The following is a 128,880-nucleotide window of genomic DNA, read 5'->3' on the forward strand; positions in this document are numbered from 1 at the left end:
CCTCCTGGCTGTGTGACCTTGGCCAGTTTGTCACCTCTCTGTGCTTTGGTTTCCTCGTCTTTACCATTACTTCCCTCAGAGAGTAATTATGAGTGCCAGCATACAGTAAATTTTCAGTAAATCCTCACCGGCCTTCCAACGAGGCCTTTTGTCAAAGGCCATGGGAGAGAGCAGAGTTGCTAGAATCTACAGGTCGGAGAAAAAAATCAGGTTAACAAATCCTGCTCAAAGCCCTCCCAACACCTATTGCTCCAATGCCACATCCCTCAAGGCCCTGCACTGTGGCCCCGTCACCTCTCTGATCCTATGGTCCCCCACTCTCCACCTCACTGCAGCCACACTGTCCTCCACAGTTCCCAGAAACTTCTAGCTCTTTCTAGCCTCTGGGCTATTGCATAAGCTGTTCCCTCTGCCCAGAACACTCTTCCCATGATTGCTTACTCTTCATCCCTCCAATCTCTACTCAAGAGACACCTTCTCCAGCCACCCCAGCCAGATGTCCTGGATCCTTTTCTCTCCCTGCAACCTGCTTGTTTCCTTCAGAGAACATGCTATAGAGCATGTGACATGCTGGGTTCTTTACTTACAGCTTTGCTGTCTGTCTCCCATACGGCTAGGAAGAAAGACAATTTAGTCACAGTTACAACTGCAGCAGCCCACTCAGGGCCTGGCACACAGTAGGTGTTCATTTTGCTGAATTAATGATGTTTTGTTTTGTTACATTTTAGAAGAGTTTAGGGGTGCCTGCGTGGCTCAGTGGGTTAAGCCTCTGCCTTCAGCTCAGGTCATGATCTCAGGGTCCTGGGATCAAGCCCCACATCTGGCTCTCCGCTCAGTGGGGAGCCTGCTTCTCCCTCTCTCTCTCTGCCTGCATCTCTACCTACTTGTGATCTCTCTCTCTGTCAAATAAATGAATAAATCTTTTTAAAAGATAAAAGAATTTTTAAAAGAAGAGTATGTAACAGAGACTGGGTGTGACCTGAAAAGCCTAAAATATTTATTACCTTGTCTTTTATGGGAGAAAAAAAAAACTGCCTATCCCTGAATTACTGACTTAGTTTTATCTATGGCTATGAAACAAATTACCGCAAAACTTAGAGGTTTGAAGCAGTAAGTATTATCATTTACAGTTTTGGTGGGTTGGGAATCCACAGGGAGCCACTGAACTGCACGGTTTGGGCTCAGGGGTCTCTCACAAGATTACAGTTAAATGTTAGCTGGGGCTGCTTTCATCTGAAAGCTCGAATGAGGCTGGAGAAGCCCTCTCCAAGGTAGCTCCCCCACATGGCGGGCAAGCTGGTGGGGATTATTAGTGGAGGATCCAATTCCCTACCGTGTGGACCTCTCCAAAGCATTCTTTCATGTCCTTATGATCTGACAGCTGGCTTTCCCTAAAGTGAGCAATTGAAGAGAAAAGGCGAGGAGGAAATCACAGTGCCTTTTAAGAGCTAGACTCAGAAATGACACAGCATCGGGGCGCCTGGGTGGCTCAGTGGGTTAAAGCTTCTGCCTTCGGCTCAGGTCATGATCCCGGGGTCCTGGGATCGAGCCCCACATCGGGCTCTCTGCTCTGCAGGGAGCCTGCTTCCTCCTCTCTCTCTCTCTCTCTGCCTGCCTCTCTGCCTACTTGTGATCTCTGTCTGTCAAATAAACAAATAAAAATCTTTAAAAAAAAAAAAAAGAAAGAAAGAAAAATAAATGACACAGCATCATTTCCACAATTCTATTGGTCTCATGAGCCTGCCTGATTCAGTGAGGACAAGGACTATACAGGGCATGACTGTCAGGAGGCAGGGGTCCCTGGAGGCCGTCTTGAAGGCTACCAACCACAGTTTAGTGGCAGAGTTTGGTATCTGAACCCAAGCAATCTCCCTCCAGAGTCTGCATTCAGTACCAAGTACATATGTCTCTCAGTGGCAAAGGGCGGGCACACTTGTAAAACAGACCTCATTTTTTAGATAAGTTTTAAATTTACAGAAACACTGAGAAGAGGGTACAGAGAGAGAGAGTTTCCATAGGGAAACTCTGCAGTTTCCCTATTATCAACATCTTACATTACCAAGATACATTTGCTAGAAGTGGCAAACCAATATATTTTTTAATATTTTATTAATGTACTTGAAAGAGAGAGAGAGAGCATGAGAAGGGAGAGGGTCAGAGGGAGAAGCAGACTCCCCACTGAGCAGGGAGCCCAATGCGGGACTTGATCCTGGGACTCCAGGATCATGACCTGAGCTGAAGGCAGTCGCTTAACCTACTGAACCACCCAGGTGCCCCACAAACTAATATTGATACATTTTGTTCCCTGAAATCCACACTTTAGATTTCCTCAGTTTTCACCTAATTGTCCTTTTCCTGTTCCAGGATCTCACCCAGGACGTCATATTATATTTAGTCTGTGACAATTGCCCAGGCTTCTTGTTTTTTCATGTCTCCAACAGTTTCGAGGAATCCTGGCCAGGGATATTGCAGGATGACCTTTTATTGGGATTTATCTGATGTTCTTTCATGATTACACTTGTGGGGTTATAGGTTTAGAAAAGGAATATTGCAGAAGTAAGATGACATCTCCGTATTATACCAAGAATATATAAATCAACATGATTCATGACTACTGATATTGACCTTGATCAACTGACTGAAGTAGTGCCTGTCAAGTCCCCCACTGTAACGTTACTCTCTCTGCTCCCTTTTGCACGGTGCACTCTTCAGAAAGAACTCTCTCTGTACAGTTCATACCAAGGGGGAGTTATGTTTCCCTTCCTTCGTGGCAGAATAGTTTCATGAATTACTTGGAATTCTTCTGCACAGGACACTAGACTCTTCTCCCGCATTTATTAACCTATTTAATCACTAATCGTATTAATTGGAGTATAGCTCAATATTACTTGACCCTGTTGCTCAAATTATTCTCTTTAGCCAATGGGAGCTCTTTCAGTGGGCTCCTTGTAGGTGTGTACTACTAAATTAGATCCTAGGAGCGCCTGGGTGGCTCAGTGGGTTAAAGCCTCTGCCTTCGACTCAGCTCAAGCCCCACATCGGGCTCTCTGCTCAGCAGGGAGCCTGCCTCCCACCCCCTCTCTGTCTACTTGTGATCTCTGTCAAATAGATAAATAAAACCTTTAAAAAAATAAAAATAAAATAATGAATTAGATCCTAATAGAGTTGGAAGTTTATATTCTCACTGCACCATAAACTGAGGTTTTTCTTTTTTCTCGAGATGAAATTCATGTAACATAAAATTAATCACTTTAAAGTGCACAATTCAGTTGCTCTTAATATATTTAAAATATTAGGCCACCAGCACCTCTCTTGAGTTCCAAAATTGTTTCCTCACTCCAGAAAAACACTCTGTCTCCATTAACTAATCACTCCCCACTTCCCTTACCTCCCAGCCCTGGTAACCACTTTAATCTGCTTCCTGTCTCTATGGATTTGCCTATTCTGGATATATAATGAAAAGAAATCAGGCAACGGGGCGCCCTGGATGGCTCAGTCAGTTGAGCATCCAACTACTGAGTTCAGCTCGGGTTATGATCTCAGTGTCTTGAGACTGAGCCCCAGACAGGCTCCACACCCAGCCCAGAGTCTGCCTGAGATTCTCTCTCCCTCTCCCTTTACCTCTCTCTCCCAGTCCCAGTCGTGCTCTCCCTTTCTCTCAAATAAATAAATAAATAAATAAAATATTTTTTTTATTTTATTTATTTATCAGAGAGAGAGGGGGAGAGAGAGCGAGCACAGGCAGACAGAGAGGCAGGCAGAGGCAGAGGGAGAAGCAGGCTCCCCGCCAAGCAAGGAGCAGCCCAATGTGGGACTCGATCCCAGGACGCTGGGATCATGATCCGAGCCGAAGGCAGCTGCCCAACCAACTGAGCCACCCAGGCGTCCCAATAAAATATTTTTTAAGAATAAAAAGAATCATGGGGCACCTGGGTGGCTCAGTGGGTTAAAGCCTCTGCCTTCGGTTCAGGTCATGATCTCAGGGTCCTGGGTTTGAGCCCCGCATCGGGCTCTCTGCCTGCCTCTCTGCCTACTTGTGTTCTCTGTCAAATAAATAAATAAAATCTTAAAAAAAAAAAAAAGAATAAAAAGAATCGGGCAATATGTGACTCTTTATCTCTAGCTTCTTTCAGTTGGCATATTTTCAAGATTCATCAACGTTGAAGCATGTTCTTTGTTCTTTGTTTCCTTTATGGCTGAACAATATTCCATTGTATGGATACACCATATTTTGTTTATCCATTCATGTGTCCTTAGACATTTGGGTCATTTCCACCTTTTGACTACTGTAAATAAGACTGCTGTGAACATGGGTGTACAAATACCTATTTGAGCCTTCCCTGAACATGTCCTGAGAGAACTGCCACTTGGCCACGGTGTACAATCTATTTAACGTGCTGTCAGATTCGGTTTGCTAGTGTTATTTATCTGCTAGCTCTTCTCCTGGTTACCTACCAGCTCCTGGTTGAGGGTTGCCCCAAAGGGCATTAACAGCTGTGCACGCTGAGAATCAAGGCGACGCTGAAGAAGAGAACAGAAAAATGTGTGTGCCTTCTTGAGGTAGGATTTGCATTGCATGGAAATGTCTCTGGCAGGTCCAGCTGGAATCCAGGGAGACCAAGGAGATGGAAAGCAGGGCACCAGGAGGTTCCACATACAGATACAACATAGACACGTTACACATATCTACCCATGTGTGCATGTAAATGCACAATTCCTCTCTCTGAGGCTGCAGGATGTTCCAATCCTACTTCTCTATACATTTGTTTCACTCTCCACTCATATCAGTCACACATGAACAAAATAGAAAGTTTTAAAAATTAGTAAAGGTTGGGGCACCTGGGTGCCTCAGTGGGTTAAGCCTCTGACTTCGGCTCAGGTCATGATCCCAGGGTTCTGGGATTGAGCCCCGCATCGGGCTCTCTGCTCAGCAGGGAGCCTGCTTCTCCCCCCTCTCCCTGCCTACCTCTCTGCCTACTTGTGATCTCTGTCAAATAAACACATTAAATCTTTAAAAAAAAATTAGTAAAGGTTATTAGCTTAATCACAGAACCCGACCGACTCTGGCTAATTTAACCAGAAAAGTTTATGAAAAGCTTAAGAGAGGGAGCATCTGGATGGTGAGGTCAGTTAAGTGCCTGACTCTTGGTTCCCACTCAGGTCAGGGGCCTGGGATCCTACCCCATGAGGGGTCCCACTCCACTTGGAGTCTGCTTAAGATTCTCTCTCCCTCTCCTGCTGCCCCTCCCACTTCTGTGCACATGCTCTTTTTCTCTAAAATAAAAATAAATAAGGAGCACTAGGGTGGCTTAGTTGGTTAAGCCTCTGCCTTTGACTCAAGTCATGTCCCAAGGTGCTGGGATGGAGCCCCGAATCCGGCTCCCTGCTCAGTGGGAAGCCTGCTTCTCCCTCTCCCACTCCCCCTGCTTCTGTTCCTTCTCTCGCTGTGTCTCTCTCTCTGTCAAAAAAAATAAAAATAAAAATCGTTAAAAAAAATTCTTTTAAAAGATGAAATATTTTAAAGGCGCCTGGGTTGCTCAGTAGGTTAAGCAGCTGACTCTTGATTTCGGCTCAGGTCATGATCTCAGGTGAGACGGGGCCCTCCCTGGGATCTGGGCTCCGTGCCCAGGTAGAGGCTGCTCAAGATTCTCTCCCTCCCTCTGCCCCTCCCCTGCCACACCCTCCCTCTCTCGCTCCCTCTCTAAAAATAATAATAAAATAAAACAAGATCTTTTAAAAAGAAAAAAAAAAAAAACATTTAGGAGCAGGAGCAGGCAAACTAGGCAGAAGATCCGGGTGGAGGCCAACCCGCACGCCACTGCCCTGCCCAACTGGGAAAGGACAAAGAACAAGAACCCAGCGCCCTCTCGCTGCAGACCTCGCTGCCCAACCTCATCACCTCCTTGATGAAGGCCTTTGACTTCCTTGTGGACGGCTGAGACCCTCAGGAGTTCACGGAGCAGCAGCGCACACAGAACGAGGGTTCCTCTTCCCGCTGGGGATTCCGCCGCTACCATTGCTGAATGGTAGCAAAAGGCCATCTCGTGCGTGTTTGCGGCAGAGTGGGCAGCAACCATCAAATCGGTCGCGAAATCATCAACAGTATCCACGAGAGGCTGAAAGCCTGTCACCAGAGGGATGGCGACAGCTGCAGGCAGAGCTGTCCCAGGAGCTGGAGCAGTTCCCCTCGCGTGGCCAAGGCCTCCCGGGACCACGATTACCACTTTGCGGCAGAAGCAGCGCATGGTGGCAGAGGGAAAAGCCCCCAGTAAAGCTGCTGATGCCCAAGGCAGTGGCTCCGGCCCTGTGACATCACTACTACCATCACTGAAATAGTTAAAACCTGGACGGAAAACAAAAATGAGAAACAAACAGACAAAAAATGAAAAATAAAACAAACAAGCAAACAAACCAAAAACAAAACTGGGGAGCGATAGACAAAATAACCATACAGTGGAATATTATTGGGCAGTAAAAATAGTAATAATAAGGGACGCCTGGGTGGCTCAGTTGGTTAAGCAGCTGCCTTCGGCTCAGGTCATGATCCCAGAGTCCTGGGATCCAGTCCCACATCGGGCTCCTTGCTCAGCAGGGAGCCTGCTTCTCCCTCTGCCTCTGCCTGCCAATCTGTCTGCCTGTGCTCGCTCTCTCCCCTTCTCTCTCTGATAAATAAATAAAATATTTTTAAAAAATAGTAATAATAATAATTTGCTGTCCTGGGGCGCCTGGGTGACTCAGATGTTTAAGTGTCCATCTTTTGCTCAGGTCGTGATCCCAGGGTCCCAGGATCCAGCCCCGCATCGGGCTCCCTGCCCTCGGGGAAGCCTACTTTTCCCTCTCCTTCTACTGTTCCCCCTGCTTGTGTTCTCTCGCTGTCAAAAAAATAAAATCTTAAAACAAACAAACAAAAATCTTGCAGTCCTGACACGGGCTACAACACAGATGAACCTCAAAACAGTGGTGAGTGAAATAAGCCAGACACACAAGCCTTCACACTCTGTATGATTCCATTTATATGAAATGTCTAGAAAAGGCAAATCAATAGAAGTTACTGGTGGCTCGAGGCTGGAGTGAGAATGGGAATTACCCAAACAGACGCAAGGACACTTCCTGGAGAGACAGAAACGTTCTAACCCTGAATTGCAGCGATGGTTTCACGACTGAGAAAAATTATTAAAAAATCATTGAGGAGACATCTAGGTGGCTCAGTTAGTTAAGTCTGACTTCAGCTCAGGTCCTGATTTCAGGGTCCTGGGATTGAGCCCTGAAACGGCTCTCTGCTCAGTGGGGAGTCTGCTTCTCCCCCTCTGCTAACCAACCCCCCCCCCGCACTTTCTCTCTCTCTCTCTCTCAAATAAATAAAATCTCTTTATTATTGCTGTTGTTTTAAAGAGCTTATTTCTTTATTTCTTTATTTGACAGAGAGAGAGAGAGCACAAGTAGGCAGAGTGGCAGGCAGAAGGAGAGAGAGAAGCAGGCTCTCAGCTGAATGCGGAGCCCGACATGGGGCTTGATCCCAGGACCCAGGGATCCTGACCTGAGCCGAATGCAGACACTTAACTGACTGAGCCACCCAGGAGCTCCAAATCAAAATCTTTTTTAAAAAATCATTGAAATGTATACTTGAAAAAGGATGATTTTGTGGGGCACCTGGGTGGCTCAGTGTGTTAAGCCTATGACTTTGGCTCAGGTCATGATCTCAGTGTCCTGGGATCGAGTCCCGCATCGGGCTCTCTGCTCAGTGGGGAGCCTGCTTCCTCCTACTCTCTCTCTCTGCCTGCCTCTCTGCCTACCTGTGATCTCTCTGTGTCAAATGAATAAATAAAATCTTTAAAAAAAAAAAAAAAAGGATGATCTTGTGATATGTAAAACTCACCTCAATAAACCAGATTCAAAAACAGTCTTTGGGGGGCGCCTGGGTGGCTCAGTGGGTTGAGCCGCTGCCTTCGGCTCGGGTCATGATCTCAGGGTCCTGGGATCGAGTCCCATATCGGGCTCTCTGCTCAGCGGGGAGCCTGCTTCCTCCTCTCTCTCTCTGCCTGCCTCTCTGCCTACTTGTGATCTCTCTCTATCAAATAAATAAATAAAATCTTAAAAAAAAAAAAAAAACAGTCTTTGGGTACTTAACGAGTTTCCAGGAGAGGGGAAAATAAGGCTCCAGGTCTCAAAGACACAGAACCAGTTCTGAAGAAGATACAACCGTCATGGCCATTGGGTTGAACCACAACTAATAGTGGACCCTGATCTATTGCCAGACCCACTGCCCCAGCAGCCTCAGAAAACTGCATCTTGCTACTACTGCCCATCACTGGTTGGCTTCCGTGTGGTTTCTCCTTCCCATCATGGCCTTTGATGCAAAGTCAGGAGCTGGTTCCGGGAGGCAGGAGGAGGTCTGGCAGAAACAGTGCTATGTATCCTTGCTTTCTGATCGCTCTATTAAATGACATGTCCCAGACTCCTGGGCAGGTGGAGTGAGGCCATGGCTGATGGCCATGGACTCCCAGAGTCCTCTCCCATCACATGGGGCCTGGCTGATCGAGTGAGCAGAAGAGATATGCCCCTCCTGATTCAGGCAGTCAAGAGTGGGCATGCTTTCTCTACAGGTACCACTGTCATAAAATCCATGGGTTCCATTAAAAAAAGGGCATTTTTTATTTTTTTAAAGATTTTATTTACTGGGGTGCCTGGGTGGCTCAGTGAGTTAAGTCTCTGCCTTCGGCTCAGGTCATGACCTCAGGGTCCTGGGATCGAGCCCCACATTGGGCTCTCTGCTCAGCAGGGAGCCTGCTCCCCCCACCCCCACCTGCCTCTCTGCTTACTTGTGATCTCTCTCTATGTTAAATAAATAAATAAAATCTTTAGAAAAAAAAAAAGATTTTATTTATTTATTTATTTGAGAGAGAGAAAGCACATGAGCAGGGGGAAGGGGTAGAGACAGAGGGAGAAGCAGGCTCCCTGCTGAGCCAGGAGCCAGAGGCGGGGCTCGATTCCAGGACCCTGGGATCATGACCTGTGCTGAAGGCAGACAGGTGCTTAACCAACTGAGCCACCGGAGATGCCTTAACAGGGAGGGCTATTATATATTTAAAAACATTTGAGAGGACCATCTACCACATGATATGTGTAGAACTTATTTGGATTCTGGTTTAAATGAATTAACCAAAAATAAGACATTTTGGAAACAAAACACCTTTAGAAAACCTGACTGTTGATTCAGTGTGAGATATTAAAGAATTACTGTTATTTGCTTGTGTGTGATAATGATATTGTGAGCACGCCTTTTTTAAAGTCCTTATCTGTTAGAGAAACATGGGAAATACTGACAGGTAAAATTATAGGATGCCTTGGATTTTCTACTCCCGCCTTTGGGCACCTGGGTGGCTCAGTCGGTTGAGTGTCTGCCTTCAGCTCAGATCATGATCCCAGGTCCTAGGATAGAGCCCCACATGGGGCTCTCTGCTCCACCGGGAACCTGCTTCTCCCTCTCCCTCCGCCTGCTGCTCCCCCTTCTTGTTCTCTTACTCCCTCACTCTGTCAAATAAATAAATAAAATCTTTTTTTTAAATGCATCCCACTTTTTAAAAAAGATTTTATTTACTTATTTGACAGACTGCGATCATAAGTAGGCAGAGAAGTAGGCAGAGAGAGGGAAGAGGAAGCAGGCTCCCTGAGGAGCAGAGAGCCTGATGTGGGGCTCCATCCTAAGACCCTGGGATCATGACCTGAGCTGAAGGCAGAAGCTTCGACCTACTGAGCCACCTAGGCAGCCCATAAATAAAAACTTAAGAAAAAAAAAATAATAAGGGGCGCCTGGTTGGTTCAGCGGGTTAAAGCCTCTGTCTTTTGCTCAGGTCATGAGCCCCGGGTTCTGGGATCGAGCCCCGCATCGGGCTCTCTGCTCAGCGGGAAGGCTGCTTCCTCCTCTCTCTCCGCCTGCCGCTCTGCCTACTTGTGGTCTCTGCTTGTCAAATAAATAAATAAAATCTTTAAAAATAATAATAATAATAAAATAAAATATTCCTGCCTAGAGGTTCTGGTTCCCATCAAGATGGAAAAAGCTCCTTCCATCCTGTCTCTCCCAGGAGTGCCAGAGCAGTTCTCGGAAGACTCTGAAAAGTAAATGGATTAAGAGAATATAAACACAAGCCACGAATGGGAGAAAATATTTGCAAAGCACAAATCCAATAAAGGACTTGTATCCAAAATACACAAAAAAATCAAAGAATTCTAAAAATCCAATGAGGGAAAAACAACCAGATTTGAAAATCAGCAAAAGAGCTGAAAAGTCACCACATAAGGTATATAAACAGTCAACAATCATATGAAAATATGCCCAACGTATACATCATAAGGAAATTGCAAACTAAAACAATACTGAGCTACTACCACATACCTATTCAAACAGCCAAAATCCGAAACACCGACACTATCAGCGTATCTGTGTGGTTCAGTCGTTAGAACGTGCAACTCTTGATCTTGGGGTTATAAATTCAGGCTCCAAGTTGGGTACAGAGATTACTTAAAATGGTAAAACCATTAAAAAAAAAAAAGGAGAGAGCTTGTTGAGATATTCTATACATACATACATAAAATATTTTTATTTATTTATTTATTTATTTATTTATTTTTAAATCATAAAATATTTTTTAAAGGGGCACCCGGGGGGGGTCGCCTGGGGGGCTCAGTGGGTTAAAGCCTCCACCTTCAGCTCAGGTCATGATCTCAGGGTCCTGGGATCGAGCCCTGCATTGGGCTCTCTGCTAAGCGGGGAGCCTTCTTCCTCCTCTCTCTCTGCCTGCCTCTCTGCCTACTTGTGATCTCTGTCTGTCAAATAAATAAATAAAATCTTTAAGAAAAAAAAGGGGGGGGCACCTGGGTGGCTGTCAGTTAGGCATCTGCCTTCAGCTCAGGTCGTGATACCCGTGTCCTAGGATTAAACCCTGCATCGGGCTCCAGCTCAGCAGAGCAGGGCTTAAACACACACACACACACACACACATGCACACACACACACACAGTATGAAATTCTGGCAAGGCTGTGGCACAACAGAAACATTCATTCATTGGGAATTGGGAATTCAAGATGCTATAACCACTTTGGAAGACAGTTTGGCAGTTTCCTACAGAGCTAAACATAGTCTTACCGTACAATCTAGCAATTGCGCTCATAAGTATTTCCCAAGTAAGCTGAAAAATTACGTCCACCTGCACACAAATGTTTATTGTATATCCTTTTTTTTTTTTTTTTTTTTTTTTTAGGATTTATTTATTTGAGAGAGAAAGAGAGCATGAGTGGAGGGAGGGACAGAGGGGGAGAAGCAGACTCCCTGCAGAGTGTGGAGCCCAGTGAGGGGCTGGGCTCAATCTCATCACCCTGAGATCAACACCTGAGCTGATGTCAAAAGTTGGCTGCTTGGGCGCCTGGGTGGCTCAGGGGGTTAAACCCTCTGCCTTCGGCTGGGGTCCTGGTCCTGGGATCGAGCCCCGCATTGGGCTCTCTGCTCAGCGGGGAGCCTGCTTCCTCCTCTCTCTCTGCCTGCCTCTCTGCCTACTTGTGATCTCTTTCTCTCTGTCAAAAAAATAAATGAAATCTTAAAAAAAAAAAGGGGGGGGCTGCTTAACAAACTGAGCCACCCGGGCACCCTAAGTCTTTTTTTTTTTTTTTTAAGTAAATGGTAGCAGTCTGATTGAGGAAGGAAACGGTAACTCAAACTGTCACCAAACCAACAAGGACTTTGTCATTATTTTTCCTCTGGTATTTCCAAGCCTAGACTTAAAGGCAGCCCAAAACTCAGAACCACTCACTAGGTGAAAACAAAAAGAACTCTTAAAAAACAAAATAAAAACAAACAAACAAAAAACTCTGGTCTGAAGAGCAGGAAGGGAAGAGCTATGGGTCATAGAGAGATCGCATGGGACAGATCCAAATAGCACCGCGACGTCCTAGAAAACTGAACTGATACAGAACCATATCCTGGAGAAAGTGGGTTGTGACTTGCAACCCGAACTGAGTTGATTGCCTGGCTTCCTGCCAAAACAAAGCAGCATTCTCCTTAGGATCTGAAGGAAACCCAGGGTGCTGGGGTGGCTCAGTCGGTTGAGCATCTGCCTTTGGCGGGGGTCATGATCTCAGGGTCCTGGGGTCAAGCCCTGCATCAAGCTCCCTGCTACAGTCTGCTTTTCTGCCCCTCTCCTAGCTCATACGCTCTCACTCACTCTCTCTCTCAAACAAATAAACTCTTTTTAAAAAATAAAATAAGAAAAATAAAAAATAAACAAAACCCAGGATATCACAATTGAACATTGTGTTATATAGAATATTCAAATTTTCACGAATACAATCCAGAATTACTCAATGTATGAAGAAGTAGGATATTCCCAGACACTCACAAAGGAAGGAAAATCATCATATACCAGCCCTAACATAAAGCAGATGTTAGAATCATCAAATATTTAATTTTTAAAAATTTTATTTATTGGGGCACCTCAGTGGCTCAGTGGGTTAAGCCTCTGCCTTCGGCTCAGGTCATGACCTCAGGGTCCTGGGATCAAGCCCTGCATCGGGCTTTCTGCTCAGGAGGGAGCCTGCTTCCCCATCTTCTCTCTCTGCCTGCTGCTCTGCCTACTTGTGATCTCTGTCAAATAAATAAATAAAATCTTTTTAAAATTTTTTTGAAAAGATTTTATTTATATATTTGACAGAGAGAGTGAGCATGAGCAGGGGGAGAGGCAGGGAGAGAGAAAGAGAGACAAACAGAACCTGACGCAGGGCTGATCCCAGGACTCTGAGATCATGCCACTTAATGGACTAAGCCACGCAGCGCCCCATCAACTATAAACCAGGTATTGTAACTATGCCCAAGAATTAAGAGCAAACACTTTTGAACTAATGGGAACAAAGAAAACCTCAATAGAAAAATAAAGTTGTTTAGAAAAAGAACCACACATGGGAAACCTGCCTTGGCTCATGTTGTGGTCCTGAGTCCGCTCCCTTCTCAGAGGGGTATCAACTTCTCCCTCTCCTTCCGCCCCCCAGCCCTCCCTGCTCATGCTTTCTTTCACCCTCTCCCTCTCTCAAATAAGTAAATAAAATCTTAAAAAAAAAAGAAAGAAAGAAAGAAAGAAAGAACCACATGGACGTTTGGGAACTGAAATATACAATAACCAAAATTAATAGTTCACTGGATGAGCTAAGTAGCAGAATGGAGATCGAAAAGGAAAGAGGCAGTGAACTTGAGGAGAGAGCAAGAGAAATTATCCGATCTCTATGCCGGCGCTGTAGCATACTAGGAAGAGGTCCAATGCTCGTCTCATCAGAATCCCAGAGAAAGAGAAGAATCGTAGTACAGAAAAAGATATTTGAAGAAGTGCTGGTGGAAAACTCCCCCAGGGGACAAAAGATAGAAGCCTGCTTCAGGACAGAGATTTCTGTCTGTTTTCCTCATGAGCAGAGCAACACTTGGCACTCAGCATCTGTTGGATAGCTAAGACCCGGTGAGGTGCGGGAGCATCTCCAGCAGATCCGGAGTGGGCACCGGAAAGTTGCCTTTTAACGAGTGAGGCTCTGGTGTTCTGGGAGGTTCGAGAACCAATTCAGCTCTTCCCCCTTCTCCCACCCAATTCCGTGCCTGTAGCTTCTAGCATCCCACATACCACCTCCTTCTGGAACACCAGCCAGACGCTCCCTCCTCTGCCTGCCTGGATATACATATGGAACATTATGGTTCTTTCCTGAAGCCCCTAGGGACCCTTTGAAGCCAGAGCGGGTATCTCCAGTGTGTCTCATTCTCTCGTTTAACGCTACATTAGGCACAAGTGCTGTTTCCCCATTTCGTGGATGAGCAAAGAAAGGGCTTCAGGAGGTTCAACCATGGGTTTGGGGTCCCCCATGGATAAGCGGCAAAGAGAGACCACATTCTGGTCTGAGACCACATCATGTGGCAAGAGTCAAAACAGGGGCGCCTGGGTGACTCAGTGGGTTAAGCCTCTGCCTTCGGCCCAGATCATGATCTCAGGTTCCTGGGATCCAGCCCCGTGTTTGGCTCCCTCTCTCTGCCTGCCTCTCTGCCAACTTGTGATCTCTTTCAAATAAAGAAATAAAATCTTTAAAAAAAAAAAAAAAGTCAAAGCAAACACTGAACACCTGTTACGGGCAGGCTCTGGTCTAAGCACTGCTCACCCATGAACGCCTTTTCTTCTCCCGGCAACTCTTTGAGATGGGGACTGTTTTCTTCCCATTTTGTAAGTGAGAGGACAGAAGTGCTAAGTGTACTTTCCCAGAGTCCCTGATAACAAAGTTCCTCTTTTGATCCCAAGCCCTATTGGTTCAGAAATCTGGACATATATTTTTTAAATTCTTGTTTTTCTTTGAATGTCACCACGATAAAGTCAGGTAGAAGAATAAGTCATTCTTGGGACACCTGGGTGGCCCAGTTGGTTAAGCATCTGCCTTTGGCTCAGGTCATGATCCTAGGGGTCCTAGAAACAAGTCCTACATAGGGCTCCCTGGACAGAGGGAGTCTGCTTCCTCCTCTGCCCCTTCCCCCACCCATGTGCATTCTCTCTGTCTCTCTCTCACTCTCTCTCCCTCTCGCTTTCTCCAATAAATAAACTTCTAAAAATCTTAAAAAAAAAAAAAAAAAGAGGTAGTTCAAAGGACAAAGATCTCAAGGGGCATCTGGGCTGATCTCAGGGCTGTGAGTTGAAACCCTGCCTTGGGCTTCATGCTGGAAGCAGAGCTTATTTAAAAAGTAAAATAAGGGGGGCGCCTGGGTGGCTCAGTGGGTTAAAGCCTCTGCCTTCGGCTCAGGTCATGATCCCAGGGTCCTGGGATCGAGCCCCGCGTTGGGCTCTCTGTTCATCAAGGAGCCTGCTTCCCCCTCTCTCTCTGCCTGCCTCTCTGCCTACTTGTGCTCTCTGTCTGTCAAATAAATAAATAAAATCTTAAAAAAAAAAAAAAAGTAAAATAAAGGACGCCTGGATGGCTCAGTTGGTTAAGCCACTGCCTTCGGCTCAGGTCATGATCCCAGCGTGCTGGGATCGAGTCCCACATCGGGCTCCTTGCTCAGCGGGAGCCTGCTCCGTCTGCCTCTGCCTGCCACTCTGTTTGCCTGTGCTCACTCTGACAAATACATAAATAAAATCATAAAAAATAAAAATAAATTTAAAAAAAGTAGAATAGAGTAGAATAGAATAAGCAGAGGACAAAGCTCTGGAAAAAAATATCCATCATATTTAATGGGGGTTTATCCCAGGGCAATAAGGAGTTACTGTCCCTTCGAGTATTATTATTATTTTGAATGCTACATGAGGACACCCTAGCAAAGAGATTCCCCAAAAAGCTGACGTATATAGAAAAGAAAATGTGACGCCCTCCCCCCATCTCGAGCCCGCACCCGCTTCCCCTCTCCCCGAACCAGAACTATCTCCAGTTTGCTTTCTCGTACCCTGTCCTCGTTTCCCGCATGTTTGTGGACACGCCAGTGGTCTCGGACAAAACCACAACTTAAGGGGCGCCTGGGTGGCTCAGTGGCTCAGTGGATTAGGCCGCTGCCTTCGGCTCAGGTCATGATCTCAGAGTCCTGGGATCGAGCCCCGCATCGGGCTCTCTGCTCAGCAGGGAGCCTGCTTCCCCCTCTGTCTCTGCCTGCCTCTCTGCCTACTTGTGATCTCTCTCTGTCAAATAAAATAAATAAAATCTTTAAAAAAAAAAAAAAAAAAAACCACAACTTAAGGTTTTGTTTTCCTATGTTTACAGACTTCCTCTTTCTAAACCAAACATTTCTTAACGTTTAACTTTTTTTCCTTTTTGGTACAAGCACACTATACTTTTGGAATCAGAAAGAAGAAAAGGCAGAGTCCTGCTCCGGGGCAGAGAGTCATCCACCATCTTCGAAATTTCCAAATGTAAAAATATCGAAATTTCAAACTGTAAAGAGGTGAGGTCACGTGGGGTGGTCCAGAGGCTCGGGATCTGGTGCAGGTACCTCACACGCACTTTCCTGATACTTTGTCTGTGAGCTTTCTGGAACATAGGGTTAATGATTAACGGCGTGTTTCTGCCACCAGAACACAGGCCACCCTGCCCAGGACTGGAGCAGAGGACTGTCCTCCCACAGGGCCACGCATTAGGAAAAGCAATATAAACCAAGGGGATATGATGATAGAAACAGCTACATGCTCCTTGGAAGGCTACTGTTTGCTTTGTATCCTGTAAGTCAGCACAATCCCATAAAATTATAAGACAAACTACATATGAAATTTTACATTTTCTAGTCGTCGCATGAATGGGGCAAAAAGAAACTGGTGAGACGCGCCTGGGTGGCTCAGGGGGTTAAGCATCTGATTTCCACTCAGGTCAGGATCTCAGGGGCCGGGGATCAAGCCCAGCACCTAGCTCTGCGCTCCGTGGGGCGTCCGCTTCTCCCTTTCCCTCTGCCTCTCCCTCTGCCTCCCTGTGCTCTCCCTCTCTCTCTGTGTCTCAAATTAAAAAAAGAAACCAGTGAAATTAATTATGATAATTTTATTTAGCCCAGTATATCCAAAATATTATCATTTTGACATGCAATAACATAAAAAAGCCAGTGATATGTTACCTAAATTTTCAAAATCCGGGAGCGTTTGACACTGACAGCACATCTGAATTAGGACCTGTCACATTTCAAGGGCTCTAATGCCACATGTGGCCAGTGGCTGGCTTCCCCGTCAGACAGTACAGGTCGACGTGGCTTATCTCTATGAACTCATGGAAATGGCACAACTCTGTTCCCATTTCAGAGATGGGAAAACTGAGGCCCAGGAAGTTTAAGCAAGAGTTAGCAACTGACTCAAACCCAATGACCTTGCTTATAAGCGGGGTGCCCTGCGTACTTCGCTTAATCACTCTGAAACAGATTCATCATCTGAAAAAGCAACAGTGACACGGAAGCCAGAAGGCAGAGGAATGAATGAATGACCCCAAAGCCCCGAGGACACCCCACACAGGGAGCCCTGGATACACTCCAGGTACTGTAGCCGCTGTAATTTTTCCACTTACTGAATTTATTTAAGCAAAGCCCCAAACATGTTACCCAACCTTTGCACATAATGCATTCCTGGAAATGTGTTTGAAGCCGATTTCGCAAAACTCAAACAATAGATTTCTGTGCCGTGAAGAACATTCCGTTTACTAAGGACTAGGCCAAGTATGAAACCCCAAGCTACTTTTCATCTCTTAGGTGTCATGCTCCAAGACATATTTCCAGGATTTCATACCTATTATTTTTAGAAGTAATTGGGTTTATCTTACTATGTATTTTTTTGGTCCCACTGACAAAAGTGATGGGTGCTTGTTGCAACAAAAAATTCAGTAGTTAGGGGCGATTGGGTGGCTCAGTGGGTTAAAGCCTCTGCCTTCAGCTCAGGTCATGATCCCAGGGTCCTGGCATCGAGCCCCACATGGGGTTCTCTGCTCAGCGGGGAGCCTGTTTCCCTTCCTGTCTCTCTGTCTGCCTCTCTGCCTACTTGTGATCTGTCTGTCAAATAAATAAATAAAATCTTTTTAAAAAAAATCCAATTGTTAGAGAAATATGCAGTGCAGAAAGTAAAGGTAGGATGGAGATCCCAGGCAGAAACACACACAAATGGCTGGTGTGTGTGCCCAAGGAGGGGCCATCCCGCCAAGAAGTCAAAGCATCAGAATCCAGAACATGAAAGAAATGGTTCAAATACCATGCAGACTGCTTTCGTAGGTTTTGCCAAGTTGCCCTCCCCAACCGTTCTACCAAGAGATGCCCTCACTGTTTGGAGATTTCCTGCTTCCCCAAACCTCCAACTCTGGGCATTCCCAAGTTTTCTTCATTTGGTTAAATTCAGGGGAAATTGACTAAACTATGAGAGGCACACACATGCTGCGATTGTGTCCACTGCCTCCACAATTAAACCTGTCACTCAGCTTAAGCCTCCAAGGATCCGGCTAAAAGATTGGCTTCTTTCGACCTGAGCTTCCCTTCCCTCCACTTGCCCCCACCACCAGTGGCCTTTAGCTTCCTGTGATGGACCAAACTGCTTCTCACCTCAAGTGCACAGGCTGGGCCTCTTCAACTAGGAAACTCTAATTCTTTCTTTCAGAGAGACCTAGAGTAAGTTCCCAAACCTGTTTTCCTATTTGTAATAACCTCACCACCTTTGTGGGGTGCTATTTTCAACCACTTGGCGCAGTGTTTCACAGTGTTAGGATTTCAGCTCGAGGGTCACCTCCTCCAGGAAGCCCTCCTTGGCCACCCTGCCCAGGTCAGGATTCCCACGTGTTATCCTTTTTCACAGACTCCTCAATGACTTTTTGGGGGTATATATCATACATTCAATGTGAGAAACAAAGGCAGAAGAAAAATAATTAAATGTCCTTACTACCCACAACCCATTAACAAGTCCTTGAAACAGGCAAAGTGACCTTCTCCTCGGGACTCAACTGCCTCTTTGTTGAACTTTGCTAAGGGCAAAAGGCAATCTTAGCCCACCCCCCCCCCCAACCCCCATCCTGTAAGCCTACTTTAATAAAAATTCTTTTGAGAGCTTCTTCCTTTATCTCTAAACCCCCCAAGATAGTACATGTTGGCAATCATCGCCCAAGCATATGGCGCACCGACAGATATCTGAGGAGTCTCATGACCAGAGTTTTATTATGCAGTAATAAATGACCTTCTCCCAGCAACAGCTAGCCCCCTCAAGGTCCAGGAAACCTTGCTTCCAAAATTCTTTAGAGACTTATGCTATCACCAAACCCCTCCCAACTTGAACGTGGATAATGGGCCACTCCTCCTGACCCCAGTACAGCTCCTTCTGCCCACGGGTCCTGTCCTCGTGCTTGAATAAAACCACCTTTTTGCACCAAAGACGTATCAAGAATTCTTTCTTAGCCCTCGGCTTCAAATCCTAGCGTTCTTTCCTACATCGAATATAATAATTACTTGTGATATCATCTGCTTTGTGCTTCTCTTTACCATTAAGACCATGAGCGCGAGAAGGGCAGAAATGGTACCCAGCTCCACACCCGCCGCCAAAGGATGCACTTGACGCCTGTCCATCAAATTAACGGATGTGATGACGGAGCAGAAGCCTGGCTGAGGACCAAGCACAAGCTGACACTCGCAACCCCCCCCTCCCCCATATGTGTGACCTTCCTCCAGGAAACTTCCAACTTACTTAATGCTTTGCTAGAGGGGAAAACGTACTTAGCTTGATAATAGGAAGGCCTCCCTGAGCCTGAGGATCTTCTTTAGCATATGAAGGACCTTTTGGACACCTCCCTTTGTCCTGAACTCCCTCAGCAGCTTGGTATAGAATCAATTCCTCCTCACAACCCCCCTGCCACCCTTTCTGCCCACAGGTCCTGTACCCGTGGTTAATAAAACTGCCATTTTCACCAGATGTTTCAAGAATTCTTTCTAGGACATCGGCTCTGGACTTCACCCCCTCCCCCAAACCTCACCTACATCCCAAAACCACATCAAATGGATAGATCAGTAAGGGTTCAGTCTTTGACTCAACTAACCAACATGTCAGAGGCTATACTTCTTTTTTTAAGATTTATTTTTTTGGTGGGGGAAGGGCAGAGGGAGAAGATGAGGGAGCATGTCAAGCAGATACTCCACTGGGCGCGCAGCCCACCTTGGGGCTCGATCTTGCAATCCTGAGACCAGGACTGGAGCCGCAGTCAGGACTGGGATGCTTAACCCACTGAGCCACCTCGACGCCCTGGGACTAGTTCTTATCGCTGTTATCAGCACATCTCTTTTCTCCCTAGCCACACCTTTCCATAAAGACAAAAGATAAAATACAGTAATACTCCAGCCGACTACCGGCGCACCTACGAGCCACACTCCACCAGGCCAAGATGGCCGCAAAGTCGGAAAACTGTTGGTGGGTAGGCAGCGCCCCCATGTGATCGGTGGAAATGCTTGCTTCTCTGTCCGTCCACCGTGGCCAAAATGCAATACTCGGCTTCTATCTTCTGTTTGTCCTTCCGAATCCACTGCTCTGAGAGGCTGACCGCGGGGCTGGCTCCCTGGCTCTCCCTGCCGTCTGGTGCAGCCAGTGAGAGGCTCCAGCAGGAGATGGGAAGATGGGAGCCGGCAGAAGGAGGGGTCTTGCTTCTCCTCTCCCTGAACACAAGCCAGATTTGGTGACTTGATTTTAACATACAAAAGGTCATGGTGGAAGTGATGCTGTGTGACTTCCAACACTAGTTATAAAAGATGCAACTCCCACCTGGCCTTTCTTCTCTTGTTGGATCCCCTGCTCTAGGGAGGCCAACTGCCAAGCTGGGGGACGGGATGTACGCTCAAGCACCCAAGGAGGGAGGAATTGAGCTGTCCCCCCACCAACAGCAACCACCTGCCCATCACACTGAATGAGCCATCTTGGAAGAGGACCCTCCCGAACCAGTCAAACATTCAGGTGACTGCAGCTCCCGCCAACATGGTGATCATTATTTGCGAGAGACCCTGAGCCAGAAAGTCCAGCAGAACCATTTCTAGATTCCTGATGCACAAAAACTCTATGAGACTGTTCAATGCTCAGTGCCCAGAACAGTGCCTAGCACAGAGTAAGAGCTTGATATGATGGCCGTTATTATGAGAATCTAGCAGATCTGGGGGCACCTGGGTGGCTCAGTCAGTTAGGTGTCCAACTCTTGGTTTCCTCTCGGGACATGATCTCAGGGTTGTGAGATCGAGCCCTGCGTTGGGCTCATATTGGACACGGAACTTGCTTAAGAGTCTTTCCCCACTTCCCTGTGCACAACCCCCCCCCCGCCCCTCCCAGGCGTGCTCCACAGGTGCAAGCTCTCTCTCTCACTCTTTGTCTCTCTCTCCATCTCTTTAAAAAAAAAGGATCTAGCAGACCTGGTTCATGTTAGAGCTGGATCGGTCTCCCACCCGTTCCCTGCCTGCTTGTCACCCACCCTGGCTACAGCCTCCTTCTCCACTGGATAAGTAGTAATTACATACTATATATTATATATCCTGTATCTTTAGAACAAGAGATTCCCCTCCACACCTCCCCCCTTCCTTCAGGATAAAATCCCAGGTACTCTCTGCAGCCTCCAGGCTCCCCTCCCTGCTGGAAATTCCACATTCAGCCACAAAGAACCGTCAACTGTTTCTGTTCACTAATTGGCTCCAGATGGGGTGCACAGACCCACAAACAAAGCTTTGGAGGTCAAGGAGAAAACATTAGAACATCTATATTTTTTAAATCCCCATTTTTGGTGCGTTTGTTAAAGAATATCTTTATGTAATAGAGGCCCCTGGCTGGCTAGGTGGGTGGAGCATGTGACTCCTGCTCTCAGGGTCACGAGTTCAAGCCCCACCTTGGAAGTGGAGCCTACTTTAGGGGGAAAAAAAAGTGCTAGCTGAGAAGATTCTTCACCTTCCAATTTACGGTGCAGATTCCCAGGAACACCTAGACTACAGGCTGCTGCCGCCAGACTGTTAGAGACCAGTAACCTCTGTTTTTAACAAGCATCTTCTCGGTACACAGTAGGTGGCCCAGTGATGAGTTCGCCTACCCCAGGTGCTACTACGCGCTCTACCCCGGGTCTCGAATCCTGGCAGACACACACAACCAAGACGTAGCCACTGTATCATCCCCATTTTACAGAGGAGTAAACTGAGGTTCGGAAAGAAGACACGGCCCCGTTTAAGAGACTCAGAGCGAGCGAGCACGGGGCCCAGGTCCTCATTCCTGAGGGAGGGGAGGAGAGCGAGCGATGAAGTGGGGGGAACGAGAGCTGAAGGGGGCACGGAGATTCGCGGCGGCCTTCCGATGCGGCCCCGCCCCCACGAGGGACGTGAAGACGCGGACCCCGCGCAGCGTGGGGACATGTGACCGATTGCAGAGGCCGCGCCGCCTCCACCGCCCGAGGTCCGCGCGCTCCGCCGCAGGGTGCAGACCCCTGGCGCCCGCCCGGGTCTGGGGCGCAAGAGCAGAGGCGGAGCCGGGGAGGAGCCTGAGCGCCCCGTCTACCCCGTCACCCCCAGTAATCGAAAGCGAAAGAGGGGGCCGGGGAGGAAGGGCGGGGCCGTCCGGAGGCCCCGCCCCCTGCCCTGCGCGGCTGCTGGACCCGCGGGCGCGCCCAGGTAGGGGGGCTCCGAGCGCGCAGTGCGGACCCTCGCGGGAACCTGCGCCGGCGCCACCATGTCTCAAGAAGGTGTGGAGGTAGGAGATGGCTACGGCTGGGCCGGGGGGCTCGCGAGAGGCGCCGAGGAGGGGCCGGGGGCGCGGAGGGGGCTTCGCAGTTTCTGGGGACTCTATCCGAAGCCCAGACCTACCGCCTGGCTGGCACTCGTCCCCCCTCCCCCGGAAAGAATGACCGCCACATCCCCCGGGTGAGATGAGGCCTCCTCAAGGAAAAGCGGGGGCTGCAGGGTCAAGGGTGAGAGGCTAGGGGTTACCTGGCCAGCCTCCTCCCTTATCCTGGGACGCTGGCCCCAGTCCGCTCCCTCCCCCAGTGCCCTGTGGGGACTTTGGCTTTTTCCAGGAAATGCCGTAGAGGGATGGCGGGGGTGGGGGGGGAGACCAAAACCGAGGGTCAAGTTCAGGCTGGAAGAAGGATGCCTAGAGATGGAGGAGGGTCAGTCGCTCCTCTCCTTACGCGATCGGGACCCCCCTTTGCCCCCCCAAGCTGGAGAAAAGCGTCCGGCGCCTCCGGGAGAAGTTTCATGGGAAGGTATCCTCCAGGAAGGCGGGGACTCTGATGAGGAGATTTGCCAGCGACCACACGGGAGTGGGGCGCTCCATCGTGTACGGTGAGCCGGTTGGGGTCCCGGACCTGGTAGGGGTTGGGAGCTGGGAGCGCGCAAGAGAGGTGTGATCTGGTTTAAGGGTAGGAAGAGGCGCTGAGATGATCTTCTGAGAAGGGTCTGTACTGGGCCCCTGGGGGACCCTGAAACTCCCACAAGATCCTTCAAGGACCTTTTACTTACACTTACTCTTGCCACCAGGGGTAAAGCAGCAAGATGGACAGGAACTGAGTAATGACCTGGATGCCCAGGTAAACTGTCCCCCCCCCCCAAAGGATGGGGTATCTGAGGAGGGGGAACCGAAGGAACCTGGCGTATCCATGAGCCCCTTCTGTGCACCACCAGTCCCCAGTTCATGATCCACATAGACTTAGCTTTCCAGCCACAGGTCCAACCAGGGAGTGTGCAAACTAGGCGCTCATTACATGGTGATGGCATTGAGTGGGAGAGAGAGACGAAACTAGGCAGTGAAGCAAATCAGGATTAGTGTCATTGTAGAGGACCCTGGAGGTCAGAAAATGCTTTCTGGAAGGGGTGTGAGGAATAGTGATCCTGGAAAGTGAGGTGGTTGGAAAGGGTCTTCCTGGAAGAGGCAACAGAATGAGCAGCAGGCGGACAGGCTAGGATACACAGAAATGGGGGAGGAGAGAGGGGCAGAGGACACCATGTGATGAATGAATGAATGAATGAATGAATGAATGAAAGGCTTTGAGGCACAGGTGCAATGTGGCTCCTTTACCCCTTAAATGACTTTGGTTGCCTGAAAGCACCCCCCTAGGTGTTAGAGTATAATAAGGTACGTATTGTATTCTTTACATTTACTCATGTAAAGGGTATGATAAAAATAATGAGAGGGGCACCTGGCTGGCTCGGTGCGGGGGAGGGGAGTATGCGGACTCTTTCTCAGGGTCACGAGTTCAAGCCCCACATTGGGCATGAAGCCTACTTCAAATAAAAAGAAAATGATAATAGGAAAGTGAGCGCTCCCCCTGCAGTAGGGTTTTCTTGATTTCATCCCCATACTGACCCACTGAGACGGTCCCGTTATCACGTCCGTGCTACAGATGACGGAACCGAGATGGAGAGTGATGGCGTCACTTGCCAGGTTCACACAGCAAGCAGGTGGCAGTTGGAACGTCAGCCATGGCGCTCTGAGATGCCCCTCATTAGTGGTTTGGCTCCACTCCCACAGCTGGAAACGCTGGAGTCAGGATTGGAACCTGCATCTCTCTGAATCCAGAGCCCAAGCACTTAGCCTAGAGCCGCATGGACTCAAAAGGCGACGGGTCACAGCGCCACCAAGTGTGGAGCATGGGGTCCGGGCCTGCTGGGCCATGCGCACTCAGGGTGATCTCAGGCAACCCCTCTCGCAGCTCAGAGCCTCTGTTTCTTTATCTCAGCAGTGGGGGTGGTAGGTGTGTCCCCACTCAAGGCGACTATGAGGATAACTGAAGTCAGGCACCTGACCTTCTCTAAGCTCCTCCCGAGTTAGGGATTCCCTACTCTTATGGGGCCAGCACCTGGCCACTCTGCCCCAACAAATAATGGTAAAAAGAGGTCCAAGCTGCGTCCCCATTTGCTGCCCCTGATGTCTCCACCCAGGACCCACCGGAGGACATGAAGCAGGACCAGGACATCCAGGTGAGTCCCGGGTATGGGACAGCAGTAGGTAGAGTGGAGGAGGACATCCACAGGCGGGGAGAGTGGAGGGCATCCGTGCCTGAGGAGAGGGAGACATGTATATAGAGGGAAGAGGGCTGATGTGTGTTTAGGTTCACAGTGAGGCGTGACCTCCCTTTTGTCCCCATCCTGCAGGCTGTGGCGACCTCCCTCCTGCCCCTGACGGAAGCCAACCTCCGCATGTTCCAGCGAGCCCAGGAAGACCTCATTCCCGCCGTGGATCGGCAATTCGCCTGCTCCTCCTGTGACCACGTTTGGTGGCGGCGCGTACCACAGCGGAAGGAGGTGATGATCCAATCCCCCCTTCTCGGTACCCATACTTCTGACTTGAGAGTAACAACCCCAAGAGCCCAATCCCTCACCCACAATCTTGGAGCTCGGCCTCCATCTCAGATCCCATCCCTCCGGCCCTCCAGCTCCACCCCTACCACAGAGCCTGACCTCTGGCTCCACAGTTTTGACAGCTGCCACCGAAATCAAACCTGACCCCAAAACCACAATTTCAGGTCTGGATTTGGAACCCCTGATCAGTGGTGTGCTTCTGGTAAATGCTTAGTAGCCCAGCTAGTGCAGGGAGGTGGGGGGAGAACCCCAGATTTGTAGCATTTTTCAGTTTCCATGGGGTACCTATTCCCACTGCGGCCAGTATCAAGTTCCAGGGGCGCCTCTCTGACAAGAGCCTGCTCCCCACTCTACATGCCCAGGTGTCCCGGTGCAGGAAGTGTCGAAAGCGCTATGAGCCCGTGCCCGGTGACAAGATGTGGGGTGTGGCTGAGTTCCACTGCCCGAGGTGTCGGCACAACTTCCGGTGAGGGTGCTGACCCCCACCCAACCCCACCTCCACCCCTCCCTGCACACACCCCCCACACACACCCGCCACCAGCCCTGCCCTGGTCCCACCCTGCCCCCGGCCTTACCTTTAGACCCAAATGACCCTGCCTGCCACCCCCCCAGGGGCTGGGCACAAATGGGGTCCTCATCCCCCTGCTATGGGTGCGGCTTCCCCGTGTATCCAACACGGATCCTCCCTCCGCGCTGGGACCGGGACTCGGATCGCCGCAGCACCCACACCCACTCCTGCTCGGCTGCCGATTGCTACAACCGGCGAGGTGAGGGTCCAGCATGTCCCCATAACCTCCCTCCACTCAGGGCAGTCTACTTGACCTTGACTCCTGGGACATCCACCTCTGGGGCCTTAGTACCAAGGTGCCTGCCTGCTTCTTCCATGTGCCTCCTAAGGCCTCCGTTCCCAGAGCCACTTAGCGCATCCCATGGCATCGGCCCCTCCTTTCACATCTTCCATGGCCACCCCCCTTCTCCGTGGCCTCCCAACACCAGGCCACCCAAGACCCTGATCCTCCTAATAGCCATCAGCCACATTCTGTGGTCTTAATTGAGGCTCAGTGGTTTCACCCTGTTCATGACCTCAGCCTCTGCCCCTGTGGTCTGTGTTCTTGGTTCCCGTTTTGTGTCCTGTAGTCTCAGGTAATGCCCATGTCCCTGGGTCTGTTGTGGCTTCAATACCTGTGACTTTCATTTCTGAGTTTCCTGTGGCTCTGGCCCAGGCCCCTCCCCCTCCTGAGCGCCCCATGGCTATGGCCCCTTTGCCCCCCAAACTCTTGGGTGGCCTCAGGCTCCATGGCCTCAGAACCTTTCCCTCCCCAGAGCCCCACATGCCTGGGACGTCCTGCGCGCACCCCAAGAGCCGGAAGCAGAACCACCTACCCAAAGTCCTGCACCCCAGCAACCCCCACATCAGCAGTGGTTCCACGGTGGCCACCTGCCTGAGCCAGGGGGGCCTCCAAGAAGACCTGGACAACCTCATCCTGGAGGACCTAAAGGAGGAGCAGGAAGACGGCGACGACGACGGGGGGGAGGGTGGGCCTAGGGAGTGACCCCAGGCGAGGGGCAGATGCAAACCAGACACACTCGGTGGAGATTTTGTGTTGTTATAAAATATGAGATCTAAACGCCCTCGGGGAGCCATTTGGGTCTGAGAGATGGGCAGGGGGATTCCTGGGTCCCATTTTCAGGGCTGGGGGAGCAAATCCACTCCAGGGTGGGCTATGGGATGTGGCCCACGCCAAGTCACAAAGCAGGTGTGGCCAGGACAACGTGGGCTCCTGCTGACAAACATTCCCTGGGACCCAGAGGACGGATGGACAGATGGTCACAGCCTCAGGGGCCGGATCAGCATGGCAGCCTTCTTGAGAGAGTAAGCCCCACCACGAAACTCAGCCCAGTAGACACCATCTTGGTAGCGGCTGCGGTAATGGCCACCGCGGTGCCACACGCCATTGAGGTTCGAGTGGGCACAGGCATGGTACCACCAGCCTCCTCGCTGGTACAGGGCACAGTTACCTGAGGAGAGAAACCGCATATCCTGTCACCAAAATAAAAGCTTCTTCCACTACCTCACTAGTGCAAGGCTTCTGTCAGGTGTCCCCTGGCCTTCCTCACTCTTACTGAGTACAAACCTGAGGTCCTCTCTCTCCTCCCCAAAGCAAGAACCCTGGCCCCCATTTTCTTTTTTAGAGTAATATCTTTTTTTTTTTAAAGATTTTATTTATTTGATAGACAGAGATCACAAGCAGGCAGAGAGGCAGGCAGAGAGAGAGGAGGAAGCAGGCTCCCCACTGAGCAGAGAGCCCAATGCGGGGCTCGATCCCAGGACCCTGGGACCATGACCTGAGCCTAAAGCAGAGGCTTTAACCCACTGAGCCACCCAGGCGCCCCTAGAGTAATATCTTTAATTCCTTCCCTATCACCCTACCAAAGCACAAGTTACACTTTTCCACCCTTTTCTGGAAACCAGGAGCTCTACCTTTATTGAGGGGAAAAAAATCAACTACTTCCTTTCTAGAATAAGATTTCTAGCTCTTACTCCCTGCCTTTCACCAGAACAGGAATCTTGACTCTTATTAGGAAAGAATTTGCCTCATCAAAGAAGGAATCTAGGCTTTCCATCCCCTCACCAGAATAAAAGTACTCTCTGTTCTCCTGCTTATCCTGATCCTTATCAGAGGGAAGTTTCACCCCACTTTTCATTCATTTCCTCCCTAGGAGTCCCACCTCCGGGTCCCCACTCCCCACCAGAATAAGAGCTCTCCTTACCAGAATAGGAGTCTCGGTCCCTATCCACGGTGCTGAAAGGCTTGTCATTATGCCAGGAAAGAGAGTCTCCAGCATCTCCATAGTACTGGCCAAGCCGAAGGCGATAGTGGTCACTCTCAGGCTCCAAGGAGAAACCATCATAACGGGCTCGTGCCCCACGCCCTCCCCAATCCTCCAGGAGCACCAGCAACTCGTGGTCCCCACGGCTGGTCAGCTGATGCACAGGTTCCAGGCCCAGCCAGTATTCCCCATCAGGCTGCCCAAAGCCCACCTGGCAGGATAGGGAAGTCAGAAGGTCAGGAAGAGGTCCCCCGCCCTCTGCCCAGCCCTCCCCCTACCTGCCTGCGCCCACCTTGTAGTGCTGCCACGTGGTGAAGAAATTGACAGAGCCGTCTTGCCGCCTTTGGATCACCGTCCAGCCTCCGCCCTCCAGCTGTTGCTCACACCAGACTGACACTACATGCCGGCCCAGTCGCAGCTCATACACGCCACTCTGCCTGTGGCCCGCCTGGTGGGCCTCTGCACAATCCTGCCACGGACCTGTGGGTACAGAGATCGGGGAAGGCAGTGCCCGGACCAACCAACCCCTTATTGGGATGAGTCCTGATTCTTACCTCATCCCCTCACCAGAATAGCAGTCCTGCCTCTTCCATTCCCTGACCAAAATAAAAGCCCCAATATCCATTTCCTTACCTGAGTTCTTTTCTCACTAGAGCAAATACGGAGCCTGAGGTACTTAAATCCTGGTTCTACAGTCTCACTAGAATAGAAATCCTGAACATGACACTCAGAACTAGCTTAAATGCTCACCAATGGGCAGTCCTAATTCCCTGTCCTCTCATCAGAGGAAGAGTACCTCCTTCCCTGTTTTCGTACCACAGTAAGAATTTTGGTCTTTATCAGAATGAGAGTCATAGCTCCTTGTTCCATCACCAGAATAAAAGCATCGTTTCCTCTGGTCTCCTTACCATGAGAGAAATCGGCCACTAAAATTCTGGCTCCTATTTCCCTCTATCCACTGCACTGGAATCCCCTAGCTCCTCACACCCTCAACAGCCCTGCCCTCATCTTACCTGTTGGTTTGGTGGGGACAGCAGGGTGCCCTGCGGGCATGAGAGAGGCCAAGGGGCCCTGCTGTCTCAGGGTCTGGTCTCTCTGGGGCTCTGGAGCTGGGTCTAGCCTTCTGCTGGTGTCGTTAGTGCCACCCACCAGACTGACAGGAACCACAGGCACCAGGGGTGGCGGCAGGACCTGGGATGACCAAGAGACTCAGATGTGACTGCAGTAGCCTTCAGTTGAAAAGATACTGGGGCCCTAAATCCCCCAACACCCAGATAGGTGGGAGATCAGGCAGGGGCATGTCCCAGCCCTAGAACTGATACTCCCCAAAGCCTAACTCTAGCTTTCAAGAGTAGAGCTGGGCCTAAATTCACAGCTGAACTGATCTGTGCCTCTGATGCTCCTTTTCTGCAAAGTAGAGATAATGAGTTGAGTACCTCCAATAATGAGTATTAACCTGGAATCCTCCCAACAGCCCTGTAAGGTGTGGGTTGTCACAGAGCAACAATCTTACTGAAAATTGGGACCAGCCATGTTCCAGAATTAACAATAGTATGGTAGCATTTAGAAAGAGTAACACAGGACAGACGTCTAATCGCATAACACCTCCATAACATGGGTCTTTAGTCTTTACCTAATAATATGCTTGATTACAGACTCTACGAATATCTATAGTAAGTGGATAAATAATGATATTAAGTGGCCACAGTCGCGTTCTGACCCAAATGAGTTGTGGGAAGAGAGGTCGGAATTCGATTTGGGGAGCTTTTCGGATTTCAAAGCTGCGGATCAGAGATCGCGCGTGGGGTCGCAGGAGCCCCGTCTTACAAATGTTGCACACAGGAAGTGGCTACGACTCCTGGCGAGCTTAGAGGTTACCTGCTGCTGCCCGCCCGGGCCTCCCGGGCACAGGCGCTCCAGGCGGGCGATGAGGCCACTCTGCTGGGTGACCAGCTGCGCCAGCTCCCGGAACTTGACATCCAGCTGATGGAAGCGGGCGGCGGCGCGCTGCGCCTCTGCTGACACGTTGAGCACGCGCTCCCCAAGCAGCGCCAGCAGCGCAGCGGGCTCCGCCCCCGGGCCTGGCCCCGCCCCCGGCCCCGCCTCGTGCTGCAGCTGCGCGCGCAACTGGCCCAGGCGCGCGCTCAGGCCGCGGCTCTCTTTGCGGAGCGCGCGCACCTCTCCCGCCACGGCGCCGTCGGCCGCGGCCAGTCGCTGAAGTTCGCGCAGCAATTCCTCGTGGCGGCCCACGCGCATGCGCAGCGCCGCCACCTCGCTGGCGTTCACTGCCTCCGCGGCCGGGCGCGCGGCGGACGGCCCGCTCCAGCACACGGCGCCCGTGAACTTCTGCTGGGGCAGCACGAAGGTGTAGGTGCAGCGCGGGGCGCCTGCCCGCGCCCACGTCGCACCCAGCAGGAGCAGCAGCTGCAGCGTGCGCAGCGGAGGCGCCGACATGGCAGACCTGCAGGCAGAGGACGAACGGAAAGGAGGGCAGCCCCCGGAGCCTAGCTTGGGCCCCCAGCTCTCCGGCTGGGCCGAACCTGCTTTGCTCCAGGTCCACGCAGGCTCGTCTCCCCGCCGAGCTCCTCCGCACCCCCCCACCCGCCACCTGGCTTGAAATGCCCAAATGGGATCCCACCCCCGGCTCTCCATTGAGTTCCAGGCGCCCTGCGGGACAGCATGTCGTGCGTTCATTCAACAAGCGTTGACTGAGCGCTTGCTGTGTGCCAGCCTCCGTTCTAAGGAATACGGTAGGGAACAAAACACAAAAAGTCTTGCCCTCTTGGGCAAAAAACAAGGTCAATAAACTATAGGAATTAATACAGTGTATTAGATGGTGCTAAGATAGCAGTAAATAGTGGAGAGATGTGGGGATCTGGCCCCGGCAGTTTGAAAGGAGGGAAGACCTCCTGGAGGAGGTGACATTTGAACAAACACCTGGAGGAAATGAGGGAGAAAGTAATGAGGATGTCTGAGGATGAAGAGCATCCCTGCCAGGGGGAACAGCTAATGCAAAGGCCCTGAGGTTAGACTGTTCCTGGGAGGCTGGGAGCAGAAGCAGAGGGAGAATGGGTGGGAGGAGGTGAGGTGGGGTGAGAGGTTAAGTCTCACTAACTCAGACTAGTAGCAGACACCCCATCTCCCACGTCCTCAGACCAAAACCCCAGAATCATCCCTGTCTCTCTCTTCACAGCAGATCCAACCTATCAGCCAGGCCTGTCAGCTCTTCTGTTTAGGCCCTGAATTCCTCCACGTCCCGCACAGTCATCACCCTCCAACATGATCCCAGCTCAAGACTCCCATCTGGATTTCCTTATAGCAGCTGCCCCCCAGGCCTCCAGTTGTCTGTCATCAACCTCTGGTCTGTTTCTCCCACAGCTGCCAGAGTCAGGCCATGTGTCTCCCTTTCCTAGAACCCCTCGTGGTCCCCAGCTCACTCAGAGCAAAAGTCCTGTGCCCCACAAGCCCTGCACTCTCTTCCTATCCGGTCCCCGCCCTCTTCTCCCTCCCACTCACCCCTCACTCACTCTGTTCCAGGCACACTGACCTCCTTGCTGCTTCTGAAACACACCAAGGATGGTCCTGCTTCAGGGCCTTTGCTATTTCCTCACTCTAGAACATTCTTCCTAGAATTTTCACATGGCTCCCCCTCTTAACTTATTTGGGTCTTAGCTCACATGTCCCCTCCTCAGAAGCCCTCCCCGACAACCCCATTTAGCACTGCTCCTCCTGGGCACTCCCTGTCACGGTCCCAACTTTTTCATTTCAGCATTTGTCACTCTGAAATTGCCTCATTCGTTTGCCATTGTTTATGATCTGAATTCCTCCACCAAAACATCAGCTCTCAGAGGCTGAGTCTGGGTTTTGTCCCATGCCTTGTGCCACCTACACACCCCTCGGCACCCACAAGCCCCAGGTCAGCTACATCCTCCCACGTGTTCCCTGGCTCACATCGGGGAGCTCCTGTAAGTATCTTCCCTTGAGGGCATGCACGGAGGCCTCCTAGCCTCGCCCCCGTGGCCTTCATTCTTGGGATTCACTTTCCTACAGCCTCTCAGACTAAGACATACAGTGCCTCCTGCATGCACTTGCCCACACTCAGAACATGTCACAGGTGTCCACACATCACCCCCTTATTTCCCAAGTCCCACTATGTCCAAAGCCAGACATCCTGGCAGTCACACAGGCTCGTGCCCTGGGGTCTTCATTGTCACACACATTGCCTTGTTCACACATTGACCAAGCACTCCTTTAATGCCTACTGTGTGCTGAGAGCTATTCCAGGCATTGGGAACACAGCCATGACCAATACAGACACACACAAAAATGCCTACCAACATCGCCGTGGGGAAGGCAGATGGGGGGTAGGGCAGAGGGTGATAAGTGTTTAGGAGAACACTCAAGGAAGGGGGTGGGAGTCCCCGGATGAGGGCCCATTTTAAACGGGGTCAGGACTCACTAAGAGTATGCCACTTGAGGGGTGCCTGGGTGGCTCAGTGGATTAAAGCCTCTGCCTTCGGCTCAGGTCATGATCCCACGGTCCTGGGATCGAGCCCCGCATCATGCTCTCTGCTTAGGACGGAGCCTGCTTCCTCCTCTCTCTCTCTCTCTCTCTCTCTGCCCGCTGCTCTGCCTACTTGTGGTCTCTGTCTGTCAAATAAATAAATAAATAATCTTAAAAGGAAAAAATAAAAAAGGAAGAAGATGCCACTTGAGGAAAGACCGGTTGAAAGAGAGAAGGGTAAGAACATTCCTGGCAGAGGGACAGCAAGTGCAAAGGCCCCGAGCTAGGACCTTGCTTGATGTGCCCAAGGAACACCAGGGAGGCCTGTAAGACTGGAACAGAGTAAGCAAGGGGTAGAGCAGGAGGAGGTGAGGGCAGGGAGGGAACGGGGCAGAATCGGCAGGGCTTTGTGGGCCTCAAGAGGACCTGGGCTTTTTCCCTGAATGAGGTGGGAACCCCAGAGGGTTTTGAGCTGGAGAAAGGCTTCCTCACCCTCACAGTCGCACACCAAACAGGAGCTCTCCTTGCCCCCTCCTTGAAGACACCAGGCCCCCCACAACAGGGATGGACCACCCCTCTTGGAGCCAGATTGCAAATCCTGCCTTCCAGGATCTCAACCCCGGGGTAAGCGGGAGACCTAAGGAAGCCCAGGTCTCCCAACAGACAAAATCAGCCTCCACCTGCCCTCCTGCCCTCTGCCCTCTCACCTCTCAGGACCAAGACCCTGCGTCTGGCAAGGCTCGAAGCAGGCACAAGGAGACCCAGGAGCAGCTGAGGGTGCAACAGGAGCGCCTAAGTGAGGAAGGGGAGAGGCTGGTGGAGGAGCAGGAGGGAGGAGGCTGGTCGGCCCAGAGCCTGGGATGAGAGCTGTGGTGCTGAGCCCGGGAGTTCCAAGTGTAAATATTTAGCATTTCCCTCATGAGAACCGAGGCAGAACTGCCAGATCCCCCTGCCCGGGCCACCAGAGCCTGATAACACAGGTCAGCATTCCGGACGTTCCCCCACAGCAGAGCACAGAGCGTGGGAGGCTGCAGGCCCCAGGAGGCTAGCGGGATTCCAACCTCCGACACGCACACGCCACAGAGAAAGACGACGACAGCAGACATCAGATCAGCAGCACCTGCTGCATCAGACACGACTCTCAACTCCACACCTTTAATCTCAGTCTTCCAAAACCAGCGCTGGTCTCTTCTGTAGGCAGGCGCATTTTACAACAGGGAAAACTGAGTGTGCAAGAGGGTGAGTGACTTGTCTGCAGCCACACAGCTGGAGAATGATGGGACTCAGTAACTTGGCTCCAGCATTCACACACGAATAACCACAACCCTCACACACACCCAGGCGCCTGTAACAGTGCAGACACAAAGACACACGGATATCCAACGAGACATGGGGACCCCTGCACAGAGCCACAAGACAGACAGATGGAATCTGTGTGTGTGTGTGTGTGTGTGTGTGTGTCTGCGGATTTGCCTGGCATGGGCACATACCAAGACACACCTGGAAACACAGCACAGATTCCAGCAGCAACTGTGTGTCCAAAATATAGTCACAAACACACACACACACACACACCACGACATAAAGGAAAATCCCCTGTGGGTGGAGTACATCTGTTCTGTGTCAAACACATACACACCCAGGCACACAGGGTCTCAGGCTGGCAAGCACAGAGGTGCTAACTAGGTGTACAGTGAACCCCTGGCACCCGCCCACCTGCCCGCCACAGTGAACATGTTCCCATTGGTCTCCCACACACAGCGTCACATCCTCAGGCCAAATCATGCAGGGACAAAACAGGCAAAAGTAAGCATGCAGTCATTTCTCAGAGGTACAAAGAGACTCACATATAGCCCCCCAGAGCCTGGACTAGGGTCTCCCACCTGCACAAAGGCCTCACCGACCTGCAGACACAGTCTCAGGAAGCAGTCCTCTTCGCCCAGTTCCTACCGTCCCGAACTCGTAACCCGAGTGGACTCCCGGGCTGAAAGAGGAAATGGTCGTCCCAGATCTGAGAGAGGCTGCCAGGCTGGGCTCCAGGCCTGGGCTGGGGCCCCCCCACACTGGGCCCCATGGCCCCCCACCCGCAGTCCCCTCCAGCTTCCTCCATTGGCGGCAGAGAAGAAACCTCATAAGTCATAGAGAGGGACTGACAGAAGGGAGAGAGAGTCCAAGAGACAGAGGAGGAGAGAGTCATGGGGGGGATGGACAGAGACTGGGGGAGTCAGGAAGAGGGGTGTGAAGAGAGAAAAGGGAATAGAGACAGGAGAGATCAAAACTTGAAGGCAATGAGAGACAACTAATGGCAGAGACAAAGCTGGGGCAGAGGCAGAGTTAGGAAGAAGGGGTGGGAAGGGAAAGACAGAAGAGAAGAGGGGAAAGAATTGGGGAGGAGAACCAGGATAGGGGAAGCAAATGGGGGAGGGGAGACAGCTGAGGGAGGGGAAGTTTATGGGGGAAGGAAACCAATGGGGCAGGGAAAGAGCCGTTGGGGGCGTCCCTTTCCCCCACCCCAAGGTTCTGGGGTAGAAGCCAGAGGCCTGAGGCCAAGACTGGGGCTTTGAGCGGAAACCAGGAGGAGGTGAGTTATTCACAAAGCTCCCGCCTTGCCCTAAGTTTCCAGAAGGTGATGTGGAGTTTCCATCTCTTAGCCACAGACAGGGCCTCTGGGGAAGACAGCTGGTCCTCAGGAGCTGAGGCCCACATGTCTAACTGTCACGCTCTACCCATTTCTCTGGTTGTTCCCCAAGGGCCTGGTGCTGGCGTGCCAAGCATTGTGCATACATCATCTTTTTAAATGGGTCAGAGGAGAAGTGATCACCATCCTCACTTTAGGACACTTGAGGGAGCCTTGGAGTGGATAAACTGGCTCTCAAATTCACCCAGCTGGTGTAAATGGGCCGAGGAAGGATTCGAACCCAGGGTTCATTTCCCCGCAGCCCAAGCCGCTTCCCCGAGACACTAGCCCCGCCCGGTTTCCGTAGAAACAAGCACCGGGTGTCTCCCTAGCAACCCCTCCGCGGATTCCTGCCTGCTGCTACCTGGTGCGCATGCCCGTCTGCGTCGCGCGTGCCGCCCCCACGTGATCACCAAGCCGGCGGCGGAAGTAAGCGGCGCAGCGCCGGAAGCACAAGGCAGAAGGATCCTGCTGGAGGAGTTGGCGGCATGGGGCAGTCGGGGCGGGTGAGACGCTGCGGCCGGGGGAGCGGGTGGGGCTTGCGGGGTCCCCCCGGCGGCCGTGGCGTTGACCGCTCGCCTTTCACCCCCGCAGTCCCGGCACCAGAAGCGTGCGCGCGCCCAGGCGCAGCTCCGCAACCTCGAGGCCTACGCCGCGCAGCCACACTCGTTCGTGTTCGCGCGGGGTCGCGCAGGCCGCGGCGTCCGGCAGCTCAGCCTGGATCTGCGTAGGGTCATGGAGCCCCTGACCGCCACCCGCCTGCAGGTCTGCACCACCCACCCCGCCTATATCAGCCACGGGCCCGGTCTTCGCGGCTGCGGAGGTGGCTTCAACCGCGGAACCCCGCGTGGCTTCAGTCTCGGGTGGAGAAAGGGAGCTCTGTGGGGAGGGAGCATCGTCTCAGCCACTCAGGGATGTGTGGGGCAGCGGATGAACGCGCTCAGCTGGGGCTTGCCTGAATGCCTAAGGCTGGTGGTTTAGGGTCTCGGATGGAAACGGCCTCTCTTAAAAGGTCTGGGGAAGTTAACGTCGCACGGCCCAGTTGGATCATCTGCGGACTGGGCGGTATACAAGGGACGAATTTAAGTCTGATTAGTTATAGAGGGGCGCCTGGGTGGCTCCGTGGGTTAAAGCCTCTGCTTTCGGCTCAGGTCGTGATCCCGGGGTCCTGAGATCGAGCCCCGCGTCGGGCTCCCTGCTCAGCAGGGAGCCTGCTTCCTCCTCTCTCTCTGTCTGCCTCTCTGCCTACTTGTGATCTCTGTCTGTCAAATAAATAAATAAATCTTTAAAAAAAAAAAAAAAATAAGTCTGATTAGTTATAGAGGTCGAGCGCATTCCACTCCTTTCTTCTCTTTCTCGGAAAAATTAAATGCAAGGAAGGGTATAACCGCTTCAGCTTCCAGTCTTTGCTCCAGAAGAGAGATTTATGATGCTTCCAATTTGTTTTTGCAATTCTCAGATACGAAAGAAAAACACTCTGAAGGATTGTGTGGCAGTGGCTGGGCCTCTTGGGGTCACACACTTCCTGATCTTGAGTAAAACGGAGACCAACATCTACTTTGTGAGTTAATACCCACAGCCCTCATCTTCTCCCTGCCCTGTGCCTCCCCCAACTCTCATGATGAACCCATACGCCTCTGAGATGCCATGATTCTGGCTTCAAAGTAAACGCTCTGAAGAGTTAAGCAGAGGTTTCCACTCCCTGCTCCCTAGCTGAACGCCTCGACTCTCACCAAGTGTTTTTTCTGTAGAAGCTGATGCGGCTCCCGGGAGGCCCCACCTTGACCTTCCGGATCAACAAGGTAAGGTTTGGAGGTGGTAGGAGGGCCATGTTGGGTAGAGGATGGGTTTGGGGTGGTGCCAGCCGCATGTGGTCGGCAGGCACCCACTCTTCGCCCTGTCCTGCAGTACACGTTAGTGCGAGACGTCGTCTCCTCCTTGCGCCGGCACCGCATGCACGAACAACAGTTTGCCCACCCGCCCCTCCTGGTCCTCAACAGTTTCGGTCCCCATGGCATGCACGTGAAGCTCATGGCCACCATGTTCCAGAACCTGTTCCCCTCCATCAATGTGCACAAGGTGAGCGGATCCTGGTGTGGTGGCAGGTAAGAGTGGATGGGCAGACAGTACAGTAGGTACCACACATAGGCTCTAGGGTTTTCGCTCAGTCCTCACCTCCCAGCATTGAGGCTGAGAGATCCAGGTCCTGAGGTCCAGTCTCACCCTTGTGTTCTGTGACACCGGGGTAAGAGGCTCCCTCATGAGCTGCCTTACTGTCCGGAAGATGGAAAATGATGCTGACCATCCTTTATTTCTCGGATGTGTATTGAGTGTTGGGCTGAGCAGTGTGGTAGGTGTTGTGACTCCATCTTAAAATAGAAAAATAGTTTGAGGGGCGCCTGGGTGGCTCAGTGGGTTAAGCCTCTGCCTTCGGCTCAGGTCATAATCTCAGGGTCCTGGGATCGAGTCCTGCATCTGGCTCTCTGCTTGGCAAGGAGCCTGCGTTCCCCTTTCTCTGCCTACTTGTGATGTTTTTCTTTGTCAAATAAATAAATAAAATCTTTAAAAAAAAAAAAAAAAGTGAATGCCCTCTTTTTTAAATACGATTTTTAAAAAGTATTTATTTTACAGCGATTGCAAATAGAGAGGCAGGCAGAGAGAGAGGAGGAAACAGGCTTCCTGCTGAGCAGAGAGCTTGATGCGGGACTCGAACCCAGGACCCTGAGATCGTGACCTGAGCCGAAGACAGAAGGTTAACCCACTGAGCCACCTAGGCTCCCCTTAAATAAGATTTTTAAAATTTATTTAACAGAGAGAGTAGGAGTTGGGGGAGGGGCAAAGGGAGAGGGAGAAGCAGGCTCCCCACTGAACAGGGAGCCTGGGATCATGCCCTGAGCCAGAGGCAGACGTTTGGACACCCAGGCACCCCAGGACTGGATTTTTTAACTTATTTGGTTCCAGGGCTCCAGCTCCTAATGTCTGGTACCAGCAGGTTTCAGATTGGGCTGTTAGATGCTGATCATCAGGGAGTCTGGTGTGCACAGCTTAAGTGGGCCTCAGAACCAGGATTTCAAGCCAGCAGCCCAGCCAGTCCGTTAGGGCCCTCAGCGCTAGCAGCACCCCATGCACCCTTGCTGGGGATTTCTGGAGTGGCCGTGGCCTGGGCTTGATGGACCATACAGGGAAGCCTGTGGGTGGTTCACGTGGTTCCATGTGCCCTCCCCCTCCCACCAGGTGAACCTAAACACCATCAAGCGCTGCCTTCTCATCAATTACAATCCCGACTCCCAGGAGCTGGATTTCCGTCATTAGTGAGTACTGCGAGGGGTGGGCGGGGCCTCACGTGCGGCTGATGACCACGCTGCGGCTGAGGCGCTGTGATTGCTCAGTCTCAAAGTAAACGCTCTGACGCACTGTGGAAAGGGTAGGCGGGTGGAGCTGACCTCCAGTCAGTCTCTTGACTCCTGGCTCCCCCCCCTTCTCACACCCTGGCTCCTGCAGTAGCATCAAAGTCGTTCCTGTGGGCGCAAGTCGTGGGATGAAGAAGCTTCTACAGGAGAAATTCCCTAACATGAGCCGTCTGCAGGACATCAGCGAGCTGTTGGCCACGTGAGGAGGGCGCTGGGTGGGAGATCACTTCAGTCCTGGGGACCTGCTGTCCCAGGGGCCTGCCGTCCCCTGCTGACTTTGGCTTGTCCTTTGCACAGGGGCGCTGGGCTGTCGGAGAGCGAGGCGGAGCCTGATGGCGAGCACAACATTACAGAGCTGCCCCAGGCAGTGGCAGGCCGGGGCAACATGCGGGCCCAGCAGAGTGCTGTGAGGCTCACTGAGGTGAGGCCCGGCCCCAGGGCAGGCCTAGGGGCAGAGGTAACTTCACTGGCAGCCCCTAGCCCTGAGGGAGAACTGCTCTTCCCCCTTGTCTCTCCAGATCGGGCCTCGGATGACACTGCAGCTCATCAAAATCCAGGAGGGTGTGGGGGAGGGGAACGTGCTGTTCCACAGTTTCGGTGAGAACGGGGCTGGCGACCATGGGGCTGGGAGTCTGAGGCCCTCCGAGGTGGGTCACGGGGTGCACCAGACACACTTGGATCATGGTGACCTGTCTCTTCCTGCCCAGTGCACAAGACCGAGGAGGAGCTACAGGCCATTCTGGCAGCCAAGGAAGAAAAGTTGCGGCTCAAGGCCCAGAGGCAGGACCAGCAGGCCCAGAACGTCCAGCGCAAGCGGGAGCAGCGGGAGGCACACAAGTGTGTGGCAGTGGGCTGTGCTGGGGGGGCAGGGTCCCAGGTGCAGGTTGCCACCCTCAGTGCCACCCCTTTGCAGGAAGAAGAGCCTGGCGGGCATGAAGCGGGCACGAGCAGGGGCCGATGGGGATAGTGATGCTGAGGACCCTGGTGTCCCCCCAGAGTCAGAGGGGGCTGGCCAGCCAGAGGAAGAGGAGGACGAAGCCGAGTATTTCCGCCAGGCAGTGGGAGAGGAGCCCGATGAGGGTATGTGGCTGGGGTCGCCACAGCTGGGCACCTTAGGCTTGTCCCTGTGCTGTGGTGGCCTTGACGCTGTTTTCTTCCCACAGACATGTTCCCAGAGGCAGCCAAACGAAGACGGCCTGCTGGGCCCCCAGGCAAGAAGCAGCAAGGAAAGGAGCGGAGGCCTGGTCAAGGCACTGACTCTAGGCCTCCAAAGGCCAAGGGCAGCAGGCCCCAGCGGGGCCAGACCAAGCTGGGACGCAGAGGAGCTGCCTGGGACCGCAGGCGAGGCCAAGCACGGCCACCTAAGAAAGTGGTCTGAGGCCAAACTGGAGCACCAGATGGAATGCCCCAAATTGGGGCCCACAAGACTCTGCCTTGGGCTGGTGTAGCCCTGGGTTTCCTTTCATAAAGGAACCATTTCCCCAACCTCCCACTGTGGTAAATGACTCATTTCCCATAAGTCTGAGTCTGCATTTGCAATGGAGAAACTTGGGAGTTCTGTGTATAAAACCAAGGGGTCACGGCCAGGAGTCTGGGAATTGGATGGGATTCTGCCCCAAACCTGCATTCTTTTCCCCCATGCTGAGCAGCGGGAGTGCGGGGCCGCTTGCACAAGTGAAGCTGATGGGCCTCTCACCGCCTCCCCCCGCCCCACTACCCCCAGCACCCCCAGGATTACTTGCTTGTTAAGGGGCCCGCTCTGGAGGGCAGGGTGTGAAGAGGAAGGAAACCAGGGGGTGGTGGAAGGACTGGAACCGGCCGTGGGTGGAGCTGTAGGGAAGGGAGGGGCCAGCCGCAGCGCTGCTAACTTGGACTGGGGACTAGCACAGCGAGGGCAGCCGGCATGCAGGCCATGGCTGCCACCACCTCAGGTGAGGAGCAGACACTGCTGGGTTGGTTGAGCCCAGCAGAGATCCTGGGTCTTGCCCGCTGGCGCCTCAGCCCAGGATGGAGGGTGGGGGTGGCTAGCTCCTAGGAGGTGGAGGGAGCTGAGTCAATCACGTCTGGACAGGGACTTCCTCCCGGAGCAGAGATTGGACCGGGAGGCAGAAATGTGGCTGGGCCAGCAGTCGGGCAAGGGAGGGGTGCATGCATCGAGCACGGAGCCAGGGGCACGGAGTCGGCTAGAGAGACCAGGAACTGGCTGTTTGCCCAATCCTGATGCAGAGTTGGTATGTGGAAGAGAATCCTTCCCTGCACCAGAGTCCCAGGCCTTGTTCTGGGCACCGGGAAGCCAGGGGCAGGGCACTCCCTGACCTCAGGAGATGTTCTGGGGCTTCCTTAACAGTGGTCAGGTGGACGTATGGGCTTTACAGAAATCCAGGGGACACGATGCCTTCACAACGTTAGAGTCAGAAGGGGCCTCTTGGGGTTAGAGACCTGGAGATAAGTGGGGGCTGGTGAGATAAGTGGGGGCTGGTGAGTCAGGCAAAGAGACTCCATGCAAAGGCCCTGAGGTGGAATATGCCTTACAGAAGAGCCTGAAAGGTGGTGTGGGAAGGACTGTCAGGAGTGAGTCCCCGAGAGCCTGAGAGAGCAGGCTGCGGAGAGGGAGCCTTTGCTCCTGGGGCCCTTCAGTGGAAGAAGCGAGCACTGCGTTTTCCTGCCGGTGAGGAGGAAGCTAAGAGGGCGCTGAGCAGAGGAATGTGACCTGCCCCGCGTGTCCACAGGCACCCTCAGGAGGCTGTGGGGAGAATGGGTCAGGATGAGGTCAGGAGCTGGGAGGCTGAGCCACATTCTGAAGATGGCGGCAGTGAGACCTGCTGATGCACCAAGTCTTAGAGGAGGCACTGGGGCGCCCCCCCAGTCTGGTGGGTCTGAGTTATAGCTCCTGGCTTACACGTGTCCTTCAAAGGCAGTGACCACGCCCCTTCTTGAGGATTTAGGACCCAGAGCAAGCTTAGTCACTATCAAAGGAGAGGACTTTGGCTTCTGAACTTCTGGGCGCGTTTCCTCTGTAAACTGGCAGGTGGCTCCTGGGCAGGGAAAGGACTGAGAAAGCATGTCCCTAGGGGGCTTACATGACGAGGTACAGGGCAGAGGCAGCGAGAGCCACACCAGGAGGGACAGTGCTCACAGGGGGACCCCATCTGCCCACAGGTGCGCGGCCCTGCCCAGCCAACTTCTCAGCTGCCATTGATCTTGTTCTCAGCGGCTTCCAGGAAAACTTTCTGTGGCCCCTGCTGGTGGGTGAGTTCCTGGTGGCCGTGGCCAGCAACGGCCTGGCCCTCTACCGCTTCAGCACACGGGAGCAGCGCCCGTGGCACCCCGCCGTGGTCTTTTCAGCCCAGCTGGCCATCAGTGATCTGCTCTACGCCCTGACACTGCTCCCGCTGGCCGCTTACTTCTACCCGCCCAAAAACTGGCAATACGGGGAGCTGGCCTGCCGCCTGGAGCGCTTCCTCTTCACCTGCAACCTGCTGGGCAGTGTCCTCTTCCTCGCCTGCATCAGCCTGAACCGCTACCTGGGCATCGTCCACCCCTTCTTCGCCCGCAGCAGCTTGCGGCCCAAGCACGCCTGGGCGGTCAGTGCCGCAGGCTGGGCCCTGGCAGCCCTGCTGGCTGCGCCGACGCTCGGCTTCTCCCACCTGAAGCGGCCACTGGAGGTAGGCAGCTGCACAGTGGCCCAGCCCATGGCCTGCACCAGGTGCATGGGGACGGCAGGGGACCTCCACCTGGAGGCCTACGCAGCCTACAGCATGGCGCTGGCAGTGCTGGGCTGTGGCCTGCCCCTGCTGCTCACTCTGGCAGCCTACGGAGCCCTCGGGCGGGCAGTGCTGCGCAGCCACGGCATGACAGCGGCCGAGAAGCTGCGCGTGGTGGTGCTGGTGACCAGCGGCCTGGCCCTCTATGCCTGCTCCTATGTGCCCTACTACATCACACAGGTGCTCAACGTGCACGCGCGGCAGCGCTGGAGGGCCCGCTGCCCGACCTTCGCCAACGAGGCTGAGGCCCAGGCAGCACTGGACTGGAGGACCTACGTGAGCCACCAGGTCACGCGGGGCCTCATGCCCTTGGCCATCTGCCTCCACCCACTGCTCTACATGGCCGTGGCACCCAGCCTGGGCTGCTGCCCCCAGAGCTGCCTCAGCTGCACGGGGAGCCGAACCCCGGAGGAGGATGCTGGGAGCTCTGGCCAAGTCCTGCCCCTCAAGACCACAGCCACTCCCCACACCTTGGGGCCCTAATCCTCTGAGCTTGGCCCATGACCTATTTTGAGCTGCCACCTTCTCACCACAAGGCACTGAGACTAGCAGCAGAATGGGAGCCGAGAGCCTGGGAGGCCCCCAGCCCCGAGCCACCCCAAACCACTGCTTCCTCCCCTACAGAAAGACCCGCTGCGGGGGACCAGCAAGTGCTCAAGCCAGAGTGGGAGATTTCTGCCTACAGCACTGATCTTAGGAAGGGTTGGCCCTGCTAGCCACAGAGCAGGTGACAGCGGTGAATAAACGAGACAGAATATCACAACTGGAGCCTTTTTATTGCCGGGAGCCCCGGGCTCTCGGGGGCTACCTTCTAGGGCCATGAGGTTCTGGGGCCAGGGCCGAGAAGCAGCAGCAAAGGTGGCAACTGGCTTAGTTGGTTGATGGCCTAGAGAGAGAGACCGGAGGTGAGGACAGCGAGTGGGAGGGCTCCAGGCCCTGAAGGGAATTCCAAGACCCCTTGCCACACACACGTGGGGCCTCCATGACAGTGGGGCGGGGGTGGGGGGGGTACGACACAGTCAGATGAGCAGTGGGTCCCTTGAGAAGGAAAGGACAGTAAACCCGTAGCTCAGAACAGGCCTAGGGACTAGGTGGGACCCACAGTCAACCCAAGTATTGGCTGGGAAAGGTAGGGGGAGGCGGGGGTGTGGCAGAAGTCTTACTTGGCCCACTCAACGTTGAGGATGAGGTGGTCGTATCCAAAGCCAGACACCCCAGCAATGGCTCGTGCAGCATCCTCACGGCGGTGGAAGCTGATGAAGGCAAAGCCCTGGGGGAGGGGTATGGAGTCAGGGGCGCTCAGGGAACAACCAGGACAGGTGACCCCTTCCACAACCCCCATGGCCACCAGCCCACCTTGGACTGGCCAGTGGTCTTGTCCTTTGCCAAGTAGATGCGAGAGATGGACCCAAAGGGCCGGAAGAGCTCCTGGAGGTCAGTCTCACGAGTGTCCTCTGACAGGTTGGTGACACGGATAGTGGCATTGTCGTCGGCTAGATAGGCAAGGGACAACAACTTGTAGAGGACAGCCCTAACCAGGCCCTGAACGAAGGATAGTCACGAGACTAAGAGGGGCCACCTGCCACTCACCTCTGCGGTTGGGCTGCATGGACTCCCCGCGGCGGCTGGCCCCATCCCGCAGGCTCGGCGGCACGTACTTCCCTGTCTTGTTCTGGGCAGCCTGCACAGGCTCCAGCTCTGGAGACCAAAGCAGCCGGGTCAAGCCTCACCCTAGCACAGAGGAGGCACACGTCCCCCCAGGATGCTGTGACCCTGAGCCAGCCCCGGCACCATCTATCAAGCCACCGACACCTGGTGGTCCCAAGGCCCGCTGGTGGCAGTGACATGAAGATCACATCCAGAAAGTCAGAGCAAGAACCCACAGGAGTTCCAAGGCAACACAGGACTGTGGTCTGCTCGGCTTCACGACACACGAGAACACTGCAGGGACAGACGACAGGCTGCACACCTAGTCACAGTGTAGAACCGTCCAAACTCACCCACTATCAGCAAACCACACCAAAAGACTTGGATCCCAGTCACGCGTCAGTCTGCACGGGTGCACACACATACCTGCCGCCCCTCCCCAACACACACACACATCCATGTGAACGGATGTGTGGGCACACCCGTGGCAGATGGACACAGCGCGCTCAAGTCTGGTCATAGCCTGCAGCACAATCACACCTGGCAAGTCTCAAGTGCACGCGGTGAAGACAAACGGGCATGCAAAGGAATGGTCCACCAGACCCCAACAAGGAATGATGGGTGACACTACCAGCAGTCACAGCACCAGCCCAACCGGTCTCTCTCACACAAACACAGGTCACAGCCACGGACCTATAGTGCTGGTGCTGAAGTGAGAGACGACAACTTCCCAACGGGGACAGCCCCAGTCACATCACAAGACCAAGGTCTCTCCCAGGGGTGCACGTGACTCTGCCCACCCCACAGCCTGCCAAGCCGCATCCCAGGCCCAGGCACCTCCAGGCAGCTTCTCCTTCTCCCCGGTGGACAGGCCCAGCTGCTCAGCCAACTCCTTCTGCATGGGCCCCAGCGTGTCCTTGTAGGGGCAGCGGGTCGTCCAGTGGTCGCCCTTGCAGATGCGGCAGGACACGATCTTCTGGCCCTTGAGTTTGTTCATTGGGTCCTCCTCTTCCTGGCAGTTCAGATCCTGGCCGAGCAATCAATGGGGGTCAGAGCGAGGCTGCCACACCCCAGCCACCACCATCATGGCCACCAGGCCTGCCCTGTTGCCCCACTCACCTCTTTGCTCGTGATGAACGTCATGGATACATCGTCGCTGACCGTAGTGGTGGCCACATTGGGCCCTGGTGGGTCAAACTCTGAGTTCCCAAACTTCTTCCAGTTCTGAGCTCAGGGCAGGATGGGGGACAGGTAAGGACAAGTGGGACCCCCTCCACTGGCACCCCAGACCTACAGTAGCCTCCTTCAGGGTGCCTGGCCCTTGAACCACATTCTTCACCCTCCTGAAAAGCCCCCCATTGTGTGACAATGACAGTTCCTGTTTCCTAGTGGGTCCCACTCCTAGCATATGCCAGCTCCTTGCTTCATACCAGCTCAGGAGGCAGGGAGAGGTTTTGGCCCCAAGTTCCAGAAGAGAGAACGAAGGCCCAGGGGGAAACAGCCCCACAGTTCATCATTCCTGGGGGGCCCGTGACAGTAGGTGGGCCAGCTCCCACAAGGAAGTCATGTCCAGGGGTGCACAGAGGTCACCCAGACTGTGAGGGCCATCAGCTAAACAACCTAAGCCTCAGCTTCCTCCTCTATAAAGTGAGGACCACAAATGCTCCCCACCTCCCAGGACAGCGAGGGGGATGGAGGAGAGAACACTTCCTACAAAGCGCTTGGCACCGCAGTCTGGCACAGAGGAAGTGAACAGAAAATTTATGACTATCATTTCTTCCTAAGCACACAACCCAGTTAAATGGGAGCTGCTATGACCACATGAGGAGGGCTTGCCTCTGTTCCTCTTCGTAAACGGGCCGAAAGGAGTTAAGAATCTAAGCCCACCCACCTTCTGCACCCTGGACTTCTCAGTACCCCCAACAGAGCACAAACACCCCTTGACCTCAGTTCTGCTCCAACACCATAGGGGCAAAGAGCTAAACCCCACGTCTAAAACTAAAGGTATCAGAAAAAGGATTCCTAATTCCTCTGAGTCAGCTCTGGGACAGCCCCCAAGACAAGGGGAGAAGGGTCTCACCTTTCTCCTTGCGACAGCCTTTGAGGCCTTCCGCGTCTCAATTCTGAATGTGCGGACAATCTGTGGATGAGAGGGGAGAGCTTGGGACTTTCTCTGTCTCAGGGGTCTTGGGGCCAACCAACCCAACCCGCACGCCCTCCCCTCCCGGCCCAAATGCCCCCAAGCCCAGGGGCACCCACCTCTTCCCCCAGCCTCACCTTGAACTTCTTGCCATCCTCATCTATCTTGTACTCTGTCACTGTCTTGATGTTTCCATTGATGACCTCCTTGGGAGGCGGCAGTGGAGCTGGGAGAGAGAAGAGGTGAGGGAACGGAGCGCTGGGGACCAGGAGGGAATGCCGCTGAGAAGAGGCAGCCCCCAGTGGAGCAGATGTCATCACTCACCTCCCGGCAGTAACTCCGGTTCTGGGCTGGTGTCGCCAGTGGCCAGAGGGATCCCCTTAAGGAGCTCGCTGGTGACACATTTGTCTAGGAAAGGGAGTGTGGGGAGGAGGGCTGAGCTGGAGGAGTGGGAGCTCCCGAGCTAAAAATGAAGGGACCTTTGGGATGATGTCCACATCAGGGGCCGAGGAGGGCGGGACCAAGGGCTGAGGACTGGCAAAGAAGTGCCCTGGGATAGCCGTGCCAGGACGTGGAGCCGTGGTAACCTCGAGCAGTGGCAAGGATGAAAGCCACTGGAGGGGCAGCCCATAAAGATAGCCGGCGCCAGTATAAAGGCAGGAGGCAGGCTGTTACTACTTCCTCCCCGGAGCAGGTCTGAGCACTGGGCGGTGGCATGCGAGGAGGAGGGACTGGCCAGAGACTATCTGGAATCGGCGACAGGTGGGCCCGGAGGGAGGACAGCGCGCGGCAGAGGGTGGCCGAGAAGAGGGATGTGGGATCGGACGGAGGTGCCAGGGTTGGAGCAGGCGGCAGTGACCGGCCTGGGGACCTGGCTGCGGTGACCTGGGACGACCCGGCATACTCACCGTCCTCGCCCTCCTCCTCCACCTGGTCGGCCCAGCTGGGCTTCGAACTGCAAAGACAAGTTTGCGGAGGGGAAGGCTGAGTCAGCGAGGCCAGGCCCCCGCCGGCCCGACGCACCAAGCCCCACGATACTCCCCCAGGACCCCCAAACCACCCCCCAGGGTCCGCCCCGCGATCCCCGACTCACTCAAAATCTCCAGTCGGCATTTCCCAACCTTTCCCACGCAGCACAAGCCCGGGCCAGAGAGCGGAAGTGAGGGGAGGATGAGACTTCCTGTGCCGCCGCCTAGAGCAGCCCGTCACCAGCGCCCACAGCGCCCCCTGCGGACGGAGGTGGAGGTGCCGGCTGGGGGGGGCGGCTGGGCGCTGGCGCTCAGGCTGAACAGAGCCTCAATTCCATTTACCTTTTAGAAAAATTTAAAATGTACTAGTAACAATAAAGCTCACTTATTGAGAGTTTGCTGTATGCCAGGCGCTGCGAGGAGGATATTATCATTTTCGTTTTGCAGCTGAATAAATCAAGGCTGGTCTTCCTAGTCTGGGAAGAGTTTTCCTTTTTTTTTTAAGGTTTTATTTATTTACTTGACAGACAGAGGGAGAGAGCACAAGCAGGGGGAGAGGCAGGCAGAGGGAAAAGGAGGAGCAGGCAGAGGACGAGAGAGGAGCCGGCTCCCCCCTGAGCAGGGAGTCCCGCATGGGACTCAATCCCAGCCAACTGCAATTAACCGACTGAGCCACCCAGGCACCCCTCTCTGATAGAATCTTTTCCACTTACTTATTGTCCAGCTCTCCCTTAAGAGTATTAATCTCGGGGCGCCTGGGTGGCTCAGTGGGTTAAGTCTCTGCCTTGGGCTCAGGTCATGATCTCAGGGTCCTGGGATTGAGCTCTATGTTGGGTTCTCTACTCAGCAGGGAGCCTGCTTCCCCCTCCCTCTCTGCCGCCTCTCTGCCTACTTGTGATCTCTCTCATCCTGTCAAATAAATAAATAAAATCTTTTTTTTTTTTTTTTTTAAAGAGTATTATTCTCAGAGGAACACACTTGGCTCGCAAGGAGGCCAGAACGAATTCTTGGGTAGCAAAACACCTTGGATATTACCATGGCTTGTGACCCTCCAAAATCTTACTCCTACATATTTAATTTATATCGTCAGGGAGAAATTTGAATTAATTAGGTTGAAATTAAATTACAGGGGTGCCTGGGTAGCTCAATGGGTTAAAGCCTCTGCCTTCAGCTCAGGTCATGATCTCAGGGTCCTGGGATCGAGTCCCACATCGGGCTCCCTCCTCAGCAGAGAGCCTGATTCTCCCTCTCTCTCTGCCTGCCTCTCTGCCTACTTCTCCACTCTCTCACTCTGTCAAATAAATAAATAAAAATATTTTTAAAAAAGAAAAAAATTAATTACATTGAAAGTTAATCACACTTTTTTCCTTTAGAGGGGCGATAACGTAAAAAGGTTGAGAAACCCTGTGTAGGAGGTCATCTGCAGAAAGCAGACATTTCCCTGCTTTGTTTGCCTCTTGGGTGCCCAGCATCTATGCGCCGGGCATGGTCTTCCCATACTAAGTGCTCCATTAATGGGCATTTGGGGCAAGGTGGGAACTGAATCATAAAGGGCTTTTTAAACCAAGCTAAGGAGTGTAGCTCTTTATCCTGTAGGTTGTATGGCTGAGGTCACGGACATCTTTTGAATGGTGACCCACTGCGACCACATTTTCTTGTGAGAAAGATTGTTCTGGAAGCCTGTAGAGGGTAGAATGGTAAGAAATGAATTAGCAGATGAGAAAGGAGCCTGGGAAAATGAGCAAAGAAGAGCGTTTTGGCAGTAAGAACGAAAATACAAAGTTTGTACAAAGGGCCAATAAACATTTGGGCAAACTTACTCAAATTTACTCCAAGAAATGCAAAATCTTAGCAACATAGCAGATGGGCAAAACTTTAAAAATTTGATATTACCCAACGGTAGCAAAGATGTAGAAAAAGAGGCTCTCATACACACATTAATGCATGAGATTACACAGACACTTTGGATGGAAATTTGACATTCAGTAAAACTTAAAATGAACATATGTATTTTGTTTTATGGTGGCACAGGCTCATGATAGATCAGTTTCCAGTGCACAACACAGTGATTTGAGGCTTGTGTACATTGTGTGGCATTCAATGTCGTCACCACCAGTCACCATATAAAGTTATTACAATATTTTTAAGATTTTATTTATTTGAGAGTGAGCACAAACAGGGGGAGTGGGAGAGGGAGAAGCAGGCTCCCCACTGAGCAGGGAGCTGATGCGGGGCTCGATCCTAGGACCTGGGATCATGACCTGAGCTGAAGGTAGACGCTTAACCGAATGAGCCATCAAGGCGCCCCCCACAATATTATTGACTAGAATCCCTATGTGGTACTCTTCCCCACCATGACCTGTTGTTTTTGTTTTTTTTTTTTAAATAACTGGGAGTTTGTACCTCTTAATCCCCTTCATCTGATTCACCCGTATCTGTTTTCCTTTATGTGAACGTTGTAAGAATCATTGTGCAGGGGGCGCCTGGGTGGCTCAGTGGGCTGAAACCTCTGCTTTCTGGGATCGAGCCCCGCATCGGGCTCTCTGCTCGGCGGGGAGCCTGCTTTCCCCTCTCTCTCTGCCTGCTAGTGATCTCTGTCTGCCAAATAAATAAATAAAATCTTAAAAAAAAAAAAAAGAATCATTGTGCAGTACTGTTCATGAGAGCAAAAACTGGACAGGCCTAGCTGTCCATTACAGGTTAAATAGATTACGGTATGCTATGCCACAATCTATGTGATTAAGGAAATAGATCTCCATTTGTGGTTATGTTAAAAAAAATATCTCCCAAAATACTAGGAGGAAGCAAGATGTAAAAATGGCATAGATTATAGGGACCGATCCGTGGAAAAATTTAATAGCACACATATGGGGCCCCTGGGTGGTTCAGTTGGTTAAACAGCTGTTTTTGGCTCAGGTCATGATCTCAGGATCCTGGGATCGAGCCCCATGGTCGGGGTCCCTGCTCAGTGGGGAGCCTGCTTCTCCCTCTGCCTTTGCTGCTTCCCCTGTTTGTGCTCCCTAGTTCACGCTCTCTTTCAAATAAATGAATAAAATCTTTTTTTTAAAAAGCACATAGATGTAAGGGTGCCTGGGTGGCTCAGTGGGTTAAAGCCTCTGCCTTCAGCTCATGTCATGACCTCAGGCTCCTGGGATTGAGCCCTACATTGGGCTCCCTACTTGGCGGGTAGCGTGCTTCCTCCTTTCTCTCTCTTTGCCTGACTCTCTGCCCACTTGTTATCTCTGTCTGTCAAATAAATAAATAAAATCTTTTTTTAAAAAGTGCACATATATGTAGATATATGCAAACTATTATCTGAAATGAAATATCAAACTGGGGGCACCTAGATGACTCAGTCTGTTGAGTGTCTGCCTTCAGCTCTTGTCGTGATCCTGGGATTCTGGGATTGAGCCCCACGTCAGGCTCCCTGCTCAGTGAGGAGTCTGCTCCTCCCTCCGCCCCTCCCCCTGCTCATGCTCTCTCTCAAATAAATAAAATCTTTTTAAAAAAAAAATCAAACTTTCGGGACGCCTGGGTGGCTCAGTTGGTTAAGCAGCTGCCTTCGGCTCAGGTCATGATCCCAGCGTCCTGGGATCGAGTCCCACATCGGGCTCCTAGCTCAGCAGGAAGCCTGCTTCTCCCTCTGCCTCTGCCTGCCATTCTGTCTGCCTGTGCTTACTCTCTCCCTCTCTCTCTGATAAATAAATAAAATCTTTTAAAAAAAAATCAAACTTTCTTTTTTTCTTTTTTTTTTTAAGATTTTTATTTTATTTATTTGACAGACAGAGATCACAAGTAGGCAGAGAGAGAGGGGGAAGCACACTACCTGCCAAGCAGGGAGCCCAATGTAGGGCTCAATCCCAGGACCCCGAGATCATGACCTGAGCCAAAGGCAGAGGCTTTAACCAACTGAGCCACCCAGGCGCCCCTATATCAAACTTTCTGAGGGATGTTTCAAGAGGAAGACATCAGGAGAGGAAAGCTTGTTTTTGGAGTTTTCTGCTATATTTAAAATTTTTTTACTATGTGTATACATTATTTTGGTTTAAATATAAGTATACATACACATATAACATTATGCACTTAATTTTTTAAAGATTTTATTTACTTGTCAGAGAGAGAGAGAGAGACCACAAGCAGGGGGAGCAGCAGGCAGAGGGAGAAGCAGGCTTCCTGCTGAGCACGGAGCCTGATTCGGGTCTCGATCCCACGACGCTGGGATCATGACCCGAGCCGAAGGCAGACACTTAACGACTGAGTCACCCAGGCATTCCAATTATGCACATTATATATAAATCGGCAATGTGTAATATACGTGAGATGCAACATATAAATGTATTTTAGTGTGTTTTGCCCACCTACTACCCTGCATTCCCTCTTCTAGGATTGGCCTAAGGAAGATCATGTCCAAGTGTATTAAACTGTCTGTAAAAAGGGTCTAGCACAGTGTGGCTTAAGGGATTGGAAAGCTGAAAACAGCGCAAGCATCCTGAACAACGGATTAGCTACCTGTCGCCCCATCTGGGCAACCACAATCCCTGGAAAGAAACCACACTTCTGTGGGTGCCCACAGGACGTTAACCACTAAAGACAGACGCTTCTGGGCATTTCCATCTGGCTTCATCTTTACTTCCTTTCTGGCATTGTTCTCTATAGAATACTCTTTTGTCTTTAAACATCAGGCACAGGGTGCCTGGGTGGCTCAGTGGGTTAAAGCCTCTGCCTTCGGCTCATGTCATGACCTCAGGCTCCTGGGATTGAGCCCTACATTGGGCTCCCTACTTGGCGGGTAGCGTGCTTCCTCCTCTCTCTCTCTTTGCCTGACTCTCTGCCCACTTGTGATCTCTTTATTTGTGTCTGTCAAATAAATAAATAAAATCTTAAAAAAAAATAAACATCAGGCACATATCACTTTTACAAAAAGTTTCCCAGGGAAAACGAAGAGATCCCAAGGGAGCACAGGATGTGGGGAGAAGCTGGAGTCCAAGGGTGGATGGAAAAAAAAAAAAAGCCCGTGAGTCCCTCTCCTCCAGGTCTTCTTCGTAGCACGAACATCCTTCCCACCTCCGGAATCTCTACCGGACAGCCGCCAGGACAAGAGCCCAACCAGCTGCGCCCAGCACACAAGGAGGGCCGCAGGGACATGTACAGTAGGCCGGTAGGCCATCCGCCCAGAAACTCTGGCAGCTCTAGGGCCGTTCACCAGATCTCACGGTGTAGAATTCAACTTCCTGGTATTTTCCGGAAGAAACGAATTTTCCTGTCTACAAAAACCCAGGTGTTAGAATATGGACACAGATGGGTGGCGGGGGGGTAGGGTGGGGTGGGGAGAAGGGGGTTCAAACCACAGGAATGTGTTCTCTCACAGGCCCACAGGCTAGAAGTCTGAGATCAAGGTGCTGAGTGGACAGGGCCTTTCTGAGGCCTTTCTCCTTGGTTTTGTAGGCAGCCATCTTGGCCCTCTGTTTTCACATGGTCCCTACAGAAGGACACCAGTCATCCAGTCATATGGGATTAGGGTCTCCCTGTATGACCTTATTTTAACCATTATTTCTGTAAAGGTCTGATCTCCAAATACACTCACATTCTGAGGTCCTTGGGTTCAGGCTTAAACATGAATTTCAGGGCCACACAATTCAGCCCATGGCACAACTCAGAAGTCTACCCACATATGAATGGATCGTCAAAGATAAGCTGTGTGGTCCGTCTCTCCAGTGAGGTACAATATAGCCAAAAAGTAGCGAACTAACACCCACAATGACAGGGGTGCGTATCCCAGACACAAAAGAAACTATTCCATAGGGTACCGTTTGTGGGAAATTCTCAAAACAGGCAAGACCAAACGATAATGAAATCAGAACTGAGATGATCTCTGAGGGTGGAGAGGTGCCAGCACCTTCCAGGGTGATGGGAATCTCCTACAAGTCCATCTGAGCCGTGGAGGACACCAGCAGGTGTAAAAGGCAACCCAACTGTACACCTATAAGATCTGTACCCTTTAATGAAATCTGGAGAGGAACAAAGCAAGGTTTGTTCACTCCATCTCATTTCTATCCAAAGCACTTTTCTCTCTTTAAAAATCGCCTTGTTGGGGCACCTGGGTGGCTCAGTGGGTTAAAGCCTCTGCCTTCGGCTCAGGTCATGATTTCAGGGTCCTGGGATAGAGCCCTGCATCGGGCTCTCTGCTCGGCTGGGAGCCTGCTTCCCCCCTCTCCCCACCGCCTGCCTCTCTGCCTACTTGTGATCTCTATCTGTCAAATAAATAAATAAAATCTTAAAAAAAAAATCACCTTGTTCGTTGTGGATTTTGTCTGCCTGGTTTGGTCTCAGGACAGGAAGGGACACTGTTGGTTTATCATCCCACCATGTGCCCAGACTAGGCACCGGGTCTGGAATAGAGTCGGTGCGCAGCCAGTGGTTGTAGGACACTATATACCTAAGTTTTCTAGTCACAGATGACCACATAAGAATGTGGACAAAGCTGACAGATGATGGCAGGATGTGGGGCATCGTCACGACTTAAAAAAGGGAAACAGGTGCTGACCATCCATTTTGGTGATTCTGGGATGCACTGCATTTTTTCTATAGCTTGCCTTTCTTCAAAAACTCCAAACATGGGGCGCCTGGGTGGCTCAGTGGGTTGGGCGACTGCCTTCGGTTTGGGTCCTGGGATCGAGCCCCACGTTGGGCTCCCTGTTTGGTGGAGGGCCTGCTTCTCCCTCTGCCTACTCGTGCTCTCTAGCTCTCTGTTAAATAAAGAAATATTAAAAAAAAATACAATAAGGGGCACCTGGGTGGCTCAGTGGGTTAAAGCCTCTGCTGTTGGCTCAGGTCATGAGCCCACATTTCTGGGATCGAGCTCTCTGCTCGGGCTCTCTGCTCAGCAGGGAGCTTGCTTCCCCCTTCTCTCTCTCTGCCTGCCTCTCTGCCTACTTGTGATCTGACTGTCAAATAAATAAATAAAATCTAAAAATCAAAACAAAACACATCCCCACGGTTGTGCAGCCATCCTCACCATCCGTCTCCAGAACTTTCTCATCTTCCCAAGCAGAACTTCTGCCCCACGAAACACCCGACTGCCCATCCCCCTCCCCCAACCCTGGCTCCCACCACCTGCTTCCTGTCTCTTGACTCTAGAGAGCCCCTATAAGTGGAATCCTGCAGTTTTTGTCCTTTTGTGACTGGCTTGGTTCACTGAGCACAGTGGCCTTAAGGTTCTTCTGGGTCTTAGGAGGTGTCCGAAAGTCCTTCCTTTTTAAGGCTGAATAACGGTCCATTGGCTGGATGGACCACGTTTTGTGTGCCCATTCATCTGTCAACAGACACTGGGGCTGCTTCTGCTTTTTGCTAAAGTGATCGCAGCTACTTTGGGCACAGGTACAAATATCCGTGTGTGTCCCTGCTTTCAACTCCTTTGAGGGTGTGCCCAGAAGTGGGATCACTGGATCACGTGCTGATTCTGTGTGGAGTTTTTTGTAGCAACTTCCCTGCTGTTTCCCACGGCATGACATAATGACAAATGACATAATGACATAAACATGCAAGGCACCGCTATAACCCTTTTGTGTGCCTCCCAGATCCCCCTCTGCGACTTCCCCAGACATAACCACTAGGAGAGCGTTGCTTGCCGTGTCTTCTTCCTGTCCAAGTTTTTCCCCCGCTCCCGCATTTGTGAGTCCATAAACCTCATGTGCTCTAGGCCTTTAAAAATATTTGGTTAGTGCTATCTTACTGCACACAGCTATCTGCAACCTGCTTTTCTCTCTCAAGCATGTTTGCAGGGGTTTTTTCATTGTTTTGTGGGGTTTTTTTAAATTTTAAAGATTATTTATTTATTTATTTGACAGACAGAGATCACAGGTAGGCAGAGAGGCAGGCAGAGAGAGAGAGAGAGGAGGAAGCAGGCTCTCCGCTGAGCGGAGAGTCCGACACGGGGCTCGATCTCAGGATCCTGGGATCACGACCTGAGCCGAAGGCATAGGCTTTAACCCACTGAGCCACCCAGGCGCCCCAATAAATAAAATCTTTAAAAAAAAATTGAGAGAAGGGACTCGGGTCCCCCTACACCAGTGCTCATGGGGCCATTGCCCACAATAGCACATGGAAACCACCAAGAGTTCCCTGATGGACACAGGAACGTGTGGTGTGTTGGACAATGAGGTGTTATTCAGCCTAAAAGATAATGAAGGTCTGGCACTTGCCACAACATGGATGAATGTCGAAAACATGCTAAGTGAGGGGCGCCTGGGTCACTCAGTCGGTTAAGTGCCCAACTCTTGATTTTGGCTCAGGTCATGATCTCGGGGTCCTGGGATTGATCCCCGCATTTGGCTCCGTGCTCAACGGGGGCATCTGCTTGAGAATCTCTCTCCCCCCTCCCTCTGTCCCTTCCCCTGCTCTAATAAATTTAAGACTTCATTAAATGTAAGATTTAATAAATAAAGCCATAAAAAAAGCAAAACCATGCTCAGTGAAAGAAACCAGATACAAAAGGACGAATACAGGATTCCAATGGGAGGTGCCCGGAGAACACAAGCTCGGACAGAAAGGAGAGTAGAGGGGGTTGGTGGATAAGGAGTTAGTGTTTAACGACTCTGTTTGGGATAAAAATGTGCTGGAAAGTGCAGTGAGGATTGCACAACAATGTGAATGCAGTTGAATGGGAACTGAATAATACACTTTTTTTTTTTAAAGATTTTATTTATTTATTTGACAGAGAGAGATCACAAGTAGGCAGAGAGGCAGGCAGAGAGAGAGAGAGGAGGAAACAGGCTCCCTGCTGAGCAGAGAGCCCGATGCGGGACTTGATCCCAGGACCCTGAGATCATGACCTGAGCCAAAGGCAGCGGCTTAACCCACTGAGCCACCCAGGCACCCTGAATAATACACTTTAAATGCTTTATAAAAAAAACAAGCAAACAAAAACCACGTTAAAAAAAAACCCAAACCCAGCCATGACTCTTGATTGAATAAATTAGATGAGGGGTTACAAAAATGAGCATCTAAATCTATTCTTTCAGCTGATTTACTAACGGCCATTCTGTTGGAGACAGGAGCTTTCTCACCAGCGGGCACCACCAGCTTCTCATTAAATATAGTTCTTGCCAGAAAGGCCTGATTTCCCCCCTTTTAATGATTTCGAAGTACATGAACCTGTTTAACAGTCACCTCAAATGGTAACGAGACTCTGAGCCACCCGTGGATTTCATTGACTAGAGGCACACTAAAATCTACTACAACCCGTGTTCTTGTCAATTCTCCAAGTCCACGAGGTTTTTCTTCCTGGGAAAAGACTGAGTTGAACTCTGATGGAAGATTCCCTGCCAGGCAGCCCAAGAGGTAGAAGTTGCTGGAAGCCATGTATCCTCCCTCAGCCCCAGGAGTGCCACAGGAGTGTGGTCCACAGCCTGGCTCAGACTGGTGCTCTTGGGGTACACGAAGGCAGATGTACCTGACAGGCAACCACACCCTTAGGCCACCCCGGAGGGACAGGCCACTGCCCAGCTCAGACCCCATCGCCAAGCCAGAGCACAAAATAGTTTCTATGCCTCACGCTAAAGTGAATCTTCAGGGGCACCTGGGTGGCTCAGTGGGTTAAAGCCTCTGCCTTCGGCTCAGGTCATGATCCCAGGGTCCTGGGATCGAGCCCCGAATCGGGCTCTCTGATCAGCCGGGAGCCTGCTTCCCCCACCCCCCGCCTGCCTCTCTGCCTACTTGTGATTTCTGTCTGTCAAATAAATCAATAAAATCTTAAAAAAAAAAAAAAGTGAATCTTCACATTGTTCTTGGTATTGAGTTGTATACCTGAAGCAAAGACTTCAGCTGGAAAAGTATGATAATAAGGGAATTCAGCAGGTTGGCTAGATTAAAAAAAAGTAACAACAAAAAAACCCCACACAGTATACAAAGTCAATAATCAATACAAGGGGTGCCTGGGTGGCTCAGTGGGTTAACACTCTGCTTCGGCTCAGGTCATGATCTCAGGGTCCTGGGATTGAGCCCCCATGTTGGGCTCTCTGCATAGCGGGGAGCCTGCTTCCCCCTCCCCCTCTGGCTACCTGTCTGACTACTTGTGATCTCTGTCTGTCCAATAAATAAAAAATAATAATCAATACAAAGGGTGCCCAGGTGGCTCATTCGTTAACCGTCTACCTTCTGCTCAGGTCATGATCCCAGAGTCCTGGGATCGAGCCCTGCATCGGGCTCCATGCTCAGCAGGCAGCCTGCTTCTCCCTCTCCCCCTGCTTGTGTTCCCCCTCTCACTGTATCTCTCTGTCAAATAAATAAATTAAAAAAAATAAAAATCAATACAAGTCAATCTTTCTATAGAGGCAAAGGACTACTACTTAGAAAATAACATCCTTCCCCTCCCCACCCCTCAAAAAAAAAAAAAAAACCACCCCAAAAAGAAATCCCATTTATGTTGATGATGGAAGGATTAAATACCTAGGAATCAAGTTAAGAAATCTGCAGTATCAGGGCGCCTGGATAGCTCGGCTGGATAAGTGCCAGGGGGCTTGATTTCGGCTCAGGTCATGATCTGGGATCCTGAGTTCCAACCCCACCTCAGGCTCTGCACTTAGCGCAGAGGTGGCTTCGGATTCTTTCCCTCTTTCCTCCCCCCGCCCCTCCCACAACATACTCTCTCTCTCAAATAAATAAAATCTTTTTTTTTTTTTTAATATTTTATTTATTTATTTGACAGACAGAGATCACAAGTAGGCAGAGAGGCAGGCAGAGAGAGAGGAGGAAGCAGGCTCCCTGCTGAGCAGAGAGCCCGATGCGGAGCTTGATCCCAGGACCCTGGGATCATGACCTGAGCTGAAGGCAGAGGCTTTAACCCACTGAGCCACCCAGGCGCCCCATCAAATAAATAAAATCTTAAAAAAAAAACCAAAACCTTAAAAAAAGGATCTGCAGTATCTATGTTAAGACTGAAATGTTGAGGGACCAAAATCTGTAACCAGGGCAGACCCTATTCTTAGAAAGACAGGCTTGTCATTAGCTCAGTCTCCCCCAGAAGTCTGTACATTTAATGGGATCACTATAAAAATACCCAAAGGTTTTTAGAAGATATGCTAAATCTAAATTTTTTTTTTTTAAGATTTTATTTACTTATTTGACAGAGAGAGACTCGGCGAGAGAGGGAACACAAGCAGGGGGAGTGGGAGAGGGAAAAGCAGACTCCCTGCTGAGCACGGAGCCTAAAGCAGGGCTCAATCCTGGGACCCTGGGATCATGACCTGAGCCAAAGGCATATGCTCAACTGTATGAGCCTCCCAGGTGCCCCAAATAAAATCTTAAAAAAAAAAAAAAAAAGCAAAAAGAGTAGTAAAAGGGATGTGGGTTCATTTATCAAAATACAAGCTGTATATGTTCAGGACTGGTTTCCTATTAGACTTCGACAGAATGAAGATAGAACCAGACCAGGGGCCCAGTAAGACATTCACAGGTAGAATAGCCTTTGAAGTGTAGTTCCAGTCAACGTTACTGTTCGTAGCAGGAAAAAATAAAATGCACACGCTGTACTTGGGCAGGGGAGGACTTCGGGAGGTAAGGATTCTATTGTCTTGATCAAAGGGTTTAGGAATGGGGAAAAAGGTTTAACATACTTCACTCTACTCACAATATACTTCTTTTTCCTTTTTTTAAGAGGGGGACAGAGGGAGAAAGAGAATCCTGAAGCAGACTCCCCGCTCAGTGTGTCCTGACACGGGGCTCAATCCCAGGACCCTGAGATCAAGGAGCTCAGCCAAGATCAAGAGGCAGATGCTTAACCAACTGAGCCACCCAGGCGCCCCTCACAATATACTTTCTAAATTAAATTTTAGTGTAAAAAAAGAAAAAAAAAGAAAATTAGGTGGGCAAACTGAAGGTCTGACAGGAAATAAAATCTGATGGGGGAACTTTACCAAGCTGTTGTGTTCACCATGTGCATTTGTTACCTGGTCAGTAAATAAGCTGAGGTGTTTATTTTCATCCTTACAGAAGCAACATAAAAAACGAGGGACCTGGGGCGCCTGGGTGGCTCAGGGGGTTAAGCCTCTGCCTTCAGCTCGTGTCATGATCTCAGGGTCCTGGGATCGAGTCCCACATCAGGCTCTCTGCTCAGCGGGGAGCCTGCTTTGCCCCCACCCCCACCTGCCTCTCTGCCTACTTGTGATCTCTGTCAAATAAATAAGTACAATCTTTAAAAAAAAGGGGGGGCCAAAAAAACAAAATAAAACAAATAACGAGGGGCCATAGAAATACGGAAGAAAGCACTAGTTTCTGATCTAGTAGGGAGGGTAGGGAGGACCTTTACACTTTGCCTCTGAATAACAGAAAAGCAGACACATGTAAATCTAATCCCTAAAAATAAGATTCCTATACGGCAAAGATAGGACAACTCGATCCAAGTAACAAGCAAGGGGGAAAATCGAATGCCCAAAAGGCAATCAGCAAAGACCAACTCACGAGGCATCAGGGACAGGGAACACCTTCCAGTGGCCACCCGACACCTGAAAATGTTCAATCGCTCTTTAAAATGCTAACAAGCCTCTCTCTAGGTCACTGAGGAGGACTAAAGAAGCAAAAGCCAGGGTAGGCTAAAGGGAAGTTCGCACTGTTCGCAATGTTTGCACATTAAAACCTCTAGACGGGTAGGTTGGTCCCAGGATCTGAAGTAGAAACAGGAAACACTCACACTCAATGATCAGGCGCCCCCAGGTGTTTCCCTGGAGGAGACGGAAAAGCGCGCCCAGGGATGTTCAGCGCAGCGCTGTTTACAACAGGAAGGAAGCATCTAGGCTCTGAGCAGGAAGGTAGTTTTAAGTTTTACAGTTGAACTGGGTTTGGTCCTACACTCTTATGAGCAGAGACTGTCACTCACTGAGGGGAAAGTGACAGCTAAAGGGCCACCAGGGGTGCCATTTACCGGTAGTGGTGGTAGGAGGGGCGTTCCTTACCCTAGCAGTGGTTCCCGGTGTCGTGAGCGCTGCTGACTAACCCTTCTTTGTCCCCTTCTGCTTTGTTGGCCTTTTTTTTTTTTTTTTTTTAAAGATTTTATTTATTTATTTGACAGAGAGAGATCACAGTAGGCAGAGAGGCAGGCAGAGAGAGAGGAAGGGAAGCAGGCCCCCTGCTGAGCAGAGAGCCCGATGCGGGACTCGATCCCAGGACCCTGAGATCATGACCCGAGCCTAATGCAGCAGCTTAACCCACTGAGCCACCCAGGCGCCCTTGTTGGCGTTTTATAGCAAGTCCTTTCCCAAAGACAAACCAAAGGAAAGGTCTGTCTTAGAATTCGGTAGGACTGAATTAGGCTGAATGCCCAGGAAGCCTACCTAAAAAATTTAGTTTGTCTGTGGGCACCAGGCCAGGGCTCCAAGCCACTCTTCTCCTTTCTCCACCATCCACTACACAGGGCTTCTATCCTCATAGTCACAAGATGGCTGCTGTGCCACCAGGCATCCCCTTCCATTCCAGAGCAAAGAAAGGCTATGCTTGGGAAGGCCAATGAAGACTGCTTCCTTAAAAGGCTTTCCTGGAAGCCACACTAACAAATTCCACTTGCGTCTCCTTGGCCATACCTGTCGCAAGTTGACCCCCACCCCAAGCATGGACACTGCACCCTGGGAGTGATCTAACTTCTGCCTGACCACTCTGTGGAGTCCCCTTCAGCCCCGAGGAGCCCATGCACACCCAGATGCGGCTGCGAGTCAGCCGGAATCCCCTCGGAAATCACAAGTCACCAGCCAGGGTGGTTTATAGGAGAGATTTATTTGAAGAAATATTACAACATATAAAAACTACATAAAGTCTTAATTTCCACTCATACAGTGGTAGATTTGATACAACGCAGAATAAAAAACTTTTAAAATCCAGAATGCACAAAGTACGGCACACTTTGATCACTAAGTCATTAGTCGATAAGCAAACCTCACAGAACAGCTTCATGTCAGCCAAGGCCACAAACACCGTGAACGACACATTTGAACTGACAGATTGACATGTTAAAAATACAACATCAGTGCATGTTGGGGATCCCTGGTGCCAGAAACGAGGGCGACAGGAGGGCAAGACTAGTCCTTAGCAGACTCCTCTTCCTTGGTTTTAACTGAAGGGACATAAAAAGGGAAGTCACTGCAGAGGACACATGCAGTGTGGGACGCTAAGCAACATAAACGGGCCGAAACCAAGGGCTGTGACAGCAGCCAGGTGTCCCTGCTGATGGCGCACCACACAGGCAGTGGCAGCAGCTCGGAAGGGACATTCAGTGAGACTGCTCCCAGAGACTCCCAGGGATTCCCAGGCTGCCCTGGCCAGCGTCTGAGCCAGGCCACGGGGAGGCCCGAGGAAAGGGCCCAGAGCCAATCACACGGCCCCGCACCGTACCTGAGGCACTCTCTCGAGCTTTGGCCAACATACAGCGCTTGATCTCCAAGCCAATGGCTTTGGCCAGAGGCGGCGGCACAGCGTTACCCACCTGCAGGAGGGAAGGAGGGAGATGCCTGGCTTGGCACGACGGGGGTCAGCACCTGCCTCTTGTCAGAACAGTGACGAGGGCACGAAAGCCCAGGTCTCCTGCTCACATGGGCTTCCGAAGCCCTTCTACCATGATGGCTCTGGGACCCTCCAACCAGCCCATCTTCACACCTGAAACCCCGTGTCAAGACCCACCCACAGAAAAGGGGCCTTTAAAGGGCTTCAGAAAAACTCAGCCAGATGCGGATGCACCGTGCTCCACTTCCGGCCAAGAGGGGTTGTTTCTAGACAGCAGGACTTGGGTGGTGGGGGGAGGCAGGAGGTTTCTGCTAGAAGCGCAGGCGCTGTTGGCTTTGTGAGCAATGCACAGGTGTTTCTTAGACGAAAATCCATTTAAGAAACAGCTAGCTCAACACCCTGAGCATCAGTGAGGGACAGCGGGTTCCTTCCCACCCTTACTTAGCAAGTGTGGGTTTCCACCACTGCACGTTTCCTCCCTCTCCCTCACTGAATTTCAGTGCCCCGGAACTTTCCTTTGGGCTAAACCTGACTCAGAGCTGTAAACAGCAACCAACGTGCTCAACGAACAACAGCCTGGCCTGCGAGCACCCTGGGCCCTAGGGTCCCTCCATCCTGGCATCCCCTGCCTGGGAATACTGAGGCCAATTGGCTGCTCGGTGTCCCCTCAGAAGGGACCATGTGAGTCCTGATCTCCACTCACATACCCTGCCCCCTGGTCAGACTGGCAGGCCTATGCCATCAGGGCCACGTGGTGTCATTCGGTCCCTGCTCAAGGCCAGAGGAAAAGCAGGTCCAGTCCCACTCCCCACTGACCTGCCGGTGCTTATCGAGGATGTTGCCGAACAGCCGGTAGGTGTCCGGGAAGCCCTGGGAGCGGGCACACTCCCGCACACTCACGACGCGGTGCTGCTCGGGGTGGAGAACGCGGCCCTGGGGGCGAGAGGTGAGGTGGGGAAGGGGAACAAGCCTAGGCCCACCCGCCCCATCGGAAACTCCAGCCTTAGGCTTGATGGCCCAGCCGGTCTCCGTCAGCAGAGGCGGAGAGGAGCGCCAGCCTCCCTTGGGCCACCCCCGCCCGCGAGCCCATGCCTCTGTCCCCTCCCAGCATGACCCCGGCACCCAGCCCTACCTGCTTGCCCATGGGCTCAGGGTTGGTGACAGTCGTGCTGAAGAAGCCGTCCCACTCCAGCCGTCCGTAGAGGCCGGCCCAGTGGTTGTGCCTGTTCCCGGTGTGGGGCAAGCACCAGGGGATGAGGGTGTTGAACTGTCTAGCTGCAGAGTCGCAGGCTTTGCCCGCTGGAAGAGAGGGCCGCGTGATGAGACTGCGGTTATGGAACGGGAGGGACAGAGCAGCGACAGTCCCCAGACACACACACAGCGTGCACTCAGCACCTATTTACAGCAGGGACGCCCAGGGCGGGGCTGTCTGTGCCTTGCCCAGGTCCATGAGCAGCAGTCCCTGGCATCTCCGGCCGGGAGCCCCCGGACTGCTGCAGGCCATCAGAAGCTAAGGGGGCTGAGGGGTTGTGGTTCAAGGTCAAGGTAAACCCAAGGGAAGTCCCACCCTGGGCACCGGCAGGGTCCCGACCTTCCACGCAGGAGCAGACCCCGCGGAGGGCCCCGGTGCTGCTACAGCCGTTCTTCTTGTCGTGGTACGTGTAGCGCAGCTTCCTGGCCATGGTGCCGTCGGAGAGCCGCACCTCGATATTCGGCAGGTCGCGCCAGTCGGAGCCGGGCGCCAGAGGGATGTGCCGCATGCGGGCCGCCACCAACGCACTCATGTCCTGAAAAAGTGCAGCAGGGCCCAGCTGTCACTTCAGTCAGGGAGCATGAAGCACCCGTGGGAGACTGGATGCCATGATTCTCAGTGCTGGAAACACCACAGTGCCCGGAAACCCCCGAGGGGTCTGTATCCCTTCGTGGGAGAAAAACGGTAGCCCAAATCAACAGCCTGGGGACTGCACGTGCCATGGAGGTAGCAAAGCAGGGACGTGGAACAGCATGGGGGAGAACAGGTGAGGGACAGCTTAGGGCAAGCTGAGAGGGCTTCTGTGAGGTGGTGACCGGTGAGCAGGCCCCCGCATGATCAGAAAACCACCCAGAGGAAGAGCTGGTGTATCTGGGAGAACACACAAAACATGGGCAGAAGAGACGAGGTCAGTCCGAGGGGGCAGTGGTCGAGCCCTGCTGCAGGGCGCATGGACGGCAGGGGCAGGAAGAAAAGCAGGAGGCAGGAGAGGAGGGTGGGAACCAGCTGAGAGGACACGGATCTGGGCTGAACTGGAAGGGGTCAGGCTCAGATCCTGCCTCCCACCCCAAGCCCTCGCTGGGCTCCAAGCACACGTTCCACTCTCATGAGGCCACTGGTCCAACCAGGCTGGCCCTGCTCTGGCAGGGCGCTGTTACCTTACAGATGTGGTCCCTGAGGATGGGCTGGTACTGTGCGCCCCTGAGCTGCCTCTGGAACCAGGACTGAGGCTCCCCGTTGTACAAGATCTCAAGGGACGAAGCTCCGTTCCGGACCTCAGGGAGGTCAGACATGGTGTCCCGCACGGTGATGGTCCGGAACGGGCCCGAGCTTAACCTGCAACAGCACAGCAGACCACTGACAACCTGGGAACCCAGGCCACGACTGTCCCTCACGTTATTGGTGCCATTTCCTGGGGGCTGGCACTGCCCCCTCCAAGGAGGACAACCTAGCTCAGAAGTCAAAGAGCTGCCCAAGGCCGCGAGCATACGAAGAGGATAAGCTGTACTACGAGTTCTGCTCCCGATGATGGCCAGGTCCGGCGGCTGCCCCGCGTGCAGCCCTCATACCGAGGTCAGAGCAAGACCAGAGGAGATGAAGCGCTCGTGCGGGAGGCCGGCACCTCGCTGCCTGCGCTAACACATTCTCAGCTCAGGCCTCTCCAAAGACCCGCCAACACCCCACCGGCCAGGGAACAAGCACCGCGACACGGCGGGGCACGCGGGCTCCCACCTGGTGATGTTGCTGACGAACTTCTTGTCGTCCACCACGACGCTCAGCTGGCAGGCCCGCGGCGCGAACACGTGCAGCGGCTCTGGGAACAGGGGAAGCTGCTCTCCGGGGGCCGCAGCCAGGATGATGGCCCGCCTCCGCGTCTGGGCCACACCGTACTGACCAGCCTGCAGAGCACGCGGGACACACACACTCAGGCGGGCGCCTCCAACCGGCCCCTACTTAACTCAGCAGGTTTGCTCCCAACAAGAGTTAAGTAGGACCAGACGAAAGACAGGAGAGACCATGCCAAGGCCATTAGTCCCTGAAGACGGACGGGAGTAAAGCGTGCCAGCAACTACAGCCAGCTTTTCCGAGAGCTCTGCACAGGATCCCGTGATCTCCGCGCTCTCGGTTTGGTGGGTGAACCCACGACCCACGGACGCTGGACACGGGGGGTGCGGGCCGGGGGCAGCCCAGCGCCTCGCTCATGCAGGCACTACCTCACTGCCTCCCAGCCAGACTTTCTCCCCATTTTTGAGCACTGCTTCGACTTTCTCCCCATTTTTGAGCACTGCTTCGGCTGTCGTTATGCTATCAGTTACTGAACAGGTACACACAGACTAGCCGCTTTTCACCCACAGCCTCTGTCCACGCAGACAAAGCTGCCCGTCGCTCACTGGAGTACGACCTCCCCCCGCCCCTGCGGTGTGTACGCGCGCTCGTTCACCCGAGAGACCGCTGCGAGTGCTGGCGGTTTAGCTCTGCACTTCCAGCTTACCCACCCCCTACGGGGATCTAACTGCTCCCCAGAGCTCTGAGCTGGCCACCACCCTTCCCTCTCAAGAGAAAGGGGCTGGAGACACTCGCCCCCCGCCAAGGGCACCAGAGGACGCGACTCTCAAGGCCCTAAGAAGGAAGTGGACTTCCTGGCGTGCCGGATCCGTGTCCCAACCGCCACCTTGCCCGCGCTCAGTGGCACGGGTTACCGTGTTACAGGCCTGTCCCGTTCAACTCTGCTTTCATTAGAAACCATCTGCCGCCGCCGCCGGGGACCCCCGCGTGCCGCCCGCCCAGGCCGCCCACCTGCAGCACGCCGAAGGTGCACTGGTAGCCCATGCGGACCAGGCAGCGGAGAGTGAGCTTCAGGACCATGGAGCGCTTGAAGGAGACGAAGTTCCGCACATTCTCCAGCAGGAAGTAGCGGGGCCGGTAGTAGTCACAGTAGCTGTGGGAGGTGGCAGAGACCACGGGGGGGTCATCCTCACGCACCAAAGAAGACCCCCTCTACCAGAAGCTACACCCGCCGACTCTCAAGTCTCTCTGCCGAGAAGCCAGCCACCAGCTCCCTGGAGGCAGAGGCTGGGCCCTCGCCCGTGCGGCCTGCAGCGGGCATGCCAGCCACCCTCAGGCAGTGCTGACCACAGGGGGCTTCTACTCTGTTTACCTGAGAAAGGAAACCACCAGGGAGTTCTTGAACTTGGAGTAGGTCCGAGAGTTGAAGCGGTTCATGCCACTAAACCCTTGGCAAGGCGGCCCACCGCACAGCATTTCCACGTCTCCCTTCTGAGGCAGCTTCTGACCCCGGGAGTTGGTCGCCTCCCCGGCCATGACCAGCTTCAGCAGTACATTGCAGTCCTCTGTGAACACCGTGGACCCGGGATTGTTGAGCCGAAATGCCTGGGCCGCAGGATCCCACATCTCGATGGCCCACAGTGTTTCCGAGATGCCTGGGACATACAAGGACAAATGTGTGCGAAGCATCCCCTCGAATCACACTGGAGGCAGAACTGTGACCAGAGCCAGAAACGTCTTCCCGGTAGAACCTGCCTCATCCAGTTTGACTAGTTGTGCAAACAGACTCTCACGGTGCGTACCTGCTTGGTGGAAGCCTTCTGACAAGCCCCCACAGCCGGAAAACACATCCAAGGTCCGAAGCTTAGGCAGTTTAATTTCGGTCTCTGGCTCGCTCGGCTCACATGTCTGAGACTTTGCCCTGCCCTTCCCTGGAAGAGACAGGCCACAAATTAGGTCAGAGCCCTCACCTGCTCTCCTTAAACCCTCATTTTGAATTCACAGCAAAGAACAAGCTAACAGCAGAAGCTGTGTTTTCATACCAAAGGACTCATGAGTTCCCGAATTACGTAAGACAGACTCGAGATCCGTGTGGAATAATGACATACCTTTACCCTTCCCTTTCCCTTTATTTCCAGGGCTGCGGGCATGGTTTGGAGGATCTTCAAAGCTTTTGTTCTTCGCATTATAGGCCTAAGAAGGACAAAACCACAACCGTCTGGCAGAGAAATACACTGGTCCCTTTTCTAACGAAGGGAATTTAAGTTAATCTGATAAAGATCCACTTAATTTCTCCCTAATTACGGCCACAAGCAATTAGCCATTAATAAGAATACTTCGATTTTATTATGCTGGAAGCGGGGGGGGGGGAGGGGAGTTCTACAATATAAACATTTTATGGAGCCAACACTGGAACTCCTGCTACCCTAAGTACCTGGCCTACTCATTCTAAAAATAGGCAAAGTGACAACTGGGCCACCCACAGGGCCACCTGAAGGAAACAGGCGTGGACCAACTTCAGATGACCTAATGCAGGAAAAGGCACGCTCAAACAGCTCAAAAGTGATTAGCTTCATTGACAGACTCCCAGATCCCTTCTCGGTCACCAGTGCTCAGTGGTACACACCTCACCCGGCCACAGACACCTGAATGAAGGGACTGAGGGGCAGGACTAAGTCTACCAGGCAAAGGGGCACCTTTCTGTAGCTCATATTAAGGCACTGACAGGGCTAGCACAGGCCACCTACTAGTCTCCAAATGCATTGTAGATGCATAAGGACTCTCAAACGTTACTTCTGGCTGAAAGATATAGAAGTTCCAGAAGAACTCGAACACCGTAGATTCATACTCTGAGTAATTCCACGGCATTCTTGGGGGCTGGGACTTTGACCTGAAGCCCCTCCCTCCAGCCAGTGCAGAGTACCACCTCAAGGAAGTAGAAGCGGTCCGGCCCCCCTGCGGAGAAGTCCTGGAGGCCCCCAGGCAGGTCCTCCCCGTACTCCACAGTGCAGCGGCCCTGCACGGCCTTGAAGTCCACGACCACCTCCTCATCGCTCCAGTAAAGCAGGTTGATGTCTGCGTGGTAGCTTGCTGGGGTAGACTTGTGGGTGTTCTCTGGCCTGAAAATGGAAGCGTCTTGGTTAGCAATTCTCTCTTGCTGTTAACTAACAAAGAATTAAACGGCACCACATTTCTGGGGGTGCTCAGAAAACCAACAGGTTAAAGACCACAACCCCGTTAGTTCAGCTTGAGTTCTATCCCCCTTCATCGGCACGACCAACTGAGTGTGATTCCTTGCCATGACCTCAGGGAATGATGTGCTGGCTCCTTTACCATGAACAATAGCTGCCCGCTGCCCATTAAGCATCTAGAGCTTTCTTCTCTTATCCTAGCCAGACTTCTCGTTTCTTTTCTGCTAATATAAATGATTATTACAAAGGCTTTAAAAAGTCTTTGATATACATTAATTAAGTGAAACAACCTTATACCCATCTCTGATTATTTTCAGGTTAGCTCCTAACCACTACGAGTTACTAGGATCCCAGAAGCAGACTTAGTGAAGCCAAGAACTTGGGAAAAGAACAGACAGCGGGAACCCCAGAAACAGGAAGGGGCACCTGGGAAGAACAGGAAGACAGAATGGGGAGGGGAGATGGGAAGGGGCAGAATTCAGACAATCCTAAATAGATGGCAGAGCCCAGGACATTCCATCCCTGACTTTGTCATACACTTGACTTCTGCGTAAGGATCTGGGGCAGAGAACTTTGTCACTGTAAAACAAAGGTCTAAAGCAAGGCTATGAAATAGAATTAAGTCACTGTCATCACCCACCAGATAAATAATCAGAAACACTTAGAGAAACAGCTACCTTTACCAAGGTCTTAAAATACCACTGTTATGACCCCATTTCAGACTTCTAGAAAGACTGCTGCCTCCCGGAAGAGCAGAGGCCTTCACCAACCTATAAAATTTGTTGATTCTGATCTTGATATCAGTCTCGTTGGGCCTGCCATTGCTCTTCTTGATACAGAAGATTTCTTTTATTCGGCCAATTCGATATGGCTCAGGAGCATCCAGGTTACTGCCTTTGATGTAATCCGAGTACTTCCGGTAGTGTTCTGGATACAGATCTTCGTCCACAGGCTCCTTCCGCGGGCGTTTTACGGGACTGGACAGCTTGATGCTGCAGAGAAGCAAGGATTACGTGTAACTGAACGTGAGACCACAAAAAGCAATGACCTCGGCCTTCCTCAACAGCCAGTAACAACTACTACTTAGCTCAAACACCTTATAAACTAATGCAGCTAGGTGCCCTGAGACTTAGAGAATGATTAAATCTCACCCATATAGTTTAAAATGAGCATCCTCGGGGCGCCTGGGTGGCTCAGTGGGTTAAAGCCTCAGCCTTCAGCTCAGGTCATGATCCCAGGGTCCTAGGATTGAGCCCCGCATCGGGCTCCTTGCTCAGCGGGGAGCCTGCTTCTCCCCGACACCCACCCCATCTCATCTGCTCGTGTGGCTCTCAAATAAATGAAATCTTTAAAAAATAAAATAAACTGAGTCTTCTCCATCCATGCACTACTTGCTACAATAGCTACTGACACTGTCGCAGTCTGCCCAGCTCCCGGCCACACAGCAGGACTGCACTTCCTGGCATGTGACTCATCCTGCTCAACAAGTGTGAGAACGGACATACAGGTACTTCCAGGCGGGAATATTTAATTGCCAGGAGAGCCTCTGGGGCGCTTTCCCTTGGCTCAAACTCTGAGAAGGCAACTCAAACTCAAACCAGCAACTCTGAGAAGGTAGTGGTTCCACCAGCTCAGCTCCGAGTGACCCAACTGGACAAGTGCCCTGCTGAACTATGATTGACACAGTGTGGGCAAGAAGGAAACCTCCCGTCTATCGGCTTGTTCCCAAGGCATAACCTGTGCTCTGCCGACTGAAGTTCTGACTGAGCAGCAAGGCTGTGAAAGGCATAGGGCGGAGACTCGCAGTCTGGGCAAGCCAGATGCAGCCTACTGGCCATCTGATCTGGCTGCACGCTGTCAAGGCTGCCATTCAGGAAGGCAGCTGCCATGCTTTCCCACCAGGCCCCCTTAGTTGGACAGGCTCCAGGGGTGCCCCCAAGCACCTGTGGGGACACCTGTGCTGTGCAGCGGGCACCGGGACACACAGCAACTCAGGCACCTTCCCCTCTGCACCATGGACAGCGGGGCTGAAGGGGGCTCCAGGCGCCACTGCACAAGGCTGGAAGGCCCCTGCCCTGTGCTCCGTAATTCAGAGTAACTGAATGGAGGGGTGAAGACTGGGTTTCAACTGGGACTTTAGAGAAATGCCACCGCAAGCCGGAAAACAGAGAAGCTTGGGAAGTGCTGGTTGTCAACGCAACCATGTGCTAATTCTTAGAACAAAGATTGGATCAAGTGTGGAAATGTCCCCAAAGAGCCCCAACCCCCGACCCAGAAAGAGGTCTTGCTCCTTCCTGGTCAATGGGCTTGCAACTCCTGTTTGTTCAGTTTTACTCTAGGCCAGGCACTGGGCTAAGTACTTTCTGTTCAACTCACTTCATCCTAAGAGCTCGGTGGGCGAGACCATCCTCCCATGGGACCGATAGGGCCCAAGAGGAGATGGTCTCATCTCCCAGGCAGGGCCCCAACGCACGCTTCAGCAACCCCTTAGCCGGTGCATCCTTGGGCTTCCATCAGGCTTACAGCTTCACTCTGCCCTGGAGGGCTCGCCACTGCTGGTCACCACAGATACCACAGTGACAGTTTAGGCAGCAGCTAATCCTCGGGGTCCAGGCTGGGGGACATCGCGAAGCGAACCCTATACTCGTCCAGAGCTCACGGCCCTGCCCTGGGCAAAGCGGGTACTCACTTGAACGTGAAGGCCTCGGGGAGGAGGTACACGCCATCACCCACTCGATACTGGATGCCGTTCTTGGTGGCCGAGCTGTAGAGTACCCGGGTGTCCAGGTCCTCAAGCTGTTCCAGGACCCTGGGAATTTCTTTCTGCCTCATTTCAGCCAGTCGGGCACAGCTTACACAGAACCTGAAGCAGCAAAGGACAGAAACAAAGGCCCTGAGCTGCACGAGCAGCCAGAGGCCCAGAGACTCTGAAGACCAACAGAAAATATTGCAAATATTTGCAGGAAATAGCTTCCCTGTAGTTTATGTTCACGCTTTGAAAACACTTACTTGAGACCCAAGATATAACACAAGAAAGTGACAAGTCAATTCCACTTTTGAGTAGTTGATATAAAAAAGGCAAAACCAAACCAAACCAAACCCCTAAGACAAACAGAAAGGAGAGTACACCACAAGCAAGAACACAGTGGTTCAGTCAGAGCTCAAGTCAAAGGAGTCTCAGACCATTCTCTATCGGCTGAAAAGCCTGCTGGTAAAGTTCAACATTATTTCTCATCCATAAACCCATAAAGGAGAGCTAGAAATGGCCCTCATTGGAGATCAAGTCACAAGGGAGCAGCAGGCTGACAGGACAAACACCAGAAGCATGCAAGGCGGCCCTCCCAGCCTCTGAGAGGCACCGGAGCCAGGCTGAGTCCCAGCAAGTGAGGCACGGAGGCCATAAAGGAAGGTGTGGGGCACTGAGATGAGAAAATCTTAAAAAGCAAGCCTCCCTAAGAGCAGTCAGTCACCAGGTAGAATAAAGCAGCATCAAAGGGAGCACTCACGGAAGAAAACCTCTAAGAAACACGAGAAAACGTGCAAGGTCTGTAGCACAGATGACGAGAAGTACACAGAAGCACACATTCTGCTCCTGGACGGGAGAGCCTCTCATGAAGGGAACTCCACACCCAGGCTGTCCACACACTTAAAGCAACTGTGACCAAGTCAGGCCATCTTCGGTTAGTGGGGAAAAGGAAGCCCGGCAGACAGCAGCATGCGAGAGTCGGAGGGTCGCACAGAGCCGCGCAGGCCCTGGAGCACCGCCGGCCGGGCCGGCACTCACTTGTACTTGTTCTCCTCGGTCGGCTGGGTTTTCGGAGGAGACTCAAATCTGGCGTAGTCTTGATCATACCACAGCTGGTAGAAGTAGGTCTTTCCGTCATCCTCTGCTATCATAGCCTCGGGATCCATGCCTCCCTTTGAGCACAAGGACCTGGTGTCAGCCACGACCCCACGCAGAGAGAGAAGGGCATGCGAGGGGCGCTGGGCACTCACCTCCAAGGCCCAGTTCTCCGACGGAGCTTTATAGACGACCTTCACCTTGCTGTGGATATACGAAAGCTGCATGTCCTCACATTCGTCCACCAGGAACAGCTCCAAGGGGTCCGACGTGGCTCCGAGGACCGTGTCTGTCCCAGCGCAGAACCAGTGGGCATGGAACATCTGCCCGTTGCTGCTGTCCTCCCACAGCGCAGTGACCCTGGAGCCCGAAAAAAGGCACGCACTTGACCGGCAAATCCAGACTGAATCCACTCAGGGTAACTTGTATTTTCTTTCTGCAATTAGCCTAGCAAAGAGCCGCTGCTGCTCTCTGAACACGAGCATCTGCTAGTGGTCTAAGAACGTGTGCTGAAGTCAAGCAAAGGAAAAGACACAAACCTTGCCAAATACAGCGGTTTTGAGGAGTCATCTGGAATAACAGAGACACAGTCCCCCACTTCCAGGGTTTCTGAGTCGATGCACACCTTCTTAAAGTAACTCTTCTTCCCATCAGTCTGAAAACGAGAGCTTCATTTCAGGTGAGGATGGGTCTGAAGGTCCAGTCTCGGCTTGACCTACCTGTTCCTATTACTTTGCATAAAAGCCTAATTCCTAATAATTTTGTTAAGTCACGAGGCTCTACTGACCTGGTTACTACAGAAAACATCTGCCTCCCTTAGCTGGAAGTCTGCACAAAGAGCACTCACCCTCATCAGCCCCTCCCTTCGGTGCCGGCAGCAGAGCAGATACCAGCATTTGACTTTAAACGGCACCGGTCCCAGCTCCTCGTGCCAAGGTCCTAAGGCCACACCCTGCCTCCAACTCCTGCCAACCACGAGGACCTACTTCTCCCACCAGGAAAGCTAGTTTCCAACTCAGGGCCCCCGACCTGCCTCTGCCCTACATCTTTGTGAGACTGGCTCCTTGCCAACCCTCAGGGTCTCGCTCAGATGCTGCCTCCTCAGGAAGCCTCCAAGGCCCCAACCTCCCTCCAACTCTCCGCCCACTGGACAGTACATGCCCCTTTCCTATCCTGGAGGGAGGATCAGCACACAGGACAGAGGCTTAGCCGCATCCAGGCTTACAGCAGCATCTGGCAGGGGAAGGCCCCATGCCACATATCAGATCTTTGGCTTACAGACATCAAGGAAGCAATGCTAAAGAAAAGGGAACCTCTCCAGCTTTGGTAAAAGTAGTGCCTTAGGGGAACCTGGGTGGCTCAGTGGGTTAAGCCTCTGCCTTCAGCTCATGATCTCAGGGTCCTGGGATTGAGCCCTGCATCAGGCTCTCTGCTCAGCGGCAAGCCTGCTTCCCCCCGCCACCCCGCCTGCCTCTCTGCCTACTTGTGATCTCTGTTTAATAAATAAATAAAATCTTAAAAAAAAAAAAAAAAAAGTCGTGCCTTAGACAATCACAGAACGACAGGGAGGCAATCTGCTAGTGTCACCAAACACCCACACCCAGGCCAGAGGGGGCAGTGGTGGCTCTCTTTGAAACAAGCTTTGATGGAGAACCAGCCTGACACTCCAGGACAGTGTCACATGCCCACTTTGAAATGTTAGGAAAACAGAGTTTGGGGCACACAAGCAAACAAAAACAAAAACAAAAAACCCAAAAGACCATTTCTGGTGCATGGCCAAGGGCCCTGACCTCTCCCACTGGCTGTGCTCCTCTCTGGGGCAAATGAGGAGGTTTCTCTCCTCCAGGACTCAGGCTGCTGAAGGGGTGTGGCAGTGACACACAGGGCGACAACTTTCTCAGAGCTGTGACAATAAGACCATCGTCTCCAGCATTACCTTGACAGCGTCTCCAACCCAAGAGATCCGGTTCTTGTTTTGTTTCTTTTTCTTCCCCTGATGCATTTTTTTGGGTGATGGCATCTCTGGAATATTGTCATCGACCTCTTCATCATCATCTGCCTCCTTCATGGCCATGTTGGGGCACCTGTAAAGTCACTTGTTATAAGCTCATCTCCTTTATAAGTGAAACCTACTGGGGCTTTTGTAGTCAGATATATGGGACAGGCCTGGTGACAGAGATAGATAAGGGAAAGCTGCCTGCTCCGGATACCCTGGCCCACCTGTTCTGGGCCAAGCTCACTTGCCATCGACTGGCATTTTCCTCTGCCACAAGAGCAGCGTCAGCCAAACCTACCTCCTCTCTTGGCAAGCCTGTTTGCTCCGTCCGCTACCACCAAACTTAACCATATCTTTACAGGCTTTGCACTGTCCACATTCGGGTTGCTGACAAACCTAAAAATTTTTAAGAAGTGAATGAAATGGCCATTAGTAACTATTGGCAATCTTTTTTTTTTTTTTTTTTTTTTTTTTTTTTGTGAATTACAATTTTAAGAAATTGTATTTAGCCTCATTAGGTTAAGTATGAGAAGGAAGTCCAGAGCAAGATCCCATTCATACCCTCCAGGCGAGCAAATTTAAAAAACAGGACATGTGTTGGGACAAGTGCAGAGAAAGCAATGCTCAAAGGGTAAGCCAGCACCACCACTCTGGAGTTTTCTAGACCGAAGTGAAACATAACCCACACCCCAGCAATTCTGCTCCTACATAGAGACGGTCACAAGAGACCTCACTCAAGGACACTGCCACAGCATTATAACAGGGATCATGCTGGGATATTCATATAACGAAATGCCATTTAATAATCTAAGTGAGTCAACTAGACAGAACCACATCAACACGGAACAGGTGCAAACACCAGCTGTGTGTATTTAAGACGCTTTGAACATTGCACATACATGTGCTAGATGTAAAAGTAAAACCGAAAGAATGGTAAGAACGTGTGAATTCCTGTGAAACAAACAAACAAAAAAAAGCGCAGTCCAGCAGACAGCATGAACAGAGGTTCTAAAGGCAGCTGTGGCATTTCACATTTGAGTTTTTGTCCAAAATAAGTCAAATACAGGTGGACCTCAACTCCAGGCCACCACAGTAACATGAGCCGAATGAAGTTTCTGGTTTCCCAATGCAGACGGAAGTTATGTTTACGCTACGGTGTAGTCTTTTAAATGTGTTATTAACTAGCTTTAGGTCTTAAAAAAAAAAAGATAAAAGAAAGTATATTTTTAAAAAGTACTTTACTGCTAAATATATGTTAACTATCATCTGAGCTTTCAGCAAACGACAATCACTGGCCACAGGTCACCACACATATGACGAGTAAGTGTGAAACACTGTGGGAATTACCAAACTGTGACAAACACAGGGAGCAAATGCTATCAGGAAAATGGCACCAACAGACCGCTCAATGCAGGGTTCTCACAGAACTTGGATTGGTAAGAAAGAAAACAAACCCCTCAAATCAAAAATACACACAACCCACCCCCCAAATGCAATGTCTGCGGAGGACAGGAAGACAAGGGATACCCACAGTGGACACCAAAACACCACCTCTCCACGTGACCCGAGAGATTCACCCCCAGCTCCTGAGTGAGGCAGATGTAAGAATTCGCAGAAGAGAGGGCTCTTAAAAGACCTCAAATCTCCACTTCCCTGGGAAAGTTACACTGGGAGACAAGGAAGGCTCCCGGCGGGGGGTGAGGGGGGTGTCCTCCCTGTCAGAAGCAGCAGCGCCTCCATGTGGGGTAATCCCTTCCTCTGCACCCAGTGCGACCCAGGCGGAACAATGCCACAGGAGGCCAGACTCTTCGGTGACCGTGGCGTTAGCAGCAAAGTGCCCAAGCACCCCTCTTTCCACAGCTGTCTGGTCAATGTGTGTGTCCCGTGGGGCATGCAACCCCCCCCAGATAACAGACTCTGGTTTAGGGGTGACGTCCGAGCAGGGAGAGTCTCAAGCTCCCGATTACTCAGGCAGCCCGGCCCGCGTGAGATTACCTCACAGACGCCGCACCGCCGGCGTTTGAAGGCGTTCTCCTTGTCCTCTTTGTCATCCTTTTCGATCTGCTCTGCGAAGAAAGTGTCGAAGATCTGGTAGACCAGCTTGGTCGTGGTGGCTTTAGTGGGACCTTTGTCCTTCTCTTTGGCAGAATGCCCAATGGTCCGACGTCTTTCAGCTCTCCTGGGACAGAGGTTTCCATCGTGTTAGGGGCTGGGGAGAAGTGCCCAGGACACTGTACCTTCGCTGGTCTTGTGTCTTCAGTTTTATTCCTGCCGCATCCTTACCTTTTCCCAAGGGTGACCCCAGCCAACTTGATCAGGTCTCTCATGCAAGGGGTCAGAAAGATGGGCTGCTCGTCACTGTCCCCGGCCTCATCGTAACTCTCTACTTGTTCTACCACAAACTGGGCATGTCGAAGGAGAGAGTCCTCTGTGAATCGATTCAGGTTGAGCACAGAAGGAGGAACAGTGGTCTTTAAGAAAAACATCAGAAGTTTCTCTTAGGCTTAAGCAAAACTGTTCTAATGAAACCGAAAGACAGTTTCTCATCTTAGATGTGAGTTTTCAAGCAAATGCCACGCAGCCCATAAACAGGCGCGCAGCCCAGGTCACGAAGACCCTGCGCCTCTCACCTCAATCTTGTTGATCAAGTCTTCATAGGTGGAGTCTGGGTTGCCCTGCAGGAACTCGACCACAATCTTACTTATGTAGATCTTCTCCTGCATCACACTGAACAGCGGCGCGTATTCAGGGTTGGGGTCCATCAGAATGTACTCAGCAAAAGCTGCAGTAAGTGGAAATTTTAAAAAGTGGTTTGAGGGGTGCCTGGGTGGCTCAGTGGGTTAAAGCCTCTGCCTTCGGCTCAGGTCATGATCCCAGGGTCTGGGGATCGAGCCCCGCATGGTGGGGGGGTTTCTCTGCTCAGCAGGGAGCCTGCTTCCCTTCCTCTCTCCTGCCTACTTGTATAATCTCTTTCTGTCAAATAAATAAATAAAATCTTAAAAAAAAAAAAAAGTGGTTAGAACCTAATGGCAATGACAGCCAAAGAGCAGGGATGAGCCTGTGAAGACTGGAATAGTCTAAGTCGTTCCCTATGCAAAAGTCACCAAAATGCAAAGTACATTCAGAGTCAACTTGTTCAGAAGTGGGTCTGAGACAGCCAGGGAATGGGGGCACCCAGCTGGCTCCCTCGGGAGAGCACACAACTCCACCTCAAGGTTATGACTTCAAACCCCACCTTGGGTATAGAGATTCCTTAAATAAAATCTTAAAGACATCTAGAGAATAGGAGACTGGCCAAGTGGCCTTATTTCGGCTCATCTTTGATTTTGGAATTCAGTTTGGGTTTGAGTTAAAGGGATAGGACCTGTTCTTTCAGCTAACTGGAGGCTCAGTTCCAGAGCCAGCTGGAAAAGTCATTCTGTTGGAACCCAACCTTGTTCCCACACAGACACAAGTTAGTCAGCTGCTGCTCCCGTGAGCCTGAGGCATCCCACCAGAGCCCAGGTGAGCCCCAGGGAGGGTAGGAAAGAAGGCCCCTTCGGATCCCGTTACAGTCCCCAAGCAGCCACATACTTACAAGTGCTGAAGCCAATGAGCGCCTTTTCACCCCCGTCAAAGCCAGTGATCCACCACTCGTTTATGGGGCCAAGATTTTTGCCATTAACACCACCTAAGAAAAAAAAAAAGAAAGTTTCCTGAAAATGAACTAAGAGCCAGGACTCCCACCAAACCCCAGAAAGGCCAGTGGCACCGAGTGCCCCCGAGCTGACTGTTCTTGACAGACGAAGCGGGGAGCCCGCAGGGCCCACAGGCTGTGCTGGCAGCGGCCCGCAGCACGGTCCCCGGTCCCAACTTGAAGAGGGCAGAGCGCCAGCTGAGCACTGCTTTGGAGGCGAGCTTCATTTTTCAGATCTCAGTCCCACACAGAACCCGGAGCATTCCACTCACCTTCGAGAGATGGGTCATCATCATATATTGGCTTCGCGTAACCGGAGAAGAAGAGTTCAATGTTCTTCTCGATGAGGCCAGTGTCGATAGGGCACATGTGACCGCGCTTGCAGTACACGCTAGACAGGCAACAGAGAGCTGTTACCAGCCCGCCGGAGAAGGCAGGTGGCCGTACAGAGTTCCGTGCAGACCCAAGGTGACGGGACCAGGCACGAGTCCTAGGCTCCTACCCTTCTGGTTGCCAGAACACTAGATCGCCACAGTGTCCTCACCCCAACTGTTCTACCGGACTCTCCCACCTGTGCATCAAAAGGACCTTGATGCCTGCAGGCCTAGGTGTCTACAGGAGTGACACCGGATCAGGGAGTTTTACAGCGGGAGGACAGGAAACCTCATAGGGGAGGAGTAACTCCGTCTTCCCTCAGCATATTGCTAACGTCTAGGGCCTGTTCCACTCAAGGTCGTGCAACACTTGTTTCCATTAGCTCCAAAATGTTCTTCACTGCCCCAGAGAGAAGCTCATCTCCGGTAAGCAGACACTACTTCTATTCCCTCCCTGCCCTGGCAACTCCCCACTCTGTTTGTCTGCATTTACCTATTCACAATATTTATACACGGTCAGTGCTACAGGAGTTTCACCTCCAAAAAAAAAAAAAAAGTGTAATACAGCATACGACATTAACAGCATAATAGCAGTACAAATAATGGGAAGGACAGACTTTGGCTCACTCAGATGGTTAAATATCGAGCTTGAAAGCATCCACAGTCCTGTCACCCAAATGTCAAACTTCAGAAGAAATCAGGGTGTGTGTGTGTGGCGGGGGGTGGGGGTGGGAGAGTAGGTCTTTCTGCTCATGCCGGCCTCAGCGACTACTTTCTGCCCCAGAGGTACCATCTTGTTCCTCAAAGGCCCAGGCAGGCCACACGCCATCTGCGGCTCTGGGGAGAACCACCCTCCACCGCGATCCCGGAGCGTAGGCCCTTGGAGGCCAGAAACCCTCATCGTGAAATCTCACAGAACTTAAGTAGTGAAAACATGAACACCTTGAGCTGAACTCCACTACTACACGACAGGCATGACAGACAGACAGGAGCCATAGCTCTGCTCTCCGGACTTACAGCCCGGTGGGATGCGTGGACACACATCAAGGGAGAGCGGGACACCGCGGACCTACAGAAGAGGAAAGTAGTACCCAGCCAGACAAGCTTCCCATGGGTCCTCTTTTTTTTTTTAAATTAAAAATTTGATTTGAGATAGAGTGAGAGAGTGAGAGACAGCACAAGCAGGGGGAGCAGCAGGCAGAGCAGGCTCTCCATCAAATCAGGAGCCCAATGTGGGGCTCGATCCCAGAACTCTGGGATCATAACCTGAACTGAAGGCAACCGCTTAACCGATTGAACCACTCCTGGGGTTCTCCTGATAGAGGGGACATCAGGGAGAAGTTCTAAGTTCCAGGCAGGGGCAGGACCCACTAGTTCATAGTGCGGACCCCGCCCTGGACTTGTGTCCATTTGTCACTTTCAGCCCAAGTACCAGAGGTCACCAGAGTCCCTCAATACCCCAGGCAGTCTGGCTCCAAAGGCCCGAGGCTAAAGAGCATATTATCCCTGAGAAGTATGTCTTTAGTGCCACCTCCCTGCCGTGCAGGAAGGAGGCTGCAGCAGACCCCTCTCCAGGGGGCAGCCACAAGCCCCCAAGCTCTGACACTCCTGACTATAGCAGCGCAGGCTCCCCGAGCCCTGGTCTGCAGAGACACACGAGGGCACGAACGTCGGCGGTATCAACACAGCACGCTTCCGTGGCCGAGGTGAGGGCCAGGCCTAGAGATCACAGGTAGATGGACAGCATCCTGACACAGATCAGGATCCTGATCGTGTTGTAGAGGAAGATACAGCCGACCACCGACCACAGGAAGCAAGGAATGTGCTGCAGAAGAAACATACTGGGGATCCTGTCCGATGGCAGGAGAACCCCTAACAGGCTCGGGCTCACAGGTGTTATGGAAGTGATGCCCACTTGAGGCTCGCAACAGGTGTGACGGAGGCCATCCTCCAGCCCCGGCACCCCACAGGAAGGGGAAAAGCACCTGCCACAGCCGGAAAGAAATCCTGGGCTAGTCCTGGAATCAAGCCATTTCCCACAAAGCACAGCCTCAGAGTAGCTGCAGCGAGAAGGGGCTGAACAGAACAGAGGGTGCTGAACACGGAGACTCCGCATCCTCAAAGGTTTGTCTGAACCTTGCCAAAGGTGCAGTCCAGATGCCAACACCCTCACGCAGAAAACTCGGGGGTCACTGCCACAGCCTGCAAAGCCCTGCAGGATCTAGCGCCCTCCCTGACCCCCGGCTCCCTCAACTCCCACCACAGCAGCCTCAGGACGGCATCGTCCACAGCTAACAGGGGTCCACCTTGGAGTCGCACGCGCTGTGCCGTCCGCGTGCGCAGGCAGGGGTGGCCTTCCCAGCCATCCCCCTAGCTCGGTCTCCAGATCCCTAAGGGCTCTGCTCAAGTCAGGTACCCGCAGATCCAGACACGTTCCTTTCTCCCACGCCCCCTCTGCTCGCCACGCCTTTCCCATCTGCCGTAGCTGTCACTGCCTGACAGGGAGGACGTTGTTTCTGCCCCCAGGAAAGCAGGGACCTGCACAGCTCCATCCCTAACACCGAGATCAGTACCCGGCACATGGCTGGCCTGCATCTGAACGCGCTTCAGGACAGGTACAGACCAAGGATTGAACACGTATAGTCTTTTTTTTTTTTTTTTTTTTTAGTCTTAACCAGCCACACGGCAACCCTACCACACTCCTGCCGTCTTTGTGGCTCTTACCCGTGAAGTGTTAGCAACTTAGGAAATGTTACAGGTTAAGTGTTGAAGAACTTCACTAGGATGGGGGAAGGGGGGAAAAACACAAAAACAGACAACTTCACAGGGACCTTAAGAAGTTCGGCATCGTCAGGGAAGCACTGATTTGCTATGGAGCGGAAGCACATCGGTTACCTGAAGCAGGTCAGTTTGTGCTGGGGAAGAGCCTCGTAGCTCTCAAAGCCAGACTCGTTGGCATCGAAGATGGAGAGCTTCTCGCTGGTCAGCAGCTGTGGCTCGTCCACCTGCGAGACAGCCCGCCGTTAGGCAGCAGCGGAGGCCAGCCAGGACCGAGGGGCGGAGCCGGAACTTACCGCGTCGGGAGGGTGCTGCTCGTACTTCAGATCGGCGTCATCCAGGTACTGTCCGCACTGCACGCACCGCAGAGGGTTGGTCTGGGGCAGGGACACAAACAGAACTCAGAGGGCGGGCGCTGGGCAACCCCACCACCGCTGGAGCACCGGTGTTACCCCTGGCTTCAGGTTTACCTTGGAGGACACTACTGTTTTGGCTCGGGCCATTTTCTTCTCCATTCTGAGAATAAAGCACAAGATAGTTTGGTTTTTTAAATCCTTCCAGAACATGTGAGAATCTACCCAAGCTACACCTTATCTACCAACACCACCAGCATCGCTGCTGCCTTGGGGCAAGGTGCTGGGTCCCCTCCCCACCCTTCCCACCCAGAGGGCAGCTGCCTTGGCAGACGGCAGGGCTCGGCTCGGGTCCAGAGCTCACAGAGCCAATCAGACACAAAGCTAAGCTAAGGCTGCTCTGGCAATTCACTAAAAGCCTCTTTATCTTTCCTTCTAGAAAAAGAATTTTAACACAACCTGCTTTAACCAAGACAAAAACAAGTTCTTACGGTTCTTTGGGTTCTTTGGATGTAGTTTTGCGTCTCTTCTCTTCCTAAACAGAGAGAACAAAAGAGGAGTGAAGGACACAACAAAGTATTTTCCATCTGAATAATGCGTCAGAGTTTTACTTACGTTTATCACAAAACCTGGTCAGAGGCAGAGAGGAAAGTAGTCAAAGGATCAGTGAAGCCCTAGCCATCTGCCATGTGTAAAGTCTTACATTCAAAATTCCCATAATGAAAGGCTTTTTTTTTTTTTTTTAAGATTTTATTTGAGGGGTGCCTGAGTGGCTCAGTCGTTGAGCATCTGCCTTCAGCTCAGTTGGTACTCGGGGCTCCAAGATCTCGGGGTACTCAGATTGAGCCCCACATCGCGCTCCCTGCTCCTTCCTCTCCCACTTCCCCTGCTTTTGTGCCCTCTCTTATTTTGTCTCTCTCTGTCAAATCTTAAATATGTAAAATCTTAAAAAAAAAATTTTTATTTGACACAGAAAGAGTGTGCACACATGCAAGCAAGCGCACATAAGCACAGGGAGCAGGAATGGGGGTGGGAAGCAGGCTCCCCACCGAGCAGGGAGCCCGATGCGGGGCTTGATCCCAGGACCCTGAGATCATGACCCAAGCCAAAGGCAGATGCTTAACCAACTGAGCGACCCAGGGGCCCAACAGAGACCACTTAAAAAAAAAAAAAAAAAGTTTAGGGGAGCCTGGGTGGTTCAGTTAGTTAAGTGTCTGCCTTTGGCTTGGGCTGTGATCTCAGGTCCTGGGATTGAGCCCTGCCCCTTCCCCCACCTCCTGGCTCCCCACCTCGTGCTGGCTTTCCCAAAATCTTTAAAAAATAAAAATTTAAAAATTTTTAAAAATGTTTAGCTTTCTTGTACAAGCAGTACCTCATAAGCCAACAACTGATAGGGGGTGCTATGGAATGAATTAAGTCCCCCTCAAATTTCACGTTGAAGCCCTAACCCAGAACATGGCCATATTTGGAGGAGGCTTTTAAGGAAGTGGGAGGTGACCGAGGTTGTAAGGATGGTCATAAGGGTGGGTCCTAATCCAACAGGACTGTGTCCTTGTAAGAGACAGCAGGCTCCCACTCTCCCTCCGCGTTTGCACAGGGAAGAGCCTGTGAGGGCACAAAGAGAAGGCAGCCATTGGCAAGCCAGGAAGAAAGGCCTCACCAGAAACTAACTCTGTTGGCATTCGATCTTGGACTTTGAGTCTCCAGAACTTTGAAAATAAACATCTGTTGTTTAAACCACCCAGACTATGATATTATAGGAGTCTGCTCGGGCTGCCACAGAAAAAGGGAACGCCTAATTCTAGAATTATTTGGGGTAAATGAAGGAATGAGAAAACTGGACTATCACCACTCTGCAACTCCCAGTGATAAAACAGATTTACGCAGTAACTGCTAAAAACCTCCGAGAAAAGCTGAGAGGGACGTTATGAAGGATGGGTTGGATGACAACCCTTCAGACCAGGGGTCACTCTTAAAACCATAAACAGACAACTGTGCCTTCTGGGGTGATGCAACAGGAAGCGCCTGGCACCACCTCGGCTGTCCACTGGAAACAAAAGACCCGCTTCTGGGTAAGTCCCCAGACCTACCCCTCAGCCTGTAGGAGACAAGGCTGGAGAGAGATACTAAACACACGTGGGGGGGTGCAAACTTGACAAAAACCCAAACCGAGAAACCCTACAGGCAAGCCAGTTCCCTCCATAAACTACAAGAGGAAGGGGCACAACTCTGGATGAGACAGGACAAATGTCAACCAAATTCACCGGCCAGACCTTGTTTGGGTCCTGATTCAGTCTCCAGTGTTTGTTTCTTTGTTTTTAAAAATTTTATTTATTTATTTGACACACAGAGAGAGAGATCAGAAGTAGGCAGAGAGGCAGGCAGAGAGAGAGGAGGAAACAGGTTCCCTGCTGAGCAGAGACCAATGTGGGGCTCTATCCCAGGACCCTGGAATTATGACCCGAGCCCAAGGCAGAGGCTTTAACCAACTGAGCCACCCAGGCACCCCAGACTCCACTGTTTTTATAGGCAGGGAAATTTGAACAGACTAGACCTGGACATTGTGCTAATGGTGGTCTTGTGATCTTTAAGAAGAGTCCTTTCCTCTTATAGGTAGTTCTTCTGTAAGTATTTTAGTAACACATCTGGGATTTGTTCAGCATCACCCAGGGGCGAGCGAGGCTGGGAGAATGGGGAGTGATGGACAGAAATACAAGACCCGAGCTGAGAGCTGTTGCAGGTGGATGAGAAGGCAAGGGGTCGCTACCCTATTCTGCCTGCTTGGGGGTATGCACGAACGCCTTCATAATAAAAAGTTATCTTAAAAAAAAAAAAAAAAATCGGAGGCGTCAAGATGGTGGAGAAGTAGCAGGCTGAGACTACTTCAGCTAGCCGGAGATCAGCTAGATAGCTTATCTAAAGATTGCAAACACCTGCAAATCCATCGGCAGATGGAAGAGAAGAACAGCAATTCTGGAAACAGAAAAACAACCACTTTCTGAAAGGTAGGACCGGCGGAGAAGTGAATCCAAAGCAACAGGAAGATAGACCCCGGGGGGGAGGGGCCGGCTCCCGGCAAGCAGCGGAACAACGGCGCACAAAATCAGGACTTTTAAAGTTCTGTTCCGCTGAGGGACATCGCTCCAGAGGCTAAACCGGGGCGAAGCCCACGCGGGGTCAGCGTGGCCTCAGGTCCCGCAGGGTCACAGAAGGATCGGGGGTGTCTGAGTGTCGCAGAGCCTGCGGGTATTGGAATGGGAAAGCCGGCTACAGAGACAGAGCCGACAGTAAGCTCGCAGCTCTCGGGGTTATCTTGAACCGGTCGCAGGCTCGGTGAGCTTGGAGCAGGCTCGGTGAGCTCGGAGGGTGGTCGGAGGTCAGGCAGACGGGAGTGACTGGGCGCTATTCTCTGAGGGCGCACTGAGGAGTGGGGCCCCGGGCTCTGGGCTCCTCCGGGCAGGAGACCAGGAGGCCGCCATTTGTATTCCCGTCCTCCGGAACTCTACGGAAAGCGCTCAGGGAACAAAAGCTCCTGAAAGCAAACCCTAGCAGATTACTCACCCCGGTAAGGGCGGTGTAATTCCGCAGACACTTGAGAATAACTACACCAGGCCCCTCCCCCAGAAGATCAACAAGAAATCCAGCCGAGACCAAGTTCACCTACCAAGGAGTGCGGTTTCAATACCAAGGAGAGCAGCAGAATTCCAGAGGAGGAGAAAGCAAAGCACGGAACTCATGGCTTTTTCCCTGTGATATATTTTCTCTTTTCTTTTCTCTTTTTTTTCCCTGTGATTATTTTAGTCTTGCAGTTAATTTTTTTCTTTTTCATTTTTTTTCTCTTCCTCTGCTAAAATTTTTTTAAACTTTTACCTTTTTCTAACTAGTTTATCTAATATATATATATATTTTTACCTTTTTATATTTTTCTTTATTCGTTTTCCTTTTTTAAATTCTTTTCTTTTTTTTTTTCTCTTTCTTTCTTTCTTTCTTTTTGAACCTCTTTTTATCCCCTTTCTACCCCTCACAATTTGGGATCTCTTCTGATTTGGTTAAACCATATTTTCTTGGGGTTGTTGCCACACTTTTAGTATTTTACTTGCTCTTTCATATACTCTTTTCTGGACAAAATGACAAGGCGGAAAAATTCACCACAAAAAAAAGAACAAGAGGCAGTACCGAAGGCTAGGGACCTAATCAATACAGACATTGGTAATATGTCAGATCTAGAGTTCAGAATGACAATTCTCAAGGTTCTAGCCGGGCTTGAAAAAGGCATGGAAGATATTAGAGAAACCCTCTCGGGAGTTATAAAAGCCCTTTCTGGAGAAATAAAAGAACTAAAATCTAACCAAGTTGAAATAAAAAAAGCAATTAATGAGGTGCAATCAAAAATGGAGGCTCTCACTGCTAGGATAAATGAGGCAGAAGAAAGAAGTAGTGATATAGAAGACCAAATGACAGAGAATAAAGAAGCTGAGCAAAAGAGGGACAAACAGCTACTGGACCATGAGGGGAGAATTCGAGAGATAAGTGACACCATAAGACGAAACAACATTAGAATGATTGGGATTCCAGAAGAAGAAAGAGAGAGGGGAGCAGAAGGTATACTGGAGAGAATTATTGGGGAGAGTTTCCCCAATAAGGCAAAGGGAACGAGCATCAAAATTCAGGAGGTTCAGAGAACGCCCCTCAAAATCAATAAGAATAGGCCCACACCCCGTCACCTTATAGTAAAATTTACAAGTCTTAGTGACAAAGAGAAAATCCTGAAAGCAGCCCGGGAAAAGAGGTCTGTAACATATAATGGTAAAAATATTAGATTGGCAGCTGACTTATCCACAGAGACCTGGCAGGCCAGAAAGAGCTGGCATGATATTTTCAGAGCACTAAACGAGAAAAACATGCAGCCAAGAATACTATATCCAGCTAGGCTATCATTGAAAATAGAAGGAGAGATTAAAAGCTTCCAGGACAAACAAAAACTCAAAGAATTTGCAAACACCAAACCAGCTCTACAGGAAATATTGAAAGGGGTCCTCTAAGCAAAGAGAGCCTACAAGTGGTAGATTAGTAAGGAACAGAGACAATATACAGTAACAGTCACCTTACAGGCAATACAATGGCACTAAATTCATATCTCTCAATAGTTACCCTGAATGTTAATGGGCTAAATGCCCCAATCAAAAGACATAGGGTATCAGAATGGATAAAAAAACAAAATCCATCTATATGTTGCCTCCAAGAAACTCATTTTAAGCCCAAAGACACCTCCAGATTTAAAGTGAGGGGGTGGAAAAAAATTTACCATGCTAATGGACATCAGAAGAAAGCAGGAGTGGCAATCCTTATATTAGATCAATTAGATTTTAAGCCAAAGACTATAATAAGAGATGAGGAAGGACACTATATCATACTCAAAGGGTCTGTCCAACAAGAAGATCTAACAATTTTAAATATCTATGCCCCCAACGTGGAAGCAGCCAACTATATAAACCAATTAATAACAAAATCAAAGAAACACATCAACAATAATACAATAATAGTAGGGGACTTTAACACTCCCCTCACTGAAATGGACAGATCATCCAAGCAAAAGATCAGCAAGGAAATAAAGGCCTTAAACGACACACTGGACCAGATGGACATCACAGATATATTCAGAACATTTCATCCCAAAGCAACAGAATACACATTCTTCTCTAGTGCACATGGAACATTCTCCAGAATAGATCACATCCTCAGTCCTAAATCAAGACTCAACCGGTATCAAAAGATTGGCATCATTCCCTGCATATTTTCAGACCACAATGCTCTGAAGCTAGAACACAACCACAACAGGAAGTTTGGAAAGAACCCAAATACATGGAGACTAAACAGCATCCTTCTAAAGAATGAATGGGTCAACCGGGAAATTAAAGAAGAATTGAAAAAAATCATGGAAACAAATGATAATGAAAATACAACAGTTCAAAATCTGTGGGACACAACAAAGACAGTCCTGAGAGGAAAATATATAGCGGTACAAGCCTTCCTCAAGAAACAAGAAAGGTCTCAGGTACACAACCTAACCCTACACCTAAAGGAGCTGGGGAAAGAACAAGAAAGAAACCCTAAGCCCAGCAGGAGAAGAGAAATCATAAAGATCAGAGCAGAAATCAATGAAATAGAAACCAAAAAGACAATAGAGCAAATCAATGAAACTAGGAGCTGGTTCTTTGAAAGAATTAATAAAATTGATAAACCCCTGGCCAGACTTATCAAAAAGAAAAGAGAAAGGACCCAAATAAATAAAATCATGAATGAAAGAGGAGAGATCACAACTAACACCAAAGAAATACAAACTATTATAAGAACATACTATGAGCAACTCTACGCCAACAAATTTGACAATCTGGAAGAAATGGATGCATTCCTAGAAACATATAAACTACCACAACTGAACCAGGAAGAAGTAGAAAGCCTGAACAGACCCATAAGCAGTAAGGAGATTGAAACAGTCATTAAAAATCTCCAAACAAACAAAAGCCCAGGGCCAGACGGCTTCCTGGGGGAATTCTACCAAACATTTAAAGAAGAACTAATTCCTATTCTCCTGAAACTGTTCCAAAAAATAGCAATGGAAGGAAAACTTCCAAACTCATTTTATGAGGCCAGCATCACCTTGATCCCAAAACCAGACAAGGATCCCATCAAAAAAGAGAGCTATATACCAATATCCTTGATGAACACAGATGTGAAAATTCTCACCAAAATACTAGCCAATAGGATTCAACAGTACATTAAAAGGATTGATTATTCACCACGACCAAGTGGGATTTATTCCAGGGCTGCAAGGTTGGTTCAACATCCGCAAATCAGTCAATGTGATACAACACATCAATAAAAGAAAGAACAAGAACCATATGATACTCTCAATAGATGCTGAAAAAGCATTTGGCAAAGTACAGCATCCCTTCCTGATCAAAACTTCAAAGTGTAGGGATAGAGGGCACATACCTCAATATCATCAAAGCCATCTATGAAAAACCCACCGCAAATATCATTCTCAATGGAGAAAAACTGAAAGCTTTTACGCTAAGGTCAGGAACACGGCAGGGATGTCCATTATCACCACTGCTATTCAACATAGTACTAGAGGTCCTAGCCTCAGCAATCAGACAACAAAAGGAAATTAAAGGCATCCAAATCGGCAAAGAAGTTGTCAAATTATCACTCTTCGCAGATGATATGATACTATATGTGGAAAACCCAAGACTCCACTCCAAAACTGCTAGAACTTGTACAGGAATTCAGTAAAGTGTCAGGATATAAAATCAATGCACAGAAATCAGTTGCATTTCTCTACACCAACAACAAGACAGAAGAAAGAGAAATTAAGGAGTCCATCCCATTTACAATTGCACCCCAAACCATAAGATACCTAGGAATAAACCTAACCAAAGAGGCACAGAATCTATACTCAGAAAACCATAAAGTACTCATGAAAGAAATTGAGGAAGACACAAAGAAATGGAAAAATGTTCCATGCTCCTGGATTGGAAGAATAAATATTGTGAAAAGGTCTATGCTACCTAAAGCAATCTACACATTTAATGCAATTCCTATCAAAGTACCATCCATCTTTTTCAAAGAAATGGAACAAATAATTCTAATATTTATATGGAACCAGAAAAGACCTCGAATAGCCAAAGGGATATTGAAAAAGAAAGCCAAAGTTGGTGGCATCACAATTCTGGACCTCAAGCTCTATTACAAAGTTGTCATCATCAAGACAGCATGGTACCGGCACAAAAACAGACACATAGATCAATGGAACAGAATAGAGAGCCCAGAAATAGACTCTCAACTCTATGGTCAACTAATCTTCGACAAAGCAGGAAAGAATGTCCAATGGAAAAAAGACAGCCTCTTCAATAAATGGTGTTGGGAAAATTGGACAGCCACATGCAGAAAAATGAAATTGGACCATTTCCTTACACCACACACAAAAATAGACTCAAAATGGATGAAGGACCTCAATGTGCGAAAGGAATCCATCAAAATCCTTGAGGAGAACACAGGCAGCAACCTCTTCGACCTCAGCCGCAGCAACATCTTCCTAGGAACATCGCCAAAGGCAAGGGAAGCAAGGGCAAAAATGAACTATTGGGATTTCATCAAGATCAAAAGCTTTTGCACAGCAAAGGAAACAGTTAACAAAATCAAAAGACAACTGACAGAATGGGAGAAGATATTTGCAAACGACATATCAGATAAAGGACTAGTGTCTAAAATCTATAAAGAACTTAGCAAACTCAACACCCTAAGAACAAATAATCCAATCAAGAAATGGGCAGAGATGGGCGCCTGGGTGGCTCAGTGGGTTAAGCCGCTGCCTTCGGCTTAGGTCATGATCTCGGGGTCCCAGGATCGAGTCCCGCATCAGGCTCTCTGCTCAGCAGGGAACCTGCTTCCTCCTCTCTCTCTCTCTCTGCCTACCTCTCGGCCTACTTGTGATCTCTGTCTGTCAAATAAATAAATAAAATCTTAAAAAAAAAAAAAAAAAAAAAAGAAATGGGCAGAGGACATGAACAGACATTTCTGCAAAGAAGACATCCAGATGGCCAACAGACGCATGAAAAAGTGCTCCATATCACTCGGCATCAGGGAAATACAAATCAAAACCATAATGAGATATCACCTCACACCAGTCAGAATGGCTAAAATCAACAAGTCAGGAAATGACAGATGCTGGCAAGGATGCGGAGAAAGGGGAACCCTCCTACACTGTTGGTGGGAATGTAAGCTGGTGCAGCCACTCTGGAAAACAGCATGGAGGTTCCTCAAAATGTTGAAAACAGAACTGCCCTATGACCCAGCAATTGCACTACTGGGTATTTATCCTAAAGATACAAACGTAGTGATCCGAAGGGGCACGTGCACCCGAATGTTTCTAGCAGCAATGTCCACAATAGCCAAACTATGGAAAGAACCTAGATGTCCATCAACAGATGAATGGATAAAGAAGATGTGGTATATATAAAAAAAAAAAAAAAAAAAAAAAAAAAGATGTGGTATATATACACAATGGAATACTATGCAGCCATCAAAAGAAATGAAATCTTGCCATTTGCGACAACATGGATGGAACTAGAGCGTATCATGCTTAGTGAAATAAGTCAAGCAGAGAAAGACAACTATCATATGATCTCCCTGATATGAGGAAGTGGTGATGCAACATGGGGGCTTAAGTGGGTAGAAGAAGAATCAATGAAACAAGATGGGATTGGGAGGGAGACAAACCGTAAGTGACTCTTAATCTTACAAAACAAACTGAGGGTTGCTGGGGGGAGGGGGGTTGGGAGAAGGGAAGGTGGGGTTATGGACATTGGGGAGGGTATGTGCTTTGGTGAGTGCTGTGAAGTGTGTAAACCTGGTGATTCACAGACCTGTACCCCTGGGGATAAAAATACATGTTTATTAAAAAAAAAAAAAAATCTGGGGCATCTGTGTGGCTCAGTGGGTTAAAGCCTCTGCCTTCGGCTCAGGTCATGATCCCAGGATCCTGGGATTGAGCCCCGCATCGGGCTCTCTGCTCAGAGGGGAGTCTGCTTCCTCCTCTCTCTCTGCCTACTTATGATCTCTGTGTGTCAAATAAATAAATAAAATCTTTAAAAATAAATCACTTTGGGATGTAGGAAACACAGCAGGACTGAAAAACAAGAGCTTACCTTTTCATCCTCATCTTTTTCCTCAGAAACTTGTGGTTTTACTCTTTCAGGTTCTTTCTCTTCAGGTCTCCGTTTGGCAGCTCTATTAGGTAAAGAAATATATGCCAAATATTTGCTCAGAATAACCGAATTGCCAACTCACATAGAAAGTAACAAATTTGGGGCTCCTGGGTGGTTCAGTCTTAGTTAAGTGTCTGCCTTCGGCTCAGGTCATGATCCCGGGGTCTTGGGATCCAGCTCTGCACCGGGCTCTCTGCTCAGCGGGGAGCCTGCTTCTCCCACTGCCCTCCCCCTGACTTGTGTTCTCTCTTTCTCACTCTCAAATAAAATCTTAAAAAAAAAAATAAATAAAAACAAATTAATGCCTCCCTATTGAGAAGCAAAATATTTAGAATATATCTGGGCAACAGATTCTTTCTTCCCATCCAATGAAGAAAGCCCCTTGTGATGGTTGATGGTGGCTTTAAAAGGAGCATTGATGAGTTGTAGTAACCCTAAGAGAAGGCCCCCAAAAATCCCCTGTGACCCCAAATGGGGCCACATGAGAAGTGCTGGGAGCTAAGAGACACAGGAGATTGTGCAGGGCTGGGATGGCTACCCAAGTGGCAGAGGGTAAGGGGTAAGGAAGAGGCCCAGTGTAATTTCTTATCTAACCCTGCCTGAAAGGATCCAATATTACAAGAGTATCATCAGCTCCCTGTAAACCACTACGTCGTCACAGATCTCTGGAACGATATTTTCAGTAAGAAAAATTTCACAAAGCACAGCAAAAAGGCACAAGCATTTCAACCACTTACAGATCTTTGGGTTGACTTCTGGGTCTCTTTTCATCCTAAGAGGGTGAAGCAGGGAGGAGAGAGAAAGAGGGGAAAAGTTAGTTTCTGAGAAAAGAGCAAGACCAAACTGAAAGTATCAGTTAACAACCGCAGCACTGTGGAACCAGAGAACAGGAAAGTCTAGAAGGATCTACAGGGTAGAGTCAAAACTTCCAATTTTTAACTCCATTCCCTACCCCCTCCAAACAAGAGTGGACCAGGAGTTGGCAAACGGTTTCTATCAAGAGCCAGAAAACAAACATTTTCAGATTTTGTAAGCCACACGGTCTGTGTTGCAACTACTCAGCCCCATCATTACAGCATAAAAGCAACCAGAGACAATACAGAAGTGAAAAAGCATGACTCTGTTCCAGCAGAACTTTATAAAAAGGAACATAGGCCAGATCTGGGCCATCATTAGCCAACCCAGTCCCAGGAAAGCTCATTGTAAAAGGGAATATTATAGCCATTTAGAATATGTTGTAAAAAATGCCTGTAGTTTGATCTCTCATCTGGTCAGAAGTGAAGAGGTCATACGGACAGCAGTGGAACAGCAGGAAAAAAACCAGGACAGAACTTAGCAATCCAGTATGGAAAATCAATAAAAGAATTCCCAGCAGTCACCAACTCCTTGTTATATACAATCTAGTACCTTCTGATCTTAGGTACAAAAAATACCTCTGATAAATTTATTGAGCTCATTTTCATAGAGTAATAACTCTATTAGTGGATTTATTAAAACAGAAAAGCTAACAATATTAGAAGGAGTCACATGTGTGTTCTCTCCAACCCCTTCCACCATGAGGCAAAAGCTCCTGTCAGTTTCTGTCCGCAGGGACTGGGTGTTCCAACACCATCCCAAAGGTCTCTCCAGAGGGTCTGGAAAGGGATTTGGGGCAAGCACCTTTAGTAAGAGAATGGGTATCTGGACAGAAAAGGTGAGAGACAAGAAGATGGTAGAGCAAGCTGGAGGTGGCACCAAAAGTGTCAAAGGCCACAGAATGAGAATGGATGCCTAGTGCCAGCCAGGTCGGAAGGAAGTGCATGACCCAACAAGTCTGTGATCTGTCTCCACTGTTTAGATCTCAACAGACAAACAAACTAAAAAAAAAACCATGACAGAGACAATCCTGGGTTGGTCCTAGTTCAGCTTCTCTTAGAAGCGAGTACACTGCCTGAAGGGCTGGAGAGCCCGGTGCTGCAGCTCCCGGGGCAGCAGTACCCCTCCCCTGGAGCTCGGGTAGCAGGACTGCCCTGCAGCTGACCTCGCCAGCCTGTATTTTCATGAAGGCCCAGCCCTGCTCCACACATCACGTTTTAGAGTTTAAATGTGTTTACTTAGCTGAAATGGAAGGGTTGGCAAGATGGGGAGACCTAGACTGAGAACTCAGGAGGCCAGTAAAGCAGCACAGCGGTGGCCGATGTGTCTGAGGGGACACAGGTCAAGCCTTCTCATGGAGAAGCTGGAGAAGCCGACGCACACCCCTTTGTCGAGGTGCACACAGGCCCCTCCTGCTGTGACAGGTAAACAGACAACTGCACGTTCACTGACATGCAGGGATAACCATCAATCCCCACCAGGGGGATAAGGTAACCTTCCCAGAGTCGCCCCATGGGTAGGTAGGGCTGGGGTTGAACCCAGAGCCCTGTCCCATCCCATGTGTCCCAACCACATGGGAAGAGATAAAAAGTGACATTTAAGAAACCAAGATTCAGGGACGCCTGGGTGGCTCAGTTGGTTAAGCAGCTGCCTTCGGCTCAGGTCATGATCCCAGCGTCCTGGGATCGAGTCCCACATCGGGCTCCTTGCTCCGCAGGGAGCCTGCTTCTCCCTCTGACTCTGCCTTCCACTCTGTCTGCCTGTGCTCGCTCTCGCTCGCGCTCTCTGACAAATAAATAAAATCTTAAAAAAAAAAAAAAAAAAGAAACCAAGATTCAGTCTTTACCTTCTCGTCTCCTTCATTCATTTCAGCCTGCGCCCCTGCTCTCCCTTCTCTGTCTGGCTCCTCCTTAGGCTTCGGTTTAGGTGTTCTGTCACACAAACGGAATATACACACACAGGTCACCTCAGGGAGCCTGATGCCACTGCAAGCAGCCCCCGCGATGACTAGACAGTCTCCCCCCACGACTCAGAGCATGGGTTGCCTTTCCAGGCTGAAGGGCAAGCCTTCTCTGCAGGAAACCCGAAGGCATTTATTTATTTATTTAAAGATTTTATTTACTTGTCAGACAGAGATCACAAGTAGGCAGAGAGGCAGGCAGAGAGAGAGGAGGAAACAGGCTCCCCGCTGAGCAGAGAGCCTGACTCGGGGCTTGATCCCAGGACCCTGGGATCATGACCTGAGCTGAAAGCAGAGGCTTCAACCCACTGAGCCACCCAGGCGCCCCCCGAAGGCATTTATTACTTCAGAACTTGGGATCTTTAGAAATCCCATCAGCATTTCATACAGATGTTGCTGACATAGAGCAGTAGCTGGAGACAAAAACAAACCCCCCACCCCACCCCAATAGGACTCCAGTGATTTCCTACAACCTGATGGGAACTCTGCCTGCAGTGGAAGAAGGCAAGCGTCTGGGCCTGAGGTCACCCCGGAGGGGTTCACAAGGGCCGGTCTGGTGTGCAGCCCGCCCCGCAACCACGGGACACCATCTCCGCATAGTACCTTGGCTGCAGGGCCCTGCTGCCCCGTTTGGCTGTTCCGCCCACCCCGAGAAAAAGGCCTAGCTGCAACGTTTACTTCAGCCAACTCGACGTCAACAGAGGCTTGAGGTGCTTTTCACCTCTGCCCTCACGCTCTGGCACCGCCACGAAAGCACACCCCGGCTGGCCACGTCCCAGAGCAGAGGCAGATCATCCCCATCACCCCCACCACCTCTGGCCAAGAGCAGCTGACAGTCACCAAGACGCAGACTCATAAGCTAAATAATGCTGTGTGAAGCCACTGGGCTTTAGCAAGAGTCTGCTACAGCGTCTTCAACAGCTGCCCTGAGGAACACAGCTGCTCGTCCAGTGCTCTTTACTGCCCCCTGACAAGCTGCTTGCTGCAGGACCGCCAGCAGGAAGGGGCTGGGGTCATGATCAGCTGACAGCGACTGAGCCCTGTGTTCGCTACGGTGGTCAGACCTCCCACAAGCACAACCAGCCACACACATGTATAACTTACACACCTAATGCCCTGTCTGGCCAGCTCTCTACCAGAGTGCTTATTTCAGCAACTAAGTTCACAGTAGAAAGTGAAAAGACATGTTAGGCATACTTACGGTTCTTTGGCTTGACTTCTGAGCCTCTTTTCTTCCTGGGGGAGGAGAGGGGAGGAAGAGGGGAGAGAAAAAAACTAGTTGATTTTCCTTCACTTAGACCTGATCTTTTTCAAGATTTTATTTGGGAGTGCACATGCAGAAGCAAACAAGCAGAGGAGGAGCAGAGGGAAATGGAGAGTCTCCAGCAGACCCTGGGCTGAGCGCAGAGCCCAACAGGGGGGCTCGATCCCAGGACCCTAAGATCACGACCTGAGCTCAGTCCAAGAGTCAGATGCTTAACTGACTGAGCCACAAAGGTGTCCTACATCCTGATCTTTCTGTAAGTGTTCTGTAGAAATAAACCTAAACCGATCCTATAGTCTAGCTGGTGGGAGTAAGATGGTCTTCAAGACAGCACGTTTAATTCTGGTGTGGTAAGCGGACAGAAGTGGCAGGATCTAAGAGTTCTATAATCCAAGTATTTTACCCCAAACTCCTCTACCACCCATCATTTGGATGGAAGTGGACAACCTCACAGACAGCTAGCTATCAGAACAGGAACCATAATAGCGGCAGGAAGCAGGATGGCCTACTCGGCAAGTGTTCCACCTCAAACCCGTGACAGCACGTTGGTTTGCACCTGACTTTAAAGAGCTCAACACATCTCTCTGGAAAACATCGAGGTGTGCTCGGCCTCAAACTCCACATTTTGTGAAGAGACCACAAGGGCTGGTGATGTCGAGAACAAACATATCGCAGACGCTCTATCTCAAGAAGACATCCTGGGAGCCCGACCACAGCTAAGGAACCTCAATCCTGCCCAAAGCTCCTTCGGAGGGTGGTCAAGAAAGCCCCCTGGAATGGCCTGTGTTCAGATGAACTTGGAGTGCTCTAACCATAACTGCTGTCTAGTTTTCACCAGTATCAAGGTAGGAAAGGGGATCGATTAAAGGCGAGCATTAAGGACCAAGTGGCTCAAGAATTACCATACATCTCAGCTGCTCCCCCACTAGAGCAATAAAACACGCCCATCCTTTAAGAGATTCCCAGTCACACCAGTAACCCTTCCAGTTTGTAAGAAACTTTTAAAAAAAATTTATTTATTGACAGAGAAAGAGATCACAAGGAGACAGAGAGGCAGGTGGGAATGCGGAAGCAGGCTCCCTGCTGAGCGGAGACCCCCGATGTGGGGCTCGATCCCAGGACCCTGAGATGATGACCTGAGTTGAAGGCAGAGGCTTAACCCACTGAGCCGCCCAGGTGCCCCTTGTAAGGAACTTCTAGCCGATATCGTCACAGGACACAAATCAGGACCTAAAGTCACTCCACCACCTGTGACCACTGAGTGTTAGCAGTATGTCACACAAGGAGTACCGTCCAATGGTAAGGCTTCTGGTATCAAACCCCTAGTCCCTTTTCTATCCCCTCCCTGAGGGGGTTCAGATGGCACATCTCTATTTCACAGAACCTTAAGATCTGATTTTACAAAGAAGCGGGAGGTCTGAGGAAGACCTGGGGGGTATCTGGTCTTCTCTCAGTTAAGAATACAACCTAGGGGTGCCTGGTAGCTCAGTTGTTTCCATGTCTGCCTTCAGCTCAGGTCATGATCCTGGGGTCCTGGGATCGAGCCCCGCATTAGACTGCCTACTCAGCTCAGCCGGGAGCCTGCTTCTCCCTCTCCTTCTGTCACTCCCCCTGCTTATGTTCTCTCGCAGCTTCTCTTTCGAATAGTTAAAAAAATAAGTATACAGCTTAAAGGGGGGCCCAGTCAGTTGAACGTCCAACTCAGTTTGGGTTCAGGTCATGAGCTCAGGGTCCTGGGTTCAAGCCCCACATCAGGCTCCATGCTCAGCACAGAATCTGCCTGAGAGATTCTCTCCCTCCCTCTCCTTCTGCCCTTCCCCCAACTCACCTCTCTAAAATAAATAAAATCTTGGGGGGGGGGGCGCACAACTTTATATCTGGATGCTGCCACAGAATTCTAGCACCAGAGGTGTTTGAGAATGAGATTTCTGCAAAGACTTGGTGAGTGAGGGAGGCAGATGGACAAGGGCAGGGACCAAAGTTCTGCAACTGAGGTGTGAGCACAAGGTCTAGCTGAGCCCAAGCCTAACACTGGTGTGCTTATCCCCACAGCCACATAACCCCCCGTCCAGGTAGAGAACCACAGAAAAAGGGAGTTTGAAACACATTTTGGCTAAAGTCAAGGTCATTTGACTAGAGAAAGTCATTTTGTTCCCCACTCCCCCGACCCCCTTCCTAAAACCAAATGGGGACTCAAATATTAAAAAGTACAATCGACAAACTTGATGGGACCAGGCTTTACTTTTTCATCTCTTTCTTCCTCTTCTTCCATGTGTGTTCCAGGTTTTACTCTTTCCGGTTCTTCTGCAGGGAGCGGTCTAGCAACTCTGTCAAGCAAAGTAGCACACACCCCGAGGGTGACTCTCCCAAACTCCTCCCCTGCAAGCAGTTGTCATCCGGTCCTTCTCTTCCTACCCAAGGAAGCAATCTTCATCCCAGAATCTCAAAAGGCACATACTACTTTAATATTTAATAGGACCTTTAAATCTGGCTCTGACAACGGCCAGTTGCCCTCAATTCATTCTTTGCAATGAGAATTCTACATGAATTGAAGGTTAATAATCTAACCCCAAATTCAGCATTCTTAAGCCATCTATAGTCGCCATGGCAACTCACAATAAAGCTCCTTAAAACTCTTCAGAAAAGTCATTTCAGTAATGAAGATTGCACATTGTACAGAAAAGATGTATTAATTATTCTTACTGTTCTCTGGATGTAACTCTCCGTCTCTTTTCCTCCTGTGTGGAGAGAAGGGAAGAGGACATGAATATTCATTTCAAAGAAGATCAAAATGAAAAGCATGGGTGAGAAAGTGTTCAATACATTTGATACAGTTAAACACGGCAGAGGATCCGGGTTGGGGGAAAGATCTGGGCATCCATCAGTCTGGTAGTGATGTCCCCACTCCCTCAAAGCAAAGAAGAGGGCCAGGAGTTGGCCCAGCGCAGGACTGTATACCAGCTGGTCTAGTGAGGGTATGTAAAAGAATCAAAGATCCTTCACCTCCTGTCAGGAAACCTTTAGCATTAGAAAAAAAAAAATATATATATATAGTAATCTGAGATTCACATCAACAAGTAAGAATGACAACCTCAACCAGATACCAGCTCTTCTTGGATAATACCCCAGTGCCCCGTTTCCCTAAGTTCACACTATTTGTCATCTCCAGGATATCTATATGTATTTAAAAGGGATGAAATTATTGTGATAAAACAGATCTGTACCTTGTTTGAGGTGGCGGTTACAACAATAATCGACACATGTAAGTATATACACATAAGTGAGAACTGGTAAAGTCTAATTGCACCAATATCAGTTCCTGGTTTTGCTGCTGTGTTAGTTATAGGACAGGTTCCCATCGGAGAAAGTTGGTTAAGTTACCCAGAACCTCACTGTAATCCATTATTTGAAACACATATGAAAGAAATCTGTATCTGTATCTATGGAAAATCCTGCCTCCAGGCTACCTGCAGACTTGAGCTACATCCGCTCCTCCCAGAGTCTCCAGCCTGTTGGCCTCTGTTGGCCTGTCCTTCGTGTTTCACAATTGCCAGCCTTAAACCCATGAGCCAATTTCTTAAGATTCATCTTCTACATATACACAGCCTGTTGGTTGTTTCTCCAGCAAACCCTGACACAGATGGTACACTAGTATACTAATACATTCTCTCTCTCAATCAACATAGAAAAAACTGATAAATCCTAGCCCCCAACCCCCAAAGTTTAGGGAGAAGGGAGATCTATGCACCAAAACATCCTTTTGTACTACTTAGTTTTACTAAATGCATGTAATGCATTGGTTTTAAAACACAGTAAAGGGCGCCTGGGTGGCTCAGTGGTTAAGCCGCTGCCTTCGGCTCAGGTCATGATCTCAGGGTCCTGGGATCGAGTCCCGCATCGGGCTCTCTGCTCAGCAGGGAGCCTGCTTCTTCCTCTCTCTCTCTCTCTGCCTGCCTCTCTGCCTACTTGTGATTTCTCTCTGTCAAATAAATAAATAAAATCTTAAAAAAAAAAAAATAAAAAATAAAACACAGTAAATTTTCAAAACTTTAAACTGACTAAAGTAAGATTATCTCTGTATGATGACTTACGTGACCAATGCCATCTGATACCACTGTTTGGTACATGAAGCCTTCCTCTAGACTAGTGGAACAGATGGTACTTTTACAAGTGTTTCACCCACAGGGCCTCCAGGCCTTACACAAACTCAGAAACTGAAATACCCATTTAAGGGGTGCCTTGGTGGCTCAGTGGGTTAAAGCCTCTGCCTTCAACTCGGGTCATGATCCCAGAGTCCTGGGATAGAGCCCCGCATCGGGCTCTCTGCTCAGTGGGGAACCTGCTTCCTCCTCTCTCTCTCTGCCTGCCTCTGCCTATTTGTGATCTCTGTCTGCCAAATAAATAAATAAAATCTTAAAAAAAAAAAAAGAAAAGAAAAGAAAAAAAGAAATCCCCATTTAAGAGGCCAGATGAGAAGGCTATGTAAGCCTTCCAAAAAGTTAGGGTGTGAAAAACCACTCTAAACGGAGGCATGTGGGAGCGAGCTATTGATATATGACAAGAGCCAGCCTGCTTCTGCCTATACTGCTTTTTCCTAGGAGACAAGAGGCTTGTCCACTGACTAGTGGTTCCCTCTATGCCTCAGTTTCCCCTTGAGAGTGGGTAACCCAAGTAAACTGTTACTATCTGAATAAAGGTTATGAAGATTAACATCAAGTTCCTAAAACCAGAATCACTGTGTCTCACAACAGGATGTCAAACCTACCTCAATGCTAGGGATAACCCAGTGACACCTGAATGATCCCTCAGTCTGGTGCTTCTCACCCAGAGCAACTTTATCCCTCACCCCAAACTGGAAGTAACTGACGATGCTTGGGGTGGTCACAACTGAGAGGGGAGAAGGGGATTACTACTGACATCTAGTAAGTAGAGGTCAGGATACTGCTGTGTTCCACAATCCACAGGGACGTCTTCCCCACCCCACCCCCCAGCAAAGGAGCAACTGGCCCCGAAAATCAATGGCAAGCTGGGAAACCCAGGCTTAAAGAGGAGTGTCTGGGACGCCTGGGTGGCTCAGTTGGTTGGACGACTGCCTTCGGCTCAGGTCATGATCCTGGAGTCCCGGGATCGAGTCCCGCATCGGGCTCCCAGCTCCATGGGGAGTCTGCTTCTCTCTCTGACCTTCTCCTCGTTCATGCTCTCTCTCACTGTCTCTCTCTCAAGTAAATAAAAAAAAAAAAAAAAAAAAATCTTTAAAAAAAAAAAAAAAAAAAAGAGGAGTGTCTGTAGTTTGCTCAGTAGCAATAAGGCATTTATTACCTGCACCCAAACCTATAGACTTCCCCACAACTTAAGCTAATCCCAAATCAAAATGAAAATGAAAATGAATGCGTGACCGCCTGGTTTTATCTAGGTATGGCCCTCAAGTCACAAGGAAAAAGTACCATCAGAGATTAACATTTTCTGTATCAAAGACCCTCAGTAAGCCACAGGCTTTCTAACCTAAGAGGTCCAAGCAGCAATGTTCTACTACACACAGAAGCTGTCTAACGCTCTGCTGCTAGACAAGCTAGATGTGGAAAGGAGACTTAGGAGAGCAGCAGTGAAGGCTGTAAACCTGTCACATTTGATTGCCAGTCTTGCCCGCTAGAGAAGTAGGAAGGTAGAGGGAACAGACTCTGAAGGTACAAGGCTGCCTTGTGAATAACAGGGGTCCATGGAGCCCCCAGGCCTAACGATGACATACTTCATACTGCCCGGGTACGGTGTCATGTTCTAACACCATCTTGGTGGCTTCAAGTCCATTTAGGTAGTCCTGACTTTATACATGGCCTATCAGCAAATGTACCAAGAGAGGGCGAGAGAAGAAAATGCCAGCCCTACCTGGTCTTTTTCTTCCTCAGGAGACTCATCCGATTTCGCTTTTTCCTGCTCTTCCTCAGGCTTCCGTTTGGCAGGGCTGTCAGCAACGGGAAAGCCAACTGTTAGCTCGGCAGGACGCCAGCGCTCCAACAAGCCCGGGAGGACTTGTAGCCCTCCCCACCAAAGGCAGCCTCTTTAGGACACATTCAGGTCATGGGTGTCTTATTCCCTCCAAGGAAATGCCCTCACTGCTGGGATATTAAAAAAGAGGCTTCAAGTTTAATGTCTGAGTGACAGGTTACAATGTTGCCATTTTGCCAACCTAAGAAATTATGGATCTTGATGTCGATCAACAGCTGCTGGCATCACAGAAGAAACCTCACATGCCTCTAAGAACACACAGCACCATCTACGGAAGGGTCTCAAGAAATAATAGAGCTTGGGGGGCGCCTGGGTGGCTCAGTGGGTTAAAGCCTCTGCCTTCGGCTCAGATCATGATCCCAGGGTCCTGGGAACCAGCCCCACATCGGGCTCACTGCTCAGCGGGGATCCTGCTTCCTCCTCTCTGTCTGCCTCTCTGCCTACTTGTGATTTCTGTGAAATAAATAAAATCTTTTAAAAAATAATAATACTAGAGCTGGAAGCTGATCAAGCTTCTAGAGCTAACTAACCAGTTTATAAGAAACACAAAACAAGGAAGACATTAACGAGGACGCAGTCAGCTGGACCTAGAAACTCTACCGGACAAATGAACTAATTTCTTCAAATAAATGGCAAGAAAAGAAAGGAATCTAATTAGAAAGGCTTAAAACAAATCAAGCTAACAAAATTTACCACACATGAGGAAACACAGACACTGGCTATGTGTTTCATAGTAAGGAATTATTATGCTTTATAAAGTACAAAAATATTAGACTTATATTTTGTCTTTTTAAAGAGACTGCTAGGATCGCCTAGGTGGCTCAGTGGATTAAGTCTCTGCCTTCGGCTTGGGTCATGATCTCAGGATCCCGGGATCGAGCCCTGCATCAGGCTCTCTGCTCAGAAGGGAGCCTGCTTCCCTCTCTCCCTGTGCCTGCCTCTCTGCCTACTTGTGATCTCTCTCTCTGTGTCAAATTAAAAAAAAAAAAAAAAAAAAAAGAGAGAGAGACTGTTAAATGTTAACATTTTTATTCACATTTTGCTGAATTGCTAAACAAAAAAAAAGAGAGAGAGAGAGAGAGACCAATTTTATTATCTAGAAATATACTGAAGGGGTGCCTGGGTAACTCAGTTAAGTGTCTGCCTTCATGATCCCAGGGTCCTGGGATAGAGCCCCACGTCGGGCTCTCTGTTCAGCAAGAGTCTGCTTTTCCTTCTCCCTGCCGCTCCCCCTGCTTGTACTCTCTCTGTCAAATGAATAAATAAAATCTTGGGGGGCGGGGGAAACCTTAAAAAAAGATAGAAATATATTGAAATGACATGTCTAGGAGGGTTTCAAAATAATCCAGTTGGGAGAGATTTATGGGGTTACAGATGAAAAGATGGCCAGCTGGTAACTGGTGACACTGGGTGACAGGTATCTGGGGCCGGGCAGCCAGGCGTGGGGGTGTGTGTGGTTCATTTTACTACCATGGCTAGTTTTGTATATATTTGAATGTTCCCAGAAGAGTAAGAACACAGGTGTTGAGAAACGCTTTTCATCAGTGTTTAACGAAGAAAACTGTAAGACGAAAACCTATGCAATGTGGAACTCAAAACTGCTAAATTATACCCTACTAATTCCATTCCTGTTTACCAAGAACGGTTTGCCCTGAGAAAAGATGGCTGTCAATTCATTATATACTGACCCCCTCGAGAAATGAGACAGGATGGTGGTCTGCCTGGTAGTTTGCCTTGTAATCCTGGGGCTAGAAGAAGCAGCTTCAGCTGTTTAAGGAAAAAAGAAAAAAAAAAAAAAAAAGCCACTATGAATAAAAAAGTTCACAAAGTGTAGTTCTTAAGCATTAGCAAGCTAGTGCGGAGAATCAGGTTCTGAAGATTAAGTACCCTTCTTTTTTTTCTCCAACCAATAATCTCGATAAAAGGTAGCAATTAGCACCTGCCAATTTGCTGAGGCATGGTACTGGAGCTCTTAATTGAGGGGCCATAGCCTGAACCAGAGAAGGAGACAACCTCCTCTGTGTCGTCAAAAGACGAAGTGGCCAAGAACCTGACCTGTGCTCAGCTCTCACACACTCATGTGTTTTCACAAATTCCAGAAGAGTTACTTCGGCTACAAAGGAGACTATACATTGAGCTTAAATAGGCGTTTAACTTAGAAATAGTATTACTACTTCCTGTTACCTTATACATCACCAACTTAAGCTACGTTTTGGGACCTCCTGCTCCATATTTGGTCAAAGAACAAATCGTACATCCAAGCCAGTTAGGAAGTATGCACAAGAAACAAACCAGGAGGTACTGTCCAGGGGGGACCGACAGCTCCAAGGCTGGTACCATGTAAGGGGACAGCTAATCTCCACCAAGATTAAATAAGTGGTCATACACTTGGTCTCTCCATCGGCCTTGCTTCGTCTGGGTGTGGGAAGTTTGGAAACGGGTTTGGGAGATTTCTTTTCCTCTGCCATTCCCACTCTGCGGTCCTCGCCGCTTGTCTGGCTCCCGTTTTCTAGACGTCCGTTCACTTCCCGGCTGAAAGCATGAGCTCCGTTCTCCAAGGATAAATCTTTATTTAAAAGGGATTTGACTTTAGCCAGGTAGCCCTCCTACAGCAGGAAAGGATAATTTAAGTAGCAGTGAATGTAAACAAGTGGCAACAAGAGAATAAGGAAACACGCATTTCCTTTATAACTACTGGGTAACAAGGAGAGCTGGGGAGGATTCTGCCTTCCTGGTCACACGGGAGTTATAGGGGAAGAGACACTTTCTAGACACCAGGATGCTGAGAACTGACTTACCTCTGATAATTCTTCTTTATGTAATTTGGTTTCCAAGTCACATAACTGATTTTTTATTTCTGTTTGCAGAAATTCATGCAAGAGATTCAGTTTCTCCTTCACACATTCCTAAGGGAAGGATATAGGTTTAGATGTCCCCAAACTCCCAAGTCACTAATGGGCTACTACACAGATAATTAGGCTGCCTGGTCATGAAATACCAACTGAATGGCAGGCAATGTTGACTCAGCCCGGAAAACTGCATATTCACAAGACACGTTTATGATGTTTCCCTTAAGATCACATCATACCATCTCCAGAGTGGTGAAAAATGGGAGCATTAGGAGGTGGGATAGAGACATCTAACAGTGTATTAGAAAAAAACTGTGCTTTTTAGAACTGTGACCAGGACAAGTTATAATTCAGAACCGATGGTGTGAACCCAGGTTGGGAGACTTATCAGTGAGTTACCAAGAGATCAGCAGCATGTTAACACAGAATAATATTAAGCTATCCTCAACACTATGGAAAAAAGCCCAGGAGCCTGAATGGCGCAGTCGGTTGAACATCTGACCCTTGGTTTCAGCACCAGTCACGATCTCATGGATCGTGGGAATCAAGCCCCAAGTCAGGGCATCTGCTTGAAGATTCTTTTCCTCTGCCTCTCCCCCCACCACTCGCACACATGCACACACTCTAAAATATTTTTCAAAAATACTATGAAAAAAAGCTGACTTTACTTAAACTTTTTATGAGTTACAAACTATCTGTAAAACAGTAACGTCTGGTAATAAAATTTAAGGTGGAGGTTACCTTTTCTGTTAGGCTATCTCTTTCCAAATCTTTGAGCCTGTGGGAAGAAAATGGAGAAAGAAAGGCAATTATGCAACTCTGTTTACTCTTAAGACTAAAACCACAGTTGTGTGTGTGTGTGTGTGTGTGTGTGTGTGGTTTTTTAAAAAATATTTTATTTGTCAGAGAGAGAGCGAGCCAGCGAGCGCACAAGCAGGGGGAGCAGCAGGCAGGGGGAGAAGGAGGCTCCTCACCAAGCAAGGAGCCTGATGCAGAACTCGGTAACGGGATCCTGGGATCAATACCCAAGCCAAAGGCAGCCACTTAACTGACTGAGCCACCCAGGTATCCCTAAATCCAAATTTAAAGAACTTTGGAAATAAATTTGACATGTAGCAGTGTTAGGGAAAAAACAAACAAAACACCACAGTGGTTTTCGCCCGCCCAAGCTAGAAATCCTACTACAATGCCTGTAGTCGTCTTTAAGTCACTTGTGATCCGAATGAGGTCTCCCCTCCCACCCCCAGCCCCCTTGACGGTGCAGTTTTTCTGGTAGTGAGAGGATAGAGGAGCTCCATCATGGTATTATTTCCAAAGGAAATAGGGAAATAGAGGCAGGCCATATAGTTGGGGTGCACCTGTCAAATGACCTATAGGAGGTCTTCCTCCAGTTGGTCTGGCAAGACCCCATGAAAGGGCATACCACAGGGTGGCCAGTGTTAGAAGGAATGGGCCAGGGTCATAAGGTGCTGTGAGGGAACAGCCAGCTAACATTCCCAAAGGCCAGGGTGCGGGTGGCAGCATTCAAATGAGGAACATAAGAGAGGGAAGTAGGGGCACCAGAGTGGCTCAGTCGGTTAAGCATGCTACTCTCAATCTCAGCTCGGATCTTGATCTCAGGGTCGTGTGTTCAAGTCCAGCACTGGGCATGGAGCCTACTTTAAAAAAAACAAAAAAACAAAAAACAAAAAACAAAAACCACATACAACAACAAAAAGGAAGTAAAGGCATCTGGTGCAGCAGTGGGTACCCACACTCAGGGGTGACAGATGAAGTGAGAAAAACTGTTGGCTGGCGCCTCACCAGAGAGCTCCTCCTTTGGAATGTTCATACCTAATCCTTCAGGAGTGCACAACGGTCATGAGTTTGGCGAGAAAAGCAGAGCCTGATCTGATCACTGAAGGTTAGCGTCTTGCCTCTTTTTCTGGGGGGAGTGGAAGGGGGCAGAAGACACTGAGGAAAGGGCGGTGAGTGGACAAGTTCCTAGGCTGGGTGCCACCTGTGGACAGTGCGGGAAGAACAGGTCTAACCAGCTGGGGTGGCATCGGTCACTGGAGAAGTGCCATGGGCAGGGACCAGGCCTCTACCATCTCTGGACCCTCCTCCCAGCACCCATACAGACAACGTACTCTTACCATTAGCCCAAAGGGCAAGAACAGAGCTCGCCCAGCCTGGTTTATCCAAAGAGCCATGTGTGAGCGCAACACCGGGAATGCAAGCAACAGGCTTTGTGGGACTCCTGGCACACAGATGCTGCTCTGAGTGCGTGTGCCCCCCCCAGCTTTGACCCCCACCACATCTGCAGGCACCTACTGCATGCCAGGCCCTGTTCCAGGCAACGAGTGGGTAATGGGATGCCGGGACTGCCGGGAAGGAACCTTCACACCTGGGTGGTCAGGAAAGGTCTTTCTGTAGAAGCCTCTGACTGGGGGAGCCTGGGTGGCCCAGTCGTTAAGCGCCAGCCTTCAGCTCAGGTCATAATCCCAGGCTCCTGGGATGGAGCCCTGCATCGGGCTCCCTGCTGCACAGAGAGCCTGCTTCTCCCTCAGCCACTACCCCCCACTTGTGTTCCCTCTCTCACTGCGGCTCTCTCTGTCACATAAATAAAATTTTTTTTTTTTTAAGATTTTATTCATTTATTTGTCAGAGAGAGAGAGGGAGAGCGAGCGAGCACAGGCAGACAGAGTGGCAGGCAGAGGCAGAGGGAGAAGCAGGCTCCCCGCCAAGCAAGGAGCCCGAAGAGGGACTCGATCCCAGGACGCCAGGGTCATGACCTGAGCCAAAGGCAGCCGCCTAACCAACTGAGCCACCCAGGCGTCCCCACATAAATAAAATCTTAAAAAAAAAAATCTGACTGCAGACACAGTGGTAGCATATACTATATCTCACACACACACAGAGACACACACACAGAGTACATGTAACCCCGTAACTCAGGTCCGGAAGAGCTGCAGAACTCTGTTCGCACAGCCAAAGGCACACACGAGGCTGCAGGGGCCTCACGCCGGGCTTCTCCGTCCTTCTACTCACAGAACCCTGGCGACAACACGGCCCCCTGACCCTGAGGCCACCTCAGGCGTTAAGGACGAGGCTCAGCTGGCGGTGAAGCCCCCCGAGTACCCTTTCCACAACGCCGACAACTACCTCAGGGCACAAATTCTGCTGACCTCTCCCACGACCTGGGATTGTTTAGCCTGGCGGAGAGGAACCAAATAAACTCTTCAGGGGACCTCAAATGCCTTGTCCTGTGAAGATGGACTGTCCCCTGCCTGGCCTCAGAGAGGAAAGGCGGAGCCCAGGCCAGGCCGTGGGGAGCCAGAAGTGTGACAGGGACGAGGCTGGGCAGTGCACCTCCCGACACCCAGGCTTCCACGGAAGAGTCCTTCCCTTTCCCGGGAAAAGGGAGGGCGACACCATCTTGCATCTGCTTCGCATTCCGAGCGGGAAGGATTAGAACAGACGTGGAGGACCAGGCAGGATACTGAGACAGCAGCCATGTTAGGAGTATGAGGGAACACCTCAGCTCCCTTGCAGCCCTAGATCCCATGATTCATTCCTCGTTGCTTCCCTCACACAGTCCTACAAGGGAAATAAACTGTATCTGAAGGAATCAAGCAAATATTGTTCAAACCTGAGGGCTTCTGAAGAGCAAAGGTATAGAAAGCATCAGGAAGGACTAGCCCGGGGGAACAGCTCGGCGGGAGCAGAGCAGGGGAGCTGCCCAAACAGGAGCCGTACAGTGGAGGAGCTGGCTCAGGACACCCAAGAAACCCACACAAGGCAGGCTGGGTGCCAGTCTGAGGGAGGTCAATAACATCAGGCTAAAAAATTGATTTTGTTCCACAGTTAAACCACTGAAGGAATCGTGGCGGGGAGGGGAGGGCAGGGAGGAAGAAACCAAGACACCAGAGCTGTGTTTTAGGAAAATTAATCTGGCAGAATTACATAACGTAGATAAGGCAGGAAGAGATTACCAAATGTTAAATCATTCTTTAACACGCTAGAAATGCTGGTCTGTAATGTGATTTACCAGGAATGGTGACCACTGCTAGAGAAGTTACAAAACTTCATGAACTCTGCCTCTTGGAACTGGCCGCATGGCAGATGGGACAGGGCTGTCTGAGATGGTATCTCAGACGGCCTGAGATGATATCCTGCCTGCGGGAGGCAGGATAATGAGCCCTTCCCAAAAAGAGATGTCCATGCCCTAATCCCCCAGAACCTGGGAGTACCGTTGTCTCACTGGTAAAAGGGATTCTGCAGATGTGATTAAGGTTATAGCCCTTGAGATGGGCAGATTATCCTGGATTAGCCAGGTGGGCCCAATCTAATCACCTAAATCCTTAAAAGCAGAAAAACCTCCCAGCTGCATTTCAAGAGATGTGACTCAAGAAGGGTGAGAGAGAGATGTGGCACGAGGACTGGCTTTACTAACTTGAAACATGGAGGCAGTGGGCCAGGAGCCAAAGGGTACATCACCTCCAGAAGCTGGGCATGGTTAGAGCCAGCAAGAGAAGAGGGACCTCAATCTTACAACCACAAGGAACTGAATTCTGCCAACAATTTGAAAGAGTGAAGAAACATTCTCCCCAAGAGCCTCCAGGAAGGAATGTAGCCTGCTAACACTATTTCATCCAGATTTCATACCAGATTTCTGACCTACAGCATTGTTAGAACAAATTTAGGTTCTATTTAAACCACTAAGATAATTTGTTATGGATCCAATTAAAAACTAATGCATGGGACGCCTGGGTGGCTCAGTTGGTTAAGCCACTGCCTTTGGCTCAGGTCATGATCCTGGAGTTCCAGGATGGAGTCCACATCAGGCTCCCAGCTCCTTGGGGAGTCTGCTTCTCCCTTCTCATGCTCTCTCTCCCTCTCTCAAATAAATAAATAAAATCTTTAAAAACAAAAACAAAAAAATAACGCGGTATCAGAAATTCAGAACATTTTGGTAGAGAAAAAGTAAACAGGCCATGAGTGTGAAGAGTGACATTTCAGGGAACAGTGGCTCAGCAGCACTGGTTGGCTACCCGACAGCTAGAAATTAAAACTGGCTTTCCTGAGAGACCTCAAAACTGGAGTTAGTCCTGTCCAGCTGACAGGCCCAACCGCTGCAAGTCCTAGGACTGGGAGAGGTAAGGGCCCAGGAACGAAAGAAAATGATTGGCGGGGACAGAATATCAGGGGAGAGAGAGGCTCCTTGGTAGTAAACCGCACCACAAAAGCCAAGGATAGAAAGGATTAAAAAGCAAGAGATACTGAGAGATGAAAGAGGACAGAACACCACCTTAATCCTTGAGAAGAAAGCCTGAGCAAGAATAGGACTGGATACCTGGCACAGAAGCAAAGGCGGCAGTGGAAGGAACAAGCCCAGACTGTTCTACAAGAAGCCAAACGTGAAGGCTGGAATGATAAGCAGGAATATACATCATCTGTACATGGCCTACACTGAAATACTGACATCTGCCTCAATAGCATGCTCCTCTAATGGAAGTGAAATACACAGCGGATCGTGCGGTAAGTAGCACAGAAAGTTTTCTGGCAGGGGCTGCTTTACCACACATTTATACCCATCAGCTTAGTTGATCTTCATAATGCCCAGGTAGCATGGGCAACACCGTTCCATTTTACAGATAAAACACTAAGAGGTGGGGTGCCTGGGTGGCTCAATCAGTTAAGCGTCTGCCTTCGGGTCAGGACATGACCCCAAGGTCCTGGTATCGACCCTGTTCAGAAAGGACTCTGCTTTTCCCTCTGCCCCTCCCCCTTCTTGTGCGGGATCTCACTCAAAAAAAAAAAAAAAAAAGAAAGAAAGACAGACAGACCGACCACCAAGAGGTTAAAAAACTTAGCCCTGGGGCGCCTGGGTGGCTCAGTGGGTTAAGCCTCTGCCTTCAGCTCAGGTCATGATCTCAGGGTCCTGGGATCGAGTCCTACATCAGGCTCTCTGCTCAGCAGGGGCCTGCTTCCCTTCCTCTCTCTCTGCCTGCCTCTCTGCCTACTTGTGATCTCTCTCTGTCAAGTAAATAAATAAAATTCTTTAAAAAACCCAAACAAACAAAAAACCCCAGGCAAACAATTAAAAAAAAAAAAAAAAACAAACAAACAAAAAAAAACCTTAGCCTTATAGCTATGGTAGGAAGGAATCTGAACCCCGGTGGTCTGCACCTCTAGAATATTCCTGCCAGGGAGAAATAGGAGAGTCAGTTTTGCCCTCTTCAATACCCAATCAGTTGGAGTCAGGGAACTAGAGCTAAGAACTTGAAACCTGACTTAATCTAATCACAGGACTAGCAGTTTAAAAAGCCGGCACAATTACTTAGGCTAATCAGAGTGGTACAAAGGAGGTTTGCTACAATCTGTGCTTGAATCCAGGCTTCCTTAGAGGGGAAAGTCTTGCATGCACGCCTTTCAGAGTCTACTCTACACCAAGCTACAGACAGAATAAGGCAAACAAATCACCATCCACGCCAGGGTTGCAAAGGCAACATGCAGGGTGCTTGGGCAGAATTCAACACCCTTTCTGTCATGGGGAAGAGGGATGGGTCTTTCTGAGCACAGTCTGAAGGATAAATGGACAGTAGCCAACTTAGGGAAGGGGTAGATAGGGAGCAGCTCAGCATCCCACTGGACGCTCTGCATGGTTTCAGGCCCTGAGAACCTGAGGTCTGTATGGCTTGTGAAAAGAACACACGATGAATCAGACAAGTGGACAGGGATTCTGGACTTCAGGACCAGTGCACCCGGCAGTGTGTGGGGGGCAAGGAAACCATCAGATGCAACTTTTTAAGAGGATTCACAGTTGCACATGGAGAAAAGACCTGAGTAGCAACAGGAAGACCAGTGAGAGAACATCGCTTTGTACAAATGGCAGCTTGGACAAAATAAGAAATATAAGTGGAAAAATATAGCTTGTCCCGAAAGGCATAATTTTTAGATTTTGGGTGCTTTACTTTATACAGTTTTTCGATTTAGATGCTACACTTTAAAAATGAAGTTAAAGACTTAAAAACCCAAACATGGAAAATACTTTCTGGTATTACTACATTATCTAATGGAACTACGTGTTTAAAAAAAAGAAGCTGACATATATAGGTAAGCTAGCAAAAGTGACAGGAACGCATGAGGACCTGGCCTAGTTTTGTTCCTAGACTGTTCTACTGGACTTAAGTACCTCTTGTGTTATAAGTCATACCCCTTTAATTTTTGTAGATCAAGAAGTTATACTTCCATTTACAAATCTAAGGGAATGTTGAATACCATGTTTATGTATTTTGTACAATGAAATTCAAAATGTAAGCCAAGACGTTGCTGAAGGTCCCATAAGCAGACAATTTCAATGTCCATCCCGTGGCCTAAAGCAGAGTCCCAAAATTCTGCACCTACAGTAGGCAATTCTGGTTCAAAGTAATATGAAACCTAAGGTAACGGAGGATGGTAAAACTTACTTAAGAGCATTCAAATTCAGCCAGAGACTTACAGTGGCCCAAGAAAACCCCTAAGCTAAGCCAGTGGCCTATTCAAAACCCTAGATGAAAGGAAACGTTTTGGTAAGAAGCAGACATCAGCAGGAATCCTTGCTTCCTCACAGCAAACTCCTACAGCATCCACTCTTAAGAACTTTTGAGGATTAAATGAGGAACTGTCAAGTGCTTTCTATGATTAGGGACTGACTGGCAGAACTGACAAAAAGCTAGATTAGCCAATAAGAATGCTAACATGTGGGGCTTTATGTGCTGGGCAGTCTCCTGTCATCCAGTGTCAGTTTAAAGCCCACGTTAAGGAGTCCATGGCCACAGCCTGTTTATGACACTTGCCCAAGGTCAAACAAGCCAGAGGAGATGAGAGTTCTCACCATCAGAGTAAAGAAGACTGGGCCCAAACATCTGTTGGGTCTGTCATCACCAAGCCAGGGACTTCCATAATTCCATTTCAAGTTTTATCTTGGGAGGATAAAGATAGGGATTCTTCAGCAAGACACACCTCCTCTGTGATTAAGAAGCGGACTGAATCTTAAAACCCGTGGTAGGTACCCCCCAAATACAGCCCCTCCCACCTCCCACACACACACACACACACACCAACTCCAAAAGCCCAAAAGATTGGCCTGGCACAACCATAGGAAAAGCACAGGGAAACAGGGAAATGTCAAAACCAGCTCACAAATCCGGGGGGGGGGGGGGGGGGCGTTCCTGCCTGGTCAAGGTTCCAATGACTAGTGTTCCAAGGAGTGCCGATTTTCAGGAGTGAAAGTGGTGCCCTGTCACAAACAGGAGCCCAGTATTCTTGCCCGCGACCCACCTGCACAGAACTGCTACAGCCAGTCCGGACACTAACTGCTGTGCAACACACGCGTACACACACGAAACTGCGGCCACTTGTGTGAAGCACTCACACACACACACACACCCATGGCCACTGTGTCACGCGCGCATACGCGCACACAACGAAACTGCAGCCAGTTCTCCCTAGCGAGGCTTGACGCCCATGGCTCACAGGCACAGATTTACTGGGAAAGACCATCCAGCCTTCATGCTGCCCGAGCCCCTGGTCCTGCGCTGCACGGTACGAGCTCCTTCCAGATGCGACTTCCCCGCAGCAGTCCTAGATGAAGGAAGCCCCCCAAGGAAGACGGGGGTCGCAAACCTGAGCCGGCCGCGCCCGGGGCCCGAGCGGCGACGTCTGTCTCTGGAGGCCGCCATCGGGATGCGCTGCGCGGGGTGCCAAGGGGGGGGGGGGCAAAATGCCCCCAGGGACCGGACCAGCTCGACCCCCCACCAAGCAGGCCGGGCACCGGAAGTAGAGGCCGAAGTGCCCGGGCCGAGGGGTGTCCTGAGGCCGCGGGCTGCCCACTTCCTGCGCGACCAAACTGGCGGCAGGACCCAGGCCCGTGGCTCCTCCAGGAAGGGGATCCCCGAGGAGAACCCAAAGCTCACTCTACTTTGAGATCAGAAGTGACCCCAAGTTTCTAGTCACTAGGGAACTGTGAGGGGCCTCGGCCCATTTTGGCGCCAAACGGCCAGGGGTGCGCGCGACCGGAAGTGCCACCCTGCCCGCGCCAACCGCCGCCGCGCCGTCCCGCGCATGCGCGCCCGTCTGTCAGCGGCAGCCACGGGCTACCAAGAGGGGAAGCAACCCCCCACCCCCAACGCCGAGCCACTTCCCAACCCCCCCCAACCCCGCCTCATCGCCCCCAGCCCGAGTTCACAGACGCCCCCTGCAGCACCTACCGCCTACGGACATCATCGGGCAGGGAGATGGCTCGCGAGGCCAGCGTGGGCACCCGGGCCGGGGCGGTGCGGGCAGGCATCTTGGAAACTGCAGCAGAGACAGCGGCGCCGGCGGCAAGGGAGCCCTGGCTTTTCGCGCGGAAACCGATGGGGAGGGGCGGTGAGCTAAGGCGGCATGTACCATCTCGGCCCCGACGTGGGGGAAGGCGGGACGTACCATAGGGAGAGAGGCCATTCCATGTGCGGGCAGATAGAGTGGAGCAGGTCGTGCACCGGGGCCGCGCAGGCGCGAGAAGGGAGCACACCCCCGCGTGGAGCTGTGGGCTCGTCCAAGCTCCCTGTTTGCTGGGAGCCTCGCCTGAGAGGTTCATTCATTCATTCTTCCTAGCATGCTGGGGATAAAACAAGGAGCATTCCTACAGGGCTCCAGCATGTGGGCTCTTGGGATTGTAACTGAGGACTTGAACTCCACTCCATCCATATGCTCATTATAATGACCTTGGATGGGTCATTTGGACCCAGGCCCCGTTTCATCTTTAAAAAGGTGCTAATCGCGGATAATCTTGAGGACGCACAAACTATGCAGCTAGCATCAGTGTGGTGAGGCCCAGGCCACTTCCACAGACTGTGTGATTTAGAAAAGCACCAGAACTTGGGGAAAGGATAGTCTCTTCAAATGGCGTTGGGAAAATTGGGGAAATGTTTACGTGCCAACAAGTAAAGTTGGGTCCTTACCTACGGCATATAAAAATTAACTCAAAATGTCTTAAAGACATAAATGTAGACTTGAAATTATGCAACACTTTGAAGAAAAAAAGGGGGATTCACAACATTGAATTTGGCAATGATTTACTGACTAGGACATGAAAGCACAGGTAATAGAAGCGAAAAGACAGATGGGACTACAGCAAACAATTTATGCACAGCAAAGGAGTCAACAAAGTGAAAAGGCAACATATAGAATGGGAAAAAAGATTGCAGACCATATATCTGATAAAATGTTAATATCCAGAATAAACAGCTACAACTCAACAAAGACAACAACCTGATTTTAAAGATGGGCAAAAGATTTGAATAAACCATTCCCTAAAAATACACAAATGGCCAATAGGCATATGAAAAGACACCCAACATCACTAATCAGGGAAATGCAAATCAAAACCACAATGATAGTGGCCACTCTAATTGGCATGCAGTGAACTATCAAAAAATTATTATATGGGCCACCTTGGTGGCTCAGTGGGTTAAAGCCTCTGCCTTGGGCTCAGGTCATGATCCCAGGATCCTGGGATCAAGCCCCGTCATCGGGCTCTCTGCTCAGCAGGGAGCCTGCTTCCCCCTTTCTCTCTGCCTGCCTCTCTGCCTACTTGTGATCTCTGTCTGTCAAATAAATAAAATCTTTAAAAAAAAATTATTATATATATGTGTGTATATATGCAGTATACACACACACACAAAATAATCAAACACAGGTGCTGGCAGAAATGTGGAAATTAGGATCCATGTGTACTATCGGGGGGATGTAAAATAGTGCAGCCAGCACAGAAAAGAGTGGAAGTTCCACAAGAGATTTAAAAACGGAGGGACGTCTGCGTGGCTCAGTGGTTAAGCAGCTGCCTTTGGCATAGGTCAGGATCCCAGGGTCCTGGGATGGAGTCCTGCATTGGGCTCCCTGCTCAGCAAGGAGTCTGCTTTTCCCTCTCCCCTGGCTCCTGCTCTGCTCTCTTTCTCTCTCTCCCAGATAAAATATTTATAAATAAATAAATATGGGATAACTATATGATCCAGCTATCCTACTTGTTATATATTCAAAAGAATTAAAAGAAGGATCTCTGGGATGCCTCAGTGGCTCAGTTGTTAAGCGTCTGCCTTCGGCTCATGTCCTGATCTCAGGGTCTTGGGATCGAGCCCCCGCATCAGGCTCCCTGTTCGGCAGGAAGCCTGCTTCTCCCTCTCCCACTGCCCCCGCTTGTGTTACCTCTCTCGCTGTGTCTCTGTCAAATAAATAAATAAAATCTTAAAAAAAAAGAAGGATTTCAAAAAGATATTTGCACACCCTTCTTCGTCGCAGCATTATTCAGAGTGGTCAAGAGATGGAAACGGGCACCTGGGTGGCTCAGTGGGTTAAAGCCTCTGCCTTCGTCTCAGGTCATGATCTCAGGGTCCTGGGATCGAGCCCCACATCGGGCTCTCTGCTCAACTGGGAGCCTGCTTCCCACGCCCTCCGTCTGCCTCTCTGCCTACTGGTGATCTCTCTCTGTCAAATAAATAAATAAAAATCTTTAAAAAAAAAAAAAAAAAGGAGAGAGAGATGGAAATAACCCAATGTTCTTGGAAAGATGAAGGGTTTCCAGAAAATGTGGTATATACAATGGGTTATTCAGCCTTAAAAAGGGAAATCCTGCCTTTTGTGGCAACCTGCAAGAATCTTGAGGTCATTGTGGTAAATAAAGTAAGCCAGTCACAAAAAGACAAATACTGGGGCGCCTGGGTGGCTCAGTTGTTAAGCATCTGCCTTCGGTTCAGGTCATGATCTCAAGGTCTTGGGATCGAGCCCTACATCGGGCTCCCTGCTCAGCAGGAAGCCTGCTTCTCCCTCTCCCACTCCCCCTGCTTGTGTTCCTGCTCTCGCTGTGTCTCTCTGTCAAACAAAAAAATAAAATAAAATCTTAAAAAGCAAATACTGCATAATTCCACTTATTCAGTATCTAAAGCAGTCAAAGTCTCCAAGAAAAAGAGCAAGCCAGGCCTAGCTGGCTTAGTCAGTAGAACAGAGGGCCCTTGATCTTGGGTGAGTTTAAGCCCCCCATTGGATGTAGAGATTACTTAAAAAAAAAAAAAAGATAAAAATAAACTTTACAACTGTAGAAAAGAAGAACCATGGTGGGGACCAGGGGCTGGTGAGAGGAGGGAGAAGCAAAGTAGTTCAGTGCAAACAAATTCAGTTTTACAAGATGAAAAAGTTTCAGAGATCTGCTGCACAACCGCAGTCATGCAGTTAATACTACTGTTTACTTGAAAATAGTTAAAATGGCAAGAGTTATGTCTTTTACCACAATAAAAAATAAACCATTCATAGAGGGAGGAGTTAAAAAAAAAAAAAAAAACCAAAAACATACCTGCTGAAACAACAATTAAAAAAATTAAAAAAAAAAAAAAAAAGAAAGAAAGAAAAAAAGCATCAGGGGTGTCTGGGTGGCTCAGTGGGTTAAAACCTCTGCCTTCGGCTCAGATCATGATCCCAGGGTCCTGGGATCGAGCCCCGCATGGGACTCTCTGCTTGGCAGGGAGCCTGCTTCCTCCTCTCTCCTCTGCCTGCCTCTCTGCCTACTTGTGACCTCTATCTGTCAAATAAATAAATAAAATCTTAAAAAAAAAAACACAACACATCAGAACCAAGTTACAAATTATGGTACATTTTTACATTTTCGTATTACAGATTTTATAAGTCACTTGGTTTGTAAACACACATGTATACTAGGTTTCCCCAGCAGCTGGTGGGGGGAGGTCAGCCTGGCCAGAAGTGGGTCTCAAACTGTTTGCAATGGATTACCCATACATGGCAGGATCCAGGAAGACTGAAATATTAATAAGACTAAAATTAATAGCTAGTAGTATTTTTAGCAGCACTTACATACTATACTATTCTCTTTAGAGGAATTCGTTTAATCCTGGAATATTTGTCACAAAGGAGTCTGGCTCAGAGGCTGCTTACCCAAGATCATGGACTAAGGAAGCAGCAGGGGCCATGAATTCAGGGGTCCTTAGCTACGGAGCCCAAATGCAAAACAGTGATACCCAGCTGGCTGGTTAGTTGTCAGGCCCCCTGGAGGCCCAGAGGCAGGGCTGGGGGGAAGTAGATTAAAAAGTAAGAGCAGAAAGGGGGTGACACAGAAGACTGTGTCACCAAAGGGAGGCTCAGGCCCCTATAGACCAGCCAGAAGCCAGTATTCGGGGCCCCGGACACACCTTAAGGCACAGGGTGCTCATGGGACAGGGGAGAGAGGAGCGATAGACTATAATTCTTTGTCAGGGGACTGCGCTCACAGGGGAGCAACCGCATTTAGTCAAGGCTCACCTCTCAGGTGATTCCTTTACTGAGGGAGGATTTAAATGGTTTTACAGATGGGGCAAGGCCTCAGGGACATAAAGACTGGCCCCAGGAATACAGGTGACTCCTGAGCACCTCCAGAGTGACGTGTTAGACCACTGGAGACCCATCCCCCACCTAAAAATGGGCTCAGCCCTTGAGAGAAATGAATGGAACTTCCAGAAGAAACCGGGTTCAGCTCTTGCTGGCATTAACCCCGTCTCCACCTCTCAGTCTCTGAAGTAGTGCTCATAAACACCTCAAGAGAAAGACTTATCAGGCCTGAGCTCGTCACTTTGGAGGCCACATTCCAGCCTTCAGCTGAAGGGCCACCCTCCAGAAGCCAGGAGAGGCTACGGGTCAGCCCAGCCAAGGTCAGGGCAGCCCAAAGCGCCAGGGCTGGTGGGGAGATAGCCACATGCCTTGAGCCACTCAGTCGGAAGGCCAGAGCTGAGTCACCCCACCAGCTGGGAAATTAGTCATGGCCACTGAACTCTCTCTTGGTGCCAGGCCCAGCAAAAGCTTTAGGCAGTGGCAGCAGCACTCCAGGCTTCAAAAGGGACACTTTGCCACTCACCCCAGACAAGGGCCAGGCAGGAAGACCAACAGGGTGGGCCTCTCAAGCATGCATACGCTCACACACACACAAACACTTCTCTCTCTCTCTCTCTCTCTCTCTCTCTCGGCTCACATGGCCAGGAATCAGATCTGGAAAAAACAACTCTGGAGTGTGCTGGGCGGACCCACTTGCTTTTTGCAGGGCCCTTGAACAGGCAGATGGCTTACTGTTTGGGATCACAGGAGGCTTGTTACCAAGCCTAGCAGCCTTCAAATCAGTGTACTGATATGCCCCTCCAAGGACACCCCAATCTAGATCATCTTCAGCGCTCTCCCAGATGACTTGCCCCACGTCCTCCCTAGGCTGCCATTCAGGCCTCTTACCACATATTCAGCTATTGAATCCCCTGCCAGTGGGAGGGAATCTTCTCAGAATCCATCTGATCAGGTCCCCTCCTCCCTAACCCATTGAATGGACCAGAAGGCCTTCTCAAGGTTCTTAGAGTAAACCCATCCCTTATGCATTTAGCCCCACCCACATCAGCCTTTGCCATCACTCCTTTGCTCCCCCCAGTTGAGCCACACCCTGGTCACTCCGGGCCCCTTCCTGCGTAAGGCCTGTGGTAGCCAGCCTCCAAGAGGGTCCCCAACATTCTTTGCTTTTTGGTATTCATCCCCTTGTGGGGTCCTCTTGGAACCAGGGCCAAAGGAAGATGGTAGAAGTGAAAGTGCGGGACTTCTGAAGCTAGGTCATAAAAGACATCGCAGTACCACCTTGTTTTGGTGGCAGAAATCAGCCGCCATATTGTGAGGATGCTCAAGGAGCCCTGTGGTGAGCCAGGGCAAGAGGCACTAAGCTGCCGGCCATGGGCGTGAGCCACTTTGGAAATGGCCCCTCCAGCCCCAGCCAAGCTTTCTGACCACTGTAGCCCTTGCCAATACCCAGCTGAAAGGTATGAGAGATCCTCAAGCTGGAATTGCTCCCAGGCTCGCTTTGCTGCTCAATTCCCAACTCACAGCAACCATGAGGGATAATACAAGTGAGCTGTTCTAAGCCACCAAACTTTGGGGCTTTTTGTTATATAACCATAGTGTTCTGCATTTGCTGTTGCCTTAGTCTGGGAAGCCCTGCTGTTTCACACACCATTTCTCCTGCTTAGAAAATCTTTAATTCATTCTTTCTACTTTGACTCAACCATCACCTCCTTCAAGGAGAATTTCCTGATCTCTCCAGCCCAAAAGGTGTCTAGTAGGCTCTTAAAACCATAGCTCTTTCTTTTAGAGCCCCCCTTTTTAAAGACTTTATTTATTCATTTGACAGAGAGATCACAAGTAGACAGAGTGGCAGACAGAGAGAGAGGAAGCAGACTCCCTGCTGAGCAGAGAGCCCGATGCAGGGTTCCATCCCAAGACCCTGGGATCATGACCTGAGCTGAAGGCAGAAGCTTTAACCCACTGAGCCACCCAGGTGCCCCTCTTTCAGAGTCCTTACTTCAGGTGGTGATCACATAGTGTGCGGTGACAGTTTAGGTCAGTCATACCTCCCTATGCCCAACACCTAGCAAAGTGCCCAGGATATAGTTGATACACAATAAAGACTCATGGAGGGACACCTGGCTGACTCAATCAGTAGAGCAGGCGACTTGATCTTGGGGTAATTTCAAGCCGCCATGTTGGGCATAATGATTACTTTTATGGGGGCATGCCTGGGTGGCTCAGTCAGTTGAGTATCTAACTTCAGCTCAGGTCATGGTCTCGGGGTCCTGGGATTGAGTCCTGTGTCTGGAACCCACTCAGCAGGGAGTCTGCTTGTCCCTCTCCACTTTCCCCTCCCACTATCCCCATTCATTATCGTTCTCAAATGATAAAAATAAAATCTTGGGGGCATCTGGGGGGCTCAGTGGGTTAAGCCTCTCTCTGCCTTCAGTTCAGATCACGAACTCAGGGTCCTGGGATCAAGCCCCACATCAGGCTCTCTGCTCAGCGGGGAGCCTGTTTCCTCGCTCTGGCTCTGCCTGTATCTCTGCCTATTTGTGATCTCTCTTTTTGTTAAATAAATAAAATCTTTAAAAAAAGAAAAATAAGGGGCACCTGGGTGGCTCAGTGGGTTAAGCCTCTGCCTTCAGCTTGGGTCATGATCATTAGGGTCCTGGGATTGAGCCCCGCATCGGGCTCTCTGCTCAGCGGGGAGCCTACTTCCCCCCTCTCTCTCTGCTTGCTGCTCTGCCTACTTGTGATTTCTGTCAAATAAAATAAAATCTTAAAAAAAAAAAAAGAAAAAGAAAATAAAATCTTAAAAAAGGAGATGATGATGATGATGATGAGGACAACCACCTCATGGAACCCTGCATAGATGAGGGTGTGATGCTTGTTCCTCCCTGCTCCCAACATTAAATGTTCAGTCTACAAACATTCATCAAAATAACAAATCCAGGGACGCCTGGGTGGCTCAGTTGGTTAAGCAGCTGCCTTCGGCTCAGGTCATGATCCCAGCGTCCTGGGATCGAGTCCCGCATCGGGCTCCTTGCTCGGCAGGGAGCCTGCTTCTCCCTCTGCCTCTGTCTGCCTGTGCTCACTCGCTCACTCTCCCTCTATGCCTGACAAATAAATAAATAAAATCTTTAAAAAAAAAATAACAAATCCACACACTTTTTAAAAATAAAAGATGTTATTTATTTATTTATTTGACAGAGAAAGACACAGCGAGAGAGGGAACACAAGCAGGGGCAGAGAGAGAGGGAGAAGCAGGGTTCAATCCCAGGACTCTGGGATCATGACCTGAGCTGAAGGCAGATGCTTAACAACTGAGCCCCCCAGGTATCCCTGCACATGCTCTTATTCAGCTATTCTACTTCCAGAAATTTCTCATAAGATTTGGTCATATATATGTGCAAAAGGAGAAGAGGACACAGCTATTGACTAACTTTGTCTGCAGCAAAAGACTGGAAATAACCTAGTTCTACTTCAGTGAGATTTAGTTAAAATAAGTGTATTCCATTCACATAGTGACAGATCCCACAATAACAAAAAACAAAAGGATATTTTTTCATATAGTACCTTAGAGGTTTATTTTTAATTGCTAATACAAAACAAAGCAAGATGTAGAACAGAGTGCAGAGTATGATACAGATTATATGGGGGGGAAAAGGGAGAATTCTGGGTATTTACTTGTTTATACATAAAGCCTTGGGAAAGAAACAAATGGTTAACTTCCTGGAGATAAGGAATGTTAACTAGCAGGGTAGAAGCTTTGGGCAGGAAGAGGAGTTTTTCTGAGGCTTTTTTTTTTTTTTTTTGCCTTTTTGGAATGCTGGAACATGTGGTTATTTATGTCAAACAAAAACAACTGGCAGAGCAGCAAGGAAAGCCTGTCTTTTCAATAAATGATGCTGGGTTCATTATATGGCTGGCTATATGGAAGAAGGTAAACCTTGATCCCTACCTCACACCATACACAAAACTGAATTCTGGATGTTTTCCACAATTAAATGTGAAGGCAAATTCAAGGAAGCTTTTAAAATAAAATATGCAACATCTTTGTGACTTTAGTTTCTTTAACAAGACCTAAAGCACATTAATCATAAAGGAAAATATCAGGCTGTATTAAGAGGATTTTTTTGTTCACCAAAAGATGCCAGTAGGGGTGCTGGGTGGCTCAGTGAGTTAAGCCTCTGCCTTCGGCTCAGGTCATGATCCCAGGGTCCTGAGATCAAGCCCCGCATGGAGCTCTCTGCTCAGCAGGGAGCCTGCTTCCTCCTCTCTCTCTGTCTGCCTCTCTGCCTACTTGTGATCTCTGTCTGTCAAATAAATAAATAAAATATTTTTTAAAAAAAGATGCCACTAAAGACAAGACACAGATGTATGTCCACTGACCAAGGACTCATATCTACAATACACATTGAATGCCTTTGAATTAGAGGATTATCTGTCTCTTTAAGTGGACTAGAGTTGAACAGTTACTTCACAAAAGAGGATATCAAAATGGCCAAGACTCATACGAAAAGCTGCTCAACATTAGTCATCAGGGAAATGCAAAATGAAACCACAGTGCAATATCAGCTTATACACACACACACACACACACACAGATGGCAAAAATGAAAAAAAAAAAATTGCAAGTGTTAGCAAGACCAGAATGCTCCTAGAGAAGTCCAAAATGGTATGGCCACTTTGGAAAATGATTTGACGATGTCTACTAACATTAAATGTACCTCTGCCCTATGACCCAGTAATTCTACTCCTGGAATGAGTCCCTCTACACCAAAGGATGTGTACAAAAATATTCATAGCAGCTTTGCTCACGATAGCCAAAAACTGAAGACCACACAACATCTAACAATAAAACTAACAATTATGGGGCACCTGGGTGGCTCAGTGGGTTAAGCTGCTGCCTTCAGCTCATGATCTCAGGGTCCTGGGATCGAGTCCCGCATCGGGCTCTCTGCTCAGCAGGGAGCCTGCTTCCCTCTCTCTCTCTCTGCCTGCCTCTCTGCCTACTTGTGATCTTACTCTGTCAAATAAATAAATAAAATCTTTTAAAAAAATAAAATAAAACTAACAATTATGTATTCAAACAATGGAATACTAAACCTAGAGGTCACAACCTTTTTCTGGGAAGGGTCAGATAATAAATATCTCAGGATATGCGGGCCATATTCTCTGTCACAACAATTCTACTGAGCAGCTGTGGGGTGAGAAGAGCCATAGACGATTATGTAACTGTGCAGGCACAGCTATGTTCTAATAAAACTTTATTAGTGGACACTGAAATTGGAATCATCTCACACTATTTTCACAGGTCCCAAAATGTTGTGCTTCCCCCACCACCAAAATTAATAATAGTAAAACCCGGGGGGCGCCTGGGTGGCTCAGTTGGTTGGACGACTGCCTTCAGCTCAGGTCATGATCCTGGAGTCCCGGGATGGAGTCCCATATCGGGCTCCCAGCTCCATGGGGAGTCTGCTTCTCCCTCTGACCTCCTCGCTCATGTTTTCTCTCATTGTCTCTCTCTCAAATAAATAAATAAAATCTTTAAAAAAAAAAACAAAAAAAACAAAACCTGGGGCACCTGGGAGGCTCAGTCATTAAGCATCTGCCTTTGGCTCAGGTCATGATCTCAAGGTCCTAGGATTGAGCCCCATATCTGACTCCCCCCTCAGCAGGAAGCCTGGTTCTCCCTGTCTCACTTCCCCTGCTGGTGTTCCCCCCCTTCGCTGTGTCTCTCTCTGTGAGAGAAATAAATAAAATTAAAAAAAAAAAGAATTATAAAAACCCTTTGTAGCTTATAGTTCCTACAAAAGCAGGCTGTCAGGTGAATTTAGCCTGCAAACTATACTTTACAGAACCCTGATATTCAGTATTGAGAACAAGCACTCTATGCTGGCTAATTGAATTTAAATTAAAAAAAAAAAAAAAAGCACTCTATAACTCCATGCAAAATCACAGACAAATCTCAAAAACAGTATGCCAAGTGAAAGAGTCCATGCCTAGAGGAGGACCAACCACATGATTCCGTTTATGTAAATCACCAGAGTACGTCTCACCACTTCTCTAACCCACTTCAAGCTTGGGCCTCCTTCCTTCCTTCCTTTTAAGACACTTAAGTCCTGCCTTTCCTCCCTCAGCCCACCCCAGGCTTCTTCAGCCTGCCTGAGTCCTGTGGCCACCACCCATTGTAGCCACCAGGCCCTAAAGGAAAACAGTGGACAGACTGTGAGGAATCACCCACCTCCTGGCGCTTGAAGGGAAATCACACAGCAACCGCTCTGGAACTGCAAAGAAAAATCTTCCTCACCACACTGAGCAGGAATGAGAAGTGGGCCTTCCCTGGACCATTAAATCAGAGGGACTTCACATGAAGCCTCTCCTTTCCGGAAATGACCACTAATTAACCACAAGTGCCTCTCCAAAGGCAATCACTAAGTGATTAAAACTACCTGGGAAAGAGACGTGAACTGACCGTCTCCAGTGGGGGCATTGGAGATGCTTCTAGAAGTTTCCTCACACTCCCAACTGTGGCCTTGGAGTCCTGAACCAACGAACCAGGTGGAAGGAGCCAGAAGGGCACGTGTTGTGTCCCAACCTGGGCACTGCTGATATTTGGGGCCAAATAATCCTTTGTCATGAAAGACTGTCCTCTGCCTGCAGAATGATCAGCGACATCCCACTTCCATCCTCCGGTGGGGCAACCAAAAATGTCTCCAGACTTGGCCAAACATCCCCTGAGGGTGTGGATCACCCAAGGTGAGAATGATTTCCACGCAGAAATGATAAAACAACAGCCTTGTCCAAGCCATATTTCCTCTGGGCAATATCTTACAGACTAAAATCAGCCTTGCACCAGCATCTGAAAATTGTAAGTCATAGATAGGTCACATCAGGAGCAGCGCAGAGTGAAAATGCAGAGTCCTGGGCCCCGGCATCAGATTCTACCAGCCCTGGTAGTACCCAGGAAGCTGTATTTTTTACAAGCTCCTCGCCTGTGAAAGTTTCAGAAGCATTTTCCCCAGCTTTATTGAGGTATAATCACCAATTAAAACCTGCATGTATTTGAAGTGTACAACATGAGGCTTTGATATACGCATACATTGTGAAATGATTACCACCACCCAGCTAATTAATACTCCTAGCACCTCACTTAGTTATCATTTTTTGTGTATAGTAAGAACACTACTATCTTAGAATATTACAACTGTACAATACAGTATTAACCACAATCGCCATTCTGTACGTTAGATCTCAGAACTTATTCATCTTACTTTTTTAAAGATTTATCTATTTATTCATTTGAGAGAGAGAGAGCAAGTGGTGGGGAGGGGAAGAGGGAGATAGAAAATCTGAAGCAGGTTCCGAGCTTTGTATGGAGCCCGACATGGGGCTTCATCTCAAGATCCTGAGATCATGACCTAAGCTGAAACCAAGAGTCGGACACTTAACAAACTGCACTACCCAGGCACCCCAGAACTCACTGATCTTATAACTGAAAGTTATGTACCCTTTGACCAACATCTCCCCCATTCCCCCCTCTTCCCAGCTCCTGGCAACCACCATTCCACTCTCTGCTTCTGTGTGTTCCGTTTTCCTAGATTCCATGTATAAGCAAAATTGTTTGCCATTTGTCTGTGTCTGGTTTATTTCACCTAGTATTATGTCCTCCAGGTTCATTCACAGTGCAGCAAATGGCAGGATTCCCTTCTTTATGGCTGAATAATATTCCATTGTGATTATGTATGTGCACATCGCTCTCACACTTTTTTTCACTTTTATTTTATTTTATTTTAAAGATTTTAATTATTCTTTATTTGACAGGCAGAGATCACAAGTAGGCAGAGAGGCAGGCAGAGAGAGAGAGAGAGAGAGAAGTGGAAGCAGGTTCCCTGCTGAGCAGAGAGCCCGATGCGGGGCTCGATCCCAGGACCCTGGGATCATGACCTGAGCCAAAGGCAGAGGCTTTAACCCACTGAGCCACCCAGGCACCCTCTAATTTGTACCTTTAACACCTACACCACAGTCATCACTAAAAACGAATCATTCACTCTCAACTTTATTTCCCCCCCCTTCTTTTTTTAATGATTTAACTTTTCCAGACAAGACATTCAGGGAAAGATGATGAACATCAGATGTCTGAATTTTGGGAGAATACACTTGTTTTATAGACAAATGAAAAAAAAGAGCCAGGAGGTAGAGATTGGAAGGTAGACCAGAAATCCTCTGTAAACAATGGATCCAGTCAACGGTTGTCCCTGCATGACCAAGCCATTAGGAGTAGTTGGACGGGAGAATTTATAAAGGTGGGATCAGGCTGAGGGCATCTAGACGTCCTGATCAGTCTTAGTTACCAGCGAGAGAGAGAGGGAGAGGCAGCCAGACTTCATGTCCTTTTGATGCAAGTTTCCAGCATTACCTATCAAGAATTGAAGCCAAAAATACCAATCTTGAATCTGACAGGAGACCTGTTAAATGGCCCGGGGCTGCTGTCGACTAATACCAACTATGGGAAACTGTCCAGGACAAACAACCTGGTTTCTTCAACAGATGAGTTAGGACAGAAGGAAGGGATGGAGGAGGTTTCTCCCCTACCTCCTCTCATGCTTTCTTCCTCTCTCTCAAGTAAATAAATAAATAATATTTATTATATTGCTTATATATGTTTATATAATATACTATTTGTTTATTCATGTGAGACAGAGAAAGAGAGAGGCAGAGGCAGAGGGAAAAGCAGGCTCCCCATTGAGCAAGGAGCTCCATGTGGGACTCGATCCCAGGACCCTAGGATCACAACTGGAGCAGAAGGCAGGTGCTTAACCGACTGCATCGCCCAGGTGCCCCATAAATAAACTCTTTAATAAAACAAAAATTTAAATACCTCAGAGATTCATTAACTAGATGCCACAAGAGGGCCTTGTTTGAATTCTGGATCAAACAAGTCAAATGTTGATCAAAAGTCAAATGTTAAGAAAGAAAACAGAGACAGATGGGGAAATTTTTAACACTGATTGATACTTTTGATAAGCCTGATCATGGTATTGTGGTTAAGTTTAAAAAAAAGTGTCACTTTCTTCTAAAAATAAAAAGTGGAAGAAAATGATGTGATAGCCTCTGATTTTCTTAAAAAAAAAAAAAAGTCGGTGAGTAATAATTGGTTCAGACAAGAAGAGATACTAAATGACTGAAAATTTGGCAAGTAACAGGATATTTACAGAGTCTCAGAGTACCTCCCCACAAGATACTTAATAATTACGAAGGAGGAAATGATAAGTTTCAAGTGGGGAAATTTGGCAAACGCAATTAAGTGATCAAAGTTAACATTGCCGGTGATGGGACTGAGAAAAACACCTTACTTCTGTGGTATTTCTGCCAAAACTGCATAACCTGAATCTAATCATGAGGAAACATGAGACAAACCCAACGTGAAGGACATTCTGCCAAATTACTGACCTATATTTTTCAAAAATGTCAAGGTCACAAAAGACAAAGAAAGGGTCAGAAACTGTCCCGATTGAAGGAAACTAAAAGGACAACTGCCTGCCACGAGTGGTCTGGGATTTTCTTCTGCTCTAAAGGTCAGCGCTAGGACAATTGGTGAAATCTGATGAAAGTTTATAGATTCCTGATTTTGATCATTTTACTAAGGTTCTATTATGTAAGAGAGTGTCTTGTTCTTAGGAAACACAGTGAAGTATTTAGGTAGGTAGTTGGATGGTGGATGGATGTATGGGTAGATAGAGAGGGGGATGGGGGGGTGAGGAGGAGAGGAAAGGAGGGGGAAACAGGGAGGGAAGAGGAAGGAAGACGATAGAAGCCTGGGCCGCCGGCAGCCGGGCATCTGTCCTTACCCAGGACCAAGTTCCTCCAAAACCTTTTTTTTTTTTTTTTTAAGATTTTATTTATTTATTTGACAGACAGAAATCCCAAGTAGGCAAAGAGGCAGGCTGGGGGCGGGGGGAGCAGGCTCCCCGCCGAGCAGTGAGCCCCACGCAGGGCCAGATCCCAGGACCCTGGGAGCACGACCCGAGCCGAAAGCAGAGGCCTCAACCCACTGAGCCACCCAGGCGCCCCCCAAAACCCTTTTAGATGAGAGAAATCAATTTCTGTCTCTCTCTCTTTTTTTAAAGATTTTTCTTTTTTTTTTTAAATTTTATTTATTTATTTGACAGAGAGATCACAAGTAGGCAGAGAGGCAGGCAGAGAGAGAAGGGAAAGCAGGCTCCCTGCTGAGCAGAGAGCCTGATGCGGGGCTCGATCCCAGGACCCTGGGATCATGACTTGAGCTGAAGGCAGAGGCTTTAACCCACTGAGCCACCCAGGCACCCCAATAAATAGAATCTTTAAAAAATAATAATAAGTGGAAGCTACAATGTCATTCAAAATAATAATAAAGGTGGTAAGACTTATGAATTTTTTTTTTAATGATGGCATAATGCCGAGAGAGTTCAGCTGCTCAAAGGCTGTGGAAACCAGATCTGCAATTTAGAATTGTGCTGTTAGTACTCTAGCCAATGGCCACTTGTGGCTCTTCACTTTTAAATTAATTAAGATTAAAACTCAGCTCCTGCATCGCACTAGCCACATTTCACATGCTAGACCCTTAAGGACCAGCATTTTACCAGGTTATTGTAGATGATTCTGATGCTCCCTAACGGCCAACAGCCTCTGTAGGGAAAATCATCTTGCATCCCTGTGGGTTGGTCTGCTCTGTTCTAGGCTCCAAGATTTGAGAGATGTCAGCAAATTAGATCTTCAGGCCAGAATACCAAGAAGGATCAGATGTGACTACAGTTTTCAGCCAAGGACCGCCAGGGTTCAAATCCCTGCCCCTCCGCTCATGTGCATGACTTTGGTCAGATTCCTTGACCTCTCTGGCGCTTCCACTCTTTTGTTTATTTGTTTGTTTGTTTGTTTGTTTTAACCAGACTGCCAATAATAGAGTCTACAGAGCACCCCAAAACATTGCTTTTTCTATTTTATTTTCTTCATAGGAAATAAACATCTCACTGAAAAGACCAGTGTGTGCTTTCATTTTAATTCATTTGACAAACATTTATTGAGCACCTACTGTGTTCTCACCACTGTTCTGAGCACCATGGCCAAGCAGTGAGCAGGACAGATACAAACCCCGCTGTCACAGAAGTGGCATTCCAAAGAGGGAGGAAGAAAATGATCAGGATGAGACGCCTGGGTGGCTCAGTGGGTTGGGCCTCTGCCTTTGGCTTGGGTCGTGATCCCAGGGTCCTGGGATGAGTCCCGCATTGGGCTCTCTGCTTCCCCCACCCCACCGATGACAGTAGGCCATCTGTCTCTCTGCCTACTTGTGATCTCTCTCTCCGTCAAATAAATAAATAAAATCTTAAAAAATAAATAATCAGGATAAAAAGGAAAAATGTGTTGCCTATTAAGAGAGTAACAAGGTAAGTAGCTAGGACTGGAAATGTAAGCATGGCCAGAGGCCTCACCCAGGGGGATATTTTATTGTAGGCCAGAAGGACCAGAGAGGCAGCACAGGCATATGGGGGGGGGGGGTGGTCATTCCAAGGCAGAAGGAACAGCAGGTGCAAAGGTTCTGTGGTAGGAACATAGCAAGTACCATTCAAGATGCTACAGACAGTAAGACGGTTGCCGTCCTTTCTTCAAGATGCTCACATTTTAATGGAGAGGAGATGGATAAAGTGATCTATGACCTCCTCCCACGTGATAAGCAGGAGAGGGATTGGGTAGAGTAGAAGATAGGGCAGGCCTCTCTGAGGAGATGGTGTTTGAGCAGAGGCCGGGAAGGAGGCAGTAGAGAAAGCAGGTGTGTATCCGGAGAGAATCTATCGACGCTGGCCTGGCCCTATCTCTTCTGTTCCCTCCTCTCAGCTCGGGTTTCCAAGCAGAGGTTGTCTGTGAACCGCTGAAGGAGGGGATTTGATGGGGAATGCAGACCTTGCAGCGTGTGGTGGCTGGCTGCCCCACTCCTTCTCTCATTGGCCACTCTAGTGTTTGCGTTGGCGTGCTGGGTGGGGCTCTAGCTTAGGGGACTGTGTTCCCCATCAACGCTCCAAATCTATCTTCAAAAGAGCTGCTGGGCCCTGTGCCTCTGCGCAGAAGGGAGTGTCAGCCTGGAGCTGAGCTAAGAACCCACCCCCGAGCTGTGTCCCATCTGGGTTTCTCCCGGTTCTGGGTGGGGTCTGGCAGCTCTACTCACACCCCCTCTACTCCTTCCACTGCAAAGAGTGGGTGGACGATACTTTCTCTGGCCCGGTGGTGGGGCTGGCGGGATCCAGAGTCAGCCCAGGGAAAATGTTGAAATCCCTTGTACCGGGTTGCAAACTGTTCCCGCCTGAG

General features: G+C 49.9%; 5 protein-coding genes, 1 long non-coding RNA gene and 2 other non-coding genes across 18 annotated transcripts; 5 read left to right on the forward strand and 3 right to left on the reverse strand.

Moving 5' to 3' along the window:
* Positions 1–21,877: 21,877 nt before the first annotated feature.
* SHFL (shiftless antiviral inhibitor of ribosomal frameshifting) lies at positions 21,878–26,874 on the forward strand. 2 transcript variants are annotated; one of them, XM_059159909.1, is made up of 8 exons: positions 21,889–22,197; positions 22,664–22,787; positions 22,983–23,032; positions 24,384–24,422; positions 24,597–24,746; positions 25,166–25,269; positions 25,416–25,570; positions 26,127–26,874. In XM_059159909.1, exons 1-8 carry the CDS (start codon positions 22,177–22,179, stop codon positions 26,354–26,356), a joined length of 873 nt encoding a protein of 290 aa, XP_059015892.1. In that variant the 5' UTR covers positions 21,889–22,176; the 3' UTR covers positions 26,357–26,874. The 2 variants fall into 2 exon arrangements, with proteins under 2 accessions (XP_059015893.1, XP_059015892.1); XM_059159910.1 differs by lacking the exon at positions 25,416–25,570 and having other exon boundaries at positions 21,878–22,197.
* ANGPTL6 (angiopoietin like 6) lies at positions 26,390–34,156 on the reverse strand. 2 transcript variants are annotated; one of them, XM_059159908.1, is made up of 7 exons: positions 34,044–34,156; positions 32,847–32,931; positions 29,514–30,096; positions 28,649–28,826; positions 27,928–28,115; positions 27,576–27,846; positions 26,390–26,822 (listed from the first exon to the last, which is right to left on the reverse strand). In XM_059159908.1, exons 3-7 carry the CDS (start codon positions 30,087–30,089, stop codon positions 26,632–26,634), a joined length of 1,404 nt encoding a protein of 467 aa, XP_059015891.1. In that variant the 5' UTR covers positions 30,090–30,096; positions 32,847–32,931; positions 34,044–34,156; the 3' UTR covers positions 26,390–26,631. The 2 variants fall into 2 exon arrangements, with proteins under 2 accessions (XP_059015891.1, XP_059015890.1); XM_059159907.1 differs by lacking the exons at positions 32,847–32,931; positions 34,044–34,156 and having other exon boundaries at positions 29,514–30,329.
* LOC131823500 (uncharacterized) lies at positions 30,245–31,158 on the forward strand. The gene is made up of 2 exons (XR_009350588.1): positions 30,245–30,385; positions 30,829–31,158. It is a non-coding gene; the product is annotated as an uncharacterized LOC131823500 (long non-coding RNA).
* A 1,063-nt stretch (positions 34,157–35,219) lies between the features above and the next one.
* P2RY11 (purinergic receptor P2Y11) lies at positions 35,220–42,752 on the forward strand. 5 transcript variants are annotated; one of them, XM_059159916.1, is made up of 13 exons: positions 35,220–35,322; positions 35,411–35,581; positions 36,276–36,377; positions 36,568–36,618; positions 36,725–36,895; positions 38,051–38,127; positions 38,318–38,425; positions 38,524–38,647; positions 38,745–38,823; positions 38,934–39,063; positions 39,140–39,306; positions 39,390–39,470; positions 41,386–42,752. In XM_059159916.1, the coding sequence occupies exons 1-13, from the start codon at positions 35,305–35,307 to the stop codon at positions 42,471–42,473; spliced, it is 2,367 nt and encodes a 788-aa protein (XP_059015899.1). In that variant the 5' UTR covers positions 35,220–35,304; the 3' UTR covers positions 42,474–42,752. The 5 variants fall into 5 exon arrangements, with proteins under 5 accessions (XP_059015899.1, XP_059015895.1, XP_059015897.1 ...); XM_059159914.1 differs by lacking the exons at positions 35,220–35,322; positions 35,411–35,581; positions 36,276–36,377; ... (7 more) ...; positions 39,140–39,306; positions 39,390–39,470 and adding exons at positions 39,615–39,723; positions 40,956–41,096; XM_059159913.1 differs by lacking the exons at positions 35,220–35,322; positions 35,411–35,581; positions 36,276–36,377; ... (7 more) ...; positions 39,140–39,306; positions 39,390–39,470 and adding exons at positions 40,165–40,457; positions 40,956–41,096.
* On the forward strand, positions 36,423–36,508 carry LOC131826273 (small nucleolar RNA SNORD105). Its single transcript, XR_009351522.1, has one exon. It is a non-coding gene; the product is annotated as a small nucleolar RNA SNORD105 (small nucleolar RNA).
* LOC131826275 (small nucleolar RNA U105B) lies at positions 38,156–38,235 on the forward strand. The gene has a single exon (XR_009351524.1). It is a non-coding gene; the product is annotated as a small nucleolar RNA U105B (small nucleolar RNA).
* EIF3G (eukaryotic translation initiation factor 3 subunit G) lies at positions 42,748–46,972 on the reverse strand. Its single transcript, XM_059159917.1, has 11 exons — positions 46,871–46,972; positions 46,686–46,732; positions 46,102–46,185; positions 45,915–46,003; positions 45,718–45,777; positions 44,757–44,861; positions 44,475–44,664; positions 43,581–43,688; positions 43,347–43,483; positions 43,154–43,260; positions 42,748–42,876 (listed from the first exon to the last, which is right to left on the reverse strand). The coding sequence occupies exons 1-11, from the start codon at positions 46,888–46,890 to the stop codon at positions 42,861–42,863; spliced, it is 963 nt and encodes a 320-aa protein (XP_059015900.1). The 5' UTR covers positions 46,891–46,972; the 3' UTR covers positions 42,748–42,860.
* Positions 46,973–60,487: 13,515 nt separating this feature from the next.
* DNMT1 (DNA methyltransferase 1) lies at positions 60,488–112,597 on the reverse strand. 5 transcript variants are annotated; one of them, XM_059159918.1, is made up of 40 exons: positions 112,410–112,597; positions 103,918–103,954; positions 103,126–103,233; positions 102,714–102,933; positions 102,016–102,094; positions 100,208–100,283; positions 97,028–97,062; positions 96,567–96,651; positions 94,262–94,296; positions 92,947–93,031; positions 90,983–91,017; positions 90,186–90,267; positions 80,967–81,010; positions 80,593–80,638; positions 80,419–80,499; positions 80,240–80,349; positions 77,243–77,361; positions 76,872–76,964; positions 75,925–76,076; positions 75,578–75,765; positions 75,290–75,473; positions 73,593–73,690; positions 73,235–73,382; positions 71,838–71,953; positions 71,454–71,658; positions 71,242–71,375; positions 70,147–70,320; positions 68,228–68,449; positions 67,193–67,385; positions 66,375–66,459; positions 66,069–66,197; positions 65,639–65,921; positions 65,278–65,419; positions 64,213–64,379; positions 63,639–63,816; positions 62,821–63,016; positions 62,362–62,528; positions 62,046–62,162; positions 61,122–61,212; positions 60,488–60,843 (listed from the first exon to the last, which is right to left on the reverse strand). In XM_059159918.1, exons 1-40 carry the CDS (start codon positions 112,487–112,489, stop codon positions 60,809–60,811), a joined length of 4,854 nt encoding a protein of 1,617 aa, XP_059015901.1. In that variant the 5' UTR covers positions 112,490–112,597; the 3' UTR covers positions 60,488–60,808. The 5 variants fall into 5 exon arrangements, with proteins under 5 accessions (XP_059015901.1, XP_059015904.1, XP_059015903.1 ...); XM_059159921.1 differs by having other exon boundaries at positions 102,714–102,893; positions 112,410–112,589; XM_059159920.1 differs by lacking the exon at positions 112,410–112,597 and adding an exon at positions 111,826–112,225.
* Between the last annotated feature and the right edge of the window lie 16,283 nt (positions 112,598–128,880).

Source organism: Mustela lutreola, chromosome 2, assembly GCF_030435805.1.
Source record: "Mustela lutreola isolate mMusLut2 chromosome 2, mMusLut2.pri, whole genome shotgun sequence".
NCBI lineage: Eukaryota > Metazoa > Chordata > Mammalia > Carnivora > Mustelidae > Mustela > Mustela lutreola.

Bases quoted from the DNA above. Each gene is read 5' to 3' on its own strand.
- EIF3G (XM_059159917.1), bottom strand. From the start codon at position 46,890: ATGCCGACTGGAGATTTTGA. The intron at 46,186-46,685 runs GTGAGTATGCCG...TCCCTTTCCTAG, and splicing joins GGAGGAGGAGGGCGAGGACG to ACAAATGTGTCACCAGCGAG. The intron at 43,484-43,580 runs GTGAGTGGCAGG...TTGCCTATCTAG, and splicing joins CATGCAGCCCAACCGCAGAG to CCGACGACAATGCCACTATC.
- SHFL (XM_059159909.1), top strand. From the start codon at position 22,177: ATGTCTCAAGAAGGTGTGGAG. The intron at 24,747-25,165 runs GTGATGATCCAA...CTACATGCCCAG, and splicing joins GCGTACCACAGCGGAAGGAG to GTGTCCCGGTGCAGGAAGTG. The intron at 25,270-25,415 runs GTGAGGGTGCTG...CCACCCCCCCAG, and splicing joins AGGTGTCGGCACAACTTCCG to GGGCTGGGCACAAATGGGGT.
- ANGPTL6 (XM_059159907.1), bottom strand. From the start codon at position 30,329: ATGAACGCACGACATGCTGTCCCGCAGGGCGCCTGGAACTCAATGGAG. The intron at 28,827-29,513 runs GTAACCTCTAAG...TGGTCATCCCAG, and splicing joins GCCCGGGCGGGCAGCAGCAG to GTCCTGCCGCCACCCCTGGT. The intron at 27,847-27,927 runs GTGGGCGCAGGC...CTATCCTGCCAG, and splicing joins CCACGTGGCAGCACTACAAG to GTGGGCTTTGGGCAGCCTGA.
- P2RY11 (XM_059159916.1), top strand. The intron at 35,582-36,275 runs GTCTGCACCACC...TGCAATTCTCAG, and splicing joins TGACCGCCACCCGCCTGCAG to ATACGAAAGAAAAACACTCT. The intron at 36,378-36,567 runs GTGAGTTAATAC...TTTTTTCTGTAG, and splicing joins CGGAGACCAACATCTACTTT to AAGCTGATGCGGCTCCCGGG.
- DNMT1 (XM_059159918.1), bottom strand. From the start codon at position 112,489: ATGCCTGCCCGCACCGCCCCGGCCCGGGTGCCCACGCTGGCCTCGCGA. The intron at 93,032-94,261 runs GTAAGTATGCCT...TTTGTGTGACAG, and splicing joins AGAAGTCAAGCCAAAGAACC to AACACCTAAACCGAAGCCTA. The intron at 71,954-73,234 runs GTAATGCTGGAG...TCTCGTTTTCAG, and splicing joins GGGTTGGAGACGCTGTCAAG to ACTGATGGGAAGAAGAGTTA.